The sequence below is a fragment of the Taurulus bubalis genome (genome assembly GCF_910589615.1).
Source record: "Taurulus bubalis genome assembly, chromosome: 18".
Taxonomy (NCBI): Eukaryota; Metazoa; Chordata; class Actinopteri; order Perciformes; family Cottidae; genus Taurulus; species Taurulus bubalis.
Genome location: NC_136606.1, coordinates 15,310,814 through 15,454,992, shown reverse-complemented (window position 1 = coordinate 15,454,992; position 144,179 = coordinate 15,310,814). Strand labels below are relative to the sequence as shown.

At 41.0% G+C, this 144,179-nt stretch overlaps 3 protein-coding genes across 6 annotated transcripts in view; 1 reads left to right on the top strand and 2 right to left on the bottom strand.

The window, feature by feature from the left end:
- The window catches only part of olfm3a (olfactomedin 3a), a gene marked incomplete at both ends in the record, with an annotated part of 18,283 nt that extends 5,518 nt beyond the window's left edge, over positions 1 to 12,765 (bottom strand). The window contains one exon of the mRNA XM_079233995.1: positions 12,646 to 12,765. Coding sequence (XP_079090121.1) covers positions 12,646 to 12,765 — 120 coding nt within the window. The remainder of the gene's footprint in view (positions 1 to 12,645) is intronic.
- Positions 12,766 to 39,065: 26,300 nt separating this feature from the next.
- Positions 39,066 to 111,308, bottom strand: col11a1a (collagen, type XI, alpha 1a; the record flags this gene model as incomplete). Of its 2 annotated transcripts, none has more annotated exons than XM_079234498.1 (67): positions 39,066 to 40,548; positions 40,806 to 41,039; positions 41,734 to 41,802; positions 42,249 to 42,361; positions 43,055 to 43,301; positions 43,433 to 43,486; positions 43,581 to 43,616; positions 43,694 to 43,747; positions 44,132 to 44,239; positions 45,057 to 45,110; positions 45,406 to 45,459; positions 45,783 to 45,890; positions 47,227 to 47,280; positions 50,073 to 50,126; positions 51,168 to 51,221; positions 51,392 to 51,445; positions 51,823 to 51,930; positions 53,904 to 53,957; positions 54,483 to 54,536; positions 54,715 to 54,768; positions 54,848 to 54,901; positions 58,068 to 58,175; positions 58,370 to 58,423; positions 58,618 to 58,671; positions 59,158 to 59,265; positions 59,380 to 59,487; positions 61,742 to 61,795; positions 62,701 to 62,790; positions 64,929 to 65,036; positions 65,510 to 65,563; positions 69,770 to 69,823; positions 70,426 to 70,479; positions 72,061 to 72,105; positions 72,303 to 72,356; positions 72,555 to 72,599; positions 73,557 to 73,610; positions 74,889 to 74,942; positions 75,069 to 75,176; positions 75,297 to 75,350; positions 76,925 to 76,969; positions 77,128 to 77,181; positions 77,620 to 77,664; positions 79,137 to 79,190; positions 79,548 to 79,592; positions 80,162 to 80,215; positions 80,802 to 80,846; positions 80,942 to 80,995; positions 81,214 to 81,258; positions 81,683 to 81,736; positions 82,718 to 82,771; positions 82,939 to 82,992; positions 83,805 to 83,858; positions 83,976 to 84,029; positions 85,281 to 85,337; positions 86,519 to 86,602; positions 86,752 to 86,826; positions 88,433 to 88,495; positions 88,619 to 88,660; positions 88,937 to 89,002; positions 90,250 to 90,525; positions 92,395 to 92,490; positions 93,793 to 93,885; positions 95,241 to 95,366; positions 102,973 to 103,135; positions 105,492 to 105,705; positions 106,049 to 106,213; positions 111,194 to 111,308. In XM_079234498.1, 67 exons carry the CDS (start codon positions 111,306 to 111,308, stop codon positions 40,402 to 40,404), a joined length of 5,424 nt encoding a protein of 1,807 aa, XP_079090624.1. In that variant the 3' UTR covers positions 39,066 to 40,401. The 2 variants fall into 2 exon arrangements, with proteins under 2 accessions (XP_079090624.1, XP_079090625.1); XM_079234499.1 differs by having other exon boundaries at positions 95,244 to 95,366.
- Positions 111,309 to 130,161: 18,853 nt separating this feature from the next.
- rnpc3 (RNA-binding region (RNP1, RRM) containing 3) lies at positions 130,162 to 143,615 on the top strand. Of its 3 annotated transcripts, none has more exons than XM_079234528.1 (16): positions 130,162 to 130,293; positions 130,796 to 130,979; positions 131,058 to 131,105; positions 131,212 to 131,321; positions 131,749 to 131,838; positions 133,576 to 133,687; positions 134,360 to 134,428; positions 134,989 to 135,131; positions 135,339 to 135,464; positions 135,856 to 135,998; positions 137,982 to 138,167; positions 140,096 to 140,190; positions 140,426 to 140,484; positions 141,163 to 141,295; positions 142,974 to 143,052; positions 143,552 to 143,615. In XM_079234528.1, exons 2-15 carry the CDS (start codon positions 130,827 to 130,829, stop codon positions 143,040 to 143,042), a joined length of 1,536 nt encoding a protein of 511 aa, XP_079090654.1. In that variant the 5' UTR covers positions 130,162 to 130,293; positions 130,796 to 130,826; the 3' UTR covers positions 143,043 to 143,052; positions 143,552 to 143,615. The 3 variants fall into 3 exon arrangements, with proteins under 3 accessions (XP_079090654.1, XP_079090653.1, XP_079090652.1); XM_079234527.1 differs by lacking the exon at positions 143,552 to 143,615 and adding an exon at positions 143,232 to 143,537 and having other exon boundaries at positions 130,823 to 130,979; XM_079234526.1 differs by lacking the exon at positions 143,552 to 143,615 and adding an exon at positions 143,232 to 143,537.
- The last annotated feature ends 564 nt before the right edge of the window (positions 143,616 to 144,179 follow it).

The following is a 144,179-nucleotide window of genomic DNA, read 5'->3' as shown; positions in this document are numbered from 1 at the left end:
TGCAGTGCATTATTTTTTCATAACTGCATGGGCCAGAGTACAATATTTATAACATGTCCATTTGTCCTTGCTCAAAATCGAAGTTTTCTTTATCAATGCGGTTCTTTCGACCATACGGTATCTTTCTCAAACTTTAGCTTCAGTTATTTTCCCGTTGCTATTTGCCACAACCACGGCGTTATGCTAAAACACAAAGAATATCTTGCCATTCAGGATCAAGTGTTCCCCATTTCCATTACACAGTGCACCTTGAAAACTTCAGACATAGACTTTGAATGACTTCAAGTACTTTTTCTCAATTATTCATAGGAACTGTGTGCGCTCTCTAGCAATGGAAAGATTCAGCTGACGTTTCAATCAAAGGAAAACAGACAAACAAGCCTGAAGATGCTTTTGTACTCATATAAATATTTATGTTCTTTGTCACCATGGACTTTGATGGTAAACCTTAAAATCCATTATAACACGAGTGACATATCTGAAGAAAAGGAGGTATGTTAGGAAGAAGTAGAATAGTCAAAGAGGTGGTTATGAAGGAAAACAGTAGCTGCAAAAAAAAGAGAAAAACAATGAAAACAGGACAATGCTGACAAAGAACAAAAAAGAGGACTTGACTGTCAATTAGGGCAAAAGAGGTAGAGGTAGGAGAGTAGGTATGCAGGCACATCCCGACAGAGAAGTACGAAGGCAGCAAGCATAAGATGATGAGAAGGGGTGAGGAATAAACACGGAGGGCGCCAACGTGTACTGAGGAGAGAATGAAGGAAGACAGACAGAGAAGTAAAGAAATAGGCAAATAGATGGCTTTGACAGAACAGTCCATCTCACCGATGCTTAAATATTAAAAATGATTTAATAATGCACGACAGCACAGACATAAAAGGGTGGTTTTATACAAGCACCGACGAGTAATAATTATTTAATTAGGCCAAGTTATTACTTGGAGCAACATGTTTTACCTTGTATAGTTTAATAGCATTGTGTTTTACATTAAGAAACTATGTTGTTGATGAGACAAAGACACATTTTCAATATGTTCTATCTCAGATAGAATACGATCAGACCCCAAGGCTACAATGGTTTCACAGAGCTGCGCGCCAAAATCTAGTCATTAATCATCCTCACAAAACAGCGTACAACAGCTCAAAGTCTCCCCAGCCGCCCGGCTGGAGCGCTTTCCCCTCTGCAAAAGCATGGCACACACACACACACACACACACACACACACACACACACACACACACACACACACACACACACACACACACACACACACACACACACACAAACAAAAAAATAGGTTACCAAGACACATTTGTGTTTCCTCCGTAGTTCTCCTCTTGATCCCCTCATCTTTTTGACCATGGTTAGACTAATGGTCGTGTTAAGGCATGAGTCATCAATACTTTTGAAGAGTTGGTAATTTGGACAATATTTTATGTCAGTATTTGATATGTAAATCAGAAAACAACAGCCAGATGTATGACTCCTCCATGTTTGATCACAACAGGGATCATGTGATGCTCTGGTCACTATAGCCCAATCAGCACTGAGATGCATTAACGCTTTCTATAACTCATACCAGATGTATTATGTCAATCAAGAATTTGAATTCATAGACTGGGCTGTGAACTAATAATCTCACTTCCTGGTGGTTTTAGATGTTTCTTCTTTAAGAAGTTACACATAATAAGGTGTTTCACTGCAGTCAGCTAGGGTTTCCACCAGTAAATCCACTAAGCATTGGGGATTAAAATATATTTGTTTTTTAATTTTCTTCTAATTTTTTTTTTTATACAAGTAGCAAACATCTTTAAGGAATCCGTGTGTAGGTTGTGTGTGTAGCGTAACGTTATTGATTGAGAGCGATTTACTACAAACCATAATTTTGCCCAATTGTTTGTCATGGCTTCCATCCAACAGGGTTATCTGATATTGACCTGTTATTTGAAAATCAGGCCTCTATTTCCCAATGATTGAAAACAACTTTCTGACTAAAATATGGTAAGACAGTCCAATAGCCACTAATAAAGAATGATCATGACTTTATTACTTTTATTGCTGCACACAAGGTCAGTCTCACTTCTAGTCCCACCCATTAATGAATGCTGGACTTTTATGAGGTGATCTGATTGAACTGTGAATCAGTCCTACAACTTTTCAAGCCTCAGTGAAGCCAAGAGTGACATTTACAGTACAGTGTATCTGTCATCTGGCCAACAGGGAATAGCCAGGTGACAGGAAAGGAATTGTTGTTGAAAAAGTACATGTATTCGACGTGAATGAATGTATGAGTTGTGCACGGTCCATGGTCATGGTTCGGGCCTCGGAGTCCTTCCTTCTTGGCATGCAATATGTGAAGAGGCTCTGCATGTCTGGAGGTAAAGATAAGATTCTCCTTTTGGATTCTCCCGAGTCTTGTGGTAAAAGTCTGAACCAAGGTTGACACAACGTTACCTCTCCATGGTGCCGTGATTATACATCTATCTATATGACACAGGATACACTGTAAAAAGCGGAGCAAAGGTAATGTTACTTAAAGTTTTTGAAATGATTGTGTCTATGCATGCTGTACCGAGAGCTTCTCTGGCCAGATTTGTGTTGTAATAGACTAGAATATTCAAGTAAGGACAACTGGGGTTCATCGAGTTATCCTTTTAATCGTCAGAGAAGCAGAAGCTTTCCGTATCAGGACTGGAGCTATTCTTAATATAATATGGCCACATGTTTATTGTTGCGTGCTGTGCAACTGTTTATTGCAGGACTAGTTTACTGTAAGTGCTTGACTGAGCCAAATATTGCATAAAGGCTGTCAGTTTTATGAGGTGCTTTTTTCCAACATATGTATATATTAGTAGCATGTATTGGCCAGTGAATTCACCACTTTGGTCCACACTAAAATGGCTCAGCAACCTTTGCATCAATAGTCACGGTCCCCAGACGATGAATCCCAATTACGTTGGTGATCACCCATCTTAAGAACACCAGAGGTCAAAGATTTTACACCTCTGCATCTTCTTGATGGTTAGGCAGACGATGTATCTTCATGACTTTGAACAACCCTGACTTTCCCTCTGGAGTTACCATGACGCTGACATTTGTGGTTTTAAAAGAAATGTCTCATCAATGATTGGATGGATTGCAATGACATTTTGTCCAGACATTTATGCTCCCCTCAGGATGAATTGTACTAACTTTGGTGATCTCTTAACCTTTCGTTTAGTGTCATCATCAGGTATATATATAGTAAAAAAATTAATGATTCTTACGAACAGCTATCAGCCTGTACTCCAAAGGCCTTTCCGTTACTCTGGTGACTCTTTACAGACATCTGAAGACAGCAGGTGTCTCTTCCATCTGCATTCTCCAATTAGAGTGTACACTTTCTAATCCCAATCATGCACAGCAGATCCACTGGCTAAGTTATTAATTGTTTACACCAGCACCAGTCTGTTAAAAAATATCCACAGAAACATCTATTCGTATGTGTACATCAAACAAATCCTTTTGATTCTTAATTTTACATTCTGGGCTGCAACTCTGCTTACGTCATTTCCTATTTAATGAGCCTGGCCAAAATGTTGCCTGCAGCTCTGCATTTTCAATTGGTAGATGTGTGGCTGTGATAGGCAACATAATAAAATGGAGATTATTCGTGTTACATTTTATAGTATAATTCCAAGAAACAAAAGATTGTTATTTCCAAAAAAGCAATTTATTTGTGGCTTATTACCATGATCAGGAGATTAAGCAGGCAACATTGAAAGATTGTCAGCACGCATTTGCTGTTCTGAACTGTGAACATTTTGTATTTAATTCATTAAATAAGATTGGTAGAGTTGCCTGTTACGAGCTGTTATACTTGGACTTCCTCATTGTCGGTAAGTACATTTATTGAAGATGTTAGATTAAAATGATTGATTTATGTACATTACCAATTGGTTTAGTCTTGAAATTAAAAATGTTACGTTTGAGTGATGAACCTCATTTATTGTCATTCCTTAGGTTCCAGCAGACATGACCAGTCACCACTGTTGTTATTTGCATCCACAGCTGACATGCTGGACAAAAGTGGATTTGCTTTCCCAAACCTTGGATCACTCGGTAGAAACATGCAAAGTCAACAGCACCCACAAAGCATAAACAAGAATTTTAATGAATTTCTTCCCGTGGAAGATATATTTCATGATCTTCCCAGCAGACAGGTATCGTGCCAATTACACATCTAATTGAATCCCTGTTGCTGTTTGTTATTCTGTCATCAGTTTTACTTGGCCTACTCCACACTTCACATTTTCTCAGTCCTCATCAACCTTTTGTGTGATTGAAGAAAACTCGGAGGGGGTTGATGAGGGAGCGAAAAATGGTTAAGGCTGAGTTAGTGAAGGATGTCAGGGAGACTTAGCTGCTGGCATCAGATCCAAATCACTTGCTTTGCCCTCCTCCGTGACTGTGAGCAATTTACGATTACAGTCTTGAAAACACTGGTGAAAGAGGAGGAATAGAGGTTGGGTTGCTTTCTGCGTTACTTTTCAATGCACAACTATTAGTTCAAAGTAAACAATCTTTGTTTAGTCTCCCTCATCCTGTCTTTTTGCATTGCATTCTTTGTCATTGCATGCATTTTATTTTAACAATTTTAGATAAATACATTGGTTTAGTTCTGAGGATAATCCAAGTGATTTGCTATGTCTTAAGCATTTTTCTACACTTGAGTAACATTTCTATAAAATCACAACACATCTAACTTGAGAGAATATATTTTTTCTGCAAAACTAGTTGGACTCTAGTAGATGGATTATTCTGTTTGGTGCTAAGTGAATCTGTTTTAGCCACTGCCAAGATTCACAGCAAGTCCATATCCTACAGATGACTGTCTGCACCGTAAATGGATCTCAACCCTGCTCAGCATAGCCTTGGTCTCTTAAACGTGTTTCTTTGGCCGGTCTCATGATTGCTGATTCCATTTGCTATGCTCTATGGGTCTGGCAATGGGAGGAACTCCCCAGTGTGATACCACAGGTGAGGTGAGAGGCAGCCGTGGCAGAAATCAATGTGTTATAAATGCAGTCTGGATAAAAACAGCTAGAGAGGTATCCAAATATCCAAGCATCAGCTGGAGCTGAGAGAGGCAACACGAGGATACAAATAGTCTAAGTAGCCATTATTATTCTTTTGCCACTAGAGTGTAACATATGGTAGTGCAAGCTTACTCTCAGCTGGCCATTCCTCAAGTGGCCCCTTCCTCCCCACAGCTGTCAGACAAGCAGCTGGATGGAGCTATAAGGTGATCGACTGGAAAGATCTCTTTTAAGTTATGCATGCCTTTAGTCTTTGTCACTAGATATCTGTGTGCATTACATTGCAGAACATCAGAATTCAATGCAAATTCAGTCTTGCTTAGATGTAGAGTAGTTACCAGACAGGATAAACAAAGGTGTTGCATCCACTTTGCTGTGCATCCACCTGCTTTTAACGCGACACATAAGAATAAGCATTGTCTAATATAAAAAAATAAAAAAACGACAAAAAAACAGCCCTATTAATACATTTAGAGTCAAATTCATGTGTCAGTGATGCCAATAAAGCTAAATCTGATATCACAGTAAGGCTGCCGTCCTGCCTGCCACAAGACAGAGCACTAAACAGATGCTATCTATCCAGTCATCTATCAACCTGTCCAAACAAAAAGCCGCCAGGGTATTGGAGGCAAGTGAAGTGGAATGCGCATGTCAGTTCTGATGATCATACTGCTTAAATGAGTTAATATTTTTGCTCTAATGGCAGAGGGAAAATGAACTCGCATGTGCAGCCAGCTCTGCAACCAGACTGATGCCGACATCTAAGACAGCTATGACAAATGGTAACACCCCTAAACACAGACAACAGCAATCCTGGCAACTATGAACCGGAGACCGTAAAAGGTTCCAGTAAGATGCTGATAAAGAGCTGATGCTTTCTGTGGAGGGAAAGAGGGAAGGGTAAGAAACACAGCGAAAGGAAATGCCATCTCTTCTCTCAAATGTGACTGTGATGAAAGGCGTGTAGGGAGATTAATTTCCTCGAGGCATTCCACCTTCTTGCCCATTTTGACCCCAGCAAAGAGAAGATTGAATAGATAATTCTGCAGGACCTCGGCACATTCTGCCCAAGACAGTCTCTGAGTGAGCTACAGCGTTACCTCGTTCCCACCCTTGTGCTTCTTCTCTAGGGCGTGCTTCATTGAGTCTTCTGGCTGAACTAGACGGCATGTCAGTCAAGAGCACCACGGAGGATGATAATGAAACAGCCATCAAATGTTATTGGTGGAGTAAAGCCAGTGGACATTATCGGGCCACACTGAATGCTACATGCAGAATACTAAGCGGCTGGGACATTGCTCTGGCGTAAATCTTTTTCTGAAGATGCGGAAATGAAGGTGGGATGGATAATAGAGGGGGTAAATCAGTGTTACCAAAATTAAAACATAGGATTAGTAGAATAAGTATGGTGTGTTTGATGGAGTTTTAAGCACCCTCATCTTGAGCATTACTCTTTTGGGGTATGTTTCACCGAAGGAGGCTCTGGAATTGGGATTATGTTGGTAAATACTCGTGGAGCAGAGTACCGGGATAAGAACCCTAATTTAATTGAAGCCCAAATCAAATATGTCCTCAACATTCGCATAAGTGTTTGTAAAGTGAGAGGAGTGCTTATTAGTATTGCGTAAGAAACTCTCAACAGTTTTTTTTAACCCTGGAAAGGACATTCCTGCCATATTAATGTCACAGAATATGCAGACTGTTTGAGAAAAAAAGATTGCAGCAAAGTTTGTTCACTTGATTATTTCCTCTAACCTTTTCATTTTCTCCTTCTAATTATGCTCTGCAGTGGTGCCAGTAAAGGGATGTTGAAACTGCGCCAACAAACTCTTCGTTTCAGTCTCCATTCTGACATAGAAGCAGGAGAGTGTGAGGAAAATAAGATTATGCATACATTTCGGATGTATGTGTTCACACTGGTTTGGTATCAGCGGTGCAATAAGCAATGATCGCAATTATAGGATCTACAAGTATAAAACGGTCAGAGGAATGCATTAAACTCTTAGATGCCATTCCATTAGTATGTGCAGGGCATTCCAGGACATCCTTTGAAGTTATTTGGCAATTTATTTGCTGTAATTACTTAAACTTAAGTCCTATACTTTTACTTCGGTTAACGATTTAATGTTTCTTAGAATGCCTTTCCTTGTTGCTTCAAATGTGAGCAGGTTAAATGTACATGGTGTACATTTTACATTGGCTAGCTGGCTAACTAGTTTGTAGACTCTTTCATGACGCTTGAGGCTGCACTGTATGAGTGAAGTGCTCCTTTGACTCTGAACAGACACCAAAACCGGACGCTTACAATTAACATTTAAGGGTGGTATGGACCTCCACTTTACAGCAGCTGCACTGGAAATCTACAATTGACCGTTTGTACCTCCCCAGAACAGTGATTGTCCAATTATGGCTGAGGCGTAAGCAGGTCTGTCAAGCTTTGGGTTTCTCCACATGTTGAAGCTGTGGGCACGGGGCCATAGCAAGAGCGATACATGACTTTTCAAAGTGTGACACACAAAAAGAAGAGCAAAGATAAGGTCTCATCTACCACAGGCTGCCATTGTTCGAATGCATGGTTTACATAACGGATACTTTTATTCTATTCTACTCTATTGACTTCTAATGAGCACATCATGTTAGCTAGTGTGGCAGCCAAGGCTGCACGATGCGATACAAAAAATAAATATGATGGTATTTCAATATCTTCTACGAGGATCATCAACTGCTGAGGATGCTGACCTTTTGCCTGTTACGTGCAGTTTTAGCATCAATTGTTTTATATATCTACATCTATCTGGATGTAACCATCAAATTCATTATGAAGACCCCTTTTACAAGATTCTCATTTTAAAGCGAGGAAGCTAAAGCTCATCAGATCTACCAAGTTGTCCCTTCAGCTGTGCAAATTGATGGTTGGCTGCTATATAACGAGAATCAAGTAACAACTGTTCCAAAATTGATATTTTATTCATTTTGAGTGGTAAATCTGCCCTAGTTATCAGTGTATATAGCATATGAACTGCGAGAATGAAAAGCTTAGCAATATGACTAAGAAAAAGAAAATTTGAAAGACACATTGCCAGTATTCTTGTGGTATACTTTAAGTTTTAAGTAACCTACATTAAACTCAAACTCAACTCTGTCCAGTAATTCATCGTCAGCCAAGACCTTCCTCTCTGTTTAAAGTTATATTACATTTTATCTTAGCTAGTAATAAATTAACAAGCAAGCCCATAATCATCTCGCTGGTTGAAAGAGTCCAGTATAAATTTATTGAGACCACAAATGTCTTTCTCCTCGCAAGTCCAGCCTTTCAGCTCTCATCCAGCGATATGCACGTGATACGGGCTCCGCTTGGGCTGTAATTACTGTAATCATGAGGGCAACAGAGGGAGAGGGTCGTAACTATGCCCCCGGTAGTTTCAACATCATGTCTCAACTCCTGTAATTATGGCTGAGACTATTATTAACTGAGATGCATTCACCCAGAGGAGGGAAAAAGAGCTCAACACAGGGGAAAGTCACTTTAAAAACTCATAATCGTCACGTATAAAAAGACAGCGATTTTAAGCATTTCCTAATGACACACATTAGTGTAATCTGTGTTGATGTATCTCCTTTTAGATAGAATAGTGTGGACCGGGAAACAGCACAAGGCATGCAAGAACAGAGAACTGTTCAGGCGTACATGGGCTTATTTGTCACTGTCAGTACTTGGACACTTATTACTAATCAACAGGATTAATTCATTGCCTGACAAATATAAATTCAATTGAATTATTCATCAAATGTTCCTTCCTCACATACCTAACCACTGACACATCCTAAAGCACGCATTAAAAGAAAGTGACAGCCAAGTCATGACTCAAACCGTCGACCATCTCTCCGAGACCGAGCAAAAAGCTTCATATTTTACCCTGCTGCTGGTATAAACAATTCACATCCATCATCAGTGGACTTTCTATATTTCCAGTCCATCAGCTCTGACTAACCCCCTCCCTGCTTCAAACTTGAAACACGCAGCGTTACAACTAATGACTTTGCTGGCAGTCTTGTGGCTGGCTGTTTGCTTTGTTTGTGTCGATACACATATATTTAGAGGGTGTCATCTTTAATTTGGCCCCCGGTGGAAACGGTGAGGTGAAATATGAATATGTGTGTGTAGGTGTGTGCCTACAGCATCGCTCATCTTTTAATATGGCATCCGTGGCAGACAAATTCTCCTACCGAGCCGGAGTGCATCCGCCACAGAAATGCTAATGTAAGCTGGAAAAGAGTCTCAAATAAGCAGAAACAGCATCAGCTCTTGGCAGACGACACCTTCAGCTCTCCAACATGCGATCATTTCAGAGAATGCCCCTTTTTACGTTTCATATAATTAATGATCAACAAGACGTCATATTGATGAAAGAACTTAACATTTCCCTTCCCAACATTTGCAGCGGTGATCACATTTTAGGTCATATTTTCATCTCACATGATCAAAACATGTAACATTTCAACAGACGCTGAGGCTGAACACTGTTACGTGGTAAAGTGCTGGCCTGTCACCTATACTCACAGTGGCTAACACAAAGGGCAAGTGCCTAGACAAAGCTCCATCCCCTGGCGTTGGGACGTAATCCCCAAGAGAAACTGCTCCTGAACTTCCACATGAGTCACCGTTACTCCATTTTGGTTCAACGCGGCCATGCACATCATTCGTTTATTTACCCACCAAAAATATTGGGGAGCATTAAGGTTTGCTCTGGACCTGTTTGCTGTTACTAACCGGCTGTTACTTCATATCCCAGGGAACAACATGGCACCAATACTGTAAGCACAAAAGGACTGACAATACAGGGAAGGGTAGGTTTAGCATAGCTGAAATACATTAAGCCCCTCTACAGTCTCTACCACTTCATTTCATTATACAAAAACACACACATACAGTTGCAAATGTCAACTCATGACTGTTGGTGTAATTGAATTTCAAATGTAGCTAGAATGAGCGCACTGGGGATATGTCGTCATGTGATACTGGAGATAATGTAAGTACTGTGATACTGGCGATACGACTGCATTACCAGCTCATAAAAAAAAAAGTTAAAATGAAAGACGATGTTGAAAATACACTGGATTTGACCTAAAATCTCAAAATGTATTTTTATTTTCATTTTATACCATTAGCTGTGACCATTAAGGAACGATAGGTCTCGTGGATTTTAAGTGGGCAGTTGAATTCTGGCAGCCGTCTGACGTCAGACTCCTCGAGTCTATTAAGTCTCTCTCTCTCTCCCCCAATCGATATGTCCTCCAGGTGCAGGATATAATGTGTAATCATAAAACACAAATTCCAGTCATCATTTTGATCATGATGAGAGTACCACAATGCCGTTAGCAGTCACTGTGTAATTACCCGGCTGGCACAGACCACGAGGGAAAACTAAACTATGCAAATATTTCATTTTCTCACAAAGGCTCCTCTGGGATCGGTCGTGTACAATGCAGAGAAATATCCACGCAACAGCAAAGGGGATTCCATACCATTAGCCCCAAGAAGGTATATCCAGAATAGATCTGTGTTTTAACAGGTTATTTTCTGGTTGCTAAAATTATCCTATGGGGAAAACAAAACCAAAAAGAGGCATTAACTTGCATACCAAGAGGTAGAGGCAGCCACCCCTTACTATAATGAACAAAGCCTTCTGTACAACGTCTGACGGCCTGTGAGTGACAGCTTAATAATTCCAAGCTTAGCGTATTACTATAAAAGCTTTGCCTTTCCAGATCTTTTGACTCACTGAAGCAGAAAGGGCCGTGCTAGCAATCTGCATGCAGGTCTTGCTCCAGCAATATCACTCATTCCTCAATGGCAACGGTGTATTCATTGATTTAATCAAAACTGATGAAAGATAGAAACTGAACTGAATGATAGTCATCAGAGGTAACCAGGGGTAACACTGCAGAAATGTATTTCTAAAATGTAGGGAGGATGTCAGCAGATATATGGAGCTCTCTGTTAACACAATGACACAAACCTGTGGACCAGGGACACACATGGCTGCAAACGTTATTCTCATTTCTGGTTAATGTATCCATTGCACTTTCACTGAATTGCTTAACCTATAAAGTGTTCGAAATAACCAAACTGACGGCATCAAATTGCCTTTTCTGTAACCAGTAAAAAAAAAAGGTATTGGAAATCATATGAAACTGTAAAAGTGGTTAGACCTCACACTGGAGGAGCTGAATAGGAGATATTTGATATGTTTTACTTGATGACGATGAATCGCCTAATTGTTTAGGGACTAGGAGAGGACCAAGGATCTCACCATGTGTATAAAGCAGTATCTGGCATTGGGTGCAAATTTGTCAGCATCATTTCACTCTGCTTAAAAAAGATCATACAACTGCATATGACATGTTGGATAATGTTTTCTATCCCATCCTGTGGGTTGCTGCATAGCCAGAGAGCTCGTGTGGTGAAGTTTCAGCACCAACGAGTGGACAGCTCCACACCCTCATCGTCAGAAGACCCAGAGCAACGTATTGATTTCTCCATTAATCATAAGGGACTTTGACAGGAGTTGTCCTCAAGTCACAGTTATTCCAGCTTTTCCCCTTAGTACAACACCACTTCCCGTGCAATTCCCTCAAATGCACTTTATACGATCTGCACAACGATAAACCAAATTCAGACAGAAACAGGAACACATTATTTAATTAAGACAGGAGAGAGACTGTCCTTGGTGGGGGAGGAAGAGGTTATTCCACTGAGTCTTAAGCATCACCACGTGCTAGAAACAATCAATAGCCTTTGCTGAAATGATTGTCTCGCCCAACGCACTTGCTCTCACAATCGCATCGTAACCCATTTATTTTAGAAACAAAAGATGATCCACAAGTGGGCACGATGGGTGCATAATAGGCTGAAAGTGATTAGTCACAAAGGTAATGTTTTTTAGCACAAGTAAGATGCCAATTCGATGTTCTATTGTATGCAGTACTTTCATTTTTTACTTAGAAATAAATGCAATGAAAAACGGCAGTTAAATATTTGTATTGCGGATCGGAATAATAAATATGTATTTCTGACATAACAGCATTTAAATAGGGTCTATTTGTAAAATCCGTCATCCACTAACTACCACTGCATTCTCGAAAGTTTTAGTATTGATTCATTATGTTTCAGCCCACCTTTGTGGAGAAGCGCGGCAGGCATACTGATTAGCACTCCTGTTTAAAAAACATTATTATCGTGGAAATAAGTGCAGCCAGGTGAATCACACCCACACCGAAGTGTAGCGCGTGCTGTGGATCTGTGCTGCTCCTCTAAGTCTTGTCTAACCAGGTTTATATTACTGGTGGTAAAAGAAGCACATATAAAATTGTGTGACTTTTGAGTGAAGTTTGGCATGGCAGCCTCCATAAAAGAAACGGACACGTATCGGGGCGACCATACAGATATACTACAGGCTCAAACCCGAGTCATATTAATAATATGATTATGATTACAGCAACGCTCTGATATGAAACAAGTGGCAGCAAGCGATTAGAAAATAATGTGAAATAAGAAACTCACCAGAGAGGGGTATAATCCGAAGATGGTGAGGGAGAGGACGGGGTACAGGACGCTCAACAGGACCCGCATGGTTACGGGCTCCTGGCAGCCACTTTTCTCCAAGGCGCAGTCCTTGAACATGAGCTTCTGTCCTCTCGTTCCCCTCCGCGCGGTCTCTACTGTAGGCAAACCCCGGACAGAGCGCTCCAACGGCGGCAAAGGGTCCACACGTCCACCGGCATCACACCCCTCCGCTGCACGGCGCTCCGTCTGAAAGCAGAGCCGAGAAAAAAAGTTTTGCGCGATGGGGAAATATTCAAATATTTTAGTTCCAGCAGACTGCAGGGGAGGCGCACCAAGGGTGGATGTGACATCACTTGATGGGTTTATCTATCTATCTGCCCATCTATAGTGTCTTTCTATAGTATGTTATATATATCTCCATATATCTATCTAGTTAATATCATAACACTGGGATTTTGATGACCTTCATGTTCACCTTCAGATTTTGTTTGTTGTCTTTTAGAGGAAAGAAAAGACACATGCGTGTTTATTTCAGTGCTAATACCTCTTACTGTCACGATGCACTCAAGATTCTGCCAAAAACTACAGTTTGTGTGTGTGTGTGTGTGTGTGTGTGTGTGTGTGTGTGTGTGTGTGTGTGTGTGTGTGTGTGTGTGTGATTTTGCTTCAACTCAAATTGCAATGCAAATGATAGTGGTATAATTACACACACAAAAACCAGAACAACAGCATTGTATTGTGAGGAACTAATGGGCTGAATTCCATCAAAACGGAACATTTTTGAATTTGTATCCATGAAGAAATAGTTTGTGTTTGCACAAATGATCTGCTATTGGTGCTGGCCTTCACACACACAAAAAGAAAATGTCCCATCAATAAATTGTTCATCGTGTTACGATGGGTTTTGTGCTGGCAGAGATTCAGAGCGGTTGCTTTGTGGATATGAACTTGCTCTATTTGGTCACAATCTAAGATGCGTTTTCCCACTTGTTTCTCTTTCGCTTGTCTACAACGTACCTTTAAGGACATCAGGGAAGAAGAAAAAAGCAGATTGGGAAACAGGTGCAGCAACAACAAAAACCTGATAAAACTATGGGCTCTCGCATTTTTTTCAAAAAGAGAGGGAAGCAATTGAGGGAGCCTGGTTCTTTATGACTCCCATTCAGAGCTCGAGCTGAGAGGTTCTTATTTACAATGCCGATGGGTGGGTTCTCCACACATCTATGGTTACCCTCATACTGTATAGTTTCATGAATATCTCATGCTTGAGATATTCATGAAACTATTCATCAGTGGAGCAGCAGTGGGGAGATGAAATGCCAGTGCAGGCTGGTGTGAAGATGCATGCCTCTGGAAAAGCAGCAGCACAATGCCATGAGATGCAGTGCTGCCGGCAGTTGTATTCAGTTGAAGTCTTGATAATCTGGTCATCAGCTGTGTGACATTTTCTTCCGGGGGATCTTCCACTGTGTCATGAAGAAGAATCTCTCCACAAATCTCTCATCACAGCAGAAATGCATTTCTTACTTTCTGGCCTGCAGTTCCTCATATTCAGTGACACGTCTATCAAAATACAAAGCCAGACTCAGTATAGCTTTACGTGTACTTATTCTGGTCTGGTAGTTCCTCGTGAGAATGGTGACCCATCACGAGAAATATAGCACAAACAGATTAAAGTATACACACCAATGGACAATTGTTTTATTGGTCACTGGGATTATCCATGTTTTCTTGGAAGCTCAGATACTTTCTGATAAGATTGTAACATAGAAGTTTGGTGCTAAATTCTGTTTCAAAATGAGAAACATCATTTTCATCAGCTTTGAATCTCAATACATTATCAATGACGTGCAGCGGTGTGTATCGTATGCAGAAGATTGATAAGATTGTACATGAAAACAATTCTGTAAATGCAAATAACAATCCCCCAGAACAGGGGTGTCAAACTCATTTTCACCCCGGGCCACATCAGCATCATGGTCGTCCTCAAAGAGCCGGTTGTAACTGTAACACTGTATACATTTAACTCCTCTGAACATAATGTTAACTGTCTTTGTATTTGATTATTGTTTATTTAAGTGTAAAAATAGTGTACATGCATTTATATAAATGTAAAAATGTATGTAAGCAAATTTCTCTGTTACTATGACAGAAATCCATTTAATTTAGGGTTAAGAAACCCACATTGCTAAATTATAATAAATATACAATTATAAAAGATCAAACTTAAAATAGAAGAAAATAACAAAGACAAAGATCAAACGCATGTTGTTATATTAACTTTCTTCAAAGCTTTTTTGTCACAGGACATAACTGGTCCAACAAATAATTGTGAGCAAATAAAGACATGCATGTGGTCTGGGGCAGTGGTTAAACTGGTCTGGGGCAGTGGTTCTACTGGTCTGGGGCAGTGGTTTTACTGGTCTGGGGCAGTGGTTTTACTGGTCTGGGGCAGTGGTTCTACTGGTCTGGGGAAGTGGTTCTACTGGTCTGGGGCAGTGGTTTTACTGGTCTGGGGCAGTTGTTCAACTGGTCTGGGGCAGTGGTTCTACTGGTCTGGGGCAGTGGTTCAACTGGTCTGGGGCAGTGGTTCTACTGGTCTGGGGCAGTGGTTCAACTGGTCTGGGGCAGTGGTTCAACTGGTCTGGCTGCAGGACCCACCTTGACCCCTTAATGACAAGCTGAGATCCAATGCGAGGAACATTTTTAACTTCTCAAATTAATTTAATGATATGGTGCAGTTTGAACCTGAAAAAGTACACAATATCACAGTATGCCAACACAAAAAAAAATGTTTGAAATATTCCCTCTTACACTCAATTAAAAACCCCAAAGTGCATCTTAAGGACATGAGGTAATACAACACACATAATATTTTTATAACTTCAGCCTTTTTTAACAGACTCAGTGTTTTCATGCACAAACATGGAATAAAAAAGTATCTATCACAAATAGTCCAACGTGTAAACTCACGCAAGTAAAGCTTGACGTAGCATTGAGGAGTGTGAATAGATGGCGCTCCGCTGCATAAAAAAATCCCTTCAAAATAAAAGCACATTAAAAATCCCCTTCAAAATAAAAGCCCATGCAAAGGTTCGCGATTCAAAACGGGTCCGTGAAGCCGTCGCGGGCCACATAAAATGACGCGCGGGCCTTGAGTTTGACATATGTGCCCCAGAAGATCTTAGTTGAATCTGCAGAGAGGAGCAGAGTATCGAGTATAAATGAGATTATACAAACATCCTACTTACATGTAAGCACTCTACCGGAGGACTAAATGTTGTGTAGAAAGACTGTGGCTTTGCAGAGGACACAACATTTGTGCTTCGTTGCACTACCAAACACCTTAAGTTGGTGTGGGAATAGCAGACTGAAGTGGTGACAACGCTTTCTGTTAGTGAGTATGAGAGACTTGGGCCCTTTCTAACTAAAGTAAACCTGTTCCGAGGGAAACTAAAGTTCCACTCAACCTTTACATTGAGATGGTGGGGGATGTTGTTTCTTAATATTTTAATTTGCAGGATTATTTCCCGCATTCTCTTATTCATCCATACATTTTATCTGGTATATTTTGAGCAGTCTGCTGTTTTCGGTGGCATGCTGTGTATTCAGACTGCAGTGCTGTTTTCCCTCCGTTGCAGATAGAACAATTCTCCTGTCATAGTTTCAAGCGGAGAATGAAACTGCTTTTCAAGACACCACTTTAAGCACTGCTTACCAATGAGCTCCTCAGAGCCGTTTGTTTGAAGAGGAAACTTTGACAGGAAAAAAAAGGAAAGGCAGCAGGCTTACATCAGTGTTTGCATGTTAATTAGAAACGTGTGACCTCGAGTTTTTGGGTGAAATTATAAAAGGAATGTAAATCTAATTTACAAAGTAGATTGGGAAGAAAAAAAACATCCAGCAGTGATCCAATACCTATTCACACCAGTATAATGGAGTCTTAATGGAGCAAGCTGTAATAGAGCTAGTTCAGACGGTTAAGTTGGAGTAATTAAAATCAAACACACCTTCTACTGGAGGAGACCAATGTACTTAATTCTATATTCTTTTGGATGATCATGTTTGTGAACTCCAGATTCTGCTGTTGGTCATGTGTAATGCTGTTACATTATGTACATTTATATATAATACATGTATTACACATAGCTATTTGTTTAGCTCATTAACAAAGACCACAGTAGTGATATGAGTTTACAGATGGTTTATTGCAAGATGGAAAGAGAGGGTTAAGGGAGAGGAAAGGGCTTCGAGAGATGAAGGGATGTAGGGGAGAAGGAACAGGAGGAGTAGTAAAGAACAAGAAGAGTAGACGGGGTTGTGGAAAGAAGGTTGGAGGCGTCCGGCGGGGGTGGAGACTTCAGAAGCTCTGGTGGTGCTGAGTCCCCTGTTGTTCCTGTAGTCCTCTGGGAGAGAAAGAGAGAGAGGGAGAAAGAGACAGAGACAGAGAGAGAGGGAGAGAGAAACAAGAGCAGGGTAAGGGGGAGGGATGTCGGAACTGAGTCGAAGAGGAAGTGAACGGGTTCGTTGTGCTTCGGTGCTTAGGGCTCGGGTAATTGGCTGATTTCGGGGCGTGGTCTTTGTTACCGAACTATGTTTCATAAAACACCATTTATTAAAAGCCTCCATGTTATCTCTGCCCATTTACATCATGAAACTGGTCAAAACTCTCTCTCTCCTTCTCATCTACCTCTTCTCTTGTGTCCTCGTCTCTTTTGGGTTTATTAAAGACCATCTGTAAAAGAAAATGTAAAAAAAATTGTCACATCCGTTGCACACATTTAAATGCCTACAGGTGGGTAGATGTTTATCATATATCACTGAGGGATAAGCGTGTCTGTGTGTGTGTGTGTGTGTGTGTGTGTGTGTGTGTGTGTGTGTGTGTGTGTGTGTGTTGTGGCATGTCTGTCTGCATTTATTTACCCAGAGGTCATCTAATGAGTAGTCTGGGGAGTGAGGATGCGTCATGTGGAGGTAAATCAGAGTCTTGATAAACAACATCTACCAACACTAACCACAGTGTTGTCCTCCAATGGCTTCCCTCCAAATTGGAGAAGTCCCTGTAGCATAAGCTAAGCATGAAGGACAATTTTGCTAATTTATCATCTCATAACTGGCAAGAATTCACAAAGTTGAGTAGAGGCATAAGCTGTAGCCCAAATACTCTTGTTGTCACCATAACCTTTACATCCCCTATTGCATCACAACGGTTATCACTTCTGTGAACGAGATGTGTGACACTTTAAAGATTATTTACATTACCCCTGAGGTCGCCAGTGTCTGTGTAGAGACTTACAAGAAGCAGGCAGTGAACACGGCTTCTGTTCATTGTGGTTTTGAATGGATTTCATCCGCATTCAGCTTGTTAAGGTTAAGCTCACCTTCACAACAGACCCTCTGAAGCATGCCACAGTAACTGACAAAGATACTTCAAACAGTGTGATCTGGGTGGGTGACATTTTGGTTCACAAACAAAAACAGACTATAATCAATTATGTGTAATAATCTGCTGTTTTTTCTTGGTAGAACTGCAGATGCGTCAGGCTTTTTCCAACCAATGCATTTTGAGAAGACCAGCAAAATAAATTGTGAATAAATTATTATGCATCATTATTTATTAGCTAAATCTGTTTCCATCGAACTTTGTAGATTTTTTGCTTTTATCATTTCTATCAGGTGTCGAAACGGCGAATGTAAATTGAAAATGCGCAAATTAATCGGATGGCTACATGTTTAGCTAGAGGGTTGTGACCCAGGCGTAGAGACACTAACAGCCCTCTTCTGGGAATTCAGACTTCAGATTTTGTTCAAATCTAAAACATACATCCAAGATGTAAAGTTCACTTTTTAAATGTCTTATTTTCTTCCATTTATTTTGTCCTATTTTCAGCCTGTTTTTCTGTCAAATCTCAAGAAGCACACAACTTCAAACATCTGAGAGCTCATGAGCAAGATGCAACCTGACTGCACCGTGCCAAAGCCTCAACAGAGCTCCAAGGAGGAGGAACAATAACTCCAGAAATCCATCCAATCCCAGTCACAATCAAATCACTTCTTATTCAAGCATTATTAATATACAGCTCGCTTCAGCAACATTAAACGCAAAACAAATTCCATAAGAGGAATGGACTGAAATGGAAAAAGGAGCCAGAATTGGTTTGTGTGTGTGTGTGTGTGTGTGTGTGTGTGTGTGTGTGTGTGTGTGTGTGTGTGTGTGTGTGTGTGTGTGTGTGTGTGCATGCGAGATGAGTGTTGGTTGAGTATTGTACACACTCACATACAGAGAACTATACACACACACACACACATGTGGGGAAAAACTTGTTCCTCATGACATTTTAGCAAAAAAATGAATAATCAATTAAGAGTCCCTTCAGGATGCCCTTTCAGATGAACAAGGGTCTCGCTGGAAGCTTTTGGCAAAAGGTCACACCCAGACAGCAATTGAACAAACCAGAGGGGTATTTGGGGAAACTGAAGAAGCACCTGGGGGGCACTTGGACTTTGAGGTGGTTTAATTTGAGCATTGCACTTGAATGGCTTGAGTGCATCTCTGCTGTGACATGAAGCAAGGCAATACTCCAATAGGGAACATACTCTGGTCCAATGAAGAGCTTTTAAAGGGCGTTTCTGCACTGTGAGCAAAAGGGACACGGGTCAGTTTCCCTCTTGAGTAACATTCTGAAGTAATACGCAGAAGAATAAAATCACGGAAGAAAAAGCAAAGCACAGATGAAACTCCACCTGTCAGGCATCCGACACTCTTCAACACCATTGCTGACGGCGACAGATAATACAGAGTAAAGCAATAAAGATTTAAAACTTCCATTTGACATCAGCAGTCATTACAAACGCATCACGACAGCACTTGGGTCATAAGACGAAAACATCAAGCACCAGCACTGAAATGCGTCAAGACAATAATGAACAATCATCCCCGCAGAAAACAAGAAGCACAATTGACTGACACACACACACACACACACACACACACACACACACACACACACACACACACACGGAGAGAATGTTCTCTACAATGGCACTAAACTCAAACAAACACCGACCATCTATACATGCAAGAAGCATCTGTACAATACAGTTTGCGATAGTGAATATCTTGTTATACCAGATGTGATTGTTTTAGTAAGGAATGTAATTGATCATTACAGATATTCATCACATGAACACTTCAGTTTCCTGAGCCTCTCTCTTCTTCCTCTGCGATCATAAGAGACGATATAAAAAAGACATGCGTGCGTTTCATGTTTGTCACATCATAGCTTGCCAGCATGGACAGGCCGATGTCCCATCTGTATTACAAATGTTACCATTAGTGCTTTCTCTACTTCCCCTTTACTCTTTTGTCTGTCGTCTCTGTTCCAGAATTACCTTCCTGCCCTTTTGCTCTCCTTATGTGCTATTGCCGTATCGTCCTTCCTCTGTCATTCCCTCTGCTGCGTTATTCCTTTTCTGTTCTCCTCCTTGTTCTTCTCTGGCATTAGTTGCTCAGCAACATCAAGTGGTATTTGGCGGCACTGAAAAATAGAGGGGAAGAAACAGCACATTGGACGTGAGGGGTTCTTTTGTCTTTCTGCAGTAGCTGGTGGGTCTGGAAAGCACTTGGACCTGAGAGTGGACCTCTACCAAGGCTGTCATTCACTGATTAAACAAAATAACACATTGTAATTTAAATGGAGCTAATTAATGGTACCATGGGGACTTTTTGAAAACTTGTGCTCCTGCAGTGCCGCATTATTTTTATTCTATACGTTCTTACCATGTGCACAGTAATCTGTAAAAGGCTGTAAATCATCATAAAAGAAAAAGAAGGAGAAGACTTCCCGCTGGTGTCACAAAAACATTCCCAACAAGGTTTTGCAGAAGGTTTTATGAAGAAATTATGTACGTGTCTGTTTTTACTTGATGATAATGAGACCTGCTTGGGTTAAAGGTGGGTGGAGACATGCTGCAATTACGTGATGTTGCCTGACTTATTAAGACAGGGTGCACATGGCACATGCCTACTTTAACCTATGGCCCTGCAGCATGGCAATGAAATACCACCTCTCCCAAAACCATTTACAATACTGAGCAATTTGATACATATTTTACATGGTTTATTAGAGCAGCTGAACCCAACCGAAACCACTGTACCGTCTCTGTCAACACTTGAAAGCTGTGAAAAGATCACACAACATCCGTATCACCTACAGATTCAAAACCATACCTGCTTCCTCAAATGCTGCTTGCACTTCACGTCAAGTTGTGATGCCCTCGCCGCTAGATAAGTCAGGTGGCACACTTTCCCACACACTTTTGAAAAGAGGTCTACCGGTAATCAGCTAATAATCAAATCTCCATGTCAAGATTCAAGATATTTTTATTGTCATGCACAGATAACAGACAGTAACTCTGTACAATGAAAAGCTTATTTTGCTGGGTCCTCCTAACACACGTAATTACAATAAACTTACGCTAAAAAATAAATAAAATAACGCACAAAATATAGTAACAGTATTGCACAAAAATATGATAATAGTATTGCTCAGTGTATAAAGTGCACTATGCATTGCTACAATATCAGTGATGTGTGTGTGTGTGTGTGTGTGTGTGTGTGTGTGTGTGTGTGTGTGTGTGTGTGTGTGCGTGCGTGTGGGAGTGCGTGCGTGTGTGTGTGTGTCAGTCTCGTGGTTCTGGACTTCAGACTCCTGTAGCGTCTGTCTGATGGCAGGAGCGAGAAGAGTCCCGAGTCACTTTCAGGGTCTTGGTATTGTGCATGCCGATAACAGTGAGTCCTTCATATTATTATTTAAATCAGTGCTTTCCCCATTGTGACACGTCAAAAGGACGACCTGTGCAAAAGGCTTATTTTCAGGAAAAAGGGGCTCAAAGTGTTTTGGTCACGGTGAATGTTAAATTGTGTTTGTTTCCAGTGAAAACTCAGAGAATAAAAGTAATGAACTTCACAATAACTATATAAAAAATGCCCATGGTATAGTATGCTAGTATAATTTCACTGCCTCTAGAAATTAGTTTTTTATTACTTCTCATAACTTTTGGATATAAAATAATCTACTTGACATGGTGTTGCTTCTTCAAATGAAGCTCAAGAACTGTCAACAACAACACATTGATCACAATGTGCACAGCTAATTACAACATACAGTGTACCAATTAGCTCTTGTATAATTGCCTCTTGAATGCTGGTAGTTGACTGGCCTTTGGAGTATGACTGCTTCTTTGTTTGAACTAGATATAGATCTCTTCATTATTCCGCAATAAAATATGCCTTTCCTTATTAGTCACATTTTGATATAATATTTTGAAGAACCGGCTAAGATGTGACTTGGGAGTGTAATGCATAATTATGCCAAAGGGTTGGAGCAATTAACTGAACACCAAACAAGTTTTCTATTTTAAGCTGATGTAATGAATTTATGTGTATCTCTGGGAGGAAAGCAGTATTCTCTTTTTGGTTTTCCTAAAAATAATGTGTGTATGTGTAATCACTTAAAATATGCTTTCGTGGAAGAAATTATAATTTTGTATTAAATGTTTAACATGATATTATTGGTGGAGACTTACGCCTTAGCCTGAGAATCTGCTGTCCAATCTTTCACTGCTTGGACCTCACATCATGCCATACAGCACACTGACCAATGATTTCCTCACTTATCGGTTCGACAGTGATGCATAAGTCATAACAGACTGAATGCTTGCAGCAAGATGCATTCTTTAATCGTCACTCTTTGCTGGTGTGTCCTCTCCTCAGGTCTCTTATCTCTCCATGATACCGATTTGCTTCTCTGTTTGTCATGAACAACTCTGTGCTGCAGAGGTGTGGCCAAACAATCGGTCTACCTTCTTGCATGACTGAGAAGACTTGGAGAAATGTCAGCTTGCCCATGCTGAACCACAGCTAAATCATCGTGCCTGAGTATATTCAGGTTCAGCCAAAGTTCATTTTGATCACTGATTATTCTGATTAACTGACTCATAGGCAGCAGTTAATGGCCCAATATTTGCCCCATATATCATAACAGTAATGTGTATTGAGCATCCGATTTTCACTTAATATGTAAAAGGCAGTAGGGAGGACAACCGTTTCCCACCTATAAAAATGTTAATGTACTTGTCTGATCTATCATCCCCAGCCCTCCTGCTATCTCCACCTACACTTTTTAATCAAAAGCTGGATGCAACACGTTGAGGTATACTCTTTGGGGATTGTTGAAAGTCCTTCTGAGAGACCAGAGGAAATCATTAACCGAGGAAGAAGTAGATAGAAAGAGGCAAACAAAGGACACATTTCATTCCAAAATGACTGCTGGTATATATTGTTTATCGCATGCTGATCAAATCTCAAAGCCCTTTAAGGTTGTTCAAGGCTAAAGGTTTTCATTAAGACTCAAGCTACTTTTTCAGAGCTGATACTGGTATTTGTGAATTTATCAAGCACTTTCATCTTCATATACAGATTAAGGTCATAATGTCAAGAATAATGCTGTCAACAAGGTGCACTTTAAAATTGTTATAAACATGTACTCTTCATGTTGATCCAAACTCTCATCTCTTTTGTGTACCTTAATGCTGATTTGCTGAATATTTTTTCCGACTATTGAAATGTGGTTTAACTTCAAATAACTTAAACGGTAACTTGAGTATTTATCAACCTGAAGGCCATTTTCCATGTTTTGTGTCTAAATGACTAATGGGGACAACAACTTTTGAAATTGCTCCAGTACTGAAGGAGAACGCTGCAGACAGCAGCCGTTAAATAGGCTGCAATGTCACTCAGGGCAACTCCTCACCTTCCATTTACATCCACTTAAAGTGCTTGTTTTTGCTACTCACCGGTTCAGATTGTCTGGCAAGATTATGGAAAGCACCCGACAAAGAAAGAAAAAAAACGTTTTCTGTACCTTTTGCTTGATTTGCTGTTTGTTATGTGTGTATCGCTGGGAGAAGTCTCTTTTAGAAATCTTCTGTTCTGTCCTTGCTAAATGTTGTTCCCATGAATGTATACTCAGCTATACAGACAGATAAACACGCTCCTAATCAAGCTCCAATCCAGTGTGTTGAATTCAGTGTAAAACTGTGGACAAAAGAGCAAGGATATACAAAAGATAATGCTGCATCACTACAGAATGTAAAACATATAATATAAAACAAAGCTTTGCTTCAGGACTTTATGAAATCTTTCAAAACAACATACAAATAAAGGGCTAATAAGCTATGTTATAGGCCAATTACAAGGCAAGTCTATAAATCCAAAGAATGATTTTACAGTACTAACATTACAATAAGGTCAGCCATACCTGACTAAACACGTTATATTTTCTAAAGAATAATGATGCATTCACGTCACTTTTATGCAAATACACTATGCTACTTACAGAAGATGTTATGTGTAAACTGTGAAGGTGAGGATGCCATTGGATTGTGGCCAACCTGTGGCTACCTCCGCTAGGATATAGAGAGGCCTGTTTCCAGGTTCATCAAGAGAAACTACACAAAACAACCACAAGTGGGTGACAAATGTAATTCAAAATAGATCTCGCTCCAGAACACTCTCCACCTTATAAATCTTAAGGATGTCAAACTTTTAAGTTAAACTCGAGAGGTTACGCCTCCTGTCAAGACACTTGACTGAGTCCTTTTGTAGCAGAAGGATGACTTCAGAGACTGGCCTTAGGAACAGTTTTATCATCCCACCTTTGACAATTCTTTCACATTTACCTTTTTTGACCTTTCCATCACCACGAGGAAAGGTTTCTGTGATCCTTCCTGTGGGCCAGTAAGAAGTAGGTTGTCTTTTAGCAGGACGACATCACCATCCAGCAGATTTGGTCATTCTTCTTCTTCATATCCGTCAACGCTTGAGGCCGCTGACATCTGAAGACGTCATCAAAGTTGGCAGAGGGTTATTTATTTGATTGTTGCAGAACCTATAAAATTGGTTCCCCAGTCATATCTCAGCTGTTTATCAGGCCCTCTAATTCTAAGAGCCTTAATGAAGCTGGATGAATCCATCAATTCAATAACCTCTATGTGTATGGTGCACATGTTCATACACATGAAGACGCTTGCCCAACCTCAACAGTTTGACAGGCCTCCAGGGCAAATTAACTTAGCACACCACGACGTGTTAAGGGCTTTTCAGTTGCAGAAACTTAAAAGCTCAGTGTGTAGAAAGGTCCCATCCAGGCAACGCTGCATAGAATGAATGTTCAGACTCACATTCAGATCTTGCAGGTTCGTGGCCAGGTCTTCAACTGGGAAAGCTTTCATAACCTAAACACTGCTTTCTTGATGCATTCTTATGTGGTCTGAGATTAGACCTAGCTAAAATTTCCAGGGCTCCTTTCATCCTCTTAATACCTTCCTCTGTGCTAGGGAACAATTTCAGGCCAACATCAATATGTCAATGTACAAAGTTTGGAGGTAGTCAAGATGATTAAGAAGCTGTGAAACATCTGTTGAACCTTTGTCATAAAGCAAGTAAAGTGATATTCATTGGTATACCCTTAATCTGTGTGCTTGAGTCAAAGACAATCCTCCAGTTTCTGCTTTTCCCAAAGCTTGAAAAAAACTAATTATCTTTCTTGGCCTCTGGTGGAGGAGCTGGCTCAACATGGTGGAGTCTGAAGTTCTTCTCTATCTTCTTCTACTATCTCCTCTTCAAATATTCTACTCTTGCATGGCCAGAAGTAACTGGGATGCTAGTTTGTCAGGACATTAGTCTTGACAGTTGGGCAGTGAACCCCACCAAGGCAGACGGCAGTCAACTATGACAAGATCCAGCTGTTGGGCGTAGCGTGCATTGTGATGACCCTTGCACTAGCAGTGACCTTTGTGTAATCGAAGAATCTCAACAGAATTGTCAAGAAGAGGAATCTTATCAGCTGTGGGCTGGAGATGCATGTCTCTACATGCAGCTTCTGTTGGGATTTCTTCCCTTTTTTGGTAATAATCTTGCATTAAGGATCGGCAGCGGGAGATGAAGTCCTCCATTAGCTGACTCCACCGTGAATCCAGTGGCCCTCTTTCTCCTTCTAGCCGTGTCTTTGGCTCCTATGCACATTTTGAGGATGTAGGCAGAAGTGTCACTCTAGGTGTCAAGCAACCATTGCTTTGATTATCTAGTATCACGTACAGTATGTCCTCATCTTTTGCTCAGGGTGCCCCTTCAGATAATGTTGAGATTTTTATATCGGATTTCCCTTGACAACCCTCACCACAGACCCCATGTGCGTGACGACGGTGCTACATCCAGAGTGTGTTCTGTTTGCTCCCCATTGGATTGCATTGGAAGTGGCAGCCCAAGGTGCTAGTCGTACATGGAGAGCTTTACACTGCTTAGCCTGGTGTGTTGTCAAAGCATTTAAAACACAGGAAGTTCTCCGTCAGCCTTCGATCTGCAAGACATTTTTCTTGGCAAAATTGAGACTTCTTGAGAGAATGACATCTCTTGTAGAGAGGACACTGCCTATCTGGATCAATGACAGACCCTTTAGGGAGGGTTTTCAGTTGTACTGACCACTATAGGTTTGGATTTCCATCATTTGGATGAACACTTGTCACCTTTGAACGCAGCTGAATTGGTAGTAAGGAAAGCATCAAATGGGGTATGGAACATACAGATTCTCCCACCTATACAGAGACCCCCCAGAATAGGGTTTATTCCCATTGCTGTATCTAGCGAGCCGAGTGATAAATAACCCTAAAGCTTTGCCTCTTCGATTTCTAGGAGCATATATTTTCATTCTTGAAAGCTCGGACATACTCACCAGTATGGCGAACTGACTGCTGAATCGGTGATGGAGAGCGAACTTCTCTAAATCTGCAGCTGCCTCAACAGTTAAGCTTCCTCCGAAGCAGCCACAGCTTCACACTATTCTTTTAGTGAATTCAATGTAGCCTTTATGCTTGATTTCTCCACTTGCATATCCATGTGATGCTTTGCGTAGGCTGCTCGTGTGAATGCAGCTTGCGCTTTGGCACAAGCTTGAGGAGCTACATCTTGCATCACATACACATTATCGAATCAAGTATTCAGCCATGACATAGACAATATTTTAGATAACACTAAGCTACGCTTTCTGTACTTTAACACAACACACTCTGACAACAACGTTGTCACGTGGCTCTCCTCTCTCTAACTCTCACTCCAGGTTCAACCATTGTTTTCTGGCAACAAGTCACATGACAAAATAATAAACAGAAAGCAGGTAGAGAAAAACATTTAATTTCTCTGTTGTGTCCTTTCCATAATGTTGTCAGACATATAAAAACTATCTGACCCAACAGTGGCAAAAACTAAAACATTAAGTGGACGAATATTGATGGTCGAGGAGTTGAGACAAGCGATTACATTGTACCCTGACGTCTGCAGAATAGTCCCTCAATACTGGACCAGTTTAAAATTTTGTTCCAATTTGTCACATAGACACAAAAACATGGAAAACACAGAGCCATTCAAAAGTATTGGATGGGCTAAATACAGTGCTGCGACAGCCACAGATACTTTTTTTTGAGAGAGCATTTTATATATTGATTACTGTCAGGCTGTAAAGAGAATTTCCCAAAAAATAAAACAACAGTTTTTGAAGAAGATTTTAAAACCCGAGCTTTAAGTTTTAGAACTGGGGATTTCATTTGTAACAGCAGCAACATCAACTGAAAGATAAGCCTACCTGTTTCTCAGTTTGAATGTACTTGTCGAGGAGGGAAAACACCTGAAACAAAGTACAAGAAAGAAAAGTACAACTGAAACTTTAGAACACTGAAAATTAACTCAAGTACGACAGCAAAAAGTATTCATGTGGAATTCATGCTATTATCCCCAAGATAATTGGACCCAATCACAGCTTGCAAATCAACTGCGTGAGGATATTTCTCCCACTCTGTGGAAGTCGGTCCTGGATGAGCCACTCTAGTGGCTGATGTTCCATTCCTCATTATACTTCAGGAAATAACAACACATTGCAAGAACAATACTGTTTGCATGTCTTCTGCATGGATCACCAACTAGTGAGTCTTGTGGCAATTTATCATGTTGTTCTTTTCAGATGTAACTTGCATCGCTTAACTCTGAACATTGTGTGCATGCAGATGTTGCAAAAGCAAAACTCGCCACCAAACCAATCTATCTAATGGGAGCTCACAAACTAGCTCTTTTTTTCACAACAGGCAGGATTAACAGCACCAGCAGCAGTTTGTGAGAAGCATTTATATTCTGCAAAGCCTTTGACTTGTTGTTAGACCTCCAATTCATCCGTGTGAAAGAGCTCTGACCATTCAGCTGAATTGTTATAAATGTCTGGTCAATACAATACTTAAAGACTTTTGAAAGCTTTCTCATCACGTTTATTTCTCACAGTGACATTAATTTGATCAATTTCCACCACAGTGAGGATCTTGAATTGATTTTTTTTTTTTCGTAGACATGTGCTGTATCCTAAACTGTAGTCTTTTGGCACAGATATATCATGTAACAGCTATGAAACCATTACATCCATATTGAAAGACCTCTGGGTTCTTGTCTTATTAGGTAGCTGGAAACATGCACATGTCAGACAGAGACAGCACTGTCAACCAACGAGCTTACCCTAAAGATAGCTGACACAAATCAGCTTGAGGCAGTTGTCATTTCAGCTGGCAAAATCAACAGCAAGGATAAGCCTTTCTTTGTCTGAAATCAACCACCCAATGATTCAACATATTATAATGAATTTCAGTTGTAAACCACACATTCACTCAAATGGATTGCTTATCATGCATATCAATGCTGAGAATTAAAACTGTAATTCTCAGAGAATGTTTTGTTTGTTGTGTCAGGGTCCTGTGGTCGGTCCACACTGATCTCATGCGTTTCACTGCAGCTTAATAAAGGACATCGACTCATCATCTTCTCTGCGATTACCCCCATGTCCCTTTTGGCCTGCCCTGGCATGCATACAATGCAAACTTGGTTCAGGAGGATAGGATTATATCAAGGCTTTGAGCACACACATTCTCGCTGATTCTGTGCGTCTGTGTGATCAAGGTGAGGGTCAAATCATTCTTTTCAAAAAGGAGAGAAGTGCTGCAACTCCTCTTTTGACAGAGCCATACATATGCAAAATGACCCCTGAAACATGTGCAGCCTGGTTGGCTCATGGTCAAATGCTCAATATTTGTCTATTTACGTCTCTACAGCTGAAGCTTTCAGTTTACCACCGTCCCTGAGCGGCGTAATTTCCGGGCTCAATGGGAATTGCCTTCCTAGTTTTTCACATTTAAAAGCAGAAATATTCCCTGCTTCTGTCCGCAGTCTTCATTTACAGGAATTTATTGTCAATAAATGCAGTTACAGTAGAGGGCTCTGCCTTTCTCTACAGCCGTCTTTAATCAAAATGGGCTGAAGTGATTAGGCTGTTCAATGAAATTCATAATGGATATGGATATAAAATGTGAAGAGAAGTGAAGGCTTGAACAAAAACAAGTCCTTATTCCAGAACATTAATGTCCTCTAAACAAATTGTTTCCCCTCACATAAAGAGAAGTAGCCGTTTGTACTGTATGTCCTGGATAAATTACTTATTATGCGAGAGAGTGTGGCTGAATGAGCATAAAGGCTTAGATTGCCTTTGTCAGTGAAATATGCATTGTAAGCATTTCAAATCAGAAAAACAATTCGTAACTCGTAGTGGACAACAGCAGACGCTGTACATATACAGCTGACTGTAGACTATATATATATATATATATTAGGCTACATATCCAGTACATTAGGGCATAATGTACAGGCAGGCAGCATGGGACACCACACAGTCCTGCCTTGGAGAGCTGCTTCAACTCAAAGGATTAGACCACTGATGTGTGACATCATCAATTTTCAGCTCAAATAAGGGATTTAGCTCACATAAGTATTCCAGTACCTGGTCAAATAGAAAAGCGATTGCCTCAAACCATGTCTGCTGCCAGGACTCACTGTTTTGTGTACATTTATGAATACAATACATATATATATATATATATATATATATATATATATATATATATATATATATATATATATATATATATATATATATATATATACACATAGATATGAATTAAATATAGATCCTTAATGTGAGTCAGATGAATGTGATGCAGCCATATAGTAATGTAGTGTCGATGCTGACGTCACCTGTTCTGCAGATCACCAAGATTTCAATGAATTAAAAAACATGTAATGGCAACCAGGAATGCAAATCATTTTTGACAGTGATGAAACATAAAAAGGGTCTAGACAGAGGGTGAGAGCTCCAGCATGACGACAGCACTTTGCCGGCGCATAGTTTCTTCCCAAATGAAAATGCCAATCTCTCAAGTAGAATATCTTCCGTCTCTGAGTGTGACAGGACTTCAAATGGCCGAGATGTGAGTAAGGCTGGAGAAGAGATGTGGGCTAAATATCAAATCCATCAGAGGGAGGTCGATAGGTGTGACCTTGTATAGAACAATCGTTCTAACTTGTCTCGAAGGGAACACATTTCTCATGACTGCGACAACAGAGCAGCATAATTCGAGGAGGAAACTGTGGACGATATTTCTCTAAGATTTTCAGGGCTTTCCCTTATTCTTGTCACAGTGGTGTCTTTAACTTGAGTAAACGTACCAATACTACACGGTACAAATATTCAATACTTATTCAAAACCATACTGAAGTAGTATTTTTAGCAAAATGAAAAGAACAAAGTAGAAAAAGTAAAGTAATCATGACCCCTTAGGTGGCTATATTATTACTTGATTGTTCATGCTGATGCATCAAGTTTTATACTCATACTCATATAGTTTTACATTTGTGCTGTGGCTGGTTGAGGTTCTAAAATCTTAGTGTTTCCAAACCTCAGGAAAATGAAAAAGATCTCTTGATTGAAACGGCTTAAACCTCATAAACTTCTCAATTGTGGCTCAATGACACAGCGTATGTGTACAGAAAGTTGTCACAAGCTGACAACAAAATGTGGGAAACACTGTTTGACTTTTGATTACAATTTATCATATCATATGTTTTTAGGTAAAGTTGTCAACTAAAAGGCAACTAGCAACTACAATTGTAAAATATATGGCGTGGAATAAAAACTACAGTATATACCTCTGAATCGAAGTGGAGTAGAAGTTACATAAACTATAAACGGTCCAGTAAAGTACCCACATTTTTACAAAGCTTGAGTTATTAAATTAATTCCGCCCACTCTAATTCCTACCTATCTTAGTTTTGGTCCGGATGATTTGACTTTATACAGATGTTGGGCAAAATCTTACTGAACCAAGAGAATAGACAGATTAATTAGGCCATAAGAACTGTATACCTGATGGCACGTGCAGTTGCAACAGATAATGTCAGTACAACAGTCTGAATGTTGAATAACGGTAAAACAGCGACGTACAGAGCAGGAGAGGATGAACGAGTACCTGAAGCGGTTGCGCTGTTACTAAACCAACCAGGATTTAGTTCCACTACTCATGAAGCTTACTAATTAAAGTTATCTCGCATTACACGGAGGAAAGACTGAGAGCAGCAGCAGAAGAAGAAATGGAGAATTGGACTAATACACGCATACACATTATGCAGTGGTAATTGCCCAACCAACTATTAGCACCAGCATTTTCAAAGAATAAATAATTCACTGAATCCATTATTCAGCCAGAGACACAATGACAGCCAAGGTCTGCTTCAAAGTCCATACCAACCTTAACTCAATGTTTTTTTCTTTCATAATGCACCCAGACCAGACAGGTGCCAGTAATCAAAGCAGTAGTATTGAATAATTATTAAAAGAATGACTTTAAGGCATTCCATTCTCTTTATTTTCCGATTTGTCCAATATTATTACTGCATTATTTGACTGAACACAGAGACCGATCCCTTTCTTCCGTAGCTCCATTCTGCTCTACCTCTATAGTTTCCTGAGATCCACTCTTACCCTTTCGGTTAAAGGAATGGCTTTTGAAAAGTCTTCCTGTTAAATGTTTTAACAGGTGCTGCCAAGATCTATTGAGCAGTGTTTTCCCCGCCCCGTGAGCATTGCCTCCCTTGTCCTTGGCTGGTAAACACAATCTTCACGCTTGTCCCTTACCTGCTATTTAAGAGCTCACCGGCTCGCTGCCTCCCGGGAGACGCACCAGGATTTATTGGTAGGGAGGTCAGGGAGCCTGTTGTCCTGTTTGGGATTCATTGCCATGCATGGATACAACACCACGTGCACATGATGGGAGAGTGCAGAGCGGCGCTCATCTGAACTTATTCAAATGAGAGCGTGTCTTTGAAGCATTTCACGGGGTGAGCTTTGTTATGGGTCCCTGTGGATGTGCTGTTGACAGTCTCTCAGGTTTTCTAATGAGGGGAGCCTTGGCATGTGCCTCAGGGCTTGTTCACAACCACTTGCTGTGCGTCTCTGATCACTCCCTGCACTTCTTTATCTCCCCTTTCAAATATGGCCTTAAAGTCCACTTGGGGATTTTGAAAGGCAAAACACAGAGCAGGACCGGATGCGCTCGGTAATGATTCAGCGCAACCACAGGTGTGTCATTCTGTCCGCGGAATCGTTAATGTCCGGCCGAGGCTTTTCTACAAGGATGTTCTGAGAGTGACTGATGCCTGGAGTCCAGTCGGACTGAAGCGATGCATTCAGAGAACTCGTACGGGCCGCTTTCTGTCACAGGACTACCACTTCAGGGACTGATACTATATTTCTAGGGGATGTACAGGAAGAGTTGATACCAATGATAACAAATTTTAAGAAATCAGGGAACCATTATAATGATACCTTTTTCCTTTGGCTTTCTTCTGTAAAGAATAGTTCACTGTGTTGGAGAATACGCTTCTTTGGCGTTTGGAGTTAGATGAGAAGATTGTCACCACTGTTGTGTCTGTCTATTAAATATGAACTCCAGGGAGAAGTTTAGCTTAGCATGAAGGCTGGAATGAGAGGGAAATAGGTAGCCTGTAAATAGACCAGACCCTTTGTAAATCAATTACCCTGACATACACTTTTTTTTTACAAATTAAACAAATAAAATGTACCAAGTTGATGAGTGAACTTTGAGCCAGAGAAGCTGTTCCCCTCCGCAAGTCTTTTCACTAAAATAAGCTAATAATGATCTTCTCATAACACTGTCAAGCTTTGGCGGTCAGGCAACAGCGGACGGACGCAAACGCAAAGATAGATGCAAATGCAGCAAAAACTAAATGTCAAACTGTTCTTTTAACGGCCGCACTTCCGCCCCGACAGCCCCGTTAAGGAGCAAGGTGCCCAAGAAAAAAAAGTCACAAAGACCCACAGAGTAAACTAGAAAAGGCAATCAACCAGAAATTATCACACACAAAAAGAAGTCTATCACAAAGGTAACCGAACAAAGACTTTTATTGTTACCCACTCGTGTTTAAAGGGTGACATTATTTCAGGGTAATTGTAAATCAAAACAATCATTTCTTTTGTATACTCTCATACGGATTTACTCGGTATTTGCTCGGACTCTATTGTAGTGGATAGTTTGTCAGAAAAAAAGGGTAACTTTGGTATTTTTTCAACCTGGAACAGTGACTAATGGGCAAAACAATTTTTGAAATTGGTCCAGTTTTGAGGGATTATGCTGCAGATCAGCCATTAAACACGCTGTAATGTAATGTAATCGCTCAGGGCAATCCACTGAAAGTAAATTTTTTTGTTATTATAATTGTCTGACAAACTCATGGAAAGAGCTCTACGGAGAAATATGACGTTTTTCTATACGTTTCACTTTCCGTTGACGGAGGACAACGATGGAATGGTGAATGAGAGTTAGAGAGGAGAGCCACGTGACACTGGTGATTTCAGAGTTTTATGTATTTTCGAGTACAGATCATAGCAGAATATATGTCTGATCCTAACAATGTAGACACATTCCAGGATTTCATATTTCAGGATGAGACTTCGAAATGAGACACACAACAACTAACAGACCGGATCAAGTGAAAAGGTAAAGGAAAATGTTTTATTTCGTTATGGGGTCCTTCCCATAATGTCCTCAGACACTTATAATTACAATCTGAGACAGCCAGTGGCAAAAAAAGGTGGAAGTTAATTGAGGGTGTGGAGTTCTCCTGAGCGATTGCATTGCAGGCTGTTTAGCAGCTGCCGTCTGCAGCTTTCTCCCTCAATACTGGACCCATTTCAAACACTGTTCTCCATTAGTCACTCAGGCACAAAGACACAGAGAAAGAGGGTTCAGGTTAAAGCCACCCTTTAACAGTGATATGTCAAAACCCGTTATCTTTTCATCCTGAAGGGAAACGCATGGTGACAGCCTGTGGATCGTGCAGCATCATATTTTATCACCCGCAGGAACACACTGCACCTGTGGATACGAGAAAGGTACCACGGCAGGAAGCCAACGGACGCCTTTAAATTTGGGATGATGAAGGAGACGAATTTGTGTGAGGCAACAGATTGCTGAGATGTGATGGATATCACACAGATCATAGTCACCAACATTTAGACTCATTTGGTGCATGTGCACACATTGATAATCACACAATTGATATTATTGGCATATTGAAATTCAGTTAAGTACGAAATTACATTATACAACCAACTAGCTGACTAGATTGTATTAATCTGCTTCGTGACAGAGGGAAGAAAGCACACTTCATACATGGGTATAATGCATAATTCTTCACAGCTGTGTTATGCTTTAGAGACGGTGAGTGAAGAGTCAGGGCTTTTCTTTTTCTGTATACGCAGTGATATTAAGCTAAACTGAATTAATCTCGTCACTTCCTCCTGGGTAAAGGTGTGTTTGTGTTTAGCTGAAGCTTCTTCTTTTTTTTCCAATTCAAAACAAAAGCTCAGTTGATTGATTTACCAAGAGGGAGATTGTTTTTGCAAAATTGTATATTCCCTTAAATCCTCGAAAATCCCAAATACCTCTACGTTTGACAGGCTTTTATCCACCGTTTAGCCCCAGAATGTGAGGAAAATGTTAAGGTGACATTAATGCTGTTTTTGTTGCCTCCCTCCCGTTCCTGTTTTCTCGTGGCAGGACTTCAGAGCTTGTTTGGATTCTTTGTCAAGCCTTTTTTGAGAAAGGTGTATAAATAAACGCGTTCCAGTTGCCTGGTTAGAGCCCTGCCCCGACATGCATCTGAACCGAGGGCCTTAACAGAGCCTGACAGCAGAACGCCTGCACAGTCCCAGAGCAGGTATGTGGCACTGGCATATACACAAATGTAATTGTCAAATGATCTAAAAGTCATTTGAGCTCTCCGGCTCCCGACAGCAGTTGATCTGCCCCTTCATCTCATTTACAGAGTTTACAGTAACATTACAGGACGCTGGGGCTGCGAATTAACCGAATCACATAAATAGCTGTGAGCATGTCACGTCCACACACACACACACACACACACACACACACACACACACACACACACACACACACACACACACACACACACACACACACACACACACACACACACACACACACACACTGCCTGCTCAGAATGGATGTGATGGTAACAGAGCGGTGGGAGTCAAGAAGTCAGATCTTTCCCTGCTGTTTCCCAGCCAGTGTGTTGAGCGGATTCCCCTGGTTCCCTTCTGAGGAGGGCGTGAAGCTGAGAGACAGGATCGTGCTTTGAAATGATTACCACTCGGTCCCTATCTGTGCTCACAGAGCGCTCTGCCTTGCATGTTAAACGAGCTGCTTTGGGGTGGAGAGCGGAAATTAAGAGTACATGTGGTGGCGATAACCCATCTGTCATGTAGAGACGCCGTGTATGCTCCGTAGCAGATGTGAGGAGAGATCAAGTATCCATGGAGGATTTGGTACTGTACATCAGTGCGTTTGTGAAGCTGCACATGCTTAGTGTTTTTATTGGGGTGTTTTTCGGTAGCATTAGAGGAGTCTTGTCGGAGACAGACATTGTTTTGTATCAAACCATTTTAGCTCTGGTCAGCAGCATTACAATGCATCCCCGGCCACTAGAGAATTCAGATAGCATTACAGCTGGAAAGCCTCCCTCATCTGCTGCAGTTGGCCAATCAGAGCCCATTGAGACTGACAATCGAAACATGTTTAATTAAAGCCCTTTTAACTAAATTGCATTCATTTGTGGAACGTCATAAAGAACCTTGTTCTTTTACTACTTGAAAACATAATTATGACAATTAAGTACAAAATGTTTCATTAATTTCCTTTCTTTCTTGATGTAAGCCATCAACGCCCAACAGAAAAGCACTCTGTGTGTATTTGGTGCTGACATTTAGGCTTTTGGGCTTTTTTTTCAGCTCTTTATCTCAAATTGCAATTAGCCAAAATCCCTCTTCATGTCCAATCATTCTAAAGTCAGTAGGATATGGTAGAGATGTGTTTTTTCAGCAATCAGATAGTGATCTCACCACTACTGTACATGTTAAGCCACAGTGGCTGCAAAAAGTATACCTGGAAATAAACCTCTTGCTGCAGAGAGTGGATCATTAACCTGCTTCACCACCAAAAACACCCACACACGCCAACAAAGAGCCCTGAAAATGTCTGTCTAACTCAACCCAAAACACAAGCTGCATAGATAGAGTTAAACGGCCCACACATAAACACCTTAACAAACTAAATATCTGCATGTCAGGATCTGATGGGCATGGGATAAAAGATATTCTTTGTTTTCCTCACTAGACATTTCCTGTCAGCCTCTGATTTATAGTGTGTGTGCAACACTGAACACGGTTCACACGGTGACCATCCCATCTGTAAAGAATCAGCGCAGTAGTGTTTTCTCTTGGTTGGGTTTCTTTGTATTCTACACAGGGAGTGGTATTTTCTTTGTATTCCTTTTATTTTTGCTCTTCCATTGAATATTTTGTTCTACTTACGTATTCTGAAGCTGTAACACATCTACGCACAAGTCACTAAAACTTATCTCACGATGTCGGACACATTTTGACCTGCATTTGCGTTTGTTAAATCCGCTTTGACCCCGAGACACTTCCTGTCAGGAGGCTTGACACCGTGTCTCGGGGCGGTGGAATAAGAGCGCGGTCGTCTCTTGGTGGGTTCAAATGGAGGATTGCTGCTCTCAGATGGGTTTTCTAACGTAAAGCCCACTGCGGCTGTCGGGGCCCTGTGCGATCCCTCGGGGGGCGGCAAAACGTTTTCACATCCTCTGATCCTGAGGATGGTGCAATGTGGACAGCCGTACATGGTTTTTTATTTCTCCCTCTCGTCTATGCAACTGGGAGCGCTGCTGAAGACACAGTGAACGCTCAACTAAAACAAACTGATACAGAAACACTGATATTGAAACACTGAGAATATACTGTTGTCTGACAAACCTAATTTTTGTATTTAGGATTTAGTTTTAATGTTAATATATCTAAGTGAAGAAAAAAACAGGTGGTAAAGATGGGATAACTTGTGTAAGACAGACAGCTGCTGGAGACACGAGAGAGAGCTGGGTGTTTGCCTCTTGACATTTTAATGTGGCATCTTTCAAGAAGATTATCTTCCGCGTTTGTTGCTAACAGGCTATTGTTGTCGTGTTTATGCAGCGTCCTTGTAAGCAATCATCAGTCAGTCAAACAGTGTTAACGTGATGATTTATTTCCATTGATTTACAATTAATAAAGAAGGCATTTCTTTGAGTTGATATCGTTGTCTGTTCAGCCGTGGCTTCTTCTTCTTCTCTTCTTGCTTTCTGTGTTCGAAACAATCCAGAATGGTAAAAAAAGAAAAGAGAATCCCGTCGTGCGGGCTGACACTTATTTATATGATAATGTAGGGATTATTACTGTGATCTTCCACAACAACTCAAAGAAGTTTGATTGCTTCCTTTAAATAAATTGTACGTCCTGAATATGTAAAAAGACCTATTAAGGAAGCAAGTAGCGTAATCACTCTAAAGCTAGTAGTAAAGTAACATGAATGTGGGGCTGAATTATCCTCTGAAGCCATTGCTTTCCCTGTGTTCGGTTCTACATGAGTATTCTCTTTGGTCCTTTCTCCAAAGAAAGAAAGATGAAACGGGATACCAGAGTCCATTTCTTTTGCTCAGCACAGACCTGTCAGTTGTTGTTATGTGAATTTCTTTTGCACTCTTCCAGGAGAAAATAAAAGGTTTAGCGGTGGTCAATCCTTTGAGGTGACTCAGCCCATCACTTACATTTCTTTCAAGGAGCCTCAAGAGGACTGAATACTAATTCGGCCTGTTTTCTTTTTTTTCTTCCCCCATCATAATTTCAGGGAGAGACGAGGAGTTGCAGGATTGCGGTGATTTGGGTGTAACAACCAGCACAGTTGTAAAAGGTTCATCATTTGAAATACTCTGGACACTCTTTCAGATAAACGGGCAGAGATGGAAACATGAAGCAGTCTTTGACCTTTCAGGGAATTCGCTTATCCACTTCCTTGCCGAGAGTTGGATGAAAGCACCACGTGCATGTCTGTTCACTACACAGGACCGTGACGCTCCAGCAGCTGGTTGGCTTAGAGCAGCGTCATGCCTGCATGGGGAAACAGCCTGGAGGGTTACAAAATCAGCCTTCTCACTAATTACTGTACCAATTTATGTCTCGGTTGTTTGATTAGTACAGAAACTGGCCAGCAAAAAATAAAAAATCAGTGACAGAGGAAGGCAGGTCATACCATCACCTATTGTTTTTACTCTTTGGTCTTTTTATGGTTTAACTATTGAGCTTCCGAGTTGCTGGCAGGCAGATTCTGTTACCTTCAGAAAGAGCCAGGCTAGTTGTGTTTGCAGTTTCAGTCTTTACATATTTACTGGTAAGATGTGAGTGTTGTCACATCTGTACGTAATCACCACGATACATATTGCATGTGTGAGAACAAGGCTCCCTTCCCGTGCTTTGCCGCAGACAACAAACGTCTTTCCCCCACTAAGCCAGACACAATTTCGCAATTTTCTCACTCAGAAGTCACACATGCAGTTTTTCTGTGAGGAAACAATCAAAGCACTCGCAGGTAATTTAAAGGTGATGAAGACAAATCCCACATAGCTCTATAACAAAATTGAAATTCGGAATTGGTATAAAAGGTTTTTGTCATAGAAAATAGTTCACATTTGTCCTTCTCTACTCTGTAGGAGCCTTTCCCTCCATTCTGTAAAATAACCTTTATATTTGCCACTATCTGAATACCCTCAACAAAGGTATTCAGTGGAGTTAAAGGGCTTTGTGTGTGTGAGCACTTTTTGAATAGGCAAACTTGTTACGCTCGGATAGTGAACTATACTTCAAGTCCAGCGCGAACCTTCTTATAAGCACAATGGAAATAAGCAGCAAATGTACGAACATTTGAATGAGGAATTTTTTTAATTCTTTCTATGACAAAAAAAGGAGACATTTTATTCATGTACTCAGAATGAGAGGAAGCTAAGGTGAGATGGTTCTTTATTGGTTTCAAGAGAGATGGGATTGCACCAGCCCAGAGTCTTAGTTGAAGCAACAGATCCTTGGTTTTAAGCATTTCATGTACAGTTGGTAGATCTACCCCAAAGTCATCTTACACACACCATTGAGACATTCAGTTCAGTTGTTTAGAATCCAGTTTTTAATATTTAAATGAACTATAAAAAGCACATTAAAACATTTTCTCATTGTAGTTACAAAAATGGGTCACCTAAAGGGCTTCTCATTGCATTCACAGAAGGATTTGAACAGTGGATGTCTAACAGTTAACGTATTTCTCTCTTTAAAAAATCCCCACCCAAATATATAAACTTAATTGCTTAACCAAGGTATATACAGGGCATAACATCCTTGCATCGTACAGGTTATCAAGAAAGTTTGAGGTATACAACCAAAATAAAAAGCCTGTCAGAAAAATAAACAGAAAAAAACAACAAATAGAATTAAATAAAGGAAAAATGAATGCCATGATTGCTTCCTACGAGCACAGGATCACAACATTAGTGGGAGATGTTGCCGTCTACGTGCTGGTGTGATACTTCCAGCTGTTTCACCTCCGGTCTCAAGGGCAAAACAGCAGATAACCTCAAGCTTTGGACTATCAATATATACAAAGGGAATACAGTCTAATTTAGCAATAGAGAATTGTTTGAATGCTCACTTTATTTGCTTTATGACAAATACACAGTATGTATTGAACAAAACATATCGTTATAAATGTATTTGATTGGATGATGTCTTTAACTTACACTGTATATCTTTGAACCAACATTGAAATTAAAGAGCCGGAAGCAGAATCGGATACACATGCAAGTTTTGAAAGTGGATTCAGAAATAACAGTATTGTACAAAATAATAATTACAGTTTTCTTTTATAATTATCAAAATACACCTTCGTTCTTAGCACCTCTTTATTTTTGTGTGTGTTTTGAACAAGCACCATTGTAGTCATTTCCATACAGCACCTAGAGAATCCTCAGAGGAGGTCTGTGTCCCCTAATGTCGCCTGACCCCCTCTTGGTTACCTCCGATTCACCCTCCTCCGCCACACCTTCAAATGTCCTTCACCTTTGCTCCATAACGTGGTTAAGTCATGTGGTTCGAGCCCTACAAGGGCAACAAGTATTTTCCTGGGTTACACGTACATACATGGAAAGACATGTTTGCTACACCATCTCTTATTCAAAACTTGCATGTGGCATAGAAAAGGGTGGGGGCTAGGAATGGGGTTTGGTGGTTCCCAAAACGTCTCAACTTGACTTTCTTTGCTGGCCCCATCAAGTCCTTTTTTTTTCTTTTTTATAATTTTTATTTAGCCAAGGAAGCAGATGGGCCCAACTTCAAACCCAAACTTCTGGTTAGGGTCCCCAAAGTCAGTCAACATGACATCGATGATGGGAACCTGATCGATTTTGGGAGTATTAATCTCCATCACAGTCTTTCCGTAGCCCTTCCTCGTCTGCAACAAGAGAGACACGGAAACAAAGAGGAAGCAATTAGACACGCAAACGTAAAAGCACAAATAACTGTCACATGTTTCTAACTGCACAGAACCTTTTACTGGGTGTTCATGTTGATCATAAGGTCAGTCCGCTCGCTTTAGAGTCAGGCTTTTCACAGGCATAAGCTGTCATCAGCTACAATAATAGTTTGCTGCTCTTCCTTGTTTCACCACTAATGTGACATCATTGCAGGAAAAAACGTTCTCGGGCTTACCGCACAACCGTCTGAGAGGGCCTTGATGTAAGGGTTATTGTCATAGGACATCTCCTCATCGTTGGCTCCCAGGAAGCGCAGCCCCTTATCGTAGCTGTCGCTGGTGGCGTCGTGCCACGCCACGGACTGGTGGCAGCTGTAGGTGAAGTTTTGCCTGGCAGAGGCTGTCAGTAGTCTGAGGAAGGTCATCTGTACCATATTTATTGAGTTTCCCTCCACGTCAACATAGGAAAACTGTTGGTGGGCAAAGAGAGAGCAAGAGGTCAAAGGAAAGAAGCAAACAGGAGTCTATACTTTTCACTTTACAGTTGGTCTTTTAAAGCCTCGTCTCGGTTGAAATACATCAGCATGACACCAGTTTGATGGAACTTGTTTCTTTCATTTCTGATGACAAGAAATAGTAGCTGATGTGTATTGAGATGATTTTAACTGTTCAAGGGCACAGAGGGGTCTACTGGAATGTTAAAATACTGAGGCATTCTGCTTGAATCCTCTGTAATGTTTTATTGATGCTCTCTCCTTCATATGAAACAGCCCACGCATTGTAATGAGTTGTAATGACAATAACTGAAAATGAGGCATTAGTTCAAAAGGATGTAGATTATTTCAACTAAGCCAATCTTGTTCATAATAAAAGCATAACCCTTGCATTATTAATTCTCTCTGCTCTGGCTTTGCCTAAAGTACGGACACACTTTAACCATTAGGCAGTTTGGGAGTTCTTTACGGGGAAGCAACTTCGGGTCACTGCCTCACAATTTCATGGGCGGTGCTGCTATTTGAGTCTATTAAGCAGCTGCGTGCTATTTTGCAGTGTCCCTGCACAGGTAGATGGAGCAATCCATTTAGTTAAGACCCGAGTCAAGTTGTTTCTGTTTTGTGTGGTAAACTGAAGGAGGCGGATGAAAGAAGAGGAAAAAAGACTTACTATTTTACCACGCTTAAATTCACTGAACCATGTCCCAGGGACTTCCTTGGGCCATGAAGATATTCTGACCTGTGGAACACAAAACCAGACAGCACAGATTAATACAAGACATTATCATGGGCATTATATTTTCTTAGGAATTATGATGTGAACATTAAAATGTAGAAAGCTAAGCCTAAAGGGGAGCATCAAAGTGTGTCATCTGGGAGCAGAAGATAAACTTGTATGCCATTTTAATATCTTTGGAATATTGTTTTCACAAATTTCATCGAGTCAAATCTTTCTGTAGTATTGGCCTTTTCGTGTTTATTTGTGCTGTTTACACAAAAGTGAATATTAAATCTGTAAAAGCTTTGCCCCGAAGCAAATCAAATGGGTGCCTTTGACAACTTCAGCCTCGTGCTGTGCCGTTTGTTGGTGTGTTGGTTTAACATGATGATTTAATATTTGATGAGAAATGATGATTAGAAACAGGCAGTTATGAATCCTGTGGGTACAAATCTAAAGTCACTTACTCCATTCGACTTCTTATCTGGATAGATGCAGGTTTCGCCCCCGGCGGTGAAGTTACAGTAGACTTTGAAGGAATCCCCAGAGCAGCCTTGGTTTGGATCAATCCAATATTCACCTAGGGAGAACCAAGCACACTCAAACACCCCGTTCTACTGGCGTCCACAGAAAATGGATTAAAGCTACTTTTCAGAAAAAAGTGTGCTAGCATTTCTTGATCCTATGTGAAATTCTGCTTTAAAGTAATTTGCTGCTCATTGTTATGGCTTATACACAGCTAGATAACATGTTATAATAATAATGCCTGAAGCTTTGTATTATTTATGTGCAACAATTTTTAACTTAACATTTTCCTCAACAGAAGTGAAATGAGTGAAGATATCCATACTGCTGTAAATGAAAATCTTTTATCAGTCTCACTAATCCACTTTGCATGCTGATCGCCCTTAATGGTACTGAGAAAACTGAGGCACAGATGTCATGTCAAATGACTTAATCAATCTTCAAACAGTAGGCACATATTTACCAAAATAGACAAACCAAAAGACACCAAAGGAAAAATGGGAAACATTCTAACACTGATGAGTTCATTCTTCTCTGAGCAGTGTTCTCAATCACTGCTTTCTACAAAAAAGTTTGTCTTTCACTTGAGTATCAGTCACAAAAACAGGTGTCTTGACACAGGGGGTTATGACGCCCTGCTGCATCCTGACTTTGTGATTTACACAAAGAGGGCTGCATTTGTATCTACAATTCTCTTTGAGCATGTCTTTACTTTCACGTCAAACACTCCTGCTTAGACTGAGCTTACCATCAGAGAACTCTGGGTGGCAGAGCTGCAGATCTTTGCATGTCCTGGCAGGGTTGTTTTGTGTGCCCATGGGGTATTTCATGCGTTCGATGTCCTGTTTGAGGTTGTTGAGTGAGCCGAAGATGTCCTCCATGCCCTCGCCGTAGTCCATGATTGCCGCGGCTGCGTCTGACTGGATGTCACTGGAGCGCTTGGTCTTCCTGGGCGACTGCATAGGTAGGGGCTGGATGACTTCACCCGGTGGGCCCTGTAGGGTGTGGTGGGAAAAGCGGTTTAAGACTTCACACCAAAAGACGGACCGTAGATGTTCTACAATGCTACTGTGAAAATGTTAACTTAGTGGTAAAAAAGGCAACAGTAGTGGTCTTTAATACTCACAGGAGGACCAGGAGGACCAATTGTACCAGTGTCGCCTTTTGTACCAGCAGGCCCCTGGGAAAAAAACATGCATAGAAACATGTCATCTCAGATGAATCTAACACACACACAGGGACAAAATGCCTTTAAGAACCCAGATATTACTCACACTTGAACCCTTGGATCCTTTGGGACCTTGAGGACCCTGCACAAGATAGGAAATAATAAGTCATTCTGTCTGTGTAGAATCTGAATTAAAGACTGAATCAGTAAAAGACGTACAGGCAGACCAGGGGAACCTGGGGGACCGAGAGGACCGGAGGATCCACCGATACCCTGTGGAAAGATGAGATGGAAGCAGAAGTCAGATATATAATAAAGAATCAGAGGAGATAGAAGTATTATTGTGAGCCTTCCATAATGAGTGAAAAGACCAGTATAGTCTAGCTTTCTCTTTATAGATATATATGTATACATAGTGTATGAGATGAGCAAATTCATAATGAGCTTTCATATGGATGTGTTTATTTTAGCATACTGAGCTTCAACCTTCAGTACTGTTTCCAACAGAATGTTTGCTCTTTGTGGATATTGTAAGGGAAGAGATGTGCAAAGCTGTGCAGGTGAGCGCTGCTCTGCATCGGTGGTAACACCTTTGGCCACAGTGGAGGGGCAGGAGATGGAGGGCCAACGTGGGAATGGAGCAAATTAACTACTTACACCGTCGCCTTTGCCACCTGGAGAACCTTGGGGCCCGGGCAGACCTCGGTCTCCCTTCTCTCCTTGCTCACCAGGGGGTCCGATGAGGCCAATCAGACCTGGATGACCCTGAAGGACAAAAACAGTTAAAGATAACAGCAATGTCTCTTTGTTTAGTCAAACTTTAAAGCTATTGCCTAAATGTCTGACATGGACAAAACTCCAATGTTTATCCCCCCGGAAAACTGAAATGCACATGGGAGGCTGTGAAGAGTGACGTTTCATTATAATACAAATCCTCAAGCTTCATAATTGAAATGTCTCTCCTGAAAGAGAAACACAAAAAAAAGACAATACTCACAAACAATTCACAACACAAAGATGATGACTTTGAACTAGGCAAGTTCTCTTACCGGGGCCAATGATTTGACAGATTTAAAAACGCACAACACGGTGCCTCGATGGTGTGCTTTTAAACTGCTCTCTCTCAAGCCATCATGTCAGTGTGTGGGAGGCAATTTAGATAGAGTAATGCGTGCTGTCTGAATATCCTTTGCAGTTATATTTCACCAGCAAATTTGACAGTGGCAGCGAAGAAAATAGCAAGATTAGACAGACTAGAGTGATACATCACATTTAGGGGCATATTCGATCATTTTGAGGGTTTTTCTCTTACAGCAGCTATGGCAAAAACACATTTTGTTTCCTAAATGTTTACATAAGCGCTATTATAAACGCAGCTTTGTAATTCTAAAAGAAGTCTTGCTTTTGATCAATTGCAACCGTGGAAGCTTTGTGCTCGTGGTGGGCAGCCTTGACTGGAGTCTGAATTTAGATCACGATCCCAAGGTTCCTTTCACTGCTTTCATGTTTGTCTTCCAGCTTATTTGGAAACTGGGAAATGAAACAGCGTGCAGTGCGACACAAGAAAAGAGGCTATGCTCACCTTTTCACCTTTAGACCCGGGGTCACCTTTCAGGCCAGGAAGACCAGGAGGACCCTAAACAACGATAGAAGTTACAAATCAATTTTGCAGAGAAAAGAAAAAAAATGGTAGACAGGACAGGGTGCTGAAAATAAGGACAGGAGAATAAGGACAGAGGAACATGAACAGGGGAAAAAAAAACAAGGCGTGAAAATCATATTATATATTGAGAGAAACAGATGAAAACATGTATTACAGATATGACTTATAGGGACAGTTTAGCTTTCTTTGTTTAACTGGACTGAAGTACTCCAACTCCAGCTGGATGGTATATGTGAGCAAGAGGGAGAGAGATATTATACACACTAACCATGGGACCAGGTGGGCCATCTTGTCCTGAGGAGCCGGGCAGTCCTTGTTCACCCTGTGAAAAGTCATTCAATTGCAGTGAGCATTATAGCCTGCTGTATTTTCTCTGGCCTGCCATTGATTTGCTGTGCTCAGCATGATGATTAATAGCCCAAACAGGCCAAAAAAGAGTGCTGGAATAAACAAGCGAAACTAATGTGTAAGCCAAATGGGTGTATTGATTATTCCATGAAGTCTATCATCGTACCTTTTTATGTGTGTACTTGTACTAGTCGGTGTGTGTCTGTGTTTGAGCATGCTTGTTGTGTGTTTGAGAGTGGAGCTGCGTGCATATGCAGTGTATCACAGGGAAAGATCGCTGTTGGAGCTCAGACTTACGACAGGACCAGGAATTCCACGCAGACCCTCTGGGCCGGCCTTTCCTGAAGGTCCCTGGGGTCCAACCGGACCGGTTTTACCCGCTGGACCCTCGGCACCTCCCTCACCCTGTATACAAATGTTGTGAAAGCATGACTCAGGTTGAACAAATATAACACAATTTAGGAGTTTAAGCTTATTTTTCCTGGTTGAAAGTAGCATACACCTGATATATTCATTTAATGCATTTGCATCAAAGCTGCTGTTGTTTACTGATATTTTGAGAAGCTTTGAAATACATTTTTGGTGATCAATGACATAACAACTTTGAAACAAATGCATCAGTCAAATAAACACAGTGAACCCTCTAGAGCTAGATGCCACTGACAGTGGTATATCTGGTTATTTACAAAACTCTAGATAATAAAATAATTTGCCATGTTTGTTAATGGTATAGAAAAAAACATCTTCTTGTACAACTTCTAAACTCTGTATCACATAAAGACACTTGATTTGTGGTCGTCAGGTTTGCTTTGGAGCCTATCTTGGCATCCAAGAGTATTCGTATCAGAATTCAGTGGCAGGCTGCTGTTAGCTTTAAATTATGCTGAGACGGTAGATAAAGTGTGTAAATTGGGAAAACGGGACAAGTAAACAAGAGTCAGAGTTATCAAATGAGCAAAAATGCTCCTGTTCCTCCAAATGAGGTTCAGAAGAGGCACAACAACATACGTGGCAACTTCTTGGTATGTTTTTATAGGTTCATGATAAAATTAGTACGGCCTCGGGATCAGAGTCTTACCACAGCTGACTGTAATCGGAAATACGTCAATATTCAAAGACTAGACAGAGCTCATGAAAATAAGATATCAAGTTTTAGCTGCAAGGTTTTTACCGGCTGAAAGCAAAGTGGTCAGGACTACTTCTCTGAGATTATTACAACCATAGCTGTAATTCTGTGTTTAGGAGTTTTTCATTAAGGATAATCTTTTAATGCAAAGTATATAAACAGTTCACAATACTAACAGAACAAAGTAGTATCGTGCAATGAAAAATTCAGTTCTACATCGATTGACCAGATTAGCTGAGAAGAGAGGTGTATTTTTGTAGTAAATGTCATTTATATTCAGCGTGCACATACTGGTGGTGATCGATTCCGCCCAGGCACGAAGCAACAGATCATATATATAGATTTAGACACTGATGAAACAAGGAGATTGGTGTAAAACAAGTGCTAACTCAGAGGAACTTCATTTAGGTCTGATTCAAAGCAAGAAACAAGTGAATCTTCGTTTGGTGTTTATTTTCTGCATCCATAAATTTCAAATCTAATCTAAGGGGGAAATTAAATTACTTCAGCGTGTTGTGCTTTTAATTCAAATGGGAGAACATTGCGGGCACGGTGAGCACCCAGAGGACTTGCTGAGACGACTGTACTGTGGGAAAGATGAGTTGATTTGGTTACCTTGGCGCCCTTCTCTCCTTGCCTGCCCTCTGCACCAGCAGTCCCTGCAGGCCCCTGAGGTGGACGACAGGACACGGCTTTAGCATTTCAACACAGCGTCAACACACACCGACTGTACAACACACTGTACAAACAAAACAAAAGTGAATGTTCGTCGTTGACCTTCAGCGGTATTTCCGAGGCTCGCATCAGTAAGCAAAAAGAAATGATCAGCACTTGGTACCCCAGTGGTCACAGGGCGTGCTACATAACCGCAACGCCCTTGGTTCGATTCCGGCCTCGTGACCTTGGTAGCGTGTCACATCCCTCCCCCTCCCCCATTTCTAAACATTCCTCTCAAATTAAGGTGGAAATGTAAAAAAAAATAACTCAGGTGCCCTTTTGGTATTTCAGTTAAATTTGGATTAGATTTCATATTGAACAATTGCCTTGCCTGATAAGTACTTGGTGGACGCTGACTTCAAACGGATAAAGATCCGATGCCCTTGAATCTGCAATACTTCAGTTATCAAGATTTACTTGAGTGATTTAGACTTGTCTGTCCATAAAGACATACAATCCCGCAGTGTAGCAATATGCACATACACAACCTTTTTCAGTCATACAAAGGGTTGGCAGGTCGTCTTTACCGACTGGTCAGGAGCTCTCAGGCCCACAACGATTTCTTTCAACTCCATCTCCAGTCGTCCCTCTTCAAAAACACTCTCCATCCAAATTCCATTTTCATTTTAGCTGATGGAAGCCTGAGTGCTATTGACTGAGAGGCTATGATGTGAGCTCGCCCCCGTGCTTGGAGCTTTCATCTTCTCCTGATGTGTACCTCTTACTGGTTGGGAAGAGGTAGGCTCTTGATCAGCACAAAGAGACATTTCAATTGTAGCGCGATGTACAGCGGCTAGGTGTGTTCATCGTGATCAGGTTGCCACGGCACCTGTTGGCTCTGCAACATCAGGTGTATGACACACACTTCATCACTGTTCTTAATTGCATTCAATTGTGACCAGTTTCTTAGAACAGATAAAAGGTCAAAATATAAATTAAGTAGTGACCTTAACTGTCCAAAAGCCAGATGATGTTAATAACTTTTAGATATTTATTTTTTCTAGAAGCAAAGTTGAATACATATCCAGTATTAAGGCATTAACCAGTCAGATTAATATAAAAGGTGCTGCTGTGCTAAATGGACTTAATCAGAATCAGAGGCTGTGCTGGAGAGATTTAGGAATTGTTGCAATTTTCTACAGGCAAAATGCTGCGAGGACACAAAAAGAGCCAACAGATCCTAAACAACTCTTGCTGTGGAATTATGTATTCAAAGTAGCAACCAGGCGGGTAGCAGCAGGGATCATCTTAGGTCCCTTTCTTTCTCTCAGTGATTAAAGACCCCCGGATGATAAAATAGCCCGTTTCCTTACCATAATCCCTAGGCCATTTGGTGCAACAGATGCTGATAACATGCTAAATACTGAGAATGTAAATTTCATTGGGCATATTAGAAAAGCAATCAACCCTGGTTTAAAAATGCATGACATGTCGTTCTTTGAAATGCAGTCAGTCACTTGAGATTGTGACTTTTCTTTCAAATTCAGGAGAATAGCTTCTCATTTTCATGTGGACTTTGAGCTTCATATCATATTGGAAATATGTTAATGTTCCACACCAGATGCGTGCATTCAAAGAGTAGCTTACTGGCTTTGATATTTCACTCAGTTATCTCACCCTCATAGTGCAGGATGCGAGATAGAGTGAGAGAGGACATCATAGACACATTGCTGTGTCCAAAATCCCTCTCTTATTCATTACTCCCTTCAAACTATCCAGGGAGTTGTATGTGGAGGACTGTATACCTCTCTGGCTTTTTTTTAGGAAGGGAACAGAAGGAGTAACAGCATGCTGTTGTCAATTTAGGGCATATTTTCCCAAATTAATAAATACAAAGTACTTGGCTGATGTGTTTACCTTGAGTCCACTCTGTAGGCTATAGCACATTACCCAATATACATTACACTATACAGTATAGTGAGTAGTAGTGAGGGATTTTGTAACTTCGTAACCGTTCACGTTTTCTTAAAGTAGACACCCAATTCCTCTGGTAGAGGCTGACAAAAATGTCAGTGATGATAATCACATCACAATTGACTCAATAAAGGTTTTATTTTATTTCCTTCTCTTTTTGGTGGGCACTGCTGCAGCACACCCTTCTCCTCTCAAAACTTCTTAACAACTTTACCACGTCCATGTTATGCCTTTGTTTTGCTCTGACTGTCAGTCCAGCAGCCATGGATCAATAATGTGTCAGACTTGCTATATCTCTCTCACTTTCTTCCCACTGCCCTCAATGAGTTTGGAACCCACGGCTCCTTTTTCCTGCTATTTTCCCTTTAAGCCTTTTTCAATTTCTTGCTAAGAGAAAAAAAAAATGATTCATGATTTTTACATCCTGCCGTTCATTTCTCAATAGGCTTTTTGGGAGATTTCTTTGCAGACAGCACATCTGATTGACCCCTTAAATCTCCCACTTTGTTTCCCCCACTCTTCTTTTAATGAGAATGAATCTCTCCTACTTTACTGCTAAGATTGAGTTGCTGCGGAGGAGTTGTTGCAAAGCAAGGCGGGAAGCCGGTCTGTTGGCTATAAAGCCAGAGTGCAATGCCAACAGATGCACACCGAAGACATTTCACATGGGCTTGTTGGGTCATCATTTTAACACAAACAAAAGCTTTGGTCAGCAAGACCTTTCATACCAAAACAGCTCAACCTTGCAATGATACAATGCCAACAACGGAGACCATCAGACTGGTTCAAATGAAATGCAGCACTCTTAGTTTTCATGGTCACAGACTTACTCTCTTGCCAGGTGGTCCAGGTGGGCCAGCTTCTCCTGATGGACCTGGAGGTCCCTGAAAACAAGCAAGGAGACAGGAGATGTATGATACCATTATTGGCAATAAAACAAGTTGTTTTAACAAATGAGTCGGTGCTGGTATGAATTTTGATGCGAGAGCAGCGTGCTTCACTAAATCTCTCGTTATATCTGCCAAAAGAACAATAACGCAGAGAGCAGATTGACTTTAGGGTACATTCAACCCCAGGATAGTCCAGAAGAGTTAAGCCAAAAACAAAAGTTGGATGAGCCATTGCACTGCCTGACATAATACGTACTGTGATTCCTGACACACTCTCATCCAATTATCTATGAGTTAATTGCAAGCAATCAAACCATTTTTGTATCATTTGCATTTGTAAATATTTGGCTGTACTGAAAAGTGAAGGCAAAGTTATTACGCTGTTTTATAGGTTGAGTACACAGATAGATGGGAATGTGAACAACAGGAGGATAGATATGTTTTCCTTTCAAAGAACAGTGAGCCATTATAGAAAGTTAAACATATTTTAATATACCTTCCAAGCACAATTTCCCACTGTAGCTTTTCAGCATGCAACCATAAACATAAAAAATTCAAATATGCAACATTCATCAGGTTGATGAAATATTTTCTGTTATTCTTTGGCAATGGCAAAGGCTCATTTACATTCATGAATGTTAATAAGAGATGTGATTAATTGCGCACTACACAAGGCTACCACATTATTGTTTGGCTTTATTTCTAATCAAAGTTAATGAATCTGCAAAGCAGATAAGTCCATTTACCCTACATCCAAGAGTATGGAGTAAATATAATGCAGAGCAATTTATTTACTGACTATATGTAATTACAGCTTTTACTGCAGGCAACATTTTGTTGGACTACTATAATATAAAATAAACGCGAACATGACACATTCATGCTCGTTCGTGAAAAGTAGCTGATTGTTATGATAATTACATTTTATTAGGTGTTTGTAAAGCGCCCCTCAAGTGAACCGTATAGAGTACATGATATATACTCATGCAGTAATTTGTTCAGTCCAAAATGTGAAATTATTGTGTTACAACTTACCGCCTGACCGGTCTCACCATCCTCTCCTTTCTCTCCTGATTCTCCATCAGTGCCCTGTAAGAGAGAGGTGTGCTGGTTAGATACTGTCTGTCACTTGAAATAGTTATCCTATCTTTCAGCATCATACAGTTTCATTTATGAATGATTCACAATACAAAAACCTAAATCATTTACTGTGCATGGGCCTATATAGAGTGAATATTGCTTAAAGATGTCATACTTACAGCAACACCTGGCTCTCCAGGAGGACCAGGGTCTCCAGGGAATCCAACGGGTCCCTTTAATGGAGAGATATGAAATGCATCAGTGTAACAAAAGAAACAGGATACAGGTATTATGGACATGGATAAGAATTTAAACGATGATTTAGTCCTGGCGCACCTGGTAACAACCGTTGAAGGCAATTTGATGGACTTAATGATGATGTTGCAAATCCATGAGAAAAAGCGTCACTGCATGCCATTAACACGCAGGCATAAAATATAATCTCCCCTCAATAAAAAGGCTTTTAAGTTCCTTGAATACGTGCTCGAATAAAATTGTCAGCCTTACGGCCAGTGGGGGACATTTCCTTTAAAGCACTACATTTGAGCCTGTTAGACGGAGTGACAGAAACCTTTTTTTTTCTGATTTTGAGAGTATTTGGCGGACTTACAGGGTTGCCCTTTGGACCGTCATCTCCAGGTGGTCCTTTAGCACCCGCAGGTCCAGCTGATCCAGGGGGACCGGACTCTCCTTTCTCTCCTCTCTCACCTTTAGGTCCCTATAGTGATGGGGAGTGGGGATGGAGGCATTCATTATATCAGTACAGTACCACAGGGTGCAGCAATAACATGGACGTGTGGACAAATGCTGCTGAGAGCGATTGGATCCAAAGCTGATCTCAGTGTGTGTAACAAAGGACAACAACTCTGAATGGTCAACAGTGCTGATGTGAAATGAGGCTGAAAGGTTTTTTTCAGCACCATGAGCCCTGAGATGTGATGTTAATGAATTCAGCAGATTCTCTGAAATGTGATTTGGTGGAAAATCGTCAGATGAGTAAAACAGAGATTGTCCTGTATGTCCCCATTTGCTGCCCTTATTTTAAGCTGTCAGTTTTTTCTGTTCCACTCGGTGGAAACTTCTTCCAGGATGACAAAAACAAGCTGGAGTTTGTCTACTGTATAGCTTTAAAGCCACATTAAATATCTGGTTAAAATCAACAATGTAATCACTGTTTAAGCATATAATGTTTTTACAAAAACACTTATGCTCTTTTTACAGTATGGTAACATCCACATCTTAACAGTGTTTCATCACTTGTTGTATATTTATCATATATGTGGCTTAATGCATGTTTCATGCCTGTTTGTCTAGTGTTTATCAGTATTGTGTGCAGTTTTCACATGGACAATGGATGATTGAAATTGAATATCAGCTTTTAGCTATATTAAGTTATAGAGAAACATTATTGCAGCAATTGTGTTGAATATTTTACATGGTGCCTAACACAATTAAAGTAAATTAAAGTTAAATTAAAGTAAAGGGTATTTAATTATTTTATTTAAAGAAATGTCTCAATTCCATTTATATTTGTTATTAGTTACAACATAATGTATACACTATATTCTAGTGATAAAATTGTCCCAGTGCCATCAGTACTAAATGCAACACTTGTAAAACGACAAAAGAATAACTGAAAGGCATTGGCATCAGATGTGCTTATGATGAGGAGCTTAAGCTGCACACTGACTTTGAAAATGCCAATGACACAGCAGTTTGATGGCAACTAACAGGGGACATTATGAATGCTTGTAATCACGCTCCTCTACCACTCCCACTGGAGATGGGCCATCTTTTCAATCTGCTGTTGTACCTCGATAATGATAAATGAGGCAGCAGAGCTAATAGAGCCATCAATGGGTGTTTGGTAAATGTTAAAAAAGCCAATCAAATTGTCATAAATCTCTCTATGGCAATAACACCGGAAAGCATATGAATATGGTAAATGTACATAAACTTCTTCAGAATATTTTCAAATACAATTTGACATTCACTATAACAAACACTACAGTGTATCAGAACAATCTAAATGTGAGGTATTAAAGAGGACTTCCAAAACATCTAAAGTCCTTCACTTCTGCACCATTGTAGCCACCAAAACAGGGAAAATCACAGCTAAAAGCTGTACTCAGCAAAGTGGGTTTCTGCTGTTTTGATGTCAACTTGCTGCATGGTGGCTACAATGATTGCTCTTTAGGACAGAAGCACCATGGCGTATCCTCTTGGTAATTATGTCTTAAGAGTCCTGGAAGAGACTCAATTTGGCAGGCCAGGTGGGCATGGGGTGCGAAGCAGAAGAGCCCTGCTGAGATGAACTACCAGCCTCAATGTGAGGAGCAATTACTTTCAGTGTGATGAATGCAAAGTGTCACACTAAAGAAAAAACCCTTTTTGTTAGATTGAATGTTGCACTATATTTGCTGAAAGAGGTCCATTAAGCAACTGTTTTCCTGGGGATAACCTACAAACATATGTTGCTGATGTTCCTTATTACCTACCTTGCATTGCAAGCTACTTTTAAAATGTTTTCATGTAGAGCCCTACAAATATTCATGCTAAGGCTTGGTGGTATGCTGAAGACTAATAATCTAACATATGTAATTTGTGTTGAAAAGCAAGATGCACTGTACACACAAACACACACATTCGTGCAACATATATTCAGTTTGACAAACTAGAGAGCTCACTTACCCCGGTTCCAGCCTCTCCTTGTGGTCCTGGGTTTCCGGCCTCACCTTGTTCACCCTGCGATTAGACAAATGTCAGTGTCCAGACAGATAAACCTTCACCCTCACACATGGAGAGCTCGCAAATTCAGATACATCATTATATATTTTTTTAATCAGACCTACTCACTAACACTTGATATTGTCTACAAAAGCCTGACATGTAACTTAAGCAAGTCTGTAACTCTAGTTGATGCAAGGGAGTTAAAAGTTACAGTATAACAAGCGCCCCCTTAAAGAGTTGGTGGCCCTTCATTTGTCATACTCCAGAGTCATTTAACTGGTACAGCATTAAGTATTTATAGTGCAGCCGTCTGCCAAATGGCAGTAAAATGCACGAATCGTGTTGGAAGCGTTGTAAAATAGACATTAATAGTGTCAAGGCACTAACTCAGACAAAAAGCCTTGTCATGTGAAATGAATGGACTGCATGTGGTAACAAAGGGGAGCAGCTGGATGGTCTGGAGTGGGTCAGCGGTTCCTGAGTCCTAATACCCAAGTTAGGCAGGCAGAACACCCTTGGGTGCCAAGTTGTGACTCTTACCTTCTCGCCCACAGATCCCATGGGGCCCACAGCACCTGGAGGGCCTTGAGGACCCTGCAGCGGGAAATAAAGAAATAGATGAGTTATCATCCAGGACCTTGGGAGAGGACACCTGATGGTGTCCAGGCATTGTAATGTAAGATAGATGAGATAATGTCACTAAAGATGACGTTAACTTTATGTCACAATCTTGCATTGACAGTTTTAATTGTTATCAATTAGCCATACGTACATCAGCTCCACTCGAACCCTGAGGACCTCTGGGACCAGGAGGACCAGGAGGGCCCTGCAAAAAGAAACGCAGTGTTGTTAAAGTGCATTCAACTTTTATAAGAGTGCTTACAAGAAGCAGATGTGTCGCTTACCATGGGGCCCACATCACCGTTCTCTCCCTTCTCACCAGGAGGTCCAGGAAGCCCCTGAGGAAAACAAAAATGAATACATCATTATTTTTATCAGAAAGGAAAATAATCATGTTAAAAGCACAAGGAGATGTTTAATGAATGAGTAATGGTGTTTTTCATGATTGACATTTGTTTGTGCTGTTAAATGCATTCACAACAGCTGCTTCTGCTTGATATTTATTTTTTTCAATTTGATTTGACTGCTGGGATACATTGTAGTGAAGCACTGACATAGTAAACATATATAATCATGAATCCATGTTTTAAGTGTAGTCTAGTCCCACTCTCTGTGAAATTAAATATTCAATGAATATGCAGAGCAAGGTCAAGAACAAGTCTCCTACAAGATGAACCACATACCGTAAGAAACAGTCAACCTTGTGAACACAAACTGAATAGAGAACTAACAGAATCACACGCAATTGTGATTTTAATTCACAATTCATGATTTTAATTCTTATCTAAAGATCCTATACCAAATATGTCAAACTGCTCTTTGAATAAGGTACGATATGGAAACAAGTATGCCACGTATTAAAAACGCCTAACTTAGCTTGCCTCTCTGAAATAGCTGTTGGTAGTGAAGAACTCTGAAGATTTTGCTCTACAATTCTGTGCCCAGATCCACTAGCATGTAAGACAAGACTGCTCTCCTGTTTGCTTTCCCTTTTGTTATCAGTAACAGATTCATCTGAACCATAAAGCCGCAGACATAGATCCAGCTCACTCATGCACGGTAAACGAGCAGTGAGGTCAAGACCTCATATGAGCGTTTGATCCCTGACATTTCTTCCGGTAATTGCCGTGATTAAATCGCTGTAGCCTGCTTCGCCTTCTGTCTGTGTGTGTCTGTTCTTGAATCAGAGGCAGTTTGTCATCAGTATAAGGTGAAAGGTTGCAAGGGAGGCGATCAAGTTATGCATTCCTCTACATGTGATTACACCATAAGCAGACTCTTTGTGTATGTGTGCATTTCCCTACATCTAAGCTTATGTGTGTATGTCCTTGTTTGCAAGTATTTTCCGTGGGTGCTAAAAAGTGAGTAGCTGCATGCTGATTCCTGCCGTGCTGAGCAATCTCATCTGTGTAAAGGTCTCCTCTAGACTGAGATCATTAGTGGTGCTACTAATTATGCAGCATGGTGAATGTGCTCAATGAGGAGCTGACTATCGAGCAGGTCAGTCCACACACTTAATGGAATGGCGATGGGAAGTGAATTACTTCCAATTAAAAGCCCATTGAATACAATCCTGCGGAGATAGGATAGTACCTGGAAATGATGAGTAGTAGTCTATATAATTTCATCAAGACAACGACCCCAATCTCTGCAGTAAATTCTTAACGTGTTTATCTCAAGGAGTTAATAACTAATACAAAAATATAATTACTAACAAATAGGCTTCTTAGGGGGAGGGGAGGTCTTCTCTCATTAAATTATTATCCTAATGATACAACAAATCTTTACGCCTGGTTGTAGTGTAGATTGGTTTATATGTACATTTGTATCAAGCTGACCGATGTCCTTGGATGGGTAGAGTCTACTTTACCACACGCCAATGAATAACATAACATGCTGCATATTAAAAAGCAAAATGTATCACAGGTCATAAAGCCTGTTTCTAAAGTGTTGATGGAGAATGGATTTTGCGATGGAATTGAGGTGAGAGGAGTCTTCCTTTGTGGGCGCTGGAGCATCATGTGAACTGAATGTCACACTGTATTGTATCCCCACACAGTTTAGAACGATAGTTGAGTGGTCCTGATTCCTACGATGTCCTCACTACACACTGATACTGCTACTGAAGGCAGAATGAGTGAGTAAATGAAAATACGTTTCAATTCACTTAACTGCAGACTTCTTGTTCATAGCAATGAAATATGAGAGCGGTCGTAGAGAAAAGAATAGACGCGTAGAGTAAGTGGTTATTCCACATTTTCTTATATTGAGTATGTCCTGTCGACTTTTATTTTTCCCATCCCCTATGAATGCTTCATCAATAATCATGTCACGTGACAATCACAAACCAAATGCATGTCAACAGTACCAACCAGAATTTGACCCAGAAAATAAAGCCTGTAAAATAAATATAAAGTGATGCCCTGCATTGAGGATTCTTCCGTGTGCTATTTAAAGGTATTTCCTCACCTGAGAAGCCAATCTCTCCAGCCATACATGGCTAAACAGGTAATGTATTTTTTAATACTATCGTTATGAAGGCAGCGCTGTGGCTCATAGAGGACTGGATATTTTTATACCACAATGATGAGTTTTTGTGACAGCTAAAAGACCACAGAACATAACTGCTATCACCAAACAGTCAAGGTTCGATGGTCACCCGAGCCAATGTTTGCTACCACCTTTGTGTATTTGTCGGACTAAATATGAAAGAAATCATAAAGTACAGACTAAATGTATCAACATTGTAGCTTTCCTACTAAACAACAAAATGCAATGTTATCTAGTGGCATGCTCTAATAATGTCTTGTTTCATGTTACTGACGCTCATTCTAGAATGAAACTTCAGCAGAAAGAAGTGGCATTACTGGACCTTGATAGCAGAACTTTATTTATGACTTATAACTTGTATTATACTCTATACTGTAGAGCAAGTCTTAAGAACTGAATATGGCGCTGAAAACAGTTGTTGCAGTGTTTTCAGCACACTGTGTGTTGTAACACAATGATTTCCTTTTCATTGACTGAAGGCCTCAGTGTACCCACAACATATACACACAACTAGGAAAGCTAGGAAATGCATGTACACAATATGAACTCTATTATGACTCATGGTTATGTAAAATACAGACTTGCAATACTGTTTTTCTAGATAGCCCATTGACATCAGATAGCCCATTGACATGAGGACAGCAGAAAGTCTCTACATTTTCCGTCGCAAACAAAAAAATCCTATTTTTCGACTACACCGTGAATAAGGAAGGTAGCGCCGTTGTAGCACTTTAGCAGCATTTAGATGGCACTTACTGATAGCACTTTGTAGTTTAACTTTATTGAAATTGTACTTTCTTGATTCTTGTTGTTCTGAGTTTGTACTCATGGTGGAATTGCACTTATTGTAAGTCGCTTTGGATAAAAGCGTCAGCTAAATTAAATGTAATGTAATAGCCGTTTACGTGACACAAACTGGATTACTGTAAAATGACACGAGTGAATGGTACTAACCTGCAGACCGATGGGACCAGGGGGTCCAGGGAAACCTCTGGAGCCTTCATCTCCCTTCTGTCCAAACATGCCCTGCTGACCTCTGGGACCAGATTCTCCATCAGCTCCCTGAGAAAACATACACACACATTTTAATAATTCATTTAGAGAAGAATGTTACAAGGACAGCAATATTAAATGTGCCGTAGGATACATCGTAGGCTTCACGGATATAAGCAGCAGCTGATGTGCTAACGACGTCACACATGCGCATGTGGTCCATGTCAATCTGTAAAACAGTCTTTTAGGACAATTGTACTCACAGCGGGACCTGGGGCACCTATGGGGCCTTGGAGACCAGCTGGACCAGGAGGACCCTAAACACAAACAAGAAAAAGTAACACATGTAAAAGTATGGCTTTGGGATTTGAAATAATAATTTAAAATGTAAAAAAAGATTACTGTTGTTTTTATAATGGTGTTAATGCTCTGTAAATGGGAAAATAACATATTCACAGTAACATCACCAATTCCTAAATGAATGTGAAATACTTTGATTCCCATAGTGCACCTGTTCTCCCTTGTCGGCTTTGCTTCCTTTCTGACCAGGCTCTCCAACCTCTCCCTGGGAAAGAGAAAAACACACACACACACAAAATACGTCTCAGGTTAGCTTTAATCATTTTCATGATATGAAAAGGATATGAGAAAAAATTATTAACACCTTATACTACTCCAACTGTATGGATGCATACATATGGCAATGTCAGTCTTCTTTGTTGCATTGTTCTGCTGAGACTTACGTTTGGCTGCTCAATAGAAGGCCCAATAATAACCTCAAGAGGTATCATGATTCCAGGAAGTGGAACAAGCAACAGTTTTTCACTTTTCCATGTCCTCTAATTGCGTTTACTGGCGCATTTGGTTATGAAGGCGGATAAGCAACAGTGATGGAAATAGAGACATATTTTCCATGCAGATGGCTTGAGTATGAACATTGGGATGAAAATTGATTGGCAATCTGGTTCAGTCCCAAAACATCCATCCCAGTTTGGGAATGGAAAAGGAGTTGTAACTGGGCCAATGGGATGGGGTGCTGAGGATGACTCACCTTGTCACCATCCTCTCCAGGTGGACCCTGAGGTCCAGCAGGCCCGGGCAGACCAACAGGACCCTGGACACCATCACGACCAGCGGGACCTAGAGGTCCTTTCTCACCCTAGAAGAGGGAAGGCATTTGTTTTCATTATATTTAGAAAACTAAAACCCTCAGAACTGAAGGTCAAAGGAAGCTAAAGGAATTAACTATTTAGAAACTATAAGAAATACATACAGGTGCTCCCTTCTCTCCAGAGGGACCTGGGGGACCCTGAGGGCCAGGTCTACCAGACAGGCCTATTGGACCAGCTGAGCCAGCAGAACCTCTTTCACCAGGAGAACCCTGTGAGTGTGAAAAAGAGAGGGAGATGATGAGCGAAAAATAAAAGGTTAAAGCCATGTTTTGTTTGTTGCGGAGAGAAAGAAACATATTTTGAGGTTTTCTCAGCCTAAACCTGAATAAAACAGAGTAGGCTGAACAATAACCGTTGCCATTAAGACATCTACAAAGCAAGACCTAACTGAGTCCCGCTGCTAATGGATCGACACACACTATACACCTACACACACAAACCCCTTTTCAGAGGAAAACAGAAAACAGCAGGAGCAGCGCACAGTAACAGGTTGCGTTTAAGTTCCCGTAAAGCAGAGCTGCTCCTTGAAAGCAGTCAGCATTATCTGCTGCCGGAGAGCTGACGTCTCGGTGGCTATAAGCTCCCAGCGGCTCACCCCCGCTGCTGAAAATGATTTTCTCAATGAAAGAGGCCGCTGCTGTGTATCAGTGCTCATATACAGGACATTAGTGTTCACCTAAATCTATGGTTATGTTGAAAGGCATTTTTTTGGGGGATCTCTGTTGCACTGAATTAACTCAATGTGTCTCTATAGATACACATACACACATTTGAACCTCCATATGACAAAAATGAAGACTAAATGTGTTTAATTAATTATCAAAATTAATTAATTTTCTTCACAAAAAGTGTTTGATGCATTGTTAAAATATATAATGGATCCCTGTTAAGAATGGTAGGAATACAAATCAGAGAGCAAATACAACAAATGTTAATGTTCAACATGAAAACAGCCGTCCAAGCTCAAAGCTGGTTGAATCCTATGGTTTCTACTCCACAGTGGGAAGTAAGTAACACTTAAATCTAGCTTTCATAATGTCCGCTGCCACTTTTTATAACCTTCATCATCCCCACTGAAAAAGTAATGAAAAACATTGTTGTTGGTAAACATCGTCACACTCATGGAAGAGAGTGAGGGGGCAAAAGACACGGCATCTCAATAATCTGTAACGATGACAGTTTCAGACCCTTATGCAACCGTAAAGGTGTATCAGGTAAAGTGTGTGGACATACAGCTTATGACAAAGGCAACTAAAGTTTGTGTTCACTGCAGGTTATTTTAATATTTGAAATGTTTGGCCTTGAGTAGGAAGTTACAAATGTATTCACGTTCCAGGGCTGTAATTACTGTAGTGGAGTCAAATTGCTGCTAGGATATTGACAACATTTTCCCTCAACATATTCATGCTTACATAAGTATTCATAAGTATCTCCTGAGCAGAGCATTATATTCATGAGTAAAAATAAGTGGCACAACTCACAATGGTTCCTGTGAGCATGACTTTAAACTGAAATTTATAACATAACATTTGCAATTTCCGCAGTGAATGCCAAATGTCTAGAGACAACGATAAGGGCCAATTAGATGCTTTTCTTTAAGTGTCTCTTTTTATAGCAGCTGGTATTTTGTGATTTTATTGCTTAAATACAAATGCACAAGCTGATGCAAATGGTGACAGCCACAGCCCATCACGTCAACCTCACCACTGAGTTTTGTGACGAAGCTCTAGAGTCTCCGTGACAATCTGAGAAGAATGAACACAGCTGGCGTAAAGTGCCAAGACGCTACCTTTGGGACTGATGAGGCATGTGTAGGAGCAACGCCCGGGATAACTAGACACTGTGACTCACCATATGGATGCTCTCCTGGCTGCGTGTGTTTGTTTGTTTGAGTCTGTTTCTGTGTGCCAGGAGGCAATGGTGCAAACAGTCTCACTACCAGATTCTCAAGCAGATGATCGCGCCAAAGACAAATCACTGTGCGCAGTGGGACGAGATGATATTTGGTGACGCTTTCATTGGAACATTAATATATAAAACACAGTTTACGTGACCGAGGGCTTGATGAGATTACTGTAGGTGTATTACACAAGCTCTCATTACACACGGTGCAGCTAACATTGATTTTCTAGAACATACTGCTCACCAAACGTTTTATGTTGTAGAACAAAATAATAAATAGTACTGTAATGTAAAGTAGTTAAACAAATAAAATAAATAGGTGTCCTGCTTCCATAGTGGTGATGTCATAAGAAAAGCGATGATAAAGGTGGCCTGGCAAAATTGAAGTCACTTGTAAAGATGTTTCTGTCCAAATGATGTAAACTGCCCTCTGGTACATATGCAGGCCATACTGCACAAGCCTTCATGCTAAGCAATAACACATATCAAATATAAAATGTCAGGAAAAACCCAATACATAGAGGGAAGAAAGACACTTTGATCCCAGGTAACTGTACTTACAACGGGACCAGATGGACCTTGGGGCCCTTCTCCTCCCTTCAGACCTGCTGGGCCCTGAGCAAAAGGAGGAAAACACACATTAGGTCCTTCTTGACATAACTATTAAACACTGTGTAACTTTATCCTATATATGCATTCTCTCTACAGCATGTGTGTATTTGGGTATATACAATTATCTCAATCTACACATCCCACAATCTCACATCATGAGTTTCAATTAGCTCATGCAGTGTTGTGGATAATGTGTCGTATGCGGGTGTCTTGTATGTTTGTCAAAGCCCATAATGTGTGTGTGTTTGTCTGTGTGCGGCTCCCTTGTGGGCCACAAAAGATCACGTGGCAGTCTGGGTAATGAGTCTCAGTTGGCTCTGGCTGGGTGCTGGAGTAAATTACAATGGCAGAAAACAATCAGCAGTGCTGTTGGCCTGCAGAGTCTGACTGACCTTGAGGATACAGGCAGCACAACACTTTCTTTCACAACAGCATATCCATTCCTAGCGACCACAGTCTAATTGCTAACATTTCCTCTTAATAATGTATTAAGTAAATAATGCATACAGAGAAAAACAAATAACATAGCTGTCCCCCCCCAAAAAAAATGCTGGCACTGAAATATGAAAAACATTGCAGGTCCTTGAGTTCCAAATGGAGCCCCTTACAAACATTCCCTACTTCTATAATAGAGGTCCATGATGCATTGCGGCGGTAAAACAGTGGTGTCAGTGGCGGTGGAGCGATGCAGAGGCACGCCTGTTCATTTGTAAGATGTCGCTTTGGATTTCCTCTGCACCGGATTGATTGCTAAGAGAGAATTCCAGGGCTGGTGTCGCTAATGAAGTGAATGGCTCTAGATAGATGCTGGTTCATTTGTTATGGAGCAATGTTCTGTCACATTCTACTAGCCAACACATGCAAAGGGAAGCTGTGATGAATAGGTGCAGGTGGAGTGCAGCTCTTACCGTAGCGCCTGGTAGACCTCTTTCTCCAGGGAAACCTCGAAGGCCCGGAGGACCATCTTTACCAGAGGATCCCTGTGGTCCAGGGTCTCCCTATACACACAAGCACACATGTTTGTGTTACACTTAGTGTACTTCAGAGCACTTAAACAATATGTTTTGTTGAGCAACAGAGAACATTTCTTCACTGCTAGACTAAAAGGAAGTGTCTGTTGTCAACTTCCTAAACCTGACTATTCAAACTAGGCTTTAGAATGTTTAGAAAATTAAGCTTGATGCTGCATGGACTGTTGCTCACCTCAAATGTATTGAGAAAGTGATTGTATTGTGCGGGGAACCTGACAGTGTTTCTAGAACAGCTGTTGTGTTTTTACAGTTTTAAAATTAAATGCAAATATTAATAACAACCAAACAAGTGATGCGTTCGTCCAATCAGGTGTAAGAAGGGTGTCTGGGTGTCATCTAATCAACATTATAGCCAGGTTGTTACACAGAATTAGGGTCCACATGACAATCAGCTATACAGCTGTTAAACTGGTGTATGATTTGCTTTACTGTGCTCAACCTTTGGACCTTTCAGATGTCGCAGATACCATTTTCAGAGATTCAAGCCTGCGATTGTTGTAATACATGTAAGTTTCAGTTGAGCTCCTCTCTCAGTGCCAGTGTCTGTCTGAAAGGGCTTTCAGTCTTCAGTCACTACTGTAGCAGCAGCGGCCATGAAGTGAAACAGACTGAGAACAAAGAGTCACAGATTTTAGATGACTTTAGATGACCTCATTCTTTTATTGAATTGAAATGAGTGAATTTAGATTGAAAAGCATACGAGAAGCAAACATAGAATATACTGACGGCTTTGCACATCCCACCAGGAACAGAAGTAAACTTGATTTGTAGCTGACATTAAACTCAATGGCCTGTTAGCCCCAATTAGTTAGTGCCATGAACTGTAATTTGAAGACAATATTTGTGTTAAATTGGTGACATATATGTATGCGTATACATATATATAGCAACACAACACAAAATACTACTTAAAGGCTCAAAAGCCCAAATCAAAAGTAAAAAAAAATGATATTCCAGCAAAAACAATTTCAGTTTTTACAACTGTTTGCATGCTCTCCCTTTTCGCTAACTCTTACCCCAGACAATGCAGAAACTGTTCAGAGTTAGTGCCAATAGTTTCAGGCCAGCCTCATTTATTTACTGGTTGATTTTGTAAACCGTATCTCTAAAACAAGAACATTTGACATCAGAAAAAGTTACTTCTGGCTTTGTTTGCTTTTCTTTTGTATTGGCAGGCTGACTTTATCTGCAAATAGGGAGACACAGAAGACTGGGCTTGAGAGGTATAAGAGGATTTGGGCTCTGCTGCCAAGACCTCCGCAAAGTGTCCCTGGCAAAGTGATGCACAGGCCTGAGCAGAGTGGGGAGGAAAATGGGCTTGTGGGCAGAAGAGGGTTTGGAGTTAGCTGACGAACTTGATTAAACTGTCTGCTTGGCAAAGACAGGAAGAAAATGAAAGAAGCAGAAGACATGGGTGCGTGAGGGAGGGTGTGGGGAGCAGGGGATGCTCAGTGGTCCTGGGAGTCAGGGGTTTGGTTTGGAACAGCCCATACTTCTACAAAATGGCTACTGTCTGCTCCTAATGGACACTCAATTGTCGGCCGGGGAGAGCCAGCGAGGAATACAGCCCCAATTCTCAACTACTATATCTTCAGTGGTCATTTGCCAGAGGCTCATGTAGCACAGATAGAACTGATGAGACTTTGGTGTTGGCTGGGGTGTGTTTCTGGGTGAATTAATTGCTATAGATTTATTTCTGCTTTCTCAGAATTGTATTTAAGCAACCCTGTAGTCTTTTGAGCTTTGAATGCCTTCCAGAAATGTAGCTGTTAAGAAATGTGATTGCAGCTGGCTCAATCTGATAAATTAAATCATGTACTATATTTGCAACTGCATAAGTTCCATTTGCAGCCCACTTCTATACTGTTGATCTCTCTATCAACCTCACTGGCTTCCTCTCTTCAGTATAATTAACACAAATCTAATAAAGCCAATCAGGAAATCTGAGCAGACTCTTTTGAACCAATCACTATGTTTACAGTATCTGTTACCATAGGAGAGAAGGGGAGCAAAGGCATTACTATGCTACTTTAGTAAAACAAAAGAGAAGACTAATTGTAATAGTACTTCTCTCTACTTCAGTAGAGTATACGAGAAACACATACCTTCGCTCCCTCCTTGCCAGCAGCACCTGGAAGACCCTGCTCACCGGGTGGGCCAGGGGGTCCAGGGTGGCCTCTCTCACCAACGGGACCAGTCTCTCCAGTTGGTCCCTAAAGGGGCAATCACACAGTTTGATATTATTTTCAGTTCAACATAGCAATGCTACAATATGGAGAATTAAGTTATTAAAGGCCTATTAAATTGATCATGTACATCAATACTTTAGACCATTAGTCAGTGGCTATCCAAAATCCACACCCAAAAAAAATCTATTTCCAAAATGACAGCTGTTATAAACAGATCCATTATCGTATAGTAAATAATAACCAGTCACTGAAGACGGTTCACAAAACCACATACACATTGCTTGCTTTACATCTATACACATTTATATATTAACATTGCTTTGAATAGCTGTTGTTATTTTTGCCGACATCTGTCAGATAGCTAGCTTACTCCTGCTGTATTGCTTTTTCCCAAATGATAAGCTTTTAAGGAGGGTATTACAATACCCTCTAGATGTCACATTCAAAATGTATTCTTTAATAATAAATGTATTTTTTTAATAATTAATTTCTCTTACCTGGGGGCCGACAACACCTCCTGGGCCTGGTGGACCAGTTTTCCCTTGGAAACCCTGAAGAAAACATTTCAAGGATTTATTCATACAGTTTATGCTGCTGTCCTGATTGACATCAGCAGAAAGTCTCTACATTTACAACTAAAAACATATCTTTTTAGACTACGCCGTGAATAGGGAAGGTAGCGCCGCAGTAGCACTTTAGTAGCACTTAAATGTCACTTACTGATAGCAATTTGTGGTTTAACTTTATTGAAGAAATTGTACTTTCTTGATTCTTGTTTTTCTGAGTTTGTACTCGTGGTTGAAATGCACTTATTGTAAGTCACTTTAGATAAAATCGTCAGCTAAATGAAATGTAATAATAATGTAAAATAAAGCACACAGCTTATCTATCAAAACCTAGGCAAAGAAAGCATAAAGATTCAACTTGAATGTGTTTCAGATGATAAAACGGGATTACGGCTTTGGCTTGCTAATACCTTGATGTAGGAACATAACAACGCTGACTAGTCTTTTGATATTTTGTATACCTCTTCATTGAAAAGATATTAATATTACATGAAAAGATTGCACAGCTTTTAGCCTTTGCCGATAAGAAGAAAAGTAGACAAACATGAAACAGAGCGAGAGGTGACATGCAACACAGGTCTCTGGCTGGAATCAAACCAGACTTTCAGGTCGGATCCTGTACCTTATACAGCATTTGGAAAAAACATCACAATGAACAAACCTTTCACTATATCTTTCTAACACTAGTATCGTGCCAGAAACGCTAGGTCCATTAAGTCTCTCTGATGTGTTGTATCACCTCCCCACTGCATGAAGTATCACATGACCTCAGAGTTTGGCAGTTGCAATTAGGATTGACAAAGCAGACAGGCAACAGAGGCACGCAAAGCAGACAAAGGTCACTTGATATGCCATTGACACGTAATTATAAATCCCACTGCTCTTCATGTCAAGACACTCCCTGTGTAGCTGGTTGAGGTTAAGCATTGACCTTGAGTGGGCAGGGTCAGGATAGCGATAGCCCATTGTTCAGGGAATAGTACATGAACAAACCTCACACGAGCATGGACTCCTGGCCAATCCTAGTGTGCCAAGAAAAGCAGTGGGATTCATAATAACCCGTCATTGACCATCTTTTTTGAAACTTTAACTTAAAAGGATGCCTGTTTTGTCATGACTATTTAATCTATGATTGACATACTTTAAAAAACCTGATTTGAAACCAAGTTTTCCTCGCCCTTGAATTTTCACTGAATGGCCTTTTATTAAGGTACTACAATAGTACTACAATACTCTGATGTATTTTCTCTACCTAGCCAACCAATCAATCTACTTCTTGTTTACACCGGCAACCAGATGCCTAGTGTACGTGAACAGTCATGTGATATCTGTTTTCAGGGTTTGCTATTATGGACGGACATCAATTCGAAAACAATGCTGAAGCACCCGCGTGGACGGAGATCACTTTTTGTTTAAAAAAAAAAAAAAGTATTATTGTGGATGTAGCCTGAGTCCGAAATCCAATCTTCTCTCAGCTTAGGATGTCTTTAAGGATTTATTTATAGAACAAAAACATGGTCTGCACTCTTTTTTTTGTCTATGATAGAAAGTTAGCGAGTCAGTGAGAGGCTTGTCCATCTCGAGGGGTCAATTTTTCCTATCTTGGAAACTTAATTTAACATAGGACAAGCAGTTAGGATATGTTTCTGTAACGAGGCCCCTGGTTAATAAAGTAGTGTGTATAACATCAAAAGCCCTCTATATATCTCTATGAGAGCTGATGAGCCAAACCAGAGCCAGGGGACATTGAGTTTACTTTAGTCTGCAGCGAGACACCTGACTCCAATAGGATGATAATGTTGCTCTATGTCTGCTGAATGTGTAATTAGGCATCTGGCAGCTATCACATTAGCCACAACTTCATGAGCCGATGGCGTTATCATTCCGCCAATGTGTCCAAGTTTTCCTGCTTCCTAGTTTGTCAACAATTGCATGCAGCTTTAAATTTACAAATCTGAGTAAGAAAAAACAAACTTTTCCTGATTAAAATATTTAAATAAGCAATTGCTCAATGTTGCTATTCGCTGCACGAATCCAAACCACTTTTCCATGCATTGTTTGTTGCACAAGTTTACATTCACAGTACGCGGTTGATTTGCATGCAGCATTCCCTATGGATATGCTTAAGCAGATTCAAACAGCCAAACAAGACAAGCAAAAAAAAGACAGAAGTTCAACTTCTCAAGCATCGACTCCAAAACTACAGCTCAAATCCGATGAACTTCTGTCTTCCGGGAGAGTAACAATCCAATCTGCATTTGCTTGAGTCTTTCAAGTACTCTCCAAATATGTGATGTTTGGAGGCCAGTTATTACATTAATTAATACAGCAGGAGGATGAAGATAAATGATGTCTGGTATCATTAACATATATTTTATAACAGAGACATATCTGTTATCTATATTGGAGTTGTTGGCTTCCCAGACATATAAAAATGTAATGTTTGAAGACTCCAAGGACAGAGTGTCAGCTGCCCACTGACCTTTCTACTTTGACTTTGAATGTTTTACTGATTTTCATTTGATCTTTGCATCCCTCAGTCATCACACTCCATACTTAACGAATTGTCACAAAGGTATTGCATTTCAAAATCATTTCAATTGCAATTTATTATCCCACAACCAAACAAAGTTTTCAAATCCCAGCTCTGAGAAGAATCCTGGCTGACTTATGACTCCAGCCCTATTGATCACTGTGTTGTGATTTATGGTGATGTATTATTCAACGGAAACCCTCAAGCCATGCTGTTACAGCATCAGCCCTGATCCAGAGACACCGATTCAAATCTTTATTTGCACTTCCTCAAATGCAAGTTGTGTTGCCGGGAATGGCTGCCTATAAGCATCTTTACTGCTGTGATCTATTCTCATATTGGATACTTGTGGAGTGTGTTCATCAGCACATAAATCTACAGTCATAAACACCTTAATGAAGACGATTTCATTGTAGCTTGAATAGCTGCAAAGGCAGGGAAGCACTCATGTGTGGTGTATTACATTATCTATAGGAAGGAGGCAAGCGAAAAGGGAAGCTTTAATGATAGAGGCGATGATCTGTCAAGCTTTTAGGAGAATTTATTGGCCTCTGAGCCTCGTCAAACCAAGGTGCACTGATGCATACCAAGTACGGAGGAATCGAAGTTGAGAGCAGGGATCGCAACGAGATCAAATCCAAGTTTGCTTTGTTTTTGTTTATTGTCAGATAACTCTTATGTCCCATGGGATACAACATTTACGCATCAATACATCTTCAGTTCAGATTTAGGACAGGGCTTTCTCATTCAGCTTATAACTTCATTTTGAAAAAATTCTACATGAACCATCATGCAGTGCTGATTTCTGCTGTTTTTTGTTGTATCTCATTGTGACACAAGGACACCTTGTTGCAACTGGACAATCTCTGTTCAGCATCCTACCATTGCATATTTGTGAACTTTAAAAAGTAACAAGATAGGAACTGCATCAGAGAGGAATTTCCCCCAGCTCCCTCAAGTCCATCTCTATGAGATAGGCATCTGAGCCATCTGGATTTACTCAGACAGACTGAAGTGTGCGTGTGCGTGTGTGTGTGGCTGTCTGTGTACGTACATGTGTAAATAGAGACGAGACAAGCAGACAGACTCAGACAATGTTCGCAAAGGGCTTTGTTTTTCGAGTTCTTCCTTAAGGGACATGCCTGCCCCTTTGGCATCCCCCTGAGATGTTGTATCACTGATTGTAATCCCCAGCATACAAGGGCAATAGAGATAAGATATGGAGGAGGGAGAGTGGGGAGATTCAATTGAAGTGCAGCTCACTGATTGGGAGGATCAGATCCGTCCTTCAATCGAAAGGCAATTTAAAGAATGAGAGCTAAAAAGCTCTCGTTGGCAACATTACCCTTAAAGGTAATGAGTAACTGAGTACCAGCCATTAATATAACTAAAGTATTTTTTGCGGGATTAAAACAAGATTAGCCTGAGAACTGAGAGGATATTCCTAATTAAACATTTCTGAGAAACAGAAAAGTTGTGAAGTGTCACACTCTTGTATTAGCTCTTGAGATGGAAATATGCCAACGTTTGAGAAATGATGCTGTATTGTGTTTCAAGGTTGACGTGAGGTCTGCAGTTTCTACACTCAGCAGGAAGCTGCAGGCTGAGCCTAACAGGAGCCACACAGGTGAGTGAAAGCTCAAATCTTTAGGACTCACCGTCTCACCACGCTGACCAGGGTGTCCGGGCAGCCCGTCCTTTCCTGGTGGGCCCTGTTAGAAATCAAGAAACACACTTACTAGGTAACCAAGCACATACATCATAATCATATTCCCATCTGAAGTGAATAATGGCATAATGACATTGTCCCTATTGCTGAAATGAAAGGGATTTTGTTTTTCAAGCACTGATATCTTATTATTGCATTATTGTGTAAATACTTTGAAGGCATAATATACGAGACAAACTTATTTTTCAGACAGTAAAGTCATAGTTAGACTACTAGAACGCTAATGAAAACATAACAGGTTCTGTTGAAAGGAACAACATCATTTGCTGACGGCTAAGAGCCAGCTATGAATCTAACCTGAATCGATAGGTGGAAATTACCATTTGTCTCCTGCCCAGACTGGGGAGTGAGAAAATGGGTTCCGCTTCAGTAACAGTTAGACTAATGATCCCTGCACAGAATTAGGGATATTGCTATGTATTACTGCACCCTGAACTCTGCAAATTGAATCAATTCTGACTCATAATGTTTGCAAACTAGGCTAATCTGCCACTGAAACAGCAGGAACCGTACAGCCTCACTGTTGTTTTTACACGACATTGATCTATGAAGTGCGAACAGTGTGCAGGAAGGAGAATTTCTTACAGGAGGGCCTTTTGGTCCAGAGAAGCCCACCGGTCCCTGAGGTCCTTGAGGCCCCTGCAGTAGACAAACAAAATGTCAGATGAATGAGAGATGCACAGAGAATACAGTCATATGGTGGCCGACTGCATCGTGCAGAAAGAAAAGCAAAACAGTGACAAGTTGAATCAGTTGTAAGGATAGAGAGCTGTCAACGCTTTTCACTATCAGCCATACCCAAATAGTTCACAATATTATCTGATTATCTACAGAAGATTTGAAAATATTTAATGCTATCAATTAAATTAATCTTTACCTCTGTTTATTGTGTGATTTGTCTCCTATTTGGCAAATGAATTACACTCAAAATAGTAAAGAATCCATATTTTCATATGTGTATTTTTAACACGATATCCATGCTTCATTTTTTATCTTAAATACGTACCGGTATATTACAACACCCCTAGAAGGAGATCATTCGGACTATTAATTATGACTATTTTCAGAGTAGCTTGAGAAAGCAAATTGAAGCTATCCAGAACAAAACAGTGACCTACAATGATTGCTGAGTCATTGTTCAGCAGGTCATTGTAGTGAGGTTTATCTTTAAATCATATTCATCCGTCACATTAGTTTACTTTACTTCTCCTTTGGGACTGATTAAGATATATCATTTCCATAGAAACGTACGGAAACTGTTAAACAGTACAGACAGAGTTTATGACTTTATATTTGCCATATATATTTTCTGTGACCGCCCACATAGCATCGTGTATTTCAAAAGCCAAAAGCAGAAAATCCAGTAGAGTCTAGTATTAGTCAAACGTGGGGCCTTTATCATATGATGCTCATGATTCAGACTCCAGTGTGACATTGGAAATGTATTTATATAAATTGAAATCAATTTAGGCAAGATCTGTACCTAACTGCTACCCTTATGTTCTTGTTTTGGATTTCATCTGACAGAAGGGAGGCTGTTTTCTGATGAACTTGCCTTCATCATGCTTTGTCACAGTTATACATATTAATTTCTCCCCCTGCAGTGTTAAGACAATGTCTGCAAACTGAACAATTGTTGCAGCTTTCTTTCTTGTTTAATGCCTCCACTAGATTCTAATCAAGGCTTCACATTTGCTTTGTTACACGGAGAAATGACATTGTACTAAAACACCAGTGGAAATATAACACAAACTAATAAAACATTTTAAATGAAGTGCCACTGGTAGAGGACTATTATTGTGAGGCAAAAGGAGAGATAATTCACTTTGCCACTAAGCACTTAGCCACCAATTCATTGCTCAATAGAAATTCCAATAAATCTAAATTTGGGGGAAAGAAATGTAAGAATTTTTTTTTTTTTGTTATGTCTTTAGTTTAAAACATTGTAAATGAGAATCTTTCTTTATTTCAACTCAAAAAACGTAGGAAAAACCAAATGTTCTACATCGCAGTAAGCTGCCCTAACCAGGAAACATATTAATGTGTTTTCGGGCAAGTAAGACTTCATAGAGCAAATAATTCCTTTATGTTGATGAAATCGAATCCTAGATTAGATTAGACAAACTACATTAAGGCCTTTAAGTTTACACAAATAGTCTAAATATCAGTTTATTGGAGGTGGATGGCACTGAATGGCCTCAGACAATATCATGGACTTACTCTCTCACCAGGACCGCCTGGAGGACCGTCGTTGCCTGATGTGCCCTGCAACACACAACCACAGATCATGAGCAGTTCATATTTAGATATGTTTTAAAACTGTGCATATTTGACAATAGTGCTCAATGGGAGCAGTAGAAGGATGATATAAATATATCATGGTTTCATTGGTCAAGTCTCATTTCTGCTTGATAATAAAGCCCAGTAAAAAGTCCAAAATCTGATTAGGACATCTGGTGTACCTTGGGACCGGGCTTTCCTGTTGGACCTCTGGCTCCTCGACCCCCACGAGGACCCTACAGAAGAGAACACAACTCAAGAGTCGAACAGACAGCCTGGTAATGCTATGTAAAAGTTACAACAGTCGGATGAGATCATGTAAAATCCTGAAACTGTAAGAATGCGTATGATTCAGTTGGGTAGAAGGTGATTTGATGCTCTTTAAATACAGTTGTTTCATTAATTATGGAAATCATGGAGTGAAAAATACGTACCGTTGGACCTCTTTGACCTCTTGGACCAGCTTTGCCTGCCAAGCCCTGTTAGATAACAAAGACAAACATTTTAGGCACCCACACATGCTTCCTGTTTGTCATTATTCAACATTAATCCACTTCTGACAGCACAATACAATCTGTCCTACAAAAAAGGGCTCAATTCCCTTAATTAATGGCAAACGGCCACAGAACAATGTGTTCCCTGTTCCACATAAATAACTTCAGACTACCAAAAGAATCCTGTAAAAAAGAACGTGAGGTTGGGATATTACGCCTAATATCTTTGTTAGATAATAGGAAATAAGGAAACAACAGGTTACATTTAAAGGACAACATTGAGCAACATGCACTTCTAGAATAACAACAAACAAGTAATATTATTTCCACTGGTTGGCTGCCTAGAGGAGCAGAAACAGCTTGCCAACAAATGCAGCAATATTTCTACAATAGCTTAAAATGGTTTACTGGTTTTAAGTCAAAACAGGACAAAGTTTGACGGTATGTATCATTTTGGCAGCTAGTCTTGGCATAAGTGAGATAATGTACTTCAAAGTGTCCATTAAATGCATCTGATGTACTAATTTCTTACCACTACCAGACATTTAAAATGGATACTTTTTCAAACACCAACTCCATGAATCAATTATTTTATTAGGGTGAATTAAGCTAGGAATATGTTGGCCATCTCATACTTCCTGTAAAACCTGTACCATGAACTCTTTTTTTCAGCAATTCTTAAAATTGTGTGTGAGCAACTAATTTTTTCAAGTCGCGAAAATGGGGATAGGGTGTCAATGGAAGTGCGGTTGTTTCCACGTCGTTTGTTCTCTCCTCAACATTGATTTTGCTGCTGCTTCTGTTTTTTTTGTGTGCAAAGTCACCATACAGATGCCTTTATAATAGGAATCAATTTTCTTTTGTGCTGGGAATTGATGGTGTGATGATTTTCATACACAAACAGGCAAAGGGTGTATTCTCAGTGAGTGCGTTGTTTCTTACCCTGGCTCCTTTCTCGCCGTTGGCTCCAGGGAACCCAGGGAAACCACTCGAGCCCTGTCAATAGGAGAGGGAGATGTCAGGGAGATGCTGGATGGGTCAGGGCATGCATGATAATGAGGGCTCATCATGTTCTGTATTTATCTGCACTATTGTTTGATATCTACAGTTAAAGACTGTAGTTTCACACAGTTAACACCATGGCCCCTTATAGAAAATGGAATGAATTTCTCACGTTTAAAAATGAAAAAACGATCACTTCCATGAGCTTAACATTTTGTTCCTTCTTGAGTCGTTATTGTTTTTCTAAAATATATGTCTCTGTTCCACTTGAACACCACTATTTAATTCAATGAACTTTTTGTTTTAATCGTAAAGCACATTCTCAATATTCCTGTGGAGTGAATCTCTACCATGTTTATCAAGCTAGCAGAGTAGAGGAAGTTTCTCGGGCGAAGTCTCAAAATGTATAGATTATGTGGGGAACATACACACGTACAAAAAGAGAGGAGGAGTTTAAAACAAAACAAAAGGCTTAGCACAAGACCCCTGTCAACACAAGACAAGGTGACATGATTTATTTTCCTTTAGTCAAACTCTGTTATTAGGGGATTAAAAGGCACCTTACCCATTCTGCACCACCTCACCACACGTTGCATTGGGGACATTCAATAAAAAATTCAATCAATGATAAACCATAACTTCCTCACGACTGCTCAATAATGTGTAATACCCTGTGTGTTATAAGCTTTTGAAGAACTTTGATTCACTTATTCATGCAGTTCATTATGTTTTTAGATTGTAGGAGGATAAAGTCAGATAAAAAAAAGGTCAAACCTGGCAAATCAAATGTTGTTGCATTACATTATGTAAATGACCCACTGATAAAGCAATTAGTTACTAATTATAAGTCCTTTGTAATTAGTGCTTTATTAGAAAGTGGTACCAACATTTCTGCAGGTCGCATCGTTAAAAAAGACGCAGGGCACGCTTCATTTTCAGGACGGTCACTTCGACAATGTTGTTTCGTCAAAGCAGCGTGTATAATATGTGTTGCATAAATTATCCGCACAAAAGCCCTCATGCTCCCCAGGAATGCAGGTAACACTTATCTCCTTTGACTGTCACGCTCTACTGGTTCTGCACTAAAATGGTTTATCAAAATCTAAGGGTTTTCTACTATGAACAGTTTCAAATAAATCTGTTAATGGTAAATCCATTTCATGTTGTGCCAGTGGTCACTGAGATGTCGTCACAGTTCTGATAACAGAGCATGCTGGTGCAGATACAGTCAGTAAAACCTCCCTTACTGTTGGGAGAGAGACATTAAATTACCTTCGGTCCTTGTCTTCCTGGATAACCTGGCAATCCTGGAACACCCAGTTTACCCTGAGAGACATTAACAGCACACGTCGTCAGCCCAGCAACACAACTTCAGCACATAACACAACTGAGATGAAAGCACATGATTCTTGTATTGGCTTTTCAACACCTATGGTCGTTGAGCCCTATTACCTTTTCTCCAGCAGGACCAAGAGGACCTGAGTCTCCGTTGGGACCAGATCGACCTTTGGGACCCTCAGGACCATCCTCTCCACGGGACCCGAGCATGCCGAGCTCACCCTACAACCCAAACACATACAGAGACTATCACAATGATGTACGGCAATTGCCTCCATGTAAAGACTAAAGATCTGACTGGACATGTCGGAGGTTATTTGTATGACAGATGGAGGTCCTCACCCGGTCTCCTTTGATACCCATGTCTCCCTTGAAACCTGGGAAACCATCCTCGCCCTGAAATGAGTCAAAAACAAGTTTTGCATTTGCCAGAAATTGTTCCTTTATATCATTATATTGTTATTCAAGGCATTTGTTTATTTCTGAAATGAACTATTTTCTTCATTTCACTGGGGAATTTATTAAGTCGCCTGACATTTTCTGTTAAGAATTCAGCGTGCATACGTTCACTCTCTGAATCGGAGGATCGATGCTGCTCCCTGCTGGCCGGGTAGTGGAACAGCAAAAGCAAGGGACTCTGTTAAGCTGTTGAGCTTGATTTACATAAGCTCTATATCTAGCACCTGCAAACACTGATTTTAGGTATTTGGAATACACTGATGTAATGAATAAAATATGAGGGTCAGATACAAGAAAAAACAAAAAATTCTCAGCAAAACATTGAATGGAGATTTCGTACAATGAAACCATATAATAGTTTCGTGAAATTTGTAATTGAACCAAAATGTCATAATCAAATGGACACTGAGGGACACTATTGACCATCAGACACTTCTTTTCTCGGACACTTTCTCTCTCTGGTCTGTCACTCGTCCATGTTTTTAACCCTATCTGATGCATAATGCAGCATTGAGCATGTCTGTTCTCACATCACGACACACACACACACACACACACACACACACACACACACACACACACACCTGAGGCATCCTTTATTCATAACAAACGCCTTCTCTTCAAGGTTTGGCTTTTGAATCTCCTGCTACAGTATAAATAATTCAATGATTCAAAAAACAATGGTATGACTACTTTCATTGTTGTGAGAACAACACCCTAGTCAGAGAATGGCTTTTATACAGCAGAATAACTGTATTGATTCTAAATACATTTTAAAAGGCACATTAAAAGGCAGCTTAGTTTAAATTCTACATGGTGACGCACACAGTCACACACTTCAAAAGTGCTTGAGATGGATTGCAGTGTTCTTTGAAACCAAAAGCCTCGAGCGTGACAGCTTTACGCTCAACAACTGATTGAGGGTCACTCCAAGAAAGGCTCTGTCTCCACTGAAGATGGCTATCGACTGACCTCTGCGTGGCTCTTTCAGGCTGCAGCAGCCGTCCACTCCAGCTCAAAAGAGCCAACACAAAGTTGGAGGGGCAGGTAGACGGCCGCACTTACAGACAGAATATCTGTGACAATATCTGCGAATATGTTCACAGGCCGCTCCCAAACTTTTATTTCGCTATCACCTTCACCACAAAGTGAGTGATGTTTGGATAAACACTCTGACATACGGTACTTGCGAAGCTTGTTTAAACTTTCGTCTGTTGATTAAACTTGTCAACGTACGTTTTAAACAGCAGGTTGAACACAAGTTAGAGATCTTAATCGGGTTGCTATGTTATTGTAGGATTGAAGATTGTATTGTAGATTGAGAAAATAGTTTGAAGTGGGTCCGAATATTTACTGAATCGTTGTTGACAAAAACTACAGAAATATTTAGTAATTACATTGACATGCGTCATATGATTCATATCCTGTTTTGGATGCTCAGTGGCGATAATTTTAGAGGTAAATTAAAAAAATTACGTGGCAACAATTTAGTAGTTTTAAGAAGTTTTTACCTTCTCTCCCTTCCCGCCCTTGAGACCACGGACACCATCAGCACCCTATTGGACATGAAAGAGAGATAATGACATTACAAACATGACAGAACACAATACAATACCATTATGTACAGTACATTCAAAGGGAGGACTTTATCTAGTGAGGAACAGGAGAAACAGCTGATCATGTGGGCTTTTGACTGACCGAACTGAAACCGTACCTTGACACCACGGGGGCCAGGATAACCAATAGGACCCTGAGGACCTGAGGGACCCTGGAGAGAGAAGCAGTGCATGGTTACGATAGTAAAGGCTTCACAGTGTGGAAGGTGGAAGTGTTCACAGATGGGATGGCGCACATTACAAATAAATAATATAATAATTATAATATAATATAATAATATAATATAACAATATAATAATATAATAAATAATGAATGTATTCTAGTTACTATAACTCGGAAGAATATGAATGATGTTGGTTTTCAATTGAGGTCACCAATTATATTTTATATATTCATTGACTAATGTAAATACTTTGCCTTGAATTAACTGTGCTCTACATTACAATACTTGCTTTGGAGCACATTTAAAGGAGTTACTGGACATTTAAGGTTCACATTTTATTAAACACTACCTGCACTAAGACATGTTGGTCGTCTTCCACTGCTTCAAACATAAATGTAAATACATATCTCGACCAAATTACTTACCAGGGATCCTTTCTCTCCAGCTGGACCCTCCTTACCAGGATGACCCTGTGAAATGAGCAGCCACAAAGTGGTTAACAGTGTTTGTTACAATGCTATTAAAAAAGAAAACTGAACACCCAACACAGTGTTAACACATGTGTGTTATTCAGCTAGTTGATGCAACAATGTATGAAGTTGAATCATCTTCACAAACAAGAAGTGCAGTATCTGTGAATTGGCATTAGCATTAAAATCTAGGAGGGGGGCTGTGTGTGGTCCTAAAACTCTGCAAAGATATGCGAGAATAAGAATGAGAGTGAAGCGATGACCTGGCGGCTCAACGGCTCCTGCAGAACTTATGAGCATGTCATTGTTAAAGCTCACAAAGAGAAACCTTCATATGCCTTTTGAAACCAAAGCTGAGCAGTGTTGAACCCATAAAAAACATGGTCCATAACTTCAGCCTTTTGTCTGATTCACACCAACAACACAGGTGTTCCCCTGTTTCTCGATGGGAAAGACATGTCACAAGATGGAGTCTTTTTTCCACTGCATTAATTCAGTTCTGTGTGGTGGCCAACGGTGGTATCAGAGTGATGGGGCAGGTAGACATGCCCATGCAAACGGCTTGATACACACCTCCACACACACACATATGGAAACCTTTAGCTGCAAACACCTGGTACTTCCAATTTGAGGTGTGAGGTTGAGGCAGAAGGCTGTAAATCACCAGGCTCTGTGGCCTGAGGGCAACTAAGGGCTGCCTGCTTCTTGAATTTACACACCTCTCCTAGCGAGGGCAGAAAGGGAGGAATGACATGAGCTACTGCAGGTCTAGAATAACAAAACTCAAAGGCACATTTCTTATATTTCTTCGCCTTGAGAGATTTCTGAGGCACAGTTCTGCAGTATTTCACAAGGAGGCTCTGTGTATGTCATCCACCAAAAGGGTAAGCCGATCTGAATAGTGTATCCACTTTTATTGCCGAGTAGAATAGTAACTTACGTAGACACACATGTTTAAATTCTAAAATACAGTATTATGCAGCTGGTTACCTTTTTAAATGGAGATTAGTAGCTATGCCATGAGCTAAACTAACCTAAATGAAAACTAAATTAATATAATATATGTATTTTTTTGTTTATAAACATGGCTGTTCCCTTCATGATGGCCACTGATAACATTTTTACACAAAGTGTATGCTGAGAAAGGTTTGAACCTGAAGGACTGGCTGGAGAGTAAACAATGTCACATACTACCTGACCTGCAGCCCATATTGTGTGTAACAGTTTCACGAGGATATCACATGTCATCAGATCTGGTTTAAAAGGGTCATATACAGGTCAGCTCTGTGTTGGGAACTCAGAATGTAACCACCTCTACATCCATCACTTTACTAACTCACTCAAACCTGTTTTTATAACAAGAGTTTGTTAGTAGTGAGGTTTTGGTGGAGTAAAGTGGAATCATATTTCTGTTTGTGAGCGTGTAATACTGATATACTCTATGTACGTATAAAGGTGATAAGAGCACGCACAGGAGGCCCATCAGCTCCAGGTAATCCAGGCAACCCCGACCTGCCGTGAGGTCCCTGTATGGAGAAACAAAAAGATCGGCGATTACAAACACAACTCTCTATCAGCGAGGCGACAACGCAGAGTTCATTCAGAGTGTCTGCAGGTTCCAAAAAGCAGAACACAACATTTTTTAATGACCTTTCATTTGTCCCCTGAAGTTGGTATAAGAGAGCAGACTTTCCCTGATTAAACATGGTTAATCGAAATAGTTTCACTACACACGTTCAGTTTAGGTTACAAAGCAGAAGAAAGACACAATGACCAGCTCTGGTTGCTAAACAACAGTTAAAAAAAAATTATATGTCATTCTTTGGTGCTTAAATATACATTTGCCTTTCAGAAATCACAAAACAAGGAACAAGGTTACATACTTTTTCACCAGGTGGTCCGATAGGACCTTGAGGACCAGGAAGACCCTATGAGACAAAGTCATATAGAAATGAGAGTATGTTGCTATGGCAACAACAAGCATGCTTAAACACACACACACACACACACACACACACACACACACACACACACACACACACAAGCTGGATGAACTGAAGAGTTTGTTGGAGTTGTAAATAATTTAGGTAGTTTAGTGAGGGATAGTTAAGGTGGAACCTTTGTGTGTGTGCGTGTGTGTGTGTGTGTGTGTGTGTGTGTGTGTGTGTGTGTGTGTGTGTGTGTGTGTGTGTGTGTGTGTGTGTGTGTTGCAGGGGTAATTTGAGGCACTGAAGCTTGCTCCAACAGGTGTGGCAGCTTTGCGGGAATTCCACCAACATGAATAAGATGCTTTCAACTGCACCAACCCCGAAACGTTCCAAGATGCTTCTGGAAGGCTGCTTTGCTCTGTGGTGTGTTTGTGGTGGGTGATACAGGCAGCAATAAGGCCTCAAACAAGTGTGTCTGTGGCCACTTCACTGCATCAACACATCATGATGGCATGCATCGACTCTGCACTCTTTGCCGTTGCTATCGGGTGTGTGATTGATTTGTTTACCTGTGTTCCGGGGATTCCCTGCTGCCCGGGTGGGCCTGGTTCTCCTTGTGGTCCCTGAAGAAAGGTGGAGGTGTCAAAACTAAACACTAGTCCCTGAGTAATACTCTGCGTCAAATACTGCCACTTGAATTACACAAATTATTGTCGTTGTCAACAATCAGGTGGGTTCCATCCAACCTTCTACAGAATAAACTACTATGGCATGTAAACAAGCTTCATTTTAACAGTGCTAAGTCGATTCATAACTTGTAGAAGATAAGTCAGACTGTTCTGAATAACTAATTATACAAAACATAATACATTAAATTGCAATATGTATGCTGAATATTGTGTGTGGTCATGTATACATGATGTAAAAAGGGTTGGGAGTAGCACAGACATCGTAGCGCTGTATCTTCCACATACTCTTACTCTTTTTAGCATCATCAAGCTGCTTCTACTCATTTCACGTTATTTGATTAAGTAGTTATAGTTTGAAGAAGTGCTTCGGTGCACCTTCTCCCACTAACCTGCCACATCTACTCATCTTGTAACAGCATATCCTAGACAGTGCAGAGTTATAGAAACTCTGCACTGCTCTGCAGCCTTAGGAGCTGAGCAACATTAAAGTCAATTTAGTAGGAGGAAGTTTTGTTCATACCATGTTTCCTTTGGAACCATGAGGCCCGTCAACCCCAGCAACACCCTGCGAAGAACAAGTCAGAAAAGACCCATGTTACCAATTGATTTCCTACAGAAACTAATATCAGTGATACGGGTAATACAGGAAGTGGTACGTACAGGAGATCCAGGGGGTCCAGGAGAACCACGAGGTCCCAGCAAGCCACGAGGACCCTATGAAGAATGAGAAGCAATGATTTACATTCGATGCTCAGAACAATGGTGAATCGTTTTCAGAGAGCAATCGTGTCCTCTAGTGGATACTTTTGTCAAACAGAGATCAGACATCAGAGATCACTTGCAACGCAAGAATTAAGAGGATCTTGTTGCAACATGTTGGATTTCCATATGTTTGGGATATCCTGATGAAACCAAACCAACAGCAGCCTTACACTCTCGCCAGCTAATCCTCGGGGCCCGATCTCTCCATCCTCGCCCTGAGGGAAGAAAAAGACATAAATCAGAATCTTCATCGGAGGGCTTCTGTGTTGTATTCTCTGTAATTTCAACAAATACAATCTGAGACAAATACTGGTATATTGTAATAATATAATTAAAACATTAACCATCCATCAACACCAAAGCTCTCGAAAGCCTGTATTAGCAAGAGTTTAATCTCAACCTAACCAACCATTGTTGAATGTAGGAACCGCCTGAGGGAGGAGGTGGGGTAGTTAGTTTCATGGGGAGGAAAGGTTAAACACAAACCCCCTTCCTTCCCAGCTGATAAGTTTACGCCCAGCTGACGCTCCCTGAGGGCTGAGTTGACGGACCACCTCTGATGTAACTGAACGGGAGTGGTTCACCTCAGTTGAGTGCAATATTTTCTTTAGGGTCTTGGTTAAAAGAGGAAGTACTTACTCTCTGTCCATCCTCTCCAGAGGCACCTGTGGGTCCAATTGGCCCGACCTCCCCCTGAGACAGAAGAGAAAAGAAAAAAATACAGATTTAGGTCAATTCATAATTTTATGAACTGACCTTCATGTTTCACTCTTGGTACCAGAAAACCTGAACCAATCAGCCACAGGCTCGTGACCTGTGTGATTCATAATGGACATATTCTGCATACTTCTGACTGTTATGCTGTTTTTATTTTTGATAACTCTTATTATGCTGTATTTAATGCTGTATGTATACATTTAAATCATAGTCACATGAAAATTGTTGGTTGCTTTTGTCATTCTTGTATATCGCTTTATTGTTTTTGCTATATTATGATGTTTTCATGATGTCCTCTGTAATGTAAAGAGGCATCTAAAATGTATGATTTAGAATAACCAGTAGAGTTCATCAGGCTCTTGCAATTCATAATAAAATGACACACTTAGATTTCCATTTGCTGCTCCAAGTCTACTTTATCAACTGCGGTTCATTCTGGAATACATCAAATATGGCTACCTGGCTTCACTACAACGCTACCATTACATTTTTCTATGTCAGTCTAATGCAGGTACATTACTGGAATGAAACAAATGAAAACTTCTTGTTCAATTATTTCCCCCCAAGACATTGCAGTTATTCTCTCATCGCACAAATTCATGCAAGTCAGTGACTGCAGCCAAATATACTTCATCCAAAGCAGTTGCCATCTAAAAGATACCCAACCCTTCAGTAAAAGGTAATCTGAGATGACAAATCCCCAATAACTGAAGGATTATGTTTTAATGCCACTCTTTTCTCATGAGCTTAAAAACATGTAGAGGAGTTGTTTCTCAGGCAAAACACTACTCTGTTGTTCGTGAGGATTCCTTCAACATCTGGTTCATTGTTACTCTCAGTGGACAAATCTCTAAAGGTTTCAACTTCCGTGGCATTTGCAACAGAAAAGCAGATTTTGAGAACATCAAAACTGATTTTGACAAAATGAACTGCTGATAACTACCATACTGTACTCACCCTGTGTCCCTTTTCACCAGGCAGTCCAGGCAGACCATCAAAGCCTCTGTCACCCTGTGTAGAAACACAGCAGAGGATGTCACCAGACCACAACATCAGCACACATCCAAGTCACTATGGGCTGCAGTGTCCTCGTAGCAAAGCTTCGTAAAAATAATACTCAATTTCTTCTTTGTACTTAGTCACATAAACATGAAATGTTGTGTGGTGGCATATGGTACCTTGGAGCCTGGCTCTCCGGGCATTCCACGGGACCCGTCAGCTCCGCCACGGCCCTTAAAAAAAGTAAACATGTACATAAATACTTGTGTATTGTAGTAGTCAGTTAGTAAAATTAGTTTAAGACAAAACACCCTTAACATTCTAGAAAATCCTGGTATGTTTAAGATCGCTTTGTTGCATTATTGTGTTTTTGTGTTATATTTTTTGTCTTGTCCAAGTGGTTTGTTGGATGGTGCAAAATGAAAAATATATACAAACATCTGAAAACAATTTAAAAAAAACGACTGAGAAGAATACTAAACACTCAAAAAAATCAAAATCAGAAATATATTTATTCTTATCATACTACTCAGACTTTCTGTTGCATTGATATATTGCATTGGTCTCATCCCCTTGGTTGCCAGAAAAAAATGTCCACTACAGCCCTAGATGGGTAGATTACAGATTTACACAAAGTGATTATTTTATCATATTTTGTGACATTACAAACAGCTAATAGCTCACAATTGACATATGAATCAAGCTTATTACAAATGTGGTTATGACTGGTTTATGTTTATTAATAATCACTTTGGTCAAGATGTTTGGCCCTGTAGAGTGACTGCACCCTGACACTAATTGTGGCCCTTATCCATAGCCAGTTTTTAACATTTTGGCATTTTCAGACGGATTTACTGCCTGGCCAATGATCCGAGGATTGGAGGCAGCGCAGGCCTTTAAGCACATATCAAGCAATTGTTTGTTGGTCTGGACATAAGCCTCTCAGCATTTGAGCAGTGACCACAAGTACAAACATTCACACAACACACACCGACATGTGAGCACACACACAATGAGAGTGGATCAGGTTATTGAGTTCACTCACCCTCTTGCCAGCTTTGCCAATAGGTCCTTGAGGCCCTTGGGTGCCACGGGGACCCTGTACAGACACACAAGGACCACTTAGAGACAAAGGACTAATCACCTGGGAGGTGGTCTTCAGTCACTGGTGAAGAATATTTTATCCGCATTATTATCATCACCACTTCACACTCACCTGAGGACCATGGTCTCCACTTTCACCTTTCAGTCCGAGAGCACCAGGTAGACCCTGAGGAGAGAACACAAACCAACCATAAATACTTTTCCTTGAGCCTGTGGTGCATGCAGCTTGCTATATGAGAGTAAAACAAAAATAGTGTAAAGTAAACAGCAGATGGCGATGTTGAGCTCAATATGTACATTCTTTTTGTGTCTGAAGAAAAAGGAATCCACACATTCTTGTTACAACAGATGCACATTTCCCACTTAGCTCATACCTGGGAAGTGAGGACAGTCATCGACAAAAAGATCCTTTGAAATTGTTATGAATTATAGCATGACTCTATGGCAATTCATATGTAATAATGGACTGTCCATTTGGATGGTCAAGGCTTGTTTTGAGCATATGGATTATTATAATCTGCTTTATCAATCACACTATGATCCTGATAGCATTCACGTTTAATAAGCATGCAAGCACATTCACACAACTGTTTTTTTTTTTTGCTTGATTCTAAAAATGCTTTGCTAGGTTGTTGGTCAAGGCAGAGAGATTTGGGGCATATACTGTAATCTGTCTGCAGGTATAGCTGGTGATTTGGTGATTACAGAGACATTTTAGAATCATGAAATAGTGAGACTGTCTGAAAAGCTGGGTTTCAATCAATCGAGAGGGAAAACATTTTAGAGAGGTACAGATACAAGCCACACATTCCTTACATCATCCACTGCTCTTTGTATCTGCTTATTGCAATATAATTTCTGATCATTATGTTTGGCATTTATCCCGAGAAGAGCAGATTAAACAGAGGGTACTTCTTTGTGTTGTTCGCAGGGCCTTCTCCTGCAGATAAATAGTGGATCGTGTATCAACAAGCCCAGGAGAAAGGAGGAAGGGGAGGACCAACAACAGAATGAAATATTCTTGGCAACTGGTAGCACAGAACAGTCAAGCAGTGTGGCCACTGAGCCACCAACCGCTGATGCAACAACATTTCTAAACAAGCAACCAGGTTTCTGGTCCCTTCCAATTCGTTTGACCTGAACACACTAGGATGACCTTTGTCTGACAATGCCGAGCTGTCAAGAGCATTGAATTCCAAAGCTGTTCCTGAAATATTGGGGAAATACCTTTACCATCAAGCTTTGAGTAATTGTAACTTGTGTTATAGTATTGATCCGAAAGGATATCATGTGTGCATATGACAACTTTAATCATCATATGCACGGAAAGGAAATAGGAAGAATAATAAACAAGTGCGGGAAATCCCAAAAAGTGAATTGCCAAATTCCTAAAAAAACAATCAAAAAAGAGACTCACCACTGGCCCTGATCTTCCTGTCAACCCCATTGGCCCCGAGGGTCCCCTCATAGCCAGCTGCAGGGCAGAAACACAGGCAAGAACAAGGTTACATTCCACTTCATGAAATCCATTCAAATTGTGTTCTGTACATCTGTTGTTGAGGAAGAAAATCTACATTCTGCACATAGAGCATATATTAAGTCTGTATTTTTTCACACTTTAATTGTTTTCATCGAAGGTCAATGTTCTCGTTTCTTCTTGCATGTCCAGGTTCCATCCTCAATCGAGCCTGCGTTTTCTTCAATTTGACTTAAATCAACTTTTTTTCTCACACATTGTATTGTACAAGCCACAGCACAAAGGTGAAATTGAGCCTCAGCATTTAACCCATCCTAGCACTAGGAGCCGTGGGCAGCTATACAGCACCTGTCAGCTACTGGTCCACACTCCATACTTGTATGGGGACTTGAACAGACAACCCTCATGTTCCCAAGCCAAAGCCCCACAGACTGAGCTTTCCCCAGACACGTGTTATTGTTTTGTGTATGTTGTCTTTCATTTGGTGGTACATTTTCTTCAATACTTTATACATTTCATTTTCAACAGTAGAGCTTTATACTGAAAAAAAAACAGCCATTGCATATCTGTAATCACAAAATCTAGTTTTTCTTCTTAATTCTAAATGTCGATGCATATCTTGCTCACTTTGCTCACATAATGTACAAGAAATCTGCCATAGCAAAGTATGCAAGACAATAATTTCATCACATTTCATTATATTGTATATGATTCTGGATCATTCTCTAACTGCTTTCTTATTCGGTTGTCTCATTGCACAGCAAACTCAAAGATTTATCTCTAACTAATCTCTTTGTTCACTGTAGTCTCTGACTGTGTAATTAATGTGGGATATTGTGCAGAACTTCAAAATACCAAGTGCAGAAGTTCTCTTTTCCTCTATCCACCCACCACCTCTTCAGCATTCACAGGAAAGATATATTTCTACACCTGCTGGTTCAGCCCACCCGCAGGACGAGAGCCCCTAAAGTATTTTTAACAGTCTTTCTGCCTGTCCATCTGTTCAAAGTGGCCTTTTTATGTTGTTGCTCTTCAGCCTGCTTGGCATGTCTCCTTTTAGCCTTGCAAGGCCAACAAAATGCACCCCCCCCTGCTTTCTCCCTACAGCTGTGTGTAGGGAGCAGGGTGGGGGTTTGTCCACAGCTTTTTAGCTTTTTTTAATGACCTTTTCTACTTACTCTAGCCTGGGAGAGGATGGCCTGAGCTTGAGCTTCTTGGGCAGAAACCACTGGACCCTTCTCACCATCCCCACCAAAACGGAACTGTTGAACAAACACACACACAGACAAAAAAAAAAATCTTTATCCTGTTTGTCTGCACTATTCAATACCCTGGAAATGAGTAAAACTATGGAATATTATGATAAAAGGTGGCTGGTATGAACTTCTGTTGTGTTATTCTGAGCACTTACTGGCAGCATCAGCATGGTACCAGGGGGTCCGGCCAAACCATCAGCACCAGGCAGACCAGCACGACCAGGAGGACCCTGCAATACAGAAGCCACCAGATATATAACATGTGAAATCATCGTCTTTGTAAGAATAACTGTAACATGTGGGGGAAACAAGAAAATGTTAAAAGGATAACGTGATGATGGAGATTTGGATGACCTATTCCTTTGTTGCATCCTCAGTGGTTATTTAAAAACAAATCTGTATAGCTAGCTATTTGTATGTATATAATGTAAATATATTATCATATCTGAATATCTGAATTAACAACGACCATGGTTTAAAGCTAATTACTCCTTTCTGTTGTGTACTAACATGTACATCCTGGTGAGATTTTTAAGAATTTATGATGGTGAAGATCACTGAAAATTGCTGTAATAAAAGTGTAGACAAAATGCACAAACATATGCATTCATATGCCATGATATTGCTAAATTGTGCCACCACATACGCTGTTATGGCCGTGATATGGATGGAAAGGCGAACACAGCCACACACTTTCACAAGCACACACACACACACACACACACACATGCTGGTGGTGTGCTGTTTGTTAGTTTGATCAACATGTGCTCTTCCAGCACACATAGACGAGCCCTGTCCATCTATAAACCACGCTACTGTCTCCAGTCCAAAACCAACATCCTTTTCCATTAATTGTGAGCATGTTTGTGTTGCGAGTTTGTGGAACAGGGAGTCCAAAGAGCAAATCGTTAAATCATTTAATATGGATACCCCTTGCCCAGGGAAACGCGACAAATGCCATTCCACGTCTTCAAGAGGCCATAATAATAATAATAATAATAATGTACGTGTGTGTGATGGATTACATCTCACTTGCTTGTCGCATCTATCAGGTCTCACTGTGTTTTGGTAAATAATGGTAGAGATGGAGCTCAAGTATGCCAAATCCCCTCCACTGACTGCATTCGGTTCTCCACTGGGGCACTTTGGAGTACATTATTGTGCTTAAGTGAGCTTCTCACAGCATGGCTGTTAAAATTGACGTCTACTAGTTAAGGCAAAGTTAGTTCATAAATATTGTTGCTAATGCGACTGCTGTTCAGGATACTTTCCACACTGATTTATAATGATGGTTGAACTGTTGAACAATATTTGAAGAGTCCTAATATACAATCTTATTGGTCACCTGCCAATAAGAAACATATCTTATGTGGCCATGGTCTAAAAGGGCTTTCTAAAATGGTTCTTTGCAGCAGCAGTATATAATACAATGTGGCATAATAACAGACTCTTACAGGTTACCTTACCAATGATGTGATAACTACGTATACACCCAACCCTGTTTTGTTGCCTATTACATCATTGTCTGTCAAGTTGTATGCTAACACTTGATAGTAACCAGCATTACTCAATAGACAGGAAATATTCACTTTATCACCAATTAAATGTCATTCATTGAAAACAAACTGCAGTTAAGAAATGAGAGAATTTATTACATTTAACTTACAAATATCAATTAACATAACATGATTTGCACTGCGTAGCAGAGTCGATCTTTCAGTTTTACTTTGATTTGATTTTTGGTGTCTACATTGTACAGGTATGAACCCACATTATATCTACAGTCTGAACACATTTTAAAATGTAGCTGGTTTGGGAGCATAAATAACAACTCACCCTGTCACCGTGATCTCCAGCGGGGCCTGGGGGTCCTTGTAGCCCTGAGGGACCTGGAAGACCCTAAACAAAGTAAACTAAGTCAGCACACCACAAGCAGGCAAGCTCATTAAATTCTAAGAAGAGTGGCGTATAATCATTCTCAGGTGCGCAACACTGAGTTATATCTTTTTAACTTATACTCACAGCTGGGCCATGGGTTCCTGGTGGTCCTTCAATAAGCATGCCCTTTAAAAAACAAACACATTGTTTCACGCCACAACCACTGACCTGTGCTACAGCAGGTTTAGGATAAGTCAACAAAGTTGGGGAGACATTCTACTGCAAGTTTTGGGTGTTTGACCAGTGCTTTATAAAGGGTCTTAAAAGCAGTACAACTGTAGTTCAGGTGTTGACTTCATGTCACTTGGTTTTAGATCAAATATACAACAGTAGAGAACAATGTGACTGCTCACTGACTAAATGTAACAATTTGAACAGAAATGGCAAGATTGTATCACTCACAGGCTCAATGACAGCCGGCTCGCCCTTGTCTCCCTTCTGGCCAAAGGTTCCTCCGGCCCCAGCAGACTGTAGTTACAAAGCAAGAACAGAGGTGTCATGCTTCACACAGCAGCTATAGTCCACAGGGGAATAAAATCAATGATGAGCAAGGAGGAGGCCGCTCAACCAGGGAGAAGAACGAGTGTTAGTGCTTGAACCAATCACATATTCAGTTGCAACTACTATAGCTAGAGAGGCAGTGAATCAAGAAAAACAGAAAGTGAGACAACATGATGGAACCAAACCAGCAAAATGTTAGTTGTAATGGACCTCTATGTGCTTGAAATGGAGCAATACTGTCATTGCATTGCCACGGTGCTGTCATGCAAACCTCACAAAATAACACAAGATGCATATATAATGAGACAATAAGAGATATAGAGATATTGCCTCATATTGTACAGTTTCACATTCAAGAGAAGTTAAGCGTCTTCTTTTCTAATCTTTGTGCAACATTGCAAAGAATGATATCTAAATAAATTGCGGAACACAACTGTATTTAATACGTGGTAGTGAATAAGTTAAGCGGCATTGTGTATTTATACGTGTTTTGAGGGGGGAGGTGGAGAAGTTTGGGGGGGGGGGGAGTCCTTGTCCTCACATGGTAAAAATACCCACAGTTACATAGACACAAAAGGACGTTGGATGATGTCCTGACAGTGAGTACGTTTAAACAGAACTGGGGCCACAATGACTAAACATAAAGACAAAGTGAAGATGTGATGCATGTTAAATATTCAGCTGGTGGTTGGTTGGAGAGGGCAGAGTTCAAAAGTTTGGGAGGGAAGTGAAAAGAAGCAATAACATCCTGATTACAATTGTGTGTGAGTGTGTGTGCACAGTGCAGACAGCTGCCCGTGAGTTATGAGCTAATTGCTGAGCGTATGGGTGGTGTGCTGGCTGGACCGACACTGTCTGAATGCTGTGTGCGGAGAAAGATTACGTTTGAAGAAAAGAGGCCAAAAATGTGCGAGTGTGAATAATGTCAAAACGGGATCTACTAAACTAAAAGGTAACCAGTTTCACCCTCTCTAGGAAAACACAGGTGCATGCACTGTCCTAATCATAGCTGTCAGGCATGAAATCCCTAATCACACACCAGTGAGACAGCAGCAAGACTCCACACTCAACATGTCAATGACACATTGCCAAGCAACCGACTAGGAAGGCGTGCACCGGAAGACAGAGTGAGTCCATAAGACAAACAAGAGACGTTTAATGCGTGCCGTTCATGCTCACACCCGTCGGTCACCAGGCCGGGGTGTGGTACTTACGGTGCTCTCAGAAACGTCAGTTTCAGCAGCAACCCCGGGCCCCACCTCTCCATCTTCAGTTGCCGAGGGCTGGGCCCTGTCATACTCATCATATGTCCCGTAATCATACACCCTGTTGTCAACCTCGCCCAAGTCATACTCCTTTAGGTCATATTCCTTAAAGTCATATGCTTCCGCACCAGTGTCCAAGTTGTCCACCGTTTCTGGGACAATGGGCTCCGGGGCAATGGGAGTGGCCTCGGTGACATACGCACCAACAACATCGTCCTCCACAGCCTTCCAGGTGTTACCCAGGCGAAGAGGGGGGGAGGCAATGGTGAGCAACCAAGGAAATAAGGATGTTAGTTAAGCAAGTGAGGCAAATAGTCTACTTTTAGATGTTATTAAAGCAAATTGAAAATATATTCAGCATGATATGCAAAAAACACTAATCTAAATAACAACGGTAACACCTTATCTATTCAAACAACAAATACAATCTTGAGCTATCTTGGCAATATCTTATCATTACTGAGCTGGCAGTATTGTGTTATAGTAATTTGAATATGTCCAAAACCAAAGGGCTAAACTGTTGTATATCATGTTACTAATTATGTACTGGATTACGTATCTGCATTAACAATTCTAGAAAAATTGTATTAAACTTTTTCAAGATAGATATGTTACAAATACTGTGCTCTGTTAAATCACACATTCATGAAATACAGTAGTGCAGTAATACACGTTATAATGCAAAAGAATAAAGTGTTACCGTAATGCCTGAATAAAATCTAAAGTTTGTTCTTCATGTCAAGACAGACTTGATCTCAGCCCTCCTTTCTTTCTCATCATACTACTGATACAGACAGTAAAGAAAGACTGAAATAGATGTCTGAAATGACACAAGCAGCGATTTTTCATGGACTTATCATGAATCACCAGATTGCAGCAGCTGTGCAGACATACAGAGTGCATCAAGAGACATACAACTAAAATTTACATCCACAAATCTGTTTGATAGAAAATGCTTTGAGCCGCCTGCTAGTCCACCCTGGTACACTCTGTATTTGGCACACGTACTGCAACCACATTCACCATTCATTTCAAACTGATCATTGTTTAGCTGTAGCTTTGGAAAGCAACAAAATAGATGCAATTACACAGTTATTTTTGGCAATACTCCATCTTGCCAAATTATAAATGTAAAATGACTCACATCCACTTTGTCAGACACTGCGGTAGAAAATGCACATTCATAGCTGGCTGTGAGGAGATTTTAGACTTGGTGATCATAGTTCTTTTAGAAGTAATTAGCAGAACTAGTGATCAATACCAAGCTCAAGATGTGATGGACAGGGTATATATTGTTTAAAAGATAATCTCCACTATCATTTACTGTAAGTGGCGTTGGCTGAGCCTGGCTCTGCCACCATGAACTTCTTTTAATCCTGGACAAGGCTGCAAATCGTGCCATCTCTCAACTCTTTGTGTGGGTACTAGAAGCAGACAAGCCAGAGTGGCTGAGCAAACAACACTATCTCTAAATATCAGAGGACATATTATTGGCTCTTGTAATGGTGCACATGTTACTTCACTAAAAGTCAGAGTGGTTTCTATTAGAAGGGTCACATGTTTCCTGAGCAAATTTCCTTTTCTAATCATAATATAAACATATCTTACAGTGAGCTTGGCAGTTGTTTGTTTCTCATTTCTACTATCTAGAGAACCTCACATTTTAAACCCACAATTGCTTCCAGAGGCCTCACATTTTTAAACGAATGGGTTTAATATGTCCATTTGCTGAGAACTAACAACATGTGCAGCCTTAGCCAAAAATATATGACATGACATAAAGCTACAAATAACCTCCTCGGGGTCCACTGCATTGTTTATAAGCATGCAATGCACCCCTAGGATCCACATAGTGTATTCAGTGGAAGTGGGTTGTAGCTTTGAAGCATGAAAAAGAAAATCCTTCCCTGTCCATCAGTTCCGCATCACTCCAAAATCTTTGTAAATTCAAAAAGACACACCCACTCATTAGAGTGGTTGTGTCTTTGTCATTTCATACCGGATACTTCCTTGGTCAAAATCATCCTGGCTCGCATTTCCAAAAACACCTAACACCGGCTTTTACAAGTAGATGAGAATGAAGATGAAAATTACCTCATTGGGTCCGCTCGTGGCAAAGGGGGACTGAGTTTGAGTAGCATCTACAGTCTCGTAGTCAAAGTCTGTATTGTAATCTCCTACATTGTTTGGCTGAGTCATGTTGAAAAAAGGAAAGAAATATAAAGCGAGGGTTAACAAAAAGGCTCAAACCAGGGGTTATTGGCTAGGGGGTCCTTTCAAGCTGGCTACTTCTACACAAAAGAGGTTAGGGAGCGCTAAGTCTGTCATCACAGATTTTCCCTTCAAGGCAGGAAGATCTTGATGGGATTTGGTCTCATCTTTAGATGGACGTTTACCCTAAAATTGCCTCTGTGTCGTGCTGGCGCTGTGGCCTGGTAGCCAGGCATCTGTCGCTTCTTCTTAGCGGCAAACTTTTTAGCTGGTGATTTTTTGGCAGCAAAGAAGTTTAAGGGCTTGGCCTTAGATTTACTGAGGGACTTTCTGGTCCTCTTCTTTTTCATGGAGACACTACGTTTCTTTCTCTGGAAGTGGCGGTGACAAAGAACACCAAGACAAACATGGAACATTCAAAAGTGGAAATTATTTAAAGACACAATCCACAACTGTTGAACAGAGTCCTTCCCAACCCAACTGTTCATGCACTCCACTTTCCATTATTAGCCCATGTACAGTAAGTAGTTGGCCTGCATGGTGTGAGTTAAAATGTCGACCACGCACATCAACTACGAGGGCTGCAATCGCTGACAATGTTAGCGATGACTTTAAATCACGTGACAGTTGGGTAGAAAGAATGCCGCACAACAATCGAGGACTGGGCCTTTCATGTGACACATCGGAGAGTTTTCAGGCACATACAGGTATCTATCTGGGACAGATACAAAACACACAGGATTTGCTTTTCAGCAACTCTTTACAGCTATTGCAGTAATAAAATAGCCAAAGTGCTTAAGCTGCAGTTTCCAAACTGTAAAGTAAAATGTTGCCGATATCCATATAAATATATATATATATAATGTATACAATAGTTTTAAAGACATGCTGGAATGCAAAATAACCAAAAAACAATCAAAGCAGATGGCATTTTCCTAGTGAAAGAAGGCAGCAGCCTCATGAAACAGCTAGAAGGGGAACTGACACACTGAGTATGTTTACATGCACACACTCGGGTCATTATAAGTCAGCATCACCAGGTCAGGACACCTAGATTATTTGTCAATGTCAAGGGGTGAATCAATATTTTGGGCTGAAATATTTCAATCAAAAATATTGTCGTTAAGGTGATAACTCAAAGTTACTGTAAAATTGTGTGCACATAAACATATCATTGAGACAGACAACACAAGACGAACTAAGGGATGAAATGCATGACAGACAAAAAGAGACATTATAAAAAACACATTTTTTTCCGTTTCTTTTCCTTTTTTCATTTACCTGTGGTTCAGAATACTCATCGGTTGAAATGGTGTCTGTGGCTCCCTCAGAGTAATCATAGAACTGAGAGTAATCTAAATTGTCAGTAGTGTACTGGATATGTTGGGAGAGAGAGAGAGAGAGAGAGAGAGAGAGAGAGAGAGAGAGAGAGAGAGAGAGAGAGAGAGAGGAGAGAGGAACGAAGAGAGGTCTTAGTGTTAGCATTAGTGCTCTTTCAGCAGGAAGATGATACAGGAACTTATCATCATGGTCATGCTACATGTTTAGAAGTTAATGACAAGGTGTAATGCTATAATGACTTAGAGTGTATCATGTATAACATGTTATGAGTTAGCAAAACCTTTAGATAATCAAAGCTAAGTGTTACTAAATTAGATAATGGTTTGAATATGGTGAACAAAGACGTAAAACAAATGCTGAAACTAGCCATGTGCGCCTTCAAACATGTAAGCAGATGTTTAAAAGCTCGTAAAACACAGGAAAACAACAGTGAAAACCTCAAAGACAAAAAATACAAGCTGCATTTTAGGGATTCGTAATGGAACTTTCTCCCTGCAAGCGTGTACATTGTACACTTGATGACATTTAAGTTCAGCGAGATTAAAGGGTCTGATTGATGTACTCCTCATGTAGTTTCTTAACAAGGACATAATAATGAAACTATACAATGTAATAATACTGAATTGCAGGGGGAGGTTTACCACTTCATGCTGCAACTTGGAAGTGAGGTTGAAACATGATAACATGTCTAACTGCATTACAATGATGGGTCATGGTATTTGGCAGTATATGTGTTTCCAATTATGAAATGAACTAAACATAAATGGATCTCTGTGGTTAAGCTGGCATTGACTTAGGTTCAGACTCCACATTGCTCTGCTATAGCTGGAAAGTGTCCATGATTGTTTCCCTCTGCCCCTTGTAATCATCTTTATGATTAATGGGCAAATATAAAAGAAAGGTTAACTAGTTACACACATTCCAATGTGTCCTTAGATGCTGCTTGTTCTTGTTTCCAACTCTTATTCTTATAAGAATTATAAGTAAACAATTGTGGTTAATAGGCGTTTATGAATTGCAGAAAAAGATTAGAGAAACAGAATAGGGAGCCCTATGAGTTGCTTTCATTATTTTCAAAAACCTAATAAATAACTTGCCAAAAAACTACAGCAATATATGTTTTAACATTAATCGGTTACATTAAATAATGAACTAAGAACTAAACCCCTTTTGAAATCCATAATTAGGTCACTGAGGCTCCAAATTGAGACTAAACATCATCATATGCGAATAGGACCCAAAAGCTTTGGTTTCTTTGCATGTCAGAGTCATCAGCAGGCCATGGATACGAACAATAAGCAATACACAGGTTAAAGTGAAGCGCTTCAATATTTCCTGTTAGAAAACAGAAATGAATCAGGGCCCTGCACCCTCCCTGGTTGGCTGACCTCTTCCTCTGGCTCCTGGGCCTGCAGAGAATCCCCGTGGGGGGTGTCACAGTCTGGGCTGTAGTGTTCACAGTAGTCGTATGCTGCTTTGGGATCAGCCACAATCAGGAGTTGCTGGATGTCACCCTGCAGAAAACAGAAAAAGACACTTGTGTTACTTCACCTAAATTCATGCAGGAACATATTTCACACACATGTAATCTTCCATGACAGATTAAAAAATATATAGTGACCATTAGAAATCACAATTTTGAATGAGATCTGTTTGCAAAGTCTCACACACACACACACACACACACACACACACACACACACACACACAGGGTCATGTCTCATCTTGCTCAACCATACTGGGTGCTGCGGCATACATGTAGATCTCAAATTGCAGATGTGATCTCTTTGGTCCCATACACTTATAGAGTCTGGCAGAGTAAATCCGCCCCTGGAATGATTAAACAGCTTGACACACACCCCACAGAGTCCACACTCACATGATGCAGGGAGGAAACTAAGTTCAGACACTAGGAAGATTATTATTATTATCATCAGCGCCAGGGTTTACCTCAGGAAATCAAATAAACATGTAGAATCAAGACACAAGCAACACCTGGTATGGCCACGTGCTAAAGTGAAATACCTACTCAGCAAGGTTTACTCCTCAGCATTTAGCATACAGTGTTGCAGTACATTTTGTTTAAGTTTTAGTTCAACTATAAACGTTACTAGCCACAAAATCAAACAAGATCCAAATCAAACCTAACCTGTCAACAGCTTTTCATTTGAAGCCTTAGCCTGCAAGACCACATGGTTACTGAAGGTATTTCACGCACTGTGAGTGTCAAATTAAGTCAATTAAGCCATCTCTAAAAATGTCACCCGAAAAAAACAAGGAAATATATTGGACAAAAGCCTAAAATACACAATGACTTTGTATGAAAACCATTGAAATAGCACACAGGAAAGAGTAAAACCTCAGACGTGGTTTGGGGAATTTGCTCAAACCACAATGTTCTCTATGGTTGGGACGGAGCACAAACACAATGCTTGACAAAGTTCCAGCAATGTCTAGCCTTGTTATCGGTCCAACAGCCAAAGCACACAGCTCACTGCAAGACAGCAAACATATTGGGGAAAGTATCTGGATTTTTCTTTTGATTCTGTAATTGCTTGAACCGACTTCCTGGAGAACGTTTTTTGAGCCTTTATACACATTGTGAAGACAGCTGAGGGGGGTTCTTGGGAGGTGGAAAAAGGGGCATGTCTTCTGTTAGGATGTTTGGCAGGCGAGCACACAGAGATGCCTGAGCCCAGAGGTAAAATCCTGACGCACTTGTGTGAGCAGGGACTATATACGTTGAAAAGCAGAATAAATTCGCAGAAAAAAACAAGAGAAATGAAGCAGGCTGCGACTTGCCAAGAGAATGTGTGTATCCTCCGTGTTAAAACCAAATCTACGGATCCTTAACATGGACCTTAGTATAAACAGCCATGTGCTAAGGCTTGTCCCATGGGAAAACAAGCAGTGCTTCTCCTTCAAACGCTCTCTGCGTAACCGTCCATCACCATCTGGCTGCACAGCTTCAGTTTGAATGAATGCTACTTTAAACTTGATTTTTCTCACTGGGTGGATCAATGCGTCTCTAGTCATCTCTTGCATCTCTAGTCAACTCAAGAACAAGCAACCCATTTTGCCTAGCTTATTCTGCCACTACATTTAAGGGTTTGTGGCCCATTCCTCAGATTGTCAAATATCTGATCCTATCTTATTGATATGCTTCATTCCAGCCTTTTGATTGAATGGGCATATCACAGTACTTCTGCTCATACAAGTTATTACACTCCAGGTTTTACATTTTTAATAGCTACAATTCTGACCATGCAGGGTAACCACAGCATCACCTCACTTCAACAGTCAGCTGAGATACATTTCATACATGCACAATATTTATGCATTTTGGTGTCTGTATTAAGAAGTGTACACCATTCCTGAAAGGTATGATATCATGTAACATCTGTGTTTGCCATTAAATACTAACATTTACTATATTGACCAAGAAAAGACCAAACTGACCTGCCAAGTGGACAAGGGACAGGATAAAACCTAGGTGGCAAATCTGGAAAGGCCTCGGCTGAGTGTGTGTCGGTGTGTATGTGGGTTTGGGAAGGCTTGACAGAGAAAGAGAGATCAAGCCTTGCCCTGAGTCAAGTTGACATGGATTACCTCATGTGTCACCCAAACACCAACAGTAAATGCTTGAACCCTGCCTAGAGTCAGCTCTAATTAGTCCATGTCTGAGAGCCACCCGTCTGCACACAAATAAGCTGTGGAGACGTGGTGTTCAACCTCCGGACCAGATTGGTGGACAACTTGTAACTGAATAATACGTACACGGTAATATGTACACGGTAATATGTACACGGTACTATCAGATAATCATCTTAATATTTTCCACGGTAACTACAATTAAACTCATTTTCTAGTAGAAATTAAATTCATATGGACACGTTTCTTCCTTTAATTTAACGGTGCATTAACTTTCCAGTTGAAAATAACAAACAAGTGTCAATCCACAAGGCCAAGACAAGGCTAGTGAGAAACCGATGTCAACTCAGAAAGGGAACACCAATAGGGATCCAGAGACAGACAGGCAGGGATTTAGAGAGAGCAGCTGAAATGGTAAAAGATGTTTTGTGCTGGGAAACACCTGGGGAGAGTTATGCTCAGGCTCTGGACCTGTCTTCTATTGTGGACTGCTGAGAAAAAAAGCCCTTGGCAACTTGGAGCAAAGCCAAAGCTCCATAAAATATGCCCCTCCTGGCTACAGCGCAGCATAGTACAGAACAGAGACAGGCCCATAAGGCTGTGTGTTAATGACTATGGTGTCAGAGGTCAACGAGAATAGAGAGAGGCTGAAAGAGAGAAGCGGGGTCAAGATCAACAGGTGAAACTTGTGAATCCTTGTGGAAATCCATTTACTACTCCAAAGCTGAAGTATATCCTCTTTATCGTTAGCCAAGTTATATCCTCTTTTATTTGTTCATTTGGCAGTGTGTGCATCTTGTGTGATCTTACTATCAGAGGATGAAAGAGTATATAATGGCAATATATTTAAGAGTCTTTTTTAATGAGATTTTTTAGTTCTCAGTTTTTTACTGGAGAGCTTGTTGATCACTCAAAGAGCTGCTTTGACACTGTGTCTTTCAGAACTTTATGTAATGTTAACTACATCACTACTAAATCTGAAATGGGTGAACTGAATTTTCTCTTTCTGCATTTAATTGGCGCTGATCAGATAACATTTGTCTTGACCTGCTCTGTGTTGCAGTGCAAACAGGGACAGAGAAATGGAAGAAAAATAAAATCACATATTTTTCTAAAAGCATTATTATTATTATTAAAAGGCACAATGGGATATAAATACACACGGAGGGGTAAAAGGTTACAGGAGTGCACAGTAAAAGTCATGTCCAGTGCGTACCGATACGACTATACTTTTTAAATGTGCCGGAAGAGGATTTAGTATGTCAAATGCAGTGTGCCAGAAATATCAGGATGTCCTACCGCATCTGGTCGCATTCAGAGCTGTGCAAGCCAGCAGAACTTTCTGGACATTCTGACCCACAATCCTCTGCGCAGCGGATAAATGAGCACGAGGGTCAAAGTTTAAAGTGCAATCTTATGACGATGTAGAAGATCCCAATTGAATGCATACTGCATGCAACAGCACATACTTTGTGAAGGCAGCTGAAGCAAACTGAAAGTAAAATGTAAATAACTGTGATTTTAACTGCAGCTAGTGTTCCCACAGGTGTGTTGCATGAAGACAACCTCCATGTTGAGCACGGTCACTACACAGCGCTGTGAAGATGTGTTGTGTTAGATAGCTCTCATGTGCTTTCTCTACAAAAATCCACCCACACGTTGTAATTACAAGGCCAGTGCTGGGCATCACTGGCCAAATCAAAATTAGTCGTCACCATTGGTCCTTTGACATGCCTTTGCCCAGGGCAACATACCTTGAGTCCAGCCATAGCTGACTGTAATTAGACAACCCCGTACAACAATTAGTCCTTTCCCAAAAGCCTATTCTAAATTGCCGTCCTCAATAACGCTTTTCTTTGCTATTGGCTATCCAGGCCAGCAGACCTGCTCTGAAAATATCCAACACAAACTAATGTTATCTTTAGCCAAGTGCATCTTCTGGCAACACTGGTGGTGTGGCATGGAGACACAGAGCACCTCAGCTCCAGCAGGGAAAAGGCCGATATGTGTACATGAGTGTGCTCGACTCAGACAGGTAATGTCAGCGAGGCATGAATAGACGGCCTCATGGCTTTGGCTAGGTAGGGAGGCCTCAAGGTGGGAAGGGTGGGGAGGGAGGACGAGGTGGTGAGCAGGGGAGAATATGTGGTGGAGGGGTGGGGCGGAAATGAGGAAGGCCTGACGGGGCAATGAAAGACCCCCATTCATCTGAAGCAGATTCCTTTGCGACGGTGGTCGCCTCCAACCTGGAGCAGGTATGGCATGAATGGACGTTTATGAAAAATGTGGGTCCGATTCCGAAAACGAATGTCAGAGTTTGAATAATGGAGCAAATGTTTTGTTATTACTGAATGTTTTATTAAATCTACCCCTGAAATCCATAACTACCACTGTGGTATAAAGGGGAGTAATAACCTTACTTTGGAAAAAAATGTATAGTCGCTGCTGTTAGCTAGTCCATGTATTTCTTAGATTCCTCCAATTTTCTAGATAAGTTACATCACAATCAAATCACATATGACGAACAAAAATAATAAAAAAGAGGCAAGTCAGAGCATTTGCTGTGGTGCAACATTTTCTGTGCATACCTTTCAGCTAAACTGATTTCACCATTTTATAAATTTTCTCATTATAACCACTGGCTTGAATGCAGAAGGCCAAGGTATTTCCTTCACTTGTATATCCCAGCATGCATCTGGACCTGTGAATCTCTGAGGAGAGCAGGGACAGAGAACAGACAGGAGACCTGTTCCAAAAACCACACAGAGAAGACCCTGTTAACTGACTTATGGCTCCTATTTTCAGCCCTTCCACTGGCCGACCTCTGACTGGACACACTGTTTCATACAAATGCTGGTTTCAGTGCCCTCTCATGAATCTAATCAAAACTGACAGGAAATATGAAAGCAGATCTGCTTATAAAACTTTGCACCTCAGAAAAACTGTCTCTAGCTCTACTTTGTCGAGTCATATGACACAGTAATCGCATTCAGTCTGCAAATAATTGCAATTTTATTTGAAAAGCTGCAAATTTTTACAAATTGATTAGGCTATATATTTATTATACACTATATTTTATATATATACACATAAATATATATATAGACTAGATTTTAACATCATTATTTGTACTATGAAACTGTAACTAATATGTGCTGTCAATGCTTATTTTAATGTAACTCTTCATCTGGGAACACTTGCACAAACCAGATGACTAGGTAGCACTAGATCAGACGGAGCAAATACTGTAAGACAAAAATCAAAAGTATTATATGAAGAGCAACAAAAAAATGTATTATGGACACATAACATGGCTTTAAATATGCAGTGTCCTCTCTCTCCGTGGCATTGGCAAGGTATGCAAAAAAAAAGAGCCTTTAAATCAAGAGCAGCAGCATCAATCATTCAAACTTGGCATCAGAATAATGACTAGTCATTCTTGCTGCTCATAAACAATCAGCACTTCCAATCACAAGCAAGCACAGGCCCTATACAGCCTTTTTGATGATGCTTACTTCCCACAAGAGAAAAACGTGTCATGACAATTCAGTCATTGTCAGTCGTTATTTATATCCGTCTGACTCCCTGCCAGCATCCACCTCTGGATGAACTGAGCCTCATAGCATCAAATCACTGAGTCGTGGAGGTGGTAGCATCCCAAACCCTAGAACGTTGCCCATATACATTTTATATTATTATATAATGATGATGTATTTGTTCACTCTCAATGATTATATTGCAGAGAATGCTTCCAATATTTTGCCAACATTTTGCTTGGCATTTATGTAGATGAGGTTGTGTTTCTGTAGGTGGCTCTTTATGTCTTTTCAGTGATTATTGGTGCTCAGGTTAATAAATCAATGTCTACTGATGCAACAGCAATCTTGTGTCAAAATGGATCACTCTGTACAGCAGAATGTTTTTACACATGCAAATCTATACTGTGTTAACAGATTTCTTGACACAAATACTGATTTTTGGGCAACTGTGGTTCAGTGGTGGAGCAGGGTCGTCCTTCAATCGGCGGTTTGATCCCCGGCTACGCTAGGCTATGTCGATGTGTCCTTGGGCAAGACACCTAACCTCAAATTGCTCCTGTAGCTGTGCCTACGGTGTATGAATGCTAGATAGTCCTGATGGGCAGGTGGCACCTTGCATGGTAGCTCCTGCCGTCAGTGTGTGAATGGGTGAATGATGACATGTAGTGGTGAAGCGGTTTAAGTGATCGGAAGATTTGAATTCAAACATTTTGATCTACAGAAGTTGGACTTTTCCAGCAGAGCATGAATTATGAAAAACAGTAATGCCTAAAAGTAAATACTATTATATTGACTAATCTAATCTAATCATATCATAATGTTATCGCAATATCAAGCAAAATAATCACAATTAGTTTGTTCAGTCTAGTCTAGCTTCAGTCCAAGTTGTATTCTCATCAACCAAGGTCTCTTCTAATATACACTTTCTTGGCACCTCAAACCTTAGGACTGACTTCTTGTAAAAGCAGCAGTCTCTCTCCTGAGAGCCAGGTAACATGTCATGACATAACAATATCATATCATCAATCATTCTTATCATACCTTTATCAACTTCAAAAATTAATAACACCTCAACTACTATTGCACTTAACACTTGGTAGTAACACTTTTTTTGCCAAAGAAGGGACTGAAAAACTCCAGCTCAGTTGCACATATTGCACGTGCACGTGACTTCTCTCAATCCAAGTAATAATATCATGGCTGCTGCCAATCTCATTAAATTAGAAATTGGTGGGTCACTTCCCCACTTACTTCAAGTGGATGCAAACCATCAGGTTGAAAGTCAATCCAAGAGAACATTTCAACAAGGCCAGTTATTTTTGGTAAACCTATTACACTTGAAACTCCCATGGCACCAAATGCCTCTAATTACAAGTTAAAGAGAAGCTGTAACGAAGGATGTGAACAATGATGTGTAAAGATGGCCACGATCAACTGCTTCGGCATGGCTACGGTCCAAATCTTACCAAATATCACAAAATGCAGTCACCAGGTAAGAACGATTGTGAATAATGTCTCACCTAGAGACGCTCACCCTTTTTCAGGCAGAAGGCCAGCTGAGGAGTATTAGTCATCCATCGTCGATTGACTGTCAGTGAATTGACTCTTTAGTTCTTGCAAACTGTGTCGATTGTGATTTTTATAGGCTTATAAAATCTCAAGAATTTAACTCATCCCGACCCGCCGCGGTTTCTATCATCTCAAGGATTCCCTCGATGGGATATTGATTAAAACTTCCCGAGGCAACGCACTTGATGTATTATTTTAAATCTGTACACACAATAATTACCATTTGTGGGGATTTTTTGTTGTTGTAGATGGTTGCTGCATCATTTCGGATCAATATGCCAATAAGTAACCCGGCAATAGCGGCAAAGCAAACCAATAGCAATAGACACGATCACACAGTCCGTCACGCTGAAAACTTTACCTGGAAAACCTCCTCATCCAGGATCCTGGTGCCGAACACGGTGATGCCATTGGTGTTGATGGAACCATGGTCACTCCTGAGGAGAGGCTTGGTGATCTTCTTCTTGCAGTCTACAATGATGGTGACCGTCTTCTTCTCCACACTGATAGCCACACGATGCCACCTGGTAAAGGACAAAAACAAGGAGGGATGAGGAAGAAAAGAGTCACTATAAGACTCAAGGGCACGTTTGGGATTGTAAGACAATTACTGGAATCAGTGAATGATGTAATACAAACAACAGGTATGAATTAGGACAATTCATTCTTTGTGGTGTTTAGTCAATAACATGAAGTTTGTTCGTAGACAATTTTGGTTGATTACATTCTAAGGAAATCTTATCAGAACTTCTAATAGGATTATCAACCTCCTTTTATACATCACAACACACCTCAAGGCGAGAGAAATTCAGAGTGCTCGCAGAACCAAATGCTGTAGGAAACAAGAAGCTCGGAGTAATGTAAGATAAACATCGTTCAACAACAGCCATAGATGCAAAGGGTCACCCAAGGTCACACGTGAGTCTGACACCTCCCTCACCTCTGGACCATTTTGCCACTGCACTTAAGGGCTATTGCATACCAGGCAGCAGTGGACCACATTCTTGCCCCCACACTCTGGCCCTGTTTAACACGGGATTACACTCATTAAACTCAAAACTTAATCCTCCTTCTGGGTTACTCGGCATGACAGACATGGTGAACATTGTGGAAAGTGTGTGTCAGAATCCAGGAAGGCCTGCCTTGCCAGAGCAGGAGACACACAGTCAAAACATTGTTCTGAGGTGGAAGATGAGACCTGGCACCACTGTAGCTCAAGGAGGCCATATAAGAAGAGTTTATCTCAGGCACAGGTATAAATATATGATATCATATCTATGAATATGTATGGTAAATCTTGTCATCAGAAGAGGAAACATGTCCAATTCAGTTGAACACTGCTCGATCATACAGACACATTCCACGGTAGGCAATAGCGCTTAGAGGGAAACAAACAGTACAGCAGGAAGGATTACTTGTCACCTTATATGGCAGAAAAAGCAAATGTTGGCTTTAATAGGTTTAAACGGTTTCTCAAACTTTTGATGTGCATAATGATCAAAAGAAGAAGGGTAACACTATTTTGGAAAATGCAAATCGGTTTAAATGCAATCTTTTGAAAGTGAGTATAAAGAGATTAAATAAAATCAGACTGAGGATATACAGTGGAACAGCTCAATAGAAATCCTCCTATTCACCCCCTTCCCTTTAGAAGGGCTCTTTTTCACCTCATCAATATCATCATTGTGATTCTCTTTTCAAGCTTGGCATATGCTTCTTAGTAACAATGAATGCATCTACAGGGATTGCAGACTGTACACAGCCTGAGCTGTAGTCAATAAAGATTTAGACAAGGCCTGGAGCTGGAATGGATCCAGATCAAGAAGTGTACAGAGAACACTGCACCTTAGACACAACTACACACTGGACAATACAGCCTTACAAGACTAACACAAAGCTGGCTGGGAGTGTTCACTCCTTCTCTTTGTTACAACCTGCACATACATTATCCCTGACATGAGACTTTTGAAGCGCTAAGATTCCTTCTGTCATGATAACTGTGTACACAATAGATCTCATTGAAGCCAATTTGAGTCACAAAAATATTGTGACTGAGTTATGATTTCCTTCAGAAGCTCAAAAAACAAACTATCCTCCCGTAGCCTGCTCATAGAGTGAAAACAAATTTAAATAAGACTGAAGGACAACAAATATACTATATTAAATGATAGATGTTTCCCCCTTGCCCCTGCACACAGGCTCATGTCAGCTAATCCGCAGCTCTGAGTAAGAGTCCTGGCATTTCTGAACCTGGGAGCAGGTAATCAGGTTTATGCTAAAAGGTTAGCAGCAGTGCTTCCTGTTGGGTGAGGTAATCTAAGGGGGTAAAAAGGAAGTTTACAACGGCCCCTTTCCCCTTCGTCTCCCCCCCCCCACTCTCTAAAATAACAGAGGCACTGAGTTCATGGATGAGTTCAGGTTGCCCACAGCAGTTCCTGCTGTGCCCCAATAATCCAGTGTCTCCCTGTCTCTGACCTGTCTCTGTGCCCATCGACCCCCGATGAGATGTATAATCCGGTCAAGAGCACCTGTGGTGCAAAAATGGGAAGATCACGGTTGTTTTCCTGCTTGCTTGCATCTGTCTTGCAGTTACTTGGTCAAATTGTATCAGCTGCACTGTACTAGAAATTCTGCATCAAGTCGTTCCGTGATATTCATTGGTATAGGCAAGTTTGAAGTCCATTTGGATTACACTTCATATCTAGCACCATCTAGCATTTTTATCCCAGACCCTCAGACACCCACAACAAGTGCACTCCCGTCTGCCGCTGCACGCTGCAACACCCATTCCTTCTGAATCAGCTTCAAGCGTGAGCCTGAGGGTGGGTGGGTGCGTTTGAGTGTGATATTACGTGAGTGGATGTTTGAGATTTGACGTACTTTCCGTCAGCAAGGTTGAGTGTACGGAACAGAGGGTAGTCCTCCGGCGCTGGCTTGCCAGTCTGATCCTCATACAGGAAGACAGGTGAACGTCCCACTTCCACGCCCAGCTGCTGGACTCCCTGCTTGTTGTAAAGGGACAGCAAGAAGGACTGGAGGCCTGACTTGGGGCGCACTGTGGTCAGGATGGAGAAGTCCTCAGGAAAAACACCTCCTGACGACCAAAAGAGGAGAGGTGGAAGAGACAGGTCAATGGGTGATTGTTGTTGTTTCAGAAGACACGATTCCAATATGACTACCTTGTTTAAAACTAAACTATCTATTATATAATATATTAGTTACTACTCATTGACTTCAACAATTTTAACTTTGCATGTTTGTCTACCTTTCTATCGAAAGGTTTTTGGTGAGGCCGAAAAAAACTTTGCTCAGCCTTGCTTCTTATTTAACAATACTAATCAAAGAATCCACTGTCAATAGACACATTTTAAAACACACTAACCAGTTTAATCTCTTTCAACTGCAATCTGGTAGAAAGGTTGAACAGTGTCTCTTACCAGGGAATAACTGTGTGGTGGGGGCACTGATCTGGACCTGCTTGGCAACTCTGAAAGCTGAATCCGGCTTTGATGCTCTTCGGTTTGTGCATAGTCCTGATGTTTTCGTCACTCCTTCGGGGTAATTTTGAAATTCTAATACTTTTAGCACGTCCACTGGCTCTGCTGATCAGGGGAACAGAGAAAACATCCGTTAGGTCATGGCATTGGTTTCTAAAAGGCTACATTTGGTTCATTACATGGAACATGTAATGCATACTGTATTAAAGTATTCATACAATGTATGCAGTTGGTTGTATTGCAGGTTTTCATTTCAATTCAATTTAAAATACATTTATCCCAGTCCGGTTCTGGTAAATAAACAGAGCCACTGCCTGATTCAGGTCGAAATAGACAGGGAGGATTAACCAGGCTGTGGAGCGAATCATCATGACCATCCCAGAACCACTGCGACACGTGTGTCACAGCATCACGGACACAATACACCCTATCTGTGATTAACTTAGCCGTAAATAACACATGTCTAAACAGTTCAACGTTGCCTTCCTGTGGCTCTGCAGGCTCATCTGACAGGAAATGTCTCTGTCAAGGCCGACCAAAGAGCATATTTAACAATGTGCCAACAGAGATCTAGTTCTATAACACCTGGATAGGTTTACCTTGATAACGGTCAATAGAGGCTCTCTGGGTTTTCCATTCTCTTCAATCTGATGCACTTTATGTAAAAGGAGCCTGTGTGGCGATGGTGCCCACAGAGACCCATGGGAAAGCACTATAATTATACGTCTTCATCAAATCCTCCTCACAGAATAAAACATTAGCTTGATGAACAAGATATGGGAGAAATCAAACTGCTGCAGTATATTGACCATCGGTTACGTGGGTCGTTTGTGCGTGAGATATGCTTTTCTCTGCAAGGTCAAAGAAATAAGTAAAATTCATGCAAAATGAGACTATAAACATTATTTACAAGCCTCATGTTCTAACAATCAATGTTATTGTATTGCTTTAGACCACCTCTTGAGAGAGAGAGTTCAATGTGAGTACTAGAAATAAAGCCCACATATCAAAATAAAAACAGGTGCTCACTTCACTCCACAGAGCATAGCAATATCCGACTTAACTAGGCAATACAATGGCAGACTGTTAAATAGAATAACACTAATCTGTTTTTGTGGGGTAAATAAGCATGCCAAGGTGTCTGAAAGCATCAGCAAGCACCTTTTGACGGCTCTAAAGCCACTGTTTTGGTTGGCAAGTAGAGTTTGAATCACTCTGAAAGTTTCTTTAACTTCTTCGTAATAGGGGGATGTTTAAAAAAAGAAAGTCTGATGTCTCGCCCAACATTCTTCGGTCAACATTCCATGTGTGGCAAAGAAAAGGCAAATTAAGAACCTGTTTCATTCTCTTCAGGAAAGCACCTGGTTTCATTGTGAATCTATACTTACTGAATATGAAGCTATAAACAAGATATAAACAAGATCCCCAGATAGTCAGTGCTCATTACACTGCTATGTGAGCACACTATATAGAACAAGTAGACAAAAATCCACCATAAGGTTTTATTTTTATGGAAGACAGTAAATATATATGTTAAGTTCATCATGCTGAAGGTATTTTCACATAAAGGGCCTGGCCTACATCTGGTCTCCTTATCTTCTAGCACCTTATACAACACCTGCGATGGACCGGAACAGATGCACATCACGATGAAGGCCAAGAGAGCCTCTCTGCTTCAATCCATACAAAACTCTGAATTGTAAGCAGTCCAATAAAGTATTCTGAACGAAAAAAGAAATCTGCATAACACCACCAGCGAGCTATTTTACGAATATCATCCACTTACACACTATCTGCTCAGTAAGAATAAATGAGTCTTCAGTGTCAACCCAAAGTCCAACTCATTACCATTTCATCAGAGGACACAGGAAACCAAGACACCCAAAGCTATGTAAAAACATCAGAGAACTGTGAAGTGAGATCAGAATGAGCAAACTGTTACTCCGTAGGAATGCCCTTACTAAGAACAACTTGGTGTTTTGTTGTAGCTTGTGAGGATGAACCAGTTACTTACTTTGGAGAGTGAACTGAGGACCTCATTGTGAGTTCCTGCAGAGCTGCTTTCAGTTCAAACTCCAGCACTCATATGTTCCAGATGTGGCCAGGCTTCAACCCTCACACAGAGGTGCTGAGAAAACGTCAATACGGGCCAATCCATTAAGGTGGCCAAATGAGTGTGCACAGGCTTTAAAGGAGTGCATCTGATGAGCTGGTGCGAGTTTGCCCTCAGGGCTGAGCAAACAGGCCATGTAGCCACCAGCAGGACTCATGGCATGAAGGACGGACCTTCTTGAGTCTGGAGAAGAGAGACAAATCCAACCCAACGTTCATGCAAGCCAGCCTCTATTGCTCAGGTATTGGATCATCTGAACATCATTATGCAAACTGCAGAGGCGTGCATGGAAGGGAGGCGCAGTATAGGATACATTTCCATAAGACAATGGAGTACAAGTGTACGTCCATGTAAACAGTGTGTTCCAAGTGTAACACGCTGTCTCATGACAGAGGCCAAACAAGTCTGCCTCAGCTCTTCCTTCATCACATCGTATGTAAGGCTTGAGCAAACGGTTATTATATATTATCCACCTCCTGTTGTCTCATTTTCAGCGCTCACTTTGTAACACAAATGTGAAATTGGCTAAAAAACCGAGGAAGACCTTTTCACCTGCAGCTCCCTGAGACTCTAATAATATCTTCAGCCAGCATCTCTCTCTATATGTGTCCCCCCCCCTCTCTCTCTCTCTCTCTCTCCCACTCTCGCTCTCTCCTTCCTTAAACTTCCGCCATGCTGCCGGCTAAAACAAGACAGCTTTATGCTGGTGTCATACCAAAGAAACGTCCCTGAGACCCACCCAGTTTTTTCAAAGCATCCCCACCCCCTCGCTTTTCCTCTCATTAACTCCTTTTACTGTGTGCCTCTATATGGTATCAGAACAAGTCATCACATAGTGCTTTTTTTTCTAAATCCAAACAGGTCAGGAAAAAGAGATCTTTTGTGATCACCCCCATTTGAGAATTGCAGTGTAAATGTGCAGTTATAGCACAATTTCAAGCTGTGGCTTGTGATTCGGCAATGACTATGAATATGTGACAGCTACACATGACAATGGTCCAGCAAGAAGCTGATTAGCTGACACTCTTGGTTGAGCATATTAAGGAGAGTTCTCTGGAAATGCTAGCTTTGTCTGCTGGAATGCACATGCCTGCGCCCTGGGGGCTGAGAAAACGTGTCTGTACACTGCTAGATGAAGAGGGCACCCTGCAGAAACAGCTTTGACTGACTGAGACCCCGGAACACAGAGCCTGCAGCTAATTGTTTGAGATTTTTGAAGAAGAAAAAAAAGAGAGAAGGAGTTGATGTGTTTGGAAAAGTGAGATTTTCCATTCAAAGTAAAATTACAGTACAGTATCTTCTGAACTGGCCAATTGTAATCTTAGTAGGAAACAAACTACTGTAAAATGAGGAACTGTTAAGTTTGTAATTGAATAAAAAGCAACATGTATTGATTTTTGCAGTATACATAATAATACCAATGACATTAACTGCAATGACTGATATGTTATAGAAGTCTTGCGTTAACTTGACCGATTATTAGGAGACAAATGCTTATGGAACCTTTTCAGACCCCATAGCAAAACATTTAGGCTCATGTTAAAACCAAGGCTGAATTTCCATTCTGGAAAAGTGTCATTATGGAGATAAAACTGTATCTATCCCTATGTATCTGTATGCAACAATAAATCCGTACAGAGTTGTCTATAGGCCAAAGTGTGATGCATATGTAATCCTGAACCTTATGACTTGTGGCCATTGTGGCTGCAGGGTAGGCCAATATGCAGGCGTGCTCTTTGAAGGCTCTGAAATCATAGGGAAGTGCAACAAGGACCATCATCAAATAACTACTCAGTACTTAAAGGGGAAGCATTCCCACCGCTCGGACAACACAGCCTTGTCCTGCAGCCGACAAAACATCTAAGTGCAAAGTTGCAGGGAAGAGCTGGGCAGCAGGGGGGAGGAGGGGGGAGGTTGAAGCTTTTGGGCTTCAGTGTGGACCAGGGCAGTGTGGAGATAGGGTGAACGTGACTGACCACTTGGCCCCCTGCAGACCCAGAGGGGCTTTGCACTCTGCACTGACGGATCTGAGATCCCGAAAATGCTCTTCACTACTACATATTTATCATGACCCCGACAGAGCATAATGTCTGCCAAAAACATGACCTTCAATCAACCATTTAACTGCTCTATCCTCCTCTTCACAAAGGACTACGTGCCCTCAATTCATTTTTGAAGCGTACACTTAGTTCAACATAATTACAGCGCTCCACACTACCAGTCAACATCCCATTGGCCTGAAATGAAACGTAAAAACACTTGTCAGCATGAGGCATCGACGGTTTCAGTTCAATTCAGAAACGTGTGTGAGTTGCAAGTTATCAAAGTCTCGGGCATCCCGTGTCGTCCGGCTGAGGAAGATCCACCCTGCTAACCGTGTCCACATCCACCTCGCGGACCCCAGTTCAAACAATGAGCTTTCTTTCAGGACAAGTGGATGTTAAAAAGCAGGGAACGCCGCTGTTCTCCTGAGCTCCAGAGGCACATACCAGCTGCTTAGAAGGAATTGAATCTGGCGAGGTGTTTCATCTTCTGAGCGGACGCCTCCCATTCATGCGTAACGGCAGTAAACTGGGATCATGAATACATACTTTTTTTTGGGTCATCGATATGTGCACCTGTACTGTAACAGAGTTCTCGCGGGGTTTAACCGTCCACTTCACTAAAAAAGTGAGGTGGGTGGTGGGGGGGGGGCACCGTTTTATTCTACCTAAAGTTTGCTTACTGTTTGTTGGAGGCTTTCACGTCGCGGTCAATTACACCGGTATACCGGGGAACCTGGCTTCAATGTGAATACGTCTGGTTGTGGAACGTTGAGAAGAAGAAAAAATACAAATATACAACAGACTACGAAGCAAACGTGACGCCACTGTGTCCAGGTAAATCTGTTAATCCCCCAATCTCCATCATCAGTTACCGAGTTTTTCCCCGGCCGTGTCCCCTTTCGGCCGGAGAGAGTTCACTAGACTTACCTGCTCGGACATGGGTAGCTTGTAGAACCAGGGTTAAAGTGATGAATGCAGTTACGGTGGAATCCATAAACCACCTTTTCGTTTTCCACCTTGTGGACCACCTTTGCATCTCCATGGTCGGGCACCCACAATTGGATAACACTTTTGAGCGACTTGAGGTGGATTTAAATGACGTCCCTTCCACAATCCCAATGATGATGGAAAATGTCCTAGTAAAAAGCCATAAGTGAGAAGTTCAGCCTCTTCTCTCAGCCACACCGAGGGCCCCGATCCTCTTTCCAGTGCCCAGCCTTCACAGTGAAGGTAGTCGGGCTTTAACCAAAACGCACAGAGTGCAGACTTGGTGCGTCCACGGACAGGAGGGCTGGGCAAGCTCCACAAACCGGAGCCACGATTACAGGGAAGCGACAAGGGAGCCAGCCCCCGATTAGCAAATCACGGGGCTGGAAATTCTCCTTCGGGTCCACCCATTAGCTTTGTAATGCGCCCTCAAGTCTCTCCCTCTCGAGTGGTCTGAGGTAAGAGCAGCACAAATAAAACCGTTGGTAACGACCTGGGCATGATGAAACGGCAGCGCTGTGCATGCAGTGTTTCTGTAATAGGATACTGATAATATATCCTATCTAACGCCACCTGAGCTGGCGCAGATAAATGCTGTTATTTGCAGCATAAATACAGTATTTAGGGAGTAAAACGAGGAACTGTTTTAGCATGTAGCCCACTCTTCCACAAGTCCTTCGTGACAGTTTAACATAGGCCTACATCAATTCGTGAATAAAAACTAACATGACAAATTGAAAATAGTAACCTACCACAAATACAGAAAACCACACATAAACATAAATATAGGAACAAACATGCCTCCATCATGTGAAATCAAAAATGTGATGCTGAGCTTAATTACAACTCGCCATTAATGTGCTGTGGGGAAATCATCACTGTGCAAACACTGGATAATCCAGCTGGTATCAACTGAATATCGTTCACTATTCCAAACCCTAATGCAAATGTTAGTTAAATATCAATTTCACAGAAATAAGAAAGAACAGGGAAATGTGAAATTTGATCGTGCAGGGTCTGGGGGACAAAGTAAACACCTTAATGAATCAGGAAGGGATAGAAGGATCATTAATCCCCAAAGAGGAAACTGGTATAACACCATTGACACAATATACACTACAAGTCATCTACACAGCAGATAACACCGGGCAGGCTCATTGAAGGGAAACACAACAAACACGATGCTTCCATTCAAGGCACCATGCATACATCATCTCCCATCATCTCTTCTGAAAGAAGAATTTGCAGAGAGAATAGGTCTACTTTAGACCTGGCGTCCACAATTTCTAGAGATTGCTGCAGTTGAAATGATAATATCAGCATGAAGCATAAGGTGAGAGACGTATAACCTTATAGCAAACGTTGTTTGTTTAGGTTGTTTGGTCAGTTTCACAGATTGTGATATTACGTTGCAGGTTAAAATGTTTTCTGTGAAATGTCAAGGGCAAATTCATAAACTTAATTTCAAATTGGCTATGAATTATTGTTCTTATTTACCTTTGAGCTATAACTAATCTTTTAATTTTGTTCTTTATTACACTTTGTAAGGACTGTTTCAATATGAACTCTACAAATGAATTCATCATCCTTATGACATTTAGGAAAGATGATTGTTTCTGATTGCTAAACTGACAGGTCCTATGGAGTATGTGAAGTATCGCTATGAAAACAGATGTTTCAGGGCATTTCTACATTGATTAATAGCAAACTGTGCAAGTGGAAATGAGGCCTGTGCGTGTGCACACAGATCAATAAAACAGCTTCAGTGCAGCTTCATAAAACTGATGGAAAAATGCCTAAGCATATTTCTGTTTTAGTAAACATGTGGAGATGTACTCGTCGTAAAAGAAGTTTAATCCACCACTATCATCAAAGCACTAACTGAGGGACTATATTTTGGAAGAATGGGCTTCACACTGCATATTTGTCCAATTACTAGTCCAAACATCTCACAACACTCAATAAAAGACACAATCACATAACAAGTACATTTGAGATACTTTTCGACAATGTATCTTGAATATCCTCAGTAAAAACAATACTGCTCATCAGCATAGAAGCTTCTTCAGTCATACAAGTGAAATACAGCTCTAAATTAGTTTTCTTTGCTAAGTTCAAGATCTCCTTTTATATTGAAAGGCCTAAATAATACATCGCATTTCAAGAAATGAAAGAATCTTCACTTTTACAGATTAGTTTTTGATTAAAAGTAAAAACACCTTGTATACATTGTTTGTTTTTTTACTCGACCAATAATGTGTACAATTACAGATCCTCCCTGACAGCAGTTTTTATAAACCATTATTAATGTATACACAAACATAACGAGCTAACAACATAGCTAATTGTATTATTTCCTTTTTGATTTCCACCAAGTCGTAAATTTATTTCTCTAAATATAGAGTTTCCTTATCATCGAATAGGTCTACAGGGTCACTGTGCCTTTAAAAGCTACCTGCACTGAGAACAAATGCAGTCATCTGCCAGCAGTGTGAGATAACTCCACTTGTTCCCAGTGGTTTCCCCTGTTCCAAGAGGTTTGCGCAAATGACTGTGTGATTATCCTGAAACAAGACTCAATAAGGCAAGTTGACCAAAATGCACTTTAAGAAAACTCTAAAGAGTGATTTCAGGGGGCCGAGGGATTCCAGGGTTCCTCATCTAATGGCCTTTTAGACACAGGGGTCAGTCCAGAAGACAGGCCGCTCCTTGTATCTCTTGGCTCACTCCAGTGAACTCATGGATCGTGACCAGGCTCTGTCTGTCAGCCAGCTCGTCCTTCCCAGCCATCCCGGCTCAGCCCGTTTCCTGCCAAACAGTATCAGATGCTCCTCCTGTATGGCCAGTGGCAAAAAGCAGAGCCATTTCTCCGGGACGAATGGGTGTCCGGGCAGAGAGGGTTTCATGCTACATCCCGTCTTCCCATGGTTCAGGGAGCAGGGGCAGTCATTCTCATAGTGGGCTACAGTGTGTTTCTTAGGCTCTGAATAAAATCTCATTTCATCCCTTTCATGTACCTATTCATAACATAATTGACAGCTTTTGCTTTAGACAGTCAGGTGTGCAGTTCATAAGAGAGGATAAATTGCGAGGCCGTCAGCAGTGGGTAATGCACTTGAAAGATGCTGCGGTTAAATGGTAAAGTGTGCATATGATTTGAATCGAACAAATCTGCAAGTCTCCTTTCTCCTTCATTCAAGAAATGCTGCGAGTACACTTAAGCCACCAAACAAAACACAATTCCTCTGTTAACGGTGCATTGGGACCAGTAGTAAATGCAAGGTTATATGCTATATGTTGGGTCTTTGACCAATTCTACTGAGTTAGCTAAGTAGATAAAGTAGCTGCAGTACTTTTAGCAGCAGCAGCTCTAGCTTTACTTCCCGCAGCTGTACCAACAGTTGGCATAGTAGTAGCATGCAAAATGGGTAATATGTAGATAACCTTGGCAAGGGATTGCTGTGTGAATTTAATGCACAATATGTCATAGTCATGTACTCTGTTTACAAGCTCTGATATGTGACATTATGTAACCCATGTTTTAAGCTAGTGTGCATATTGATTGTAATGGCAACTGCACTGTCCTTTGTTCAAGGAAGCATTGTGCTATCTAGAGCTAGTTGAGATTAGTTTGAGACACTTTTGTGACAGCTAATGGCCAATAGTCACCTCCCATTGGAGGTGTTCTGGACTTGACGTTGAAGACCGTCGAGGAAGTAATTCAACTTAGAAAGGGACTGCTCTGTTTGATCGTTTGCCACCAATGATGTAAACCAAGAAATAGTTATAAAAGATTGGATGGGTGGAACATGTCCTCACGGTTAACTCTAGTTGGACATCTATTTGAAAAACAACTATAAAACTTGTAAAAAAAAAGGGTACGAGAAAACATAAACTTTGTAACATTACCAAAGACGCAACGTCACACACAAGTGCTCCAAACAAACAGAAAAATACGGGGTTGGTCCATGCCCAACTAAATACTGTGTACTAAATAGGCTTTTTCAGATCTGATGACACAATCGACAGAACCATATTGTCATCTTAAAAAAATAAAAGCATTTTCTGATCTTACACGGCTATGTAAGGTTTTGGTTAAGTTTAAGCACAAACCTTACAAATGGGAAAGATCATGATTAGGATTGAGGTTGGGTTGCAATTATTACTTTGTAAAGGTTATGAGATGTTCGTCATGATAACAATATTTAACACTACGCGAATGACTAAAAGAAACCATTGTGTGAGAAAACAGATCTCCTTCATAAGTGTGTTGTTTTGTTGACCCATGCATCCACCCAGACCTCTGCACACTTTGTGACACTACAACAACGTAACCCAACAGACAAGAGTTATTTTCACCACATCCACCAACTTTTGTCACAACATCCATTTGCGTAATACAACAGACACCTCACAAAAAAACCACTGGCCTCAAACTGCATGCAACTTTTACTGAGGAATGCCTTGATGATTTTACATTTGTGACCAGTGCACTGTTCCATGTTGTCTCTGCAGGTCTGGTCAGGAATGAAACCAGATGAATGAAAATAAAATGCCAAGGAGTAGCCATACAATGCTCCACTGTTCAATACACTGATGACTGTATTTAGAAAACTATTCAACCATTATGGACCTAATAATATTTATTAAAATATTTGGACAAATACAATTGTGACATCAATAAAGTATGGTGTGTTTTCGCTGTACAGTAGGTGATATCAAAATCATTAGCATCTTGCAATACATACTCAAAACCAGTAAAACAACCACTCAAGAATGTTGGTTTGGAAACTCACTAAAGTAGAGGGTAAAAATGCAAATCATGTGTCAGGAGATGTGTGAGTTGAGTATTTTGAGAAGCCGTTTGGCCCAGCACAACACGTGATAGGGAGGGCAGTGGCATTTTTGGGGAAAAAGCGAACCTGCATTAAAAATCATATATTAATTTTAAACGTTTCCTGTTCAACACATTTTATGAGTACTGTACGCATGTTAAAATGAGAATAGTTCTTTTACTTGCCATGAGTTTTACCTGACATGGTATTGAAACACAAGCACTTTTCACAGGCACACTCAAGTCAACCACCCGCCACTGTCTGTCACTGTTTACACACTGCTCGGAGCAGAGTATAAAGAGCTCTTTCTCCACACTCACTCCACTCCTCTAACACAAGCAAGAAAAAAGTTCCCTCACTTGGCTAACATTATTTTTGGATACCACAGTATTTCATCAGAATAAATGCACTTTAGAATATTGTATCAATTGGTAAATCTGGTCATCATGGGACTGAAATCTTTTAATAAAAACTTAAGCAGATGTTGGGTAATTTGAGGTAATCGGTGGAAAGCCAATGCCTTATTTGGTTAAAAATGTCTGCCATGGGTTGTGGTGTTTTGTAGATATATTTGTGCTTTTGCAATGGCTCTTCGTTGTCATACAAAGCACTCTGACAGAGACAACTGTGTATTTTCAATGTGGTCTACCCTGTAGCACACCAGAATTAACATCTGAATAAATGTTGCCTCCATTTTGGGAGGGCACATGCAGGCCCACGAGATGCAGTTAGATGGAGATGGTGTCAGTGGAGATTCGTGGTGCTGATTTTATTTAGACAAACAAACATAAATAAGACAAGAGAAGGCCTATGCATCAGCTGCAGACCTGATTCAAAGTAGCATGCCAACTCATTTGCATCGTCAGGGACTCGGAGTCATTCTTAATTAACAAAGCCAGTCCCATTTGCGAGTTACGTGTCATACACCAGAATGTATTGGTTTTGTTTTAGTTGGTATTATCTTTAATTTCATAACTTTGCTCCAAACATTTAGAGATTTATCTAATACATTATCAGATAGTATTATTTAGTAAATTGTTAAGGTTGCATGTGTTCTTAATCTCCAGAAATCATGATCTTTCAAATGTAAATCAATATATTATTTCTTGCATTTTTGTGATATATTTGTATATTAGTGATGGCTGTAGAGTCGTGCCAATACCCTAATAATGCTACATTGTGAACAACAAAACCGTATTGAAATCGTCTGAAAAGAGCTGGTTAACGTTAGCTGTAAGACGCCGGTGGGCAGCACAGTCCTGCTTTGCAAAATAACAAACAGCTTGTAACTCAGGTTCAATTGAGTTACATTATGATGCGTTCGTGGTCTGTTTGGTCAAAAGAGTACTGCACAAAAGTAAACTCTAACTTGATTATGATGTGTTGCCCTTCAACCTCTTTTAAAGAACCACTTTACATGTTGTGCTCATAAACCTCAGTCTGCCACAGTAAAAGAAGTCTTACATGCCAATTTTAGCCATAACATAAAAATTCAGTTAATGTGAAGTTGATGAGGGTTCGCAAAATTGCTGTGGAGCACAGCACAATAACTATGTGATATGTTATGAATAGTTTGAGTGCTACTCCAATTTCCCTCCCTTAATGGAACAATATATTACCCGCGGTGCAGCTCAGCTTTCAGCCAATAATGAAAACCTGAAGGTAGAGCTGTATGTTCACACCACCTGGTCGGGGCAGACCTCCAGTGAGCCCCCAGGATGAAAATGTAAATTTAGGAGTTGCATGTCCTTGGTATGTGAGGCTGAGGCTGAGGGGGAAAAAGACAGCGGACGCATTCTGTCGCAAATATACTGTACATCCTCTGTTGCACCATCCTTATTACAGGTAGCAAGCTGAGCGTTAGTAAAAGTCTAAATGAGCTACAGTGGCCAGATGGTGGGTGTTGACTGAAGCAGGGGTGAAGAAAGCAGGGAATCACCCTGGATGAATGGGGAGATAGAGTGGCGACTGCGATGTGAGGGTGGGTGGCCTCAATTAGCTCCAGTTCAGCATATGTGGTGTGTGTGTGTGTGTGTGTGTGTGTGTGTGTGTGTGTGTGTGTATTGGTGGTCGAGCACATTTGTAGAATAGCTATGAGACCCAATACACTCACGTTTGACAAAAAACAGCAATAGGTAGAAAACGGATGTCTGATCCAATAATGGCTGTAACACGGACACTGGCTTGGATCAAAACAAAATCCCAGGCACACACTGCAATTATCATTAAGGGTTGAACAGCCCTGACAATAAATTGTTAATATACTTAAATTGTGTGTAAATTAAAATCATAGACAAGATGATGTGTCGATAATGTGACAGTTAACTGGATAGTATAAAGATAAAGGAAACTCCACTGTGTTCAACAGCACCACAAACTACTTTTTATATTGAATCCTGTTATTTAACAGTTATAAGACTCATAATGGGCCTCAGCGGTACACTGTTACCAATATAGAGCAGAGGTTTGCACTTCTTAGCCAGCACTGACTAAAATCGTCTTTCTCACATTTCCTGGTTTGCTTTGTGGGCAGTGGAAGTCAAGCCTCCTTCACAGAGCTCCTTTTCATATGCCCCCGTGTCTCCCTCCCACACTGTAACTGAGTTGTTGAGAACTGCCCTGTAACAGCATGCAGTACTGTGGCCTCTAAAGGAAACCCATAGGACAGGGTTCACAGACTGGCTGAGTGATGCATTGTAGGAGGTGAACTGTATGTCCCTATTCATATTGCAAAATGACAGGGCGTGTGTGCTTTTGTAAGCATTTGATGTGGTGGAGTTTTGATTCATGTTTAATGCAAGTCTGTCCTTCTGTTACTGCCATATTGCTTTTGATCGTGAGGGAGCATATTAGCACTACCAAGCTGTTTTCATTATCTCCTTAAGATCCTTGTTCCAGTACCCTCACATGACCCCCCCAGTCATTTTTCATTTTTTCTTTTTAAGGATATATATATAATCTCCGACATGGTACTGAGTAATTTTCACCAGACAGCTCTGTGTGGCTCTAAAGCTACTTCAAAGACTCTTTTGAGAGATTCTGTCTGAACCAAAAAGAGCACAAAAGTTCATACAACTGTATTCATACAAGTAGCCAAGATGCTGAGATCCTTGCATTTGCAATTTGTTTAAATCAGAGCGGAGCCATTATGGGACCGTAAAAACAGCTCGCTTGCACAACATATAGTAATTTCTGGAAATGCAAACTGCAATTAATGCGAGAACATGAGTAGGCATAGCTGGTATTTGATCGGCATGCATTAAATGGAAATCTGATGTCCCTATTATTTGGACAGCGCTAAGATGTGACTCAAAATGTGCTCAAAGACAGAACCTAAAATAAAGAGATAACTCACTTTGACTTGCTCTACTTGTTTTCAAAGAATTGGAATTTGAAAAAAAAAATGCAGAAGACTTTTTGCAGAAGACTCCAGAGTCTGGGATGTCCCAAAAGCCTATGAATGCACCAAACATTTCCATGCAGTGTTGATAGATATTTGACAGAGAGTAAAAGTGACAGAGCATTCACTGAGATGGATTACCTTCTGTATGTCAGGCAGGTTACGTGTTTCTGCACGTTGGTGCACATACCAGACAGTCATGACTTATAACCAATGGACCAAATCGGTAGTGCTGTTTTTAGTCATTGCCAACGACATATTTTTAATGCATTCTCCATTGAACTTTTTGACGTCCTGTTTGACCTCTGACCACCAAGGTAGTTTGGTGAAGGGGTAATAACATAGCCCAAGACGAGTCATGCAGCACTCACCTCCAGCCAGAGGTGCCTGTTCTGTGCTGCTTGTGCTTTCTTTTTTTTCCGTCAGACTTGAACAAATTATCCAACACAGCCCCCCTAGGCAAACGTCCAGTACAGACCCTCGGTGTTCAGGTATGCTGCAAAAAAAGCACGTCGGAAGAATAGAGAGGGTGGGAGAGTTTAGTGCAAACCTATTGGTGATTAAACACAATGCTTCAGCTGTGTGTCTGTATTTATGAAGCATTTTCTTATGACATTATCAAAACAATATCTTACAATAATCCTTTTAGTCATACATAATATTTCCCAGTACTGGCACAGACCTTTTTCCAATAATAGCCAATAATAGTCTTAATTGCAGAAAAAGTATATTATAGGAGTTATAAACTATTGTAATTATGGCTGTGTGTATTTAGATGTGCCAGTAACCCTTATGTCAGCCAGTAACCCACAATACCAAGTTCCTGGGACACATAAATGGAATGCAGCCGTCACTATTCATCATCATTGTTATTGGTTACACCTGCATTTAGGGAGCCAAACATGTCTCTCATGGCCTACTGTGGCCTACTGTGCTAGCTTACTAACACACCTAAATATAATTAAGCCATTGGTATTAACACCTGTGTAAGTCAAACTGTCAGATTTTTTTTTGACAGACATAATTTGTTTATTTCAAAGATTCATTATGCTTTGTGTCTTAGTATTAACATTGATTCAAATGGGTCTCTAAAGCGTGATGCTAGTAGCTAGCAGTTACTTACAAACCAACTAGAAAACAGAGGCCAAACAGACAGTACTTTGTACTTAGCTTAGCTAGCTAGGTTAACTTAAAAGTTTAGCTAACCTATAGTTGTTTTAATGTTCTGACATTTGTGTCCAACTGAAGCAACCTGGTGTGATAAAACAATATGCTAGTCGGCCATTACAGTAGGCTACACAGCTAAACAATGCCTGGCGCAATTAGCTTGACTAACTACAGTAACTAGGTTAACTGTTAGAAGTTAGCTACACCAGCAACTTTAGCAATATAGAGTAGATGTCATATTATTACATGAAATAAAACATGCAAGTACAGGTAGTTTACAGAGGAACTTACTCAGTATTTAATTTTCTCTTGTACCCACGGTTTCTTTTTTGGGGGGAGGAGAGGTTGGTTAACTTTGAAGTACTGTCCACATCAAGCATCATATCTCTGTCACACACACACACACACACACACACACACACACACACACACACACACACACACACACACACACACACACACACACACACACACACACACACACACAGCTTCCCTTCATTAATGCTTGATTATGCCCTCAGTCTTGCAGGTGATTGGCCAGTTGAAGATTTAATGAAAGACCACACTGATAACCTGTAAAGTATGCTGTGTTAACTGTTTGCTCACCGCTCTGACAGTTTAAGATTACAGAGGTGAAAAATAAGTTTAAACTAATCTTCATGGGATGGACCCTCTGTGGCTAAATTACAATCCTTAAAAACCATAAAGTAGACTTTAATTTTGACTGTCAACTATTCTCCAAGAATATGGTCACTCTGGTTGTAGATACTAACTATAAATGTGAAGTAAAGTGGCATAAAGTGTTTGTTATTTGTTATTTTTGTACTGAAGTTAAGTACAGTAATTGATGTTCTTAGGTAAATTCTACCATTGACCCCTTTATAGTGTCATCATTGATTTAGCTTACAAATGTTACTGAACTGATGGTCCATTAGCTTAGTTGACTGATTGACCACTCTAGTGCTGAAGACACCATGCGCCCACTTGGAGAAACGCAGGCATCTTAATTTAAGATTTGTACATCCTCCCCGCATTAGAAAGATAGGATTGTGCTTAAATGTCCCTGTGAACCTCACCGTATTACGTTGTGGACTGTGGATGTCACTAGGGTGCAGGCGGCTGCAGTAAAAAGGTATATGTATATATTATATGAAAGGAAAAGCTACATGTACATAGTACATGACTATTTGAGGCTTAGCAGCGAGGTTAAAAGCCTAAAGCGTGAAAGGATCACATTGGGAGAAAAGACGATCACTGTATGAATCGATGGTTTTTTGATCTCGTCTGCGGCTGGAATCCCTTAGAAATGGGAATGGTCTCCATATGTGCAGTCTTTTTAAGCATTGCCAATGCACTCTTAGCGGGTAGGCCTATGTTATGTGGCTCGCTCAGATTATGTCAGAGCAATGTGGAGTTTTTCTTTAACTTTGATTCATTTCAGAGATCCTTATTGTTTGATACAAAATCAACATGAAAGTAGTCTGTGTCCCCTAGAGCTCCAGTTGGAGAAATTATATGAAGATGATTTGAACGGTTTTAGGCGTTGACAACTCTGAAGCAAGTTTAGATGAGGCATTTTTGGTGGTAATATCAGACTGCTGTTAAGCTATCTCTTAGTTAAAACAACTTCAAAGGATCTATAATTTCCCTAGATGAATTTCACCAATAGAAAACAGAGGAAGATTCCTGATGTAGTGCAGCTGTGTGCCACCATTCACCATGTGGTGCAGTCAAGCTCGGGGAAGTGCCCGTGCATTAGAGGGATAATTAAATGTTTGGAGAGGGCATTCTGGCTGAGCCGGTGTGCAGAGACGAAACATCAAACAAGGAGGCAAAGTAGAACATAGTGTACTGGTAAGTTAAATTGTGACTGTAGGATCTTTGAGTAGAAATAGAACAGCTGTGTCCCATCATATATTTATGTGTCTGTGAAGAAAGTAGAGATCTCACTTGCTAAATTTATAAGTTGAAACCAACACCATATGAAAAGTTTCAAGTTGGGTATTTCCGAGACAAAAAAAAGAAGCTTTGCATACCAACTGACTGTACATCCATAAAGCATGCAATCATGTATGTTGTATAACTACTTCTATTCTGAGAATGGTTATAGACTGTCATTTTCAGCCACGCTAGCAGCGGCTCTGGTCATAGCATTGTCAGTCCGTCAGTCCTTCCACCACTTTCATCCAGACTGAAATATCTCAACAACTGTTGGATAGAAATGTGGTACAGAGATGTCTTTTTATCCAACACCATCAGTGAGTCAAAGTTCTTACTTAAATATCTACTTGATGCTTGGCACAACATGTTGAAGGCCTACAGACATTCATGGTTCCCAGTGGATGATTCCTCATAACTCTGGTGCTCCCCTGACTTTTCCGCCCGTCAAGTGCAGCTTGATCCGGGATGAACGATGGAGCCAGGTCCCTGTGAAGATGTGGGCTCAATGGTCACCGACCTCCCGTTGCTTTCACCCATTTTATTTGTTTGCCACCAGGCATTGGACAGCCAGCAGAAGGCTGAGTAATGGGTGAGCCTTAGGTCCTAGCTGGGTTAGCTTAGCTTCCATCTGGGCTCTCCTCCCTGTGGGCGGTTTGGTGGCGTTTGGTCCGGCAGGTCTGGCTGGTGGTGTCGGCCGTGGACGGCGATGCTCTCAAATTCCCCTGCACTTGATCCAATCCCCACGCTCCCTTTTCAGATGTTGATGAATGCATTCAGTCATAGGCCATTAGTGATAAACACGAAACAAAACACAGACAAAGAGGCACAGACCAAAATGAACTGAAATTCAACATGTACATGCGCCTCTGGTATCATTCATCATGTAACCCATCATGTAACTTTGACCCTGGGCCATTACTGCAAATCCTTAGATGGTATCTCTCTGTGGTTGCTGGTTTTCAGTGTTCGGTCTGCAGACAGCATTCCTCACATTCTGCCTTAATTCCTGATTTCCCTTCACCCTCCTTCCAGAGGGGGTGACATCGCGTTTGGTCCCTGCACACTTCTTACCATTCTCCACCGAGCCTTCTCCTACGCTGCCAGGAAGAGAGCCGATGAACTGAACCTGAACTGGTTTAGGCCTGAGAGTGCAAGTTGCAATAACAGAGGGCCCTCATTATTATTATTAGAGAGCAGTTAAGGGTAGAATTGTGTGCACTGGACAGATGTAAACTATCTCTCTGGAGGGAAGTCTGTTTACGTGGATCCTACAGTGGAGGAATTTGGTGTTCGGTTTCACCTGTAGAATTTCAGATAATCGCTTTCTTGTCCCTCCATTTCAGACAGTGATCGTAAACAGGATACAAGACTTTGATTGCTGCTGCTTTATTTTGCAATTCAGCCTGAGACAAGCGTGGTAGTTGCCTTCAGCAACCAAATGAAGTTTGAGGCGATGTCAGCTTAGACTGCAGCTGCTGCTTTCATCATTTTGGGATGTCTGATGGCAGGTCCATTTTATAAGCTGTTTTAATATGCGTTCATTACATCATTGTTGTATATACTGTAATGTGTGCATGTTTGGGTCGATGCTGAACCTACACATATGTAAACCTAAACAGATGAACGTATATATTTCTTCTACATTACCATCCATCAAATGCTCACTGGAAAGTGCTGATTAAATAGAGATTACACAAATTTCATATTATTTATGTTTTTGTCTAGACTCCATATGTGCCATGATTATCAACCTGTGTGCTCTCCACAACACGGCTCTAAGTATCCACACCACACCTCTCTTTTCTAAGCACTGTTTAGGTTTAAGGCAAACAGAAATTATCTTTTATTCCTTCCAAGGAGTATTTCCTTTAACAAAGAGAGACATATGTACAAGAGGACATGCAAAATATGACCGGCTAACTTTTCCTTCCCGTAGAAACAGAATCAGACAATAACAACTATTGCATAAACTAGTGATAATTAAATAATCTGTTTAGTACCAAAAACATCTGTGTGTCACATGCATCTTTAATATTCAATACTAGATGGATCATACCATAAATCAGTCTGCAGGATGGCTTGTCCTCCATTCTGACATTTATGCAATACTTTAATGGTCTTATGTCAACAGCATGTCAGGTCTGTTGTGGCTGATTGAAATACAACCCACATGTGATTTTGTATTTAGCTTTGAAGAGAAGGTTGTGATGTTGTAATCCGACTTGAGCACCTGTAACATATGATCTACTACACATCAGCATGTTAGCATTGTCACTGTGAGCATGCTAGCACAACTGCTAGTGTGGCTGTAGACTCACTCTTGTTCATCCATGTCTACGTACACAGCTAATTTTCCAATGGACCTCCATGTTGGTGCCGGACAACATGGTTTCTGGAAGACTTGTGTGGCAACTACCAAGCTTCCATTGATGTGACCAGTAACTGTAGGTGTGGCTTTGTCCTGGCTTAGAAGTTATAGTGACCATTAAACACAATAATAACAGTTATAGTGGTAGTAAGCAATAGTAATACATTTGCCCGATGGCTCATCTTTCAGTAAGGTCACAGGATTTGTGGAAGTCACTGTTGGCAACATCTTACTTGGAGCAGACATACAAATGATCTATCTAAACAAGTAGCTTGGCCTGTATGCTTCTGTAATCATAAAAAGGCTTGAATGAAGATTCACAGGCTCGAAAAGGGAGGGAAGTGAAGTCTGGAAAGCAGTGACAGTTACAGTCACTGGCCTCTCCACACCAATCTGAGAGATGGGCTTTGTCAAACACACACGCATGCAGTGTTAAGAAAGACTGACAGGACGAGGAACTGTTTGTTAAACATTACAAAACCAACGTGTAAACATAAAACATGTTTGTGTCTTTCATGGGGGTTGTGTGTGGGGCTATTTCTTGGCCGGGCTTCAGATGCAGTCGTTAAGAAAATACGGGATGCTTGAGATGCAAATGCTGAAACTAAAACATCCCAGTGAGCCCAGGACCTGTTTTCCAGTGAAATAAACCAAGTCTTGTATGTGGCATATTTGTAGAGGCACAATGGAGGCGTGATGTGCTCAAGACCAAAGTTTTTCAATGCAATTTCCATGCAGGCTGCTGGAAATACACACTATCCCACAGAGGCCCCTGCTGCCCCATTCATTGCCCCGACCATGAAAGAGTCCATTTAAAGCCTCAGAGGCTGGACATGACCTGAGTTTACTGTCTAGGCTGTATTAGCCTTCCCTCTGTGCCCAGTCGGGGAATACACAGGCCACGTGGACCTGATGAGGACTGTAGGACCCTGTTGAAGAGAAATCCTCTAAACCTCTGCATGACTACACATTTTGTTCCTTAAACACCCAGTCGTATTTAGTGTATATTATTTTTTGTCCAAATATGTCTCAGGCTCAGGACAATAATGATCTTCCTTAAGTATTTACATAGTTTTTTTTTCATTTCTAAATCCCTCAAACTCATGTGTGGAGTTGCCAAAGGTTTTTCATCTGAAGCTAGAACCTATAACTGGAAAGTATTTCTGAGGGCAACTTAAAAGAGGAGGTGAAACACTGGTGAGTTATGGGGAGAAGCTTGAGTGTTGACCTTTTTTCTAAGGCAGCCATTTTGAAAACCTAGGTGCAAAACTGCATCTGGAAATCTTACCATCAGTATAAAAGTACCCAAGCACATCAATGTATAACTAGTGAACGATTATTATATAAGTATGTTATCTCTCCCAGGTCCAACCTCCTGCCCAGGTTCCCCAACCAACCAGTAGGACACAATAGGGACAAAGGAAGATCCTCAATCGTGAATAATAGTCATATAAAAAAAGATGGGGTCACTATCTTTGTTTTTTCTCCGTTGCCATCTTGGTTTTTGCTACCAGAGGTGACAAGAGAGGCAGGAGCGACACTTTAAAGAACTGAAAGTACACTTTGAACCAGTTAAAGTTGTGAGAAGAAAACTCATTCGACAGTACGCTGACGAAAACGAAAGGATTCTCAGTTTTAGGTGATTGGTCACTGAAAACATATTTGTGTTTTTCATTGAAGTCAACACACTGGCTCTTTAAGTTTGCTTCAAGTTGTGTTTTTTTTTTAAACGAGTCTGAATTCTTCACACAATTGCCGACTGTTTGTACTGCTGTCTCGTCCGGGAGGCTTTCATTAACACGTTAAGCTGCTTAATGCCATGCTGTTGTATTAACATAGGGACAAACCCACAGAGAGATGTCACCTGATTCTGCTGCAGTTCCTCAAGGCTCTACAGAACATTTTAGCATCTTTTACTTCATTGTTTTGGTTTTGCAGCCCACGACCTTAGCATATGTTTTTGGTTCACCCTCGCTGCCATCATTAGTTTCAATTCAGAAGCAGCAGGCAGTTGTTTCTCAACATAAAAGCTCTGAGAGAGAGAGAGAGAGAGAGAGAGAGAGGTTCATCAGGACTTGGTGGAGACCAAAACAGAGCTTCAAGGAGAGTGACAAGTGGACTTAACGTTTGCCTAGTGGACAGAAACACGACTCCTGATGAATGCTAATGTGGCTGCTGGATGTCTATCAGGCCACTATAAGGTGATGATATTTCAAAGTTGTGATTACAATCCCCAAGTGGCATAAGAAAAACTAACAGATTTGAGCATTAAAATGTTAGAAAAGATCTGCTGGTCATATGACATTGTCTCGCCGCACGCTGTTTTAATGTGTGTCTTCCTGAAAGTGCAGTGAAACCAAAGATGGAGACTAAAGTAAAAGAAGCAGAACTCCAGCTGAGTGCAGCTTATTGTTTCACAATGTGTGCTGACCTTTCTCCAATAAGCCAGTTTGCGTTTCTCATGAAACATCACAAAGCTGTTAGCAGCCACTGGAATAAGACACTGACTCTGTACACAGTCTCTAAATAAGAGCGTCAGTTAAATGATTAAAAATACAAACACAATATTAATTCTGGTGACTGCTTAGTCATTTATAACGTCTCTCTGACAGAATCGTTACCCCAGCTTGCCAGTAGAGGCAGTAAAAGCCCTTCTTTGGACTTTTCTCCACCTGCACCTGAACGTTTTCAGTTTCTTCACTTCTTCTGTACTCCAACCCCTTTGCCTTCAGCTCGTTCAAAGAACCGATATGTAGGCTGGAACTTGCATTTTTATGAAGAAAAAGATCCAGTGCTGTCATTGTCAGCCTCCTCTGGTCTGGCAGACATCATGTTCATCATAAAAAGTTATCTAGTTTGAAGATTTTATTGGAATTAAATAGTCTATCTAAAGCTTTATCCCCCAAAATATTACAGTCAGCCCAACCGATACAGACTGAGTCAGACTCAAGTTGTTTTTCCCTCTCTCTCTCTCTCTCTCTCTCTCTCTCTCTCTCTCTCTCTCTCTCTCTCTCTCTCTCTCTCTCTCCCAAGCCACCACATTCTCGATCAGCATCTCTCTCTCTCTCGTTTGCTCTCCCTGAGTCTGATGCGTTACGTCGGAGGGAGGAAGGAGGATCGAGTGTCTGCCGTTCCTCCCATCACCTGTGAAATTTCAGAGCCAGGCCACGGTGAAAGGGGGTATTGTGTCCCCCTGATGAGGAATGCCCTTGCGTCTCTCCTCAAAGAAAGGGCTTCATTTGGCCAGGAATTTGGAGGCATCTCGAGAAGTGTATGAGGGAGATTTTCTAGGGGGTGGGGATGGAAAGCTGAAGGCCTTCATAAAGCCTAACCAGGAGAAAGAAAGGCCTTCCCTAGCTGGTACCCAATCTCTGTGATACTGATTGATTTGCATTGGCTCAACAGAAACCTCTGGGGCAGAGGTGGACATGTTTCCCTTTGTGATCGCTTTAAGTCTCGATCTATGATTAATGAACTATCTAACCATGTTCATGTCTAGGAAAGGTAAATTCAAAAGGACATTTTAATTAGTCTTTAAACATAATACAATATGAAAGACAACAACAGATTGTAGTTGACACTTTGAAATGTCCCATCCATGACTACTGCAGCAGCTGTTATTTCATATGGAAAGACTGACACCTGCTGGTGAAAGACAACACTACACTTAATGTTGGAATATATGACATTGTGCGCATTGCTTCACAGTGTGCATTGTAAATGCTATTTACTATGGCTGTCACAATATCAGATGGTCACTTTACTATCATCAGGGCAGAAATAATTCACAATAATTATATTTTACTATAAAATCATATTGTACTATCATATCATAGCTCATCTATAACCACCTACAGACAATTTTGGAAAAGAATTGTCTGTAGAATAATGCTTGCTGTCAAATACATCTTTGTTTATTGTACGTTTTGTCTCTTTTCTGTTAAAATAATGACATTCAGAACAGTAGGCTAGAGTGTATGTAGAGAGTAACCGTAACTGTAGAAAAGAGGTGCTAAATTATGAACACGATTATTAACATGATATTCATATTTCATTTATTTTGTCATAAATTAATCTGTGTGATGTAATACGAGCAGCTTGTCAGTACTTCAAGTAGTTCGGCACGTCAGACACCAGACCCTCGATTTCACTTCGCAGTCCTCTGAAAGTCTCCTAACTTATGACACTGCTGTTTTTATGGAATACATGGAATACATGAATCATGGCTTTAGAGTGTTTGATAACAAAGTATACATTAACAATACATATACAGTTGTAATAATGACCATGCCCATGAATGCCCTTATTGAAACCTCTAAATAATATTGATAACACACATTAATAACTAACTATTTCAACTGGAGTGTTATCTTTTTCAGGTTGTTATCTTAAACATAGTTATTTTAGTTTCTTCGACAACTGGAACAGACAAAATGATTTTTCAGTACAAAAACTCTTCAACAACGGTTGAGAAATTTTGCCCAAGATATGACCTTATATCTAAAAAAAAAAAAAACAATAGCCTGATAATAATAAGGATCAGGTAGGTATTGGACTAGTATTCTAGACAGTTAAAATATTGGGTAACATTTTGTTATGTTGACAGTCATCTTTTATATTTTATATTAAGTAAAATCAACCAGAGCTGTGGATTCTGTATTGATTTTTTAAATAGTATGCACTTCTCTATTGTTTTTACACTTCATATACACTACACATACATACTTTGCATTGTTGCACTTCTCTATTGTTTACGTTTAATTTAATTTCCTAAATTAATACTCTCTGCGCTGTACATATCTTTCATCCCAGCTATTTTTATTTTATTTTGTATATATATCTTTCATCCGTGTTGTTTTTATATTGTATTTTGTGTCTGTAAATTGCTGCTACTCCGACAACAAATTCCCCCTTGAGGATTAATAAAGTATATATTCATTCATTCAAGACTGACATAAGTAGATTTGTTTATATTTCGACAGTCTCATTTAATTCCAGAAGTCCCCCATTGTAACTATCACCATTAAAAGCCTTTCTGCTTCAACGTGTCCAGTGTTTCGTGAAGCTTCGTTATAGTTTACACACACTCCAGTCCAGAAGGTGGCGCTGCCATTTGTCCTCCTACCGACTTCACCGTAGAAGAAGAAGAGGAGGGCGGAAGTTGATATGTTTACTGGCTGCAGCCGCGGCGGGCTGGTTAGGTACGCTAACAAGATGTCATTTGCGCTCTGAATTGCTTGCTTAAACATTAATTGACTGTACTAGTAGCTGCGTTTAATGCCTTGGAATCAAAAGGGAATTCACAGTTGGCCTCGGCAAAAGTCACAAGGTAAGTAACCTTAAACCTCGGGGTTTGCTTCGCTCAGACATAGCGTTAGCTAGCGCTGAGCTATGGTTAGCGCTAGCCCTGTGTGGTTGTCGCACGTTCTCTGTTCAAATAAATGCTAGTTTAAGTTGCTGGTCTGGGAAAAAACATTACACGATACACTTAACTGACAAACCAGGCGCAGTTGTAATAATGGCGTCGCATATTACGCAACACATTACAGTTGTAACTTAGCTACTGAAAGATGTTTGTAATGTAAACGAGTTTCAGGTAAGCTTGAGTGGTTATTGTTGAACTGCTGTTGTCCCGCTCACTCTTTAATAATAATAACGCAGTCAATACAATGGGGAATCAGAATCATTTATTTGCCAGGTATGTTTCACATACGAGGAATTGGCCTTGGCGGGTGGTGCATGCATTAGACAAACAACACCAATCAACACAGTGCAAGAAACGGGACCCTACTAGCTGTCCAGCACGGTTGCCTGTTTTTGTCTCGCTGCAGCATCTCTCTGCCTGCTGTCCTGCGCAGGAAGATGGAAACGAGTGATGATCTGGTCCCAACGAACGTCAGCAGAACGCTGCTCATCCGCCGCCTGCCAGCCGAGCTCAGACAGGACGAGAAGGAAGACCTCTTGAAGTATTTTGGAGCGGAGTCGGTCAGGGTCTTCTCCACCACGGGTCGCCTGGTAGGTTCCGTGGCTTTCATGTCTCTACGTTGACTTTGAGCTGCTGTCCTTCCTGAACACGTCTCTCCATCTCCACAGAGACATGCAGCCTTCGCAACCTTTAGAAGTGAGAAGTCAGCAGCAAAAGTGAGTTGTCTGGGCAGTGTTTTGTAGTCATATGACACGTGAGGAAGCCTGGCTTGCATTAAGTCAGCGCATAAAGTGAATCTCATTTTGTCACGGTGTGTTTTAGGCTCTCAACAGGCTCCATCAGTTGGAGGTCCTTGATCATACGCTTGTCGCGGAGTTTGCAAAAGGCCAAGATCACGTCACGGTGTTGAAGGACCCACCCGTGTCGGCCAAGTAAGTCGCCTGATTTTTTTTGTATTGATCTGCACAGGCCGTAGTTATGAGCAATGTTACTTTTGCACATTTCAAATGTATGCACTGTTCACCTCCCTGTGAGATTGAGCTGTTGTCAGTGTCGGGTTGTGTGGTCTTAGGATCCTGTTGTAAGCTCTCACAGACACACAGGTTTATTTATAAATTGGCAAAAACCAACACAAATCAGTTTGACCAGACACACAATTGGAAAAAAGTTCAATTTAAACACGCTGTTAACTGAAATTTACACCGAGCGCTCGAGTGAAACTCATGCAGCTTTAGTGCGGACATATTCGCAGCGCCCAGCTAAATTGAACGAGTAGCATTAAAACACATATTCATGACAAGGCCACGGGTGAAAGCCACAGTTTAATCCTTTTTGTAACGTGCACTTTTTTTTCTACAGTGGCAAACGTGTCAAGAGAGAGCAGAAGAAACAGGAGACCAAGCAGCCAAACATTCCCCTCATAGAGACCGGCATTGCGCCGAACCTTGGGTGAGTGTTGAACGCACATCTATTATCTAATTCAATTCCTAATTGAGACGAGGCGTTCTGTTCTTTTTTTTTATGACGTTTGGCTGATTCATCCGTAAGGCCACTTGCCGTGTCTGAAGTGATGACATTGAAATACTTCAGTTATACTCAGCAGGTGGTTTAGTACGTCACTCTCCAGGGCCTTTATACGTACAACATCATGTTGAGTTCTGAGCAATGTCTTGTGAGGTTAAAACAAAAATTATCCCATTGCATTCTGGTATATCAGATCCCATCTCCCATGACCACCCATCCAAATGACACTCGATACAATTAAATATGCACGTATGACGCACACTGTCCCAAACTTGGCTAGCTCATGGTAAACCTGGACGAGAAACTTCAGAGTAATCGTCAGCAGCCGTCAGCAACCTTTTTGTCCCATTAGATGGTCGGGCCGCCATGGAGCGCCCGACAGGCCGTCTGTCCTGCCAGTTGGTTGTACCAGGAGGTCTTTGATACCGATCTCTCCAGTACTGCTGGTCTATCCTGCCATGTGCTAAAATAGGATCTGGATCAGCCAACTCCTGATATGATGCTATTTGCTTGATTATGTATTTGTAGTGTGCAGTCAACAATCCACGGGTTGTTTATCATATATTCTAATGCTATAACATATTTCTTTTAATTCTTATTGTGTGTTGCGGTAGATCATTCGATAAACCAAGCAGCACAGTTTGATGGTCTCTGTAGTTCTATATCACAGAGTTGATGAATCATGAATATATAAAGTTTCCGGAAAATGAATTGAGCATTTCACGAATACAATAATCAGACAGTAATATAGTAAATCCAGTGGTTAGATTAAGTCAAATATTAAGTTTTGCGCATTGCCGACAACGGCCTAATACTGATACAGGTCCTCTCTTTAACAAACTGAATCCAAAAGTCTACCAGTTAGCTGCCAGTTTATGGAGACATTGTTGATTAGGTGAACAAAATAGATGAGCCTCTTGCGAGACCAGGACATTTACCACAACTACACGTTTAATTTGAAAACACTGGACCATAAACTATTGTCTTTTTCTAAACTGTGGTGTTGAATTAGACACAGTCTCTGTGGAATGGACCGGCACCACGACTACTACTGCAGCCGAGGCTAACGGCTAACATCATACAATTAAAGTGATTGACATTCTTACATTTCTGTCATTTAGGTTTTGAATTTTCCTCACTTTTCGTTTCTTGATTGTACTGATGTCCTGCAGCAAAAGTTAGCGCGTCCTCCCAAACATTATGCCACAGTTATCCAATGGATATAAATTTAGGCTTTTTTCCCTTTTTTCCTCAGTCCCAGCAGAACTGTTAACAGATTTCTTTGTCATCCGGCCAAGTGGCAGATTAAACAACATACACTGTACCCCCCCACACTTGAAGTCTTTGTTTATTAGGCCTCTGAGCCTTTTAGCTTATAAAAGTTATTATTACACGAGGACAAGCTTTGGTGCTGACACGGCACACTGGTCCCAGCGTCCCTTAATGGCCGGCTTTCATATTTGTTGGCTGAGTGCTATGTCATCTAAAGAATGAGCTACCAGGCTGAAGCTCGCCGACTGGACCACATATTCATGCGTCTCCGTTATTTTGTGAGTCGTTAAGTAAGGGGGGACGGGGGGTTATTGTATTTTAGGCAGCCAGTTGCATCGGCAGATTTTCTTTTTTTAAGTAATTTTGTCTTTCCCCCTCTCTCTCCGACAGGTTGACGTTTCAATCGAATCCCACTCTGAAATATTTATACCCACCACCTTCTAATGGCATTCTGACAAATATAACACATGTCCTCATGAGTGTGCCAAAGTTTTACGTCCAAGTGAGTTCATACTGCTTCTTTCATATCATTTTATTCTGCGTACAATACCGGTACCTCTTTGATATGCATATGTTGGTCATCTATGTGTATTCCAATTGTGTTTCTGTTCCTGTATTTAGCATTTCCTTGAATTGTGGGAATTTGTACAAAATAAATGCAAATGCGATAGCATTTCGAGCCTTCACATTCCCATTTTAAATGGAAACATGAATAACCCAGAGGTTTTTGAACTGCATCCAAGCTCTTAAAGATCAAACAGCAAACATTTGCCTTTTAAAATTTCAATTTTGGGAGCAAGTATTAATAATAAACCATAAGTGGGAGGCATGAGTTATAGGTTTAACATTTCCCTGGGAGCCGTGCTGCCTGCGTTTTCACTGCTGCTACTCCTAGCGTTGGCGTCTTGGTGGTGCTAGTGTGTTGCAGGGAAGCCGCCTCCGTGCTCAGCCTCACCGCTGCTATCTCACTTCAGCCTCAATCTCACCTTGATCCTGGTATTTTAAATGAAAATGCAAAAGCCTTGCAATCTGTTTAACATATGGAGCCCAAGTTCCCGTGCTGCCTGTTTTGAGAGCAGCAGTATATTCACGTTACCGGCTCCCACCCAGCTTTTGGTATGAATCTTCAGATGCAGCCATCACCGTTCTAATACACTTATCTCCAATTACACAGGTACTGCATCTGATGAACAAGATGAATTTACCGTGTCCGTTTGGCCCGGTCACTGCCCGGCCCCCCATGGTAAGCCTGTGTACATTGGATAACGAGGAACAGACTCATGGCTGAATAGGTTGTAGATGGTTTGAATGTAATTTATTTGACGTTAAACAAGAAAATCTGCGTCTTAAATCAGTGCAGACATTGTAAGAATATAAATAAAATGTGGAAGATGTCACTGTGGGCTCTTAGAAATTGTGAAACAGTTTTCTAGCATTTCATGAACCAAAAGATTAATTCAGGAAATAATCATCAGATGAATCGATAATGAACATAAGCATCACTTACAGCCCTTCATAAACTACACCACTTAGCAGTCATCTTTTTATTATTGGTTGAGCGCTTTGCATTAGTCTGAACATATTGTGATTTAGTTTGAGCCTCGTATAATCGATCACACCGACTGTGATGATAGACATGTAGCCGGCCGTGCCTTAATACTTGTATCACTTTACTATCTTCAAGCCAATGAATCCCAGTTTTGACCAATGCATACCAGGTCCCCTAGCAGAGAATACACTCCTGAAGTCTGTCAGTTGAACCCAGAGGCATTCGCTGGCTAAGTTTGTTTGTTTTTCCTGCAGTTTGAGCTCCTGCCTCCCGCACCACCCTTCCCCATGCCGCCTCCCTTCCCTCCCGACTACCCCCCTTTACCAGAGGAGGAGATGGAGCTGTCCAGCGGCGAAGAATCGGAGTATGAGAGCGGGGACGACGAAGACAAGGAGAGGTGGGGAGCAGTAGTTAGGGAGGACTTATTTGTGTGTAAACAGCTTCTCGAGGCAAAGGGAGTCACTTTCATCTTTGTTGTGCATTGCTTCTAGAATCACACGTGGCTTGAAGGAAAATGTCTTAAAACTCCAATAATTGGGTGATGTTTATTTTTTGTCCAAGGTAGACATTTTCTCCCTTATTCCCTCTCTTTGCTTTATTCCAGGATTGTTCGTCTGATGGGCCTGGTCAACCAAGCGTGCAAGAGACCCCTGAGACCCAAAACGGCTTCAAAGAGAAAGAAGCCCAGGATCAAGGATCTACTCTATGCTCCCAAACCAGACTCTCAGAGGTACACCAAAGGCACTCGTGCATGTCACAGTCCTCATGCATAGACAGTATTCTGAGGCAGCGGGAAAAGAAAAAAAGGATGAAAACCTCCAGACAATATTCCTCATAAAGACAGCCTTTTCGTGGCGCAGAGGCATATTGTTTCAGCACCACACATACACACACACACACACACACACTCCCTTAATGACAGACCACAAACTCGGTTTTCTAAACTACACACACAAACAGGCCTCGGTGTCTCCAGGCTGCATGTTTGTGGAATGGGAAATATCTCTGGTTGACCGGAACAAAATTGCCCAAACCCTTGAGCCTCTCTGGAGCAGGTGTATTGTGGGTACTTTTTAGAGGCTGCCGTTGAGCGGAGTGCTGATTGTCTCTCCCGTCCTCAGTGCTCCGGTGCTGCAGCCCTCCGATGTGTTCGAGCAGCCCCACCCCGCCGGGCAGAGGAAAATTGAATTCCACATTTCGGTTCCAGAGGTGGCGGCCATCGTGGAAGGAAGTGGGCCAGGTCAGCGGGACGATGAAGTTGGAGGTAGGAGATATTTACTTCCTCCAACGTATTTTCACGACTACGTAGCCTGTTGGTTTTTGTTGTTGTTGTTGTTGTTGTTGTTGTTATATTTCCCAGAGCCCAATGATGTCATTAAAGTTCTCGCTTTGTCTGACCAACCGTTCTAAACCCCTAAATACTCAATTCGAACAATACAAAAACTGAGAAAAGTAGCAAATCATTTAATGTTTAAGAAGTTAGAATATGTTTGTGTTTAGAAAGGTGTTTAGTTCCCATTTATTGACACTTTGCAAGGCGTAAAACCTCTGGTAATGTCAAGTCAATGAGGTCCTTGACATCTGTTGTATTTGTAATGACTTCAATCGATATATTGAAGTCTTTAACAACTCACTTTCTATTTAATGTAATAAAAAAAGTGGAAATTGCAAATGGAATAGAATCAGCAAAAGATTTGACTTTTTTTTTGCTTGATAAATAAATTAAATGTTAATTAGCTGCTAATCAATTTCCTGTCTACTGACTAAAGGATTAATCTGCTGGTCGTTCAGCTTTAGTTTCCATTAATATCCTCCCATTCCAATCTCCTGGCTGTTATTGATTACTGATTTGTGCCAATGCACATCAGGCTAAATTGTACGAGCCACCTTTTTAAACGTGGACGTCCAATCAGCGGAGCAACGTCTGTTCACTAAAATGAGAAGAGCTGGTCCGGATAGTAGCGCGGCTGTCTGTAAGAAAAGTGCAGTGCCTTGTCTCTTTTGAGGAAGGAAGGCAGCATAAGGATTTGATTATTACTATACATCATGTTTATTATCACCTAGAAGCAGGAGGTGGTTTGATACTCATACGTTAAAGCTCTAACCATGGAGCCAAGTGTTGCACAGCCAGTATATCAGAGCAGAAAGGTTTTACCATTATCTGTACGAGAAAATGTCATTGGGGGCAGATGCTGTGTTGCTTGTCAGCTGTGCAGTTCCCCGTTTGCCTTATCTCTCCTCTCTCGAGCGACAACTTCACTCTCTGGCAAGCCCCTGAGAAGTAAAATAGATCTCAAAGTCAAACACAAAAGATTTCCTAAAGGCAGGGGGAAGATAAACTATGACAGGTGGCTTTTTGGATTAGTCTTGTTTTGGGAAAGGGGGGCCGTCGTGTGATCCGATAAACAAGCTATTTAAATGGAAAGGGGAGTTTGGGGTGGGGGGGGCAGATAAGGAGGAGGATAATTTTGAAAGCAGTGATCTAGTTCTCTGCTGAGAGTGTATCAGAAAAGCTCCCGACACTTCTTGCTCCGGTGAGCGAGCGCACACACAAACACACACACACACACCTTATGACAAGCTTTTTTGCTGCCTCCTCAGATTTGTACAGGCTCACCGCTCTTAGTAATTCCATCTACAGTGTGTGTGTGTGTGTGTGTGTGTGTGTGTGTGTGTGTGTGCAGTCCTCAAGAGTTATCCTTCCTCGCTGCCGTTCAAACTCATGTTTACAAAACAGGAATGGATTTTGATTTGATTACAGTTCTTTATTTGACATAGACATGAATGTGCTTACGCCTCACTCTCTTAAGACCGGCTTCTTCAGCGCAAACCAATTTGACTGCAACGTTATTTCTAGCAAAAGACTGCATTCATCGCATTAACCGCCGCCCAAAGAAATCCCTATTTTCAACTCAATCGGTTTATAACGAGGCCGCGGTTCGACATTTTAAACAATCAATATGTTAAACTAATTCTGACCAGGAGGATTTGCATCCACTCTTCCCATCCTGAGCTTGTTTGGTTTCCTGAAGACGATAAACATTGCAGAAGCGATTACTTCACCATCTGCCGTCGTGAGACACTTTGAAAACTTCCACCTGCGTTTGGGCTGCAGGGAGAGAGTGTCCTCTTCCTGTTTTGTGCATCATCCAACGTGGTGACACGGAAGGCGGTTTCGCCTGAGATGAATACGGCAACGCCTTGGTGAGCTGGTTGGTAATGTGTCAATCTCTTGTGTCCCCTTCAGAAGCGGATGAGAGGGAGCTCCCCCCCAGCAGCGGGCGGGAGGCGGTGGAGGCCGAGGGCTTTGGGAAGCTTTACCCCAGCGTGCCGGCGTCCCAACAGGAAGAGGAGCACAGCGACGACGAGCAGGACCTCCCCTCGGACGTCGTCTCCAGAAAGGAGCTGGAGAAAGGGCGGCTGTCGAGAGATGGTAAACGCGAAGGGAGGCCACACATGGGGTGGGTGGGGTTAAGAACTGGTCTTAAACCGCTGATTAGAGACGGGGAAGTCAATAAACTAGACCGTAGACTTTAGCTTTCAAAACTGAGGGGGGGAAAAAACATTGACTATCAGGACAGAATCATTTTCTTTTCATGTTCGCGAATGTTTTTTTTTGTTTTTAATGACGCTGCCCTATATACAAGCAGTGACCATATATCCACTTGCATTTTCCTCTAAGAAACTCTGTTCTGTGTCGAAGTGAGACGAGCGGAAGCAGCAACAGAGTTCCGTTTGAAATGCATATTAGAGAAATTTGGCAGTTAGCGTGAGCAGCGAGCGCCTCGAGAGCCTCGGTGGCGGAAACAAAAAAGAAAAAGTGCCAACTGCAGAGAATCAAACTTGACAAAAGAAACCGATAGATCCCTCGAGAGGAAGACGAGCTAAACAAAAACGTTTAACATCAGCATTACCTTTCGAAGATTAAAATCACCCCGTGATGACGAGCACTGAGGAGAGATGTGAAAAAGGTGTTTGGCTTTCGGAACGGTAACTTCTGCTGCTGGTGCAAAATATCAAAGATTACTTATTCCATAGCCAGTAATGTACTCCGAACATTGATCGTTTCTTTTGATGCGGTGTCATCTGCATCTGTTACCTTTTTTGTATCGAGGACAAATAATACCAACCTCAGGTGAAGTTGGGGCCAAACCATGACGGCAGCTTGTTGGTCAATATGTAATTGGCTGTCAGTCAGTTTATTCCTCTTGGTTCTTTAAGCAAAGGCTTGTCAACGCAATGGCACTTGAATTGGATAAAAGCGCGCTGAGCTTTCACTCTACCGCTGAAGCCACTCCAATCAATATTTTTAGATTAACAATGGATCAAATTACTGGGTAATATCTAAGGGTTGGCTCTCGATGACAAACCACAGAGAGAAATTGTCCTGACGCTTCAGTTCCCCCTCAGCCGTACGCAGCATTGAAACATCTCTCATTGTTTTACGGTCTCGCCTCTCACTCCACACTCATTGGGGGATTAGCTGGTGGACATTGTGGAATGGTTTGCAGCTAAATAGATATATTTGGGTGTAAATAGATATATGCCTCAAAGGAGAATGAATATTGGACCGACATTCGTTCGCTCAGCTCGACGTGCATTTTGGTGTGTTGACAATGGAGAAGTGAAGATATTCCGTCTCTTTAAATGCAAACATTGAGAAAAAAAACCTTCGGCACAAATCCACAATTGACATCAATATTTATTCATCCATTCGAATCAATATTTTCCGTATGCGAGCAAAATATGAATGGGTTACTGCAACTACATTTGCAGCAGCGGCTTTGTGAAAACAACTTGTGTTTGAACAGCGCTTTGGTTCCTAAATGAAATCTGTCAAACCGTTCACCACCTGAATCCACGTCTGAGGGTGTTTTGTGTTTTTAACTTATTTTTATAATGTGAATATAAGAAAAAGTGAAGCAATGATCGTAAAGTGTATACGTGGAAGTGATTCTAACGTGGGAACATTTCTAAATGTTCACAATAGTCAGACAAAGGCAAAGAGTACTGTTGAGTGTAATTATTTGTTCTTCCTCGACCGATCAGGCATGTTTTCCATTCAAGTCGCTGAAATACGATTCGTCCAAGTCCTGTTTTAAAAATGAGCTGGCTGGCAGGCGCCGGGATCAAACATGCAACCGCTGCTTTAATGTCTCGGCTCACCTCTCAGCCCAGCTCTTCAATCCTCTCCGTCGTAAATAAAACATTTAGTGGATGGTATTGAGTTGCGATGACTTTGAATTTACCTTTTATATATGTACGGGCAGCTCTGTGATGATCCTTTTGTACCTGTATTTTGAAATGCTTCTCGCATCAAATGTTTTCTTCCCCCTTTTTTTTTTTTTTTTATTTATACAGAGATAAAAAGGATGTCTGTGTTTAAAAACTATGAAGCGGGTGAGCCTACCTGCAGACTGTACGTGAAGAATATTGCAAAGCAAGTGGAAGAGAAAGTAAGTACATTTATAGCACTTGACCCACTTTCTTTACTGGATGTTGATGCTCATTCTGGAGTTTTCATTCATTGCTTTCGATCATTATACGTCGTCATTCTTTGTGAATACATGTCAAAGTTCTGTTTTTTTTTTGCTGTGAGGTGTTAGCATTACTTCTGCATGAACAATATAATCAACCATGCATTCATATTCATTTGACTATTTTTCCTGACATTCATCCTTTGTCTTCCAGGACCTGAAGTACATCTATGGGAGATACGTCAACCCTTTGTCAGAAGCCGAGAGAAACATGTATGTAAACGGACCAGACCGGCTCGTCCTGCCTGACTTTCTTTTTGACATGGCTTGCGTGTCGCTTCACCCCATCAAAAATCTTCCTGAGCTATTTCTGACTCCAGCAATTTGTCCCTTTCCTCCGAGAGTTTTTAGTAATTCATGCTGACTGTGTGTTGTGTTATTAATAAGCACCTAACCTGACATAGAGATCACGAGGGACATTTTATGCTTGCGCATCAGCAGCACTTCAAATGAATATTCCACCTGAGTCATCAGACCGAGCTTATGTTGAGGAGAGGGGCCCGACTCCGAACACAGATGTCAGGGATAAACAGGGAGATGCAAGAGAAACAGTTTGGCCTTTGGTAACCCATCTCTAAATTGTGGTGGACCACATCTTAGATGTTCTTTATTCATTTAAAAATGTAATAAAGGGTTCATGCTTGTTGCTTCTCTTAGGCTTAAGTTGCTTAAGTAGAAACCGGCAGGTTCTTGGGTCTCTCGGCCGCCCACGATTGCCCACGATTGACAGACAGTGTTTCATGTGGTCACAGCAGCAGATCATATTTTCCAATTCCCTTCCCTTCCTTTACTTAATAGATACAACATCATGTAGACTCAGCTTAGCTGTAAGCCTGGAGTGATAATGATGTATCCCTGCTTTTCTTTCTTTCTTTCTTTCTTTCTTCTCAGGTTTGACATTGTGTTAATGAAGGAGGGGCGGATGAAAGGGCAGGCCTTCGTAGGACTCCCCAGTGAGTCGAGTGCAGAGAAAGCGCTGCGGGAAACCAACGGCTACGTTCTTTACGACAAGCCCCTCGTCGTCGTATCCTTTTACCCCCCCTCGCTAGATGAAACAAAGGCAATATTTTATAGTTGAAATCCAGCCTCATTTGGAGGAGGTGGTCACACAGAGTCTGCCTATATCTTGCCTAACAGATGCCCTGAAACAAAGAGGATGGGTTGGGGAAGCGCTTAGCAAGTCAAGGCTCATTTTGCGGTCAATTCCCATTGCGTATAGGAGATATAAGCACAATATGTCAGTGTGTGGAGAGTGTTACCCACAAGGAACCAATTGGGAAAAGAAAGCTGTAGACGGGGTTTATACGATGCACTGAACATGCATAAAGGGGCAGTTAAGAGGTGGTTGAGTATTATGTGGACGCCTCCCATCACAGATGCGTTGTTTGGCTTTGCCCCTCCTTAAAGCGAGGACTCCTTTCCTGGCAGCCCTGAACCGCCACCTGCTCTTCCTCAGCCCAGCAGCCATAATTGCACATCAACCTTTGAACTTGTCTAATGGAACAAGGCTATTGATTTCGAAGGTGTTTTGATGTGCATCCCATCGCCAATTAGCTCGGCGACGGCGTATTAATCTTCCCGTTCAAAGACTGAACAGCAGAGTCTGCAAAGTAATTTAGTTGGAGACCTTGTCCCGCATGTAGCAGGTATATTCCGGGGCGACAGTCGTCATTTAGTCCCCATTCAGCCGCTAACGAGGTGGTGAGCAGGCTTGACATTTGCTCTGCAAAGTGGAGTATGAACCATCTGAACGTATACCAGTGTGCTCAAAGGGTAGCAAATATTAACTCAACATGTGTTTTAAGGTAGACTTGGATTGTTTAAAGGGGGTTTATTCGATTTTGAGCATCAAAAAGTCAAGCAAGGTTCATCTCGGTACAGATGTCTTTTTAAGCAGTCCTAGGCAGAGGACAGCCGGTCCCAGTTTAGAGTCCCTATAATGATTTTTTCAGTGCTAGCTAGAGACTGCAGCATGCCACTTGCCAGAGAATCCTCAAACAGCCTGCTACAAAAATAAGGGAGCTGGAAGAAGAAGAAGGAAAAAAAACTGGGGGTGAAATGCATGAAATGCTTGTAGTTTAGAGTGTAAGGTCTAGCACGGCAGTGGCAGCCTTTCACACATCACAGATGCACCCACCTCCTTTTTATTTAATCCGATATTCATCTATTCGTGTGTGCATGACGTAGCCGTGGTGGGCTAACCCCAGCAGACAAGGTGACCTGAGCTCTTAAAAGGTCCATCTTTTGGCCGGTAGTCTTCTGGCGTTCATACGCAAACGGCTGCGACCTTTTTCTCAAACGCAATCCCTATGAGGGGCCGAGTGTCACAAGGAAGAGGCCCCATAGCTTTACCGCTGCTCCGTACAACTCTGGGAGTAAAACATGATTGGATGCGAATATAGAATATGAGTCTGTGATTATCCGTCTGTGAACATGTGCCTTGAAGCTAGAATGGGCTTCGCGGTGAGGTCTGGGTTTTGGTGCATTTAGTTGTGTAGATCGATGGGTGTACTTCTGGAGTATCTGAGGTTACTAATGAGGCCGGATGAAGGAGCCGATCTTGTTGCCTGTACCGGGTTGTGTGTTTGATGCTCCCCTTGCTTCAGAGAAGCTGACAGGTCTTCCCTGAAAAGGAAGATGCTTCATCGAGTGAAAGTAATGAAAATGTTTGCAGCCCACAGACCTTAACTATAAACCCGCAGCAATTTGCCCGATCTGCCAAACCAAAAGAAGACAACACAGTTACCAAGAGAGGCCCGAAACAACGATGAACTCTGCAAGGTGAGTGAGAGACTGCAGCATCCGCACAGAGGAAATGTTCAAAAAGTGATTTCTCATGAAGTCATAGTGTCATCTGTTCTATATATATTTATATAAATATATTTATTTAGAACAAGCGTTATTATTCTTGTAATGGTGTTTTTCTTTTTACGTTTGTGTTTACACTTTATTTATTCAAGATGCCAAGGCTTGATATTGTGGCCCAGCAGAACCAATTGTATCCTTATTCTGGCATATCCTTTGGAGAAAAAATAAAGAAAGGAAAGAAAGAAAGAAAATGGGGGCAGTTTATTTGTAGTTCTTGTGGCACAATTGGAACTTGAAACAGTCTGGATTGTAGTCTAAATTTAAAAAAAGACTGTCATGCTTTTGTTCTGTAGTCTACTGTCTCTCACAGTATGTTCTCTGAAATATAAGTGTAGACTCTGTAAACCTGTGCTATTTTGGAGTCTCAAACGTCTCTTTACATTTCTCTCTACCTTGTTTGACTGATTTTCAGGTGATGGTCGTCAGATGTCGTCTTCGTCTTTTCTTATTGAATAAAAAAAAAGCTATTTTATTAAGATAACTTGTCACGTTTTTCTTCCGACCACAGCGTCATTACTTCAGCCATGTACGGTCATAACTGATTATCTTTAGTCCATAGGTACATAGGCCTCGCAAAAGTATTTTGAATATTTCAACACAACAAACCTGCCAATAGGGGACCAATACAGTATTTAGATATATTTATTATGTATATTTTTCTTTCAGTTGACCAATTTTGACTATTTTGTTTCGGCCTATTACATAAAATCCATTTCCAGGTTGTAATGCAACAATATAGGAAATCCACCAGCGGGTGTGTGACTGCTTCTGCAAGGCGCTGTATGCGGGATGGAGGCGGGCTCTGCAGCAGATGGCGGGCTGTCGGCCGCGAGCAGAAACACCGTCCTGAAGAGACGACAAGCAGACTGCAGTCTGTGAGAAATTGCGGGCACTGGGTTTGCTTACCTTTACCGTCCCTGACTGGCCCCGTCTGTGTGATTATTGAGAGTAAACCTTGGGAGGGTGAACTTCTCCCCTCAGCAGCCATCATAACCGGAGATTTGGAAATCACATTTGTGGGTTTGGGCCTCTTTTTGGTG

What these genes read in the sequence shown, in the direction of transcription:
- rnpc3 (XM_079234528.1), top strand. Translation starts at nt 130,827, where the DNA reads ATGGAAACGAGTGATGATCTGGTCCCAACGAACGTCAGCAGAACGCTG. An exon ending in GCGGGACGATGAAGTTGGAG is followed by an intron (nt 135,999 to 137,981) that starts GTAGGAGATATT and finishes TGTCCCCTTCAG; the next exon opens with AAGCGGATGAGAGGGAGCTC. An exon ending in AGGGCGGCTGTCGAGAGATG is followed by an intron (nt 138,168 to 140,095) that starts GTAAACGCGAAG and finishes TTATTTATACAG; the next exon opens with AGATAAAAAGGATGTCTGTG.